The sequence below is a fragment of the Ictidomys tridecemlineatus genome, chromosome 12 (genome assembly GCF_052094955.1).
Source record: "Ictidomys tridecemlineatus isolate mIctTri1 chromosome 12, mIctTri1.hap1, whole genome shotgun sequence".
NCBI classification, from domain to species: Eukaryota; Metazoa; Chordata; class Mammalia; order Rodentia; family Sciuridae; genus Ictidomys; species Ictidomys tridecemlineatus.
Window position 1 is genome coordinate 101,543,234 of NC_135488.1, and position 122,102 is coordinate 101,665,335.

At 37.8% G+C, this 122,102-nt stretch overlaps 2 protein-coding genes, 1 long non-coding RNA gene, 1 other non-coding gene and 1 pseudogene across 8 annotated transcripts; 1 reads left to right on the forward strand and 4 right to left on the reverse strand.

Moving 5' to 3' along the window:
- Nucleotides 1-1,252: 1,252 nt before the first annotated feature.
- On the reverse strand, nucleotides 1,253-88,874 carry Rab10 (RAB10, member RAS oncogene family). Its single transcript, XM_005322569.3, has 6 exons — nucleotides 88,247-88,874; nucleotides 34,865-34,925; nucleotides 16,013-16,151; nucleotides 9,368-9,457; nucleotides 8,082-8,183; nucleotides 1,253-3,769 (listed from the first exon to the last, which is right to left on the reverse strand). The coding sequence occupies exons 1-6, from the start codon at nucleotides 88,371-88,373 to the stop codon at nucleotides 3,686-3,688; spliced, it is 603 nt and encodes a 200-aa protein (XP_005322626.1). The 5' UTR covers nucleotides 88,374-88,874; the 3' UTR covers nucleotides 1,253-3,685.
- LOC120885129 (U6 spliceosomal RNA) lies at nucleotides 56,203-56,310 on the reverse strand. The gene has a single exon (XR_005727642.1). It is a non-coding gene; the product is annotated as a U6 spliceosomal RNA (small nuclear RNA).
- LOC120885071 (uncharacterized) lies at nucleotides 88,508-90,344 on the forward strand. Of its 5 annotated transcripts, none has more exons than XR_005727577.2 (2): nucleotides 88,508-90,014; nucleotides 90,095-90,344. XR_005727577.2 is itself a non-coding variant. In XM_078029545.1 (2 exons), the coding sequence occupies exon 1, from the start codon at nucleotides 88,508-88,510 to the stop codon at nucleotides 89,174-89,176; it is 669 nt and encodes a 222-aa protein (XP_077885671.1). In that variant the 3' UTR covers nucleotides 89,177-89,225; nucleotides 90,095-90,344. The 5 variants fall into 5 exon arrangements, 1 of the variants encoding a protein (XP_077885671.1); XR_013429171.1 differs by having other exon boundaries at nucleotides 88,508-89,600; XR_013429172.1 differs by having other exon boundaries at nucleotides 88,508-89,291.
- Nucleotides 90,345-107,664: 17,320 nt separating this feature from the next.
- LOC101976887 (cyclin-dependent kinases regulatory subunit 2 pseudogene) lies at nucleotides 107,665-108,038 on the reverse strand (annotated as a pseudogene).
- Nucleotides 108,039-108,284: 246 nt separating this feature from the next.
- Nucleotides 108,285-116,297, reverse strand: LOC144369425 (uncharacterized). Its single transcript, XR_013429173.1, has 2 exons — nucleotides 115,831-116,297; nucleotides 108,285-110,286 (listed from the first exon to the last, which is right to left on the reverse strand). It is a non-coding gene; the product is annotated as an uncharacterized LOC144369425 (long non-coding RNA).
- Nucleotides 116,298-122,102: the final 5,805 nt, after the last annotated feature.

Sequence of the window (122,102 nt, forward strand, 5' to 3'; positions counted from 1 at the left end):
ATACGTCTATCTCTGCCTAGGCAGTCTTGGCATGTAGGCACCAATTCATTTATTTCTTCCCTTTTTCAAAGAAGTCATTTCAGCTGTTCTCCCCAACTGAACTTACTAATAATACATTTAAAATCAGATCACAACTATTTGGCTCTTACATATGTTACCTAATTACTTATTTTTGCTTTCTAAGCCAGATCATATATCTGAAGGCAAAGACCACATCCTATTTTTCCTATACCAAAGGCAGGATTATATGCCTCACCCTAGACACACAACCAACACGTGGGGGGTAGGTACAAGATACCATGAAAAACATTCTAGGTTTTGTTTGGGCGGGAAGGGGGGGGGGATTGAACCCAGGAGCACTTTACCACTGAGTTACATCCCCATCCCTTTTTATTTTCTATTTTGACACAGGAGCTTGCCAAATTGCTCAGGCTGAACTTGAACATGTGATCCTCCCAACTTGGCCTCTCAAGTTGCTGGGATAACAGGTGTAAGCCATCATTCCCAGATCTGGGTGATTCTTATAAAGTTTAAGCCAGACATGGTGGTGAACTTATAATTTCAGCAACTCAAGAAGCTGAGGCAAAAGGACTTCAAATTTGAGGCCTGGAAAACCTGCGAAGCCTGTCTCAAAAGACAAAAAGGGTTGTGAATGTAACTCAATGGTAAAGTACCCCTGGGTTAAATCCTCCAGTACCACCAAAATAAATACTTTTAAGAAAACATCTAAGTGTCATCCTTCCAGCAGAGATGATTTAACAAATATCAACTGAGGGAGCCTTAATATAGAATTAAATATTTCTTTTGCCAATATACACAGTCAAAGCTGTTGCTTTGGATCACAGCGTATGAAAAACTTCCCATTTTCAGAAAAGAGGACAGTCACTGCTAAAATAAGGATGCAATCTCTCTCTAGTATGGTGAACTAACCTTGGTGTCCTGGGTTATCTACCAACTGACTTCTGCAGCTGGCCTTTGGCACATTCAACTAGACTTAATTGGAAATGCTTAGGACTACACAGCATCTGCTACTTTATACCAGATATTGGGCTTTACTGTCCTAGAGATCCTTCTGTTTTTTAACATAGTTCTTCACAAAGACAATTCTTGAAATTACCTTCCCATTTTCCATAAGTTGCAAAAATTTCCCTTCTATTTTTGTCCTTCAATATTTAGTTTGCTATTTTGCATTGTTTTCAGAAGAAATCTTCCATCTCCACCTCCATAAATAAATGAAAACCAAACCACACAGTTGGAAATCAAGTTTTGTTTTTATATGAACAGAAGTAGGCCATCTAGAAATATTTCAGTTTATTTAAATTGTTAAGTAGAATATGAAACCGAATTTGTAGCTAGTACCAGAGAATGGACTTAACTGTAGGTGTTTAATGAGAACAGCTTCTACATAGGATCCCAAGAGACTTACAGAAAAGGGGCAAAGCCCTAATATTAAGCAAATAAACTCATGTTTCAAACAGATTATACAAAAATTGATTTATACTCCATTTCCCTTTTTTTTGATATTTAGAAAGTGCAGATTTAACAAAAGGTAGCCATATCCTTTCTATGTACAATGCCAAATATAATTATGCAAACAATAAACTGTCAGTCTGTTACCCAAAAATCCCAGTGTTTAGCTCTCAAACCTTAAGTCACTGAATTGAATAAAGATTAAAGAGGGTTAAAAGTAAAAAAGCTACTGCCACATTCCAGATAAAGGGAAGCAACCAATACATTAACCTAACAACAACAGGTTTAACCTAAAACTTTTCAAAAAAGCTGTAACATCATTTCATTATTTTTAAGTGAAAAATTAAGGGATTATTTGGCAATGCTGCTTTTTTACTAGTAAACAATGATAAAGTCAAGTGAGGGAAAAAACCTAACAACAACAACCAACGAATGAGGCATATAAAATTGTTTTTAGGGCACTATCTGAAAAATTCATGGATTTTCATTGCAGATAAGTCCCTATGTTGTTGTTTATGTGAGCCAAGAGGTCATTAAAATGCGTGTCATGACACAGAAAGACTTTCAATGGAAGCTGCTGTCCTAAACTCAGCCTCTGCTCGAAATGAATCATGCTATTCACAATTATTCCAACAAAGGTATCATCTTAGGATGCTAGCAGCATAGCAAACTTAACCTACCCTATCCTAATGATAAGCAATGAAGCCAAACTAGAAAAGATGAAGTGAAGAAAGGACAGGGTTAGAAACAGCTAGAGATCTTATCTTTACACGAGAAGCCTTTTGTTGTCCTTTTTCTAAACCCATGGTAATACAAGTTTTCTAAGAGGATGTGACCATAGGACTCAAATTAATAATATTCTAAAGTATTTCTAAATCTTAAGGTAAAGACAACTTAACACTGAAAAAGTGTTCTTCAGAGGCCAAATCTCAACACATTTGGCAAACATGTTAATAAAATCCACTCCTCTTTCCTTTTTTTTTTTTTAAATCTTTACTGGGCTACCAAACTGCCAGAGGAGTTGCCAAAATGGAGACTACTCAAATTTAGATTAAGAGAGTTATTCTAGGAAAGTGAATAGGATATACACCTAATTAGACAAACCACAACACCCTCCAAACACTAGTGCATGCAATTAACTCTTCCATTTCATAAACTCAATGGACAGACAGGAAGAGAACAATGGAAGAAGAGGTACATAGAAGTAAAACAGCCAATGAAGAAATCCGGGACAGAGGTTTTAGGGAAGAGTATATGAGAGGAAGACAGCAATTAAGTGATCTTTGATAGTAGGCAGTTAGAATTTATCTTTCAGTTTACTTAGCAAGTTACATCAGTGCTTTATGTAAAACTTGACAAACCTACTAGTTTGCCCCTTTCATTTTTAAATAACTCATACCATGAGGTGGTAGGGGAGGAAAAGCAAATAAAGCAGCATGCAGGAAGATGAGACACAAGGAAAAAAGTGGCCAAGGAGAAGAATTGGAGGCAGGAAAAGTTTTAAATAACAAGGCCACTGAAAATGAGACTCAGCAAACCAAAGCTATCATTTCTGCATTACCCTTTGTCCTCAATTAACTACTGTGAAAATCATAGCCAAGCAAACCACAAACATCTTAATGGTTTATATTTGGATGATATGTCTCCTGCACATGCTTCCACCAAAACAAAAAAAGGAAAAACCAAATAAGTTCCTTTCCACATAAGGCACAGGACAAAATTAACCCCATTTACATATTCAAGGCGAAAATGAGTGTTTTCCTGGCTTTTGTTTCTTTTGCTATCACATGTCTATAGATTATAGGGACTCAAGCACATTATCCATGACAGAAAATTCCACTGTTGTACAAAATAAAATTGTTAATTCTAACTTTTATTCTTATACAATTTGTAGAATAGAGTTGAAATGATTGCTATAGGTTTTAATGTTGATAAGAACTGGACTATAATACAACTGAAATGCAGTGGTGAGCTGAGCAAGTACATTTAAAAATGAAGTCACAGACATGATTTTTCTATACATTTTTTTGTTTAAAGAAAATTATAATAAAGTCAGCAAGCAGTCACAGATGAGAACAAATAAAATAGGTGGTGTGGATAGTTATGATGAGAACAAAAATATCTGTTTAACAGAGTTAAAAATGGACAGAGTGGTTTATTTTGCAGCAAGAAGAGAAACGGGTGGTGGATGGCAACGGGTAGAACAGGAGAACGCTCAGCAACATTTGCTCTTCCAGCCTGTCACACCTCCTCCACTGCTGATATCTACATTTTCACTGTTGGGCTCTTTTACCGGGGTCTGGAACAAACACACAAGAAAAGTAACCATGAATAAATATTGCCATGGAGAAATCAAGATTTAATGTCAATTCATGCAACAAAAGGCAATTATACTAACATGAAATAGGTTTCTTCCCCTATGCAAAGTCAAGATTGGAGGCTATGATTTTGGTCTTTATTTAATCTGCTTCCTCCAAGATATAAAATCTTACAGATATTTCCTGAACTTTTACTATAGCTTCTGAAATCATCTCTGCTCTCTTTTTAATAAATTTTGTTATCTCCTAGTCCTACCTCAGTACATTTAGTAAATTTAGAGCCCCTCAAAAAAAAAAAAAAAAAAGCTTGGTGCAATGGCACACACCTGCAATCCCAGTGGCTCAGAAGGCTGAGGCAGGAGGATTATAAATTCAAAGCCAATCTCAGCAAGCTAGGCCCTTCACAATTCAGTGAGACCCCACCTTAAAATAGAAACTAAAAAAGGGCTGGGGTGTGGCTCAGTTGTTAAGTGCCCTTGGGTTCATTCCCAGGTACATGAAAAACACAAACCAAAAAAACCCAAACAAATAAAATTACAAAGCAAATTGTATAAAACAATGTTGGATCACATTTAACTTTAGAGATATGAAATGACTCTTTTCTGTTTAATTATTATTTGCCTTTTTTTTTCCTGGTGGCACTGGGGATTGAACCCATGGCCTTGTGCATGTGAGGCAAGCACTCTACTGACTGAGCTATATATATCCCCAGCTCCTATTATTATCTCTGCCTTTTTTAGGCTGCAGCCTATAGTACTGTATCATTGTTTTAAAAAGGCAATTTCAGCTAATATTAAAAGTAAAGGAGCAAAATGCAAATTTACATGATTCAGATAGGAAATGGATACAGAAAAAAATTCAAAGGACATACACCAAAATGTTACCAGTAAAATTCATACGTGGTAGATTCCTGGGTGATTTTCTTTCTTTTCTGTATCATCCTGTATTTTCCCAATATCTAAATATTACCTCCCCCCCAACACACAGTGCATTACTAGGGACTGAACCCAGGGGAGCTCAACAACTAAACTATACCCCCAGCCCTTTTTTATTTTTATGATAGGATCTTGATAAATTGCTCAGGTGGGGGTCTTGAACTTGTGAACCTATGAGTTTTGGGATTAAAGTTATATACTACCACTTTTTACTTATTATTTTAAATGTTTGAACCTTGGAAATGAATTACCTATTCAAATAGTTAAGTTTAAAATATATTTTTTTAAAAATATTTTTAGTTATAGATGGACATAATACTTTAGTCTTTTTATGTGGTACTGGGATCAAACCCAGTGCTTCACATATGCTAGGTAAGCGCTCTATCACTGAGTCACAACCCAGGTCCCAAGTTTAAATTGGGGGGGGGGGGGGTACTAGGGATTGAACTCTGGGGCACTCAGCCACTTAGCCTCACCCTCAGCCCTATTTTGTATTTTACTTAGAGACAGGGTCTCACTGAGTTATTTAGCTCCTCGCCATTGCTGAGGCTGGCTCTAAACCAGTGATCCTTCTGTCTCAGCCTCCCAAATTGCAGAGATTACAGGCATGTGCCATTGCACACCACAAGGTTAAAATACTTTAAATTGCTTTCAATCTAAACTTAATTCTAATGTGAAGCAAAATTACATTTGATGTTTTAACACATAACTTTATTGCAAAGAATATGTATGTGTATGAAATGAACAAAAACAGCAATTAGAGAAATGCAAATCAAAACTATTCTAAGATACCATCTCACTCCAATCAGAATGGCAGCTATTATGAAGACAAACAATAATAAGCGTTGGTGAGGATGTGGGGGAAAAGGCACACTCATACATTGCTGGTGGGACTGCAAATTGGTGCAGCCAATATGGAAAGCAGTATGGATTCCTTGGAAAACTAGGAATGAAACCACCATTTGACCCAGCTATCCCTCTCCTTGGTTTATACCCAAAGGACTTAAAAACAGCATACTACAGAGACACAGCCACATCAATGTTTATAGCAGCACAATTCACAATAGCTAAACTATGGAACCAACCTAGATGCCCTTCAGTAGATGAATGGATTAAAAAATGTGGCATATATACACAATGGAATATTACTCAGCAATAAAAGAGAATAAAATCATGGCATTTGCAGGTAAATGGATGTAGCTGGAGAAGATAATGCTAAGTGAAGTTAGCCAATCCCCCCCAAAAAAACAAACTGTGAATATTTTCTCTAATATAAGGTGACTGACTCATAGTGGGATAGGGAGAGGGAGCATGGGAAGAACAGACGAACTCTAGATAGGGCAGAGGGGTGGGAGGGGAAGGGAGGGTGTAGGGGGTTGGCAATGATAGTGGAATGTGATAGTCATCATTATCCAAAGTACATGTATAAAGACATTATAAATTGGTGTGAACATACTTCATATACAGAGATATGAAAAATTGTGTTTCTATATGTGTAATAAGAACTGTGATGCATTCCTCTGTCATGTATTTAAAAAATGAAAGAAAGAAAGAAAGAGAGAGAGAGAGAGAGAGAGAGAGAGAGAGAAAGAAAGAAAGAAAGAAAGAAAGAAAGAAAGAAAGAAAGAAAGAAAGAAAGAAAGAAAGAAAGAAAGAAAGAAAGAACAGAACAAAAAGCTACCTGATCCCCCATCCCCAACTGGGGACTGAATTCAGCAGTGCTTAACCACTGAGCCACATCCCCAACCCTTTTTGAGAGAGGGTCTTGCTAAGTTACCTAGGGCTTCACTAAGTTGCTGAGGTTGGTTTTGAGCTTGGGATCCTCCTGCCTTAGCCTTCCAAGTCACTAGGATTACAGGTGTGTGCTACTGAGATCTTTATGCCTCTATCTATACCTTAACTTTTATATGATAATAAGGAAGCTCTTCCTCAACGGAACACCAATTATATAATGATAATATAATACTATTCAAAGAAATGCCAAGAAGATCAAATTTCATAGCACAGACAGGAAGAAATTAGGAAGACCAAAATGCCCAGAAACAAGGGTATTCCAGTAACTTGTGTGATGACTCCTGTCAGTCATATTCTGCCTATCTAGCATGGACTGTAATTTTTCATCCTTACCCATCAATCTCTGAAATACCAAGTTATCTTCCACTGATTAAGAAAAAACATTTTTCTGCTGCTTTTATTCTCTTTATCTTAAATATCTGTTTTCCCTAGCCAATATAGTATTTTTCTACTCTACTTTTTCGAATTTAATTTTCACCTTCAAGGAATTCTAACAGGTTTTATCTTTACCTACTTGTTAAATAATTTTTTTTTAGATTGTTTGATGAAAAAAAAAATTGGACACAGGGGTGTTTTATCACTGAACTACATCCCCAGTCCTTTATAAATTTTTGTTTTGAGACAGGTCTTACTACTTTGCTCAGACTGGCCTCAAACTTGCAATCCTCCCCTCAGCCTCCTGAGCTGTTGTGTATGTATCACTTTAGATTCACTTCTTATCTTGAATTATCAATGGCAATACAAAGGATCCATTAAGAGAAACAAATCCACTTGGGCATAGCTCCCATGCTTGTATTCCAGCTGGGTTAGTAGGATGCAAGTTTGAGGCCAGCCTGGGCAATTTAGTGAGACCCTTTCTCAAAAGAGAAAATAAAAAGGGCTGGAGATGTAGCTGTGTGCTAAAAATTCCTGGTTCAATCCCTAGTACTGAGGGAGGGTGAGAAAGAGAAAGAGGGTGCATATAAAAGAAAGAAACAAGTTCAAGAGTGAAAAAGTTGAATCAAGGGGCTAGGCTGGGGGTGTTGTTCGTTCAGTGGTAGTGCTTGCCTAGCAAACCCTGGGTTTGGTTTCCAGTGCACATGCGCGTGTGCACACACACAAAGCTGGAAATATGAACCCGGGGATTGGAGAGTAGCTATGAGAGCTCAGATAGCAACTGTTGGTTCCGACTAGATCTGTCAGATTTCTAATGGCTTTTTAGCAATCTAGCTAGAAATTCCTTACTTCCCTTCAGAGGATAATGAGTACAGAAAAAAACACCACCCAAACCCAAATTTCACACATAAATCAGTATATTTGAAAAGACAAGAGGGGCTGGGTTGTAGCTCAGTGGTAGAGTGCTTGCCTCGAATGCATGAGGCACTGGGTTTGATCCTCAGCACCACTTAAAATAATCTTATTTAAAAAAATATTCCATTGAGACACCCACCAAAGTAAAAATAGGAACTTAGGGGCTGGAATTGTAGCTCAGAGGTAAAATGCTTGTCTTGTACATGTGAGGCACCACATATACATAATAAAATAAAGGACCATCAACAACTAAAAATAAATAAATAGAACTTACCTTTCGAAGGATATCTTCAGCTAATGTGAGGAAAGCCTTTTCAATGTTTATATTTGCTTTTGCACTAGTCTCAAAAAATCTAATACCATGCTCCCTTGCAATCTAAAATAGAAGCAAAATAGCACTGTAAAATTATCACATATGGGTTGTCAAGTGTTTACAACATCAACTGATGTAACATCTTAGAAAATACTAATTTTATTCTGAAGACAACAGTCTCAGAGCATATAAAGCATCTGCGTCAAACTCTTTCAAAAAACAAACAAAATAGAAGTAATCAAAATAACCCTCTTCTTACCCCAAGAATTTATTTCAGATATTCTCAATCATATATTTCACTCTAGGAGCAAACTTAAATTAGAAAGTCTGTGTGACTTATCTAATTTTTGCTTGTTACATATAGGCTTTTATTTTTTGTTCTTTTTAGTTAATACATGACAGTAGAATCTATTCTGACATAATTATACAAACATGGAGTACATCTTATTCTAATTAGACTCCCAGTTTTGTGGATGTACACAATGTTCAGATTCACTGTAGTGTATTCATGTGTGTACATAGAAAAGGTAAGTCAGATTCATTCCACTGTCTTTCCTATTCCTATCCTTCCTCCCCTTCATTTCATTCCTGTCTAATCTCTTGAACTACTTTCCCCACATATATAGGGTTTTGATTTTCAAACTTTGGAATCACACTAATTGATACATTTCTTTAAAGTGCTAAGATGAAAAACTAAGAATTCTTGATTTGTATTTTTCCTTCTATAGCTTAAACAAAGTTAAAAATGCTATATAGACACAGATCTGATTATCCTATATATGTTGGATATGTACTGAAAAATATTCACTCAAAAGATAAGCTACTGTTTTCAACAAGCATTTTAAAAACTATGTGACTAGTTTAGTGTACTCCATCACCACCAGAATCAAGACAATCAAATACAGAATTATCTCCACAATGAAAGGCCAGCACTGCTAAGCATGGTGGCGCATGCCTGTAATCCTAATGACTCAGGAGGCTGAAGCAAGAGGACCACAAGTTTGAGGCCAGCCTAGCCAACTTACAGAGACTCTATCTCAAAATAAAATAAAAGGGCTGGGATGTAACTTGCCTTCCATGCACAAAGTCCTGAGTTAATCCCCGGTTCCAAAAAGGAAAACACAAAACAAACAAACAAGTAAATAAAGTGCTGGGTGTAGCTCAGTGGTAGATTACACCTGGACTCAATCCACAGTATTGCAAAAAAATAAAAGAACAATATGTCAATTTCAATAAAAGACTCTTACCTGTTCTCCTTTGCCTTTAGGTACAACTCTTTTATCGTCCATATCACATTTATTTCCTAATAACATTCTTTCCACATCTTCATTGGCATGCTAAAATGAAATGAAATTCTACTTTTACACACTACATGAATCATGACTTGATATTTTCCAAACATGATTTTATTTCTCAATTAGTGTCATTTTCATAATAAAAAAGTTTTAAAGAAATTACCCTAAAATTTGTTAAAAGCCTACACAAACTCTTAAAATTACCTAGCAAAAGAGATACAATTCCTAAGAAATATCCATGCCAAATGTTATTTCTCCCTAGAGGAGGCTGTCTACTTTCTAGATATAGTCTCAACAAAAAAGGTGACACAGGAAAAACTGTGTCACTGGAAATCCTATACATAATCTAAACTCAAGCTGGATCATGATATTAGATTTTATAATACATACTACCTTATAAAAGTTCTAATTTAAAATTTTATGGAGTCCTTAGAGTGTCAAATAACTACCACTGCTGGATTACAAGAAGCTCCCACACAGTAAAATCAGTTAAAAACAAAAGGTCACCCCCACTGAAATCACAATGCTATTTCCCCCACAAAATAGAAAGATCCATCCTAAAATTCATATGGAATCTAAAAGGGCTTCAAATAGCCCACAACGAGAAAAAAATATATATATATATACATGTATAAATTAAAATACTGTAAATATGCTACAATGAAACCCATTATTTTAAAACTGTAATAATTGTCAGAGTAATTTAAAGAGCCAATTTTTTTAACCTTAAAAAAAAAATATATAGGGCTTCGATGAAACTCAGTGGCAGAGCATGTGCTCAGTGAGGCACTGGGTTCAATCCCCCCCACACACACATTCTCGCCCCCCCCCCCACTAAATCCCCGATTTCAAGACTGTGCGGTATTGGCAAAAAGGCAAACATACACACTAATAGCTTCGGCACAACAAAGTATCCATCAAGGCAGGGAAAAGACAACTAGTAAAAGGAGAAAATATTTGCAAATCATACATTTGATAAGAGATTAGTATCTAAAAAACTCAACAACAAAAACCAACCCGATTAAAAAAAATAAGCAAAGCTGGGCACAGTGGCAACACCTGCAATCCCAGCAGTTTGATAGTCTGAGGCAGGAGGACTTCGAGTTCAAAGTCAGCCGTAGCAACTTAGTGAGGCACTAAGCAACTTGGCAAGATCCTCTGTCACTAAATAAAATACAAAAAACAGCTGAGAATGTGGCTCTGGAGTTAAGTGCCCCTAGGTTCATTCTGCAGTAGCAAATAAAATAAAATAAAACAAAACAAAATAAGCAAAAAACCTGCACAGATATTTCTTCAAAAAAGATAAACAGCTTGAAGCAGTGGTATGTCTGTAATCCCAGAGACTTGGGAGGCCTAGGAAAGGAGGATTGCAAGTTGAAGGCCAGCCTCAGAAATTTAGTAAGCCCCTGCTCAACTTAGTGAGACCCTGTCTGAAAATAAAACATAAAAAGGGCTCTGGAGGGGCTGGGATTGTGGCTCAGCTATAGAGCTCTCCCCTAGCACAGGCAGGACCCGGGTTCGATCCTCAGCACCACATAAAAATAAAAAGGCATTGTGTTGTGTCCATCTACACCTAAATATATATATATATATATATTTTTTTTTCCCCCTAAAAAAGGGGCTCTGGATGTGGCTCAGTGGTAAAGCACTTTTGGGTTTAATCCCAAGTACAGGGGGGCGGTGGGGGGATAAGGCTGAGGTTGTGGCTCAGTGGTAAAGCACTTGCCTAGCATGTGTGAGGCACTGGGTTCAATTCTCAGTACCACATATAAATAAATCAATAAAATAAAGGTCCATCAATGTCTAAAACAAAATTAAAGAAAAAAAATGAACAATAAGCACATGAAAAGAGGCTTAAGAGGCTTAATAACAATAATCATTAGGCAAACGCATACCAAAACCACAATGAGATGCCACTTAGTATAGTATTTAAAAAGAACAACAGAAATGAAGTGTTAATAATTAAAAAAAAAAAAAGAAAAGAAAACAAGTGGTGACAGGGATGTGGAGAAATTAAAATCTATATTTATTCTTTTTAAAAAATATATATTTAGATGTTAAAAATATATATATTTAAAAATTATATTTTAGATATAAAAATTCATTTATTTATATGTGGTGCTAAGAAATCAAACCCAGTGCCTCACACATGCTAGGCAAGTGCTCTACCTCTGAGCCACAACCCATCCCCTAAAATCTATATTCATTCTTGGTGGGGAATATAAAATACTACTACCACTGTGGGAAACAGTTTGGCAGTTCCTCAAAAGTTTAAACGAAGAATCACCAAATGATCCAGCAATTCCACGTCTAGGTATATAAGCAAAAGAATTTAAAGCAGGGACCAAAGCAGAGATGTGTACACCAATGTTCATAGTAGCATTATTCACAAAAGTGAAAGAGTAGAAATGATCCAAGTATCCAAAGATGAATGAATAAACAAAATGTGACACACACACACACACATACAATGGAATATTGAATTCTGACACATATCACAATATAGATGAACCTTCAAGGCTTTATGGTAAATAAAATTAACTGGTTACAAAAGAATAAATGCTGTAGGACTCCACTTATATGAGGTACCTGTAATAGTTGAGGCAGAAAAGAGAATGACAGGGGCTGAGAGAAAGGGGAAACAGGAGTTATTGTTTAATAGATATCAGTTTAGGAAGATGAAAAAATTCTAGAGAAGATGTTGACAGCTGAACAACAGTAAAATCTATTGTTAATACCAATGAACTTGTTACCAAAAAATGATTATATATATCAACCACAATAAAAGTAGGTTGTGTGGTTGGTTGTTTTTATGGTTCTGAGGATTGAAGGTAGGGCCTTGTACATGTAAGCATGTGGTCTACCATTGAGCTCCGTTCCCAGGCCTAAAAAAAGTGTTTAAAAACAAAAACACCAAATGACTGCAGTTCAGTTACTTCATAATATAAAACAGCATATCTAAGGTTAGAAAGAAATTAATAATACAAAATATTATAAAGAAATGATCTAGGGATTCTATGGTCTTATCTTAACTCAGTATCTCCTAATTCATATTACTGCTAAAACAAAGGCAACTTGGCAAATGTCCACTAACAACCAACAATACACCAAGTGCAATGTGCTAAAATTGTTAAGAGGCACTCTTCATTTGGAATCTGTGGATGTACTTCAGGGGCTTCAAGAATTCTAAATAAACACATCACCTGAAATAATCAATAACTGATCACTTCAAAGAGTCGAGTTTCCAAGACATTAATGTGAACTTCCACTAAAACAGAAGACAGTTTCATTACTTATAGCTTTAAAGGCTATTCTACTAAGGACACTCTTAAGGCATAAGCAAGCCAATGGAAGGAAGCCAATAAATGATCAATAAAGATCAAAAAGGGTAAAATTCCATTAAATGTAAACAGAAGAGTTAAGGTATTTTGAGCCTGGTTTAAAAAAAAAAACAAAGCTTTGGTAAATTGACCACCAATTTATAGCATAACATATCTCCATAACCATATACATTACTATTCTGAGGATAATGAAGAAATGGTAAAATTCTACAGTGTAAATGTTTAGGAGCTTAAAAACATATTTGAAAGTAAACCTGAAAAAAATTAGACCTTAGAGCCCTAAACTGTCAACGTCAGTCCCAGAGCAGCACCATTCCATAAAAGACATTGGTGATCACATCATGGGATCAGGGTGAGTTTCCTTCAGGTTTTAGCGCAAATTAAAATGGACTAGCCTATGCTCAGACTTGCTGTACAAGTTCCTTTTCAACCACTTATTCATTAGCCTTGCTTCCTGATGGGGTTAGGAACCTCTTACCCAAAGAGGCCATGGGGGGAAAGTTCAAATTAGGTCCAATTCAGTTGTCATTAAAACCATTAGCAATGATCTGGAAGACTTCTAAACCATTCCTTTCTCTTTAGAATTGGTTCATATGCTTTCCCCCCCTCAGACAGGAAATTTGGAATTGCATTTGTACTGACTCACGGTAGGCTGTACTTATTGTTTTTTTTTTTAATTCACAATACCTTTATTTCACTCATTTATTTTTTATATGGTGCTGAGGATCAAACTCAGGGTCCTGCGTGTGCAAAACGAGTGTTCTATCGCTGAGCCACAACCTCAGGCCGCCCCCCCCCCCCCCGCCAATACTTATTGTTAAAAATTTCACTAGGAAGTTAAAAAGCTTCTGTTGCATTAATGGTGTTCATTCTTAGTATGACTAGCAACCTATATAAGCAAGGCACTGAATTTTATATAACATGTTATGACTTAGCTAGATGTTGTAATTATCAGAAATTCTTTTCAAAGTATTATATTTTAGTAACAGAACTTACTTATTAGTTCTTGGCTCCTTAACTACTTTTTTTGGTACTGGGGGTTGAACCCAGGGGCACTTTATCACTGAGCCACATCCCCAGGCTTTTTTATTTACTTATTTTTAGCTTGAGAAAGGGTTTCACTAAAGGGCTGACCTTGAACTTGCCATCCTATTGCCTTAGTCTCCTATGTCACTGGGATTGTAGGTGTGTGCCAGCATGCTCATCCCCATCTTTTTAAAAAAGGTTATGTTTTCAAATTCAGAAATGAAAAACTATTAACATTATGCAAGAAAGATATATTTCTGAGTTCATTAAATAATAACACATTCCTACTAGTCTAGGAAACTAAGTATTTTCTTGGCTCATATTTTTTCCCCGAATTATTATTGTTCTTTTTACATAGTAAAAAAAGAGATCTGTAGTGGGGCTAAGAAAAAACCTAAGGGGCTGGGATTGTGGCTCAGCGGTGGAGCGCCCATCTAGCACAGGCGGGACCCGGGTTCTATCCTCAGCACCACATAAAATTAAAGGCATTGTGCTGTGTCCATATACACCTTAAAAAAAAAAATTAAAAAAGAAAAAACCTAAAAAACAGCTGGAATATTCTTCTCTAAATAACAAACACAAGAACTTAAAAGTTCAAAACAGCATTGAACAAACCTTTACAGCTAAGATTACAGCAATACTAATGCATCAAGCACCGTGAGGTTAATGTAGGCTTCACTGCCAAACTGGGAACCATATCATTCAGACTATACAGGACTTTTTTCATATGTTTCTTACGCCAATAAGCATTTAAATCTTTTTCATTGAAATGCACAAAACCTATACAATCATATCAGGCAAAACCACACAAAGACAAATTGGTAGATGCACCACATAGACACATCAACAGAGACATGTTTATGAGGAGCACAAACATGTCTATTTATATATATTACACAACCAGACTATAACTAGCTTAAAAATCAACTTATTTCCTAAGATAATAATACAAAGAGACGAGTTTAGATATCAGGGGGTCTCTCAATTTCAGTACAACTGACATTCTGGGCCAGATAATTCAAGAGGTTTGTTCTGTCTATTGTAGGATGTTTAGCAGCATCCCTGGCTTCTACCTATTCGATTCAAGTAACATTCTTCTTGTGCCCCAGTTGTGGCAGCCAAAAATATTTTCACATATCATCAAGTGTTCTCTTAAAGGTAAACTGCCCATAGTTTGAATAGAAAACACTGTCCATCCTATTAAATAAATTAGAGGTGCCAAGTAATTTCAAAGGATATTTAAATTCAGTAATTAACCATGAAAACATTTAAAAAAAACCAAGGTATGTTTACAAACATAAACCTCAAAGTTGTTTTAATACGCAAATAGTAACAAGACCCCGTCAAAAAAAAAATTTTAAAGCATATGTTATAAAAATTGGAGCTAAAACATGAAACTAAGTTTCCTAAGGAGTTGTCTAAAGCTGAGGCCTTTAGTCCAAAGCACCTCTTTGTGAACATCTCTATAGCCAAAGTAGTTATGGTAATTGAGAATTCAGTCCAAGTGTGCTTTAAAGAGTTATTTATAGTGAAATTCAAATGCTAGGAGGCAGCAATAATTCCAAAAAGAAGCCATCTAAGGTGTAGAATGAACAGATATGTTTTTATAAATTTACTAGGTATCTTCACATGCAATGAAATGGCATTATTTTCTGTAAGATTTTTACAGTATTAGTACTCTGTGTATTTTTAAATGCCTAGAAACAATATAACATTTCCACAACTTAAAAGTAATTTTTAAAATTGCTAGGGCTGGGAATCTAGTTCAGTGGCAGAGAACTTTGCCTGGCATACATGAAGCCTGGGATTGATCCCCACTATTACAAAAAAAAAAAAAAAAAAAAAAATTGAAGCCAGGTATGGTGGCACATGCTTGTAATTCCAGCTGCTCAGAAAGATGAGGCTGGAGGATGCAAGTTTGACACCAGATGGGCAACTTAGCAAGACAGTATTAAAAGGTTTAAAAACAAACAAACAAAAAAAAAGTGCTAAAGTGCCCCTGGGTTTAATATCCCCAGTACTGAGAGAAGTGTGTGTGGGGGTAATCACTGGAAAAATTTTCATTCAGAGACAAGCATTGTAGAACAGCACTGGCTGTTTCTATTCGGGGCCATATTATAAGATAGCCGAACAGTATCTGGATAAACTAGTAATTTTGCCTTGGATGGGGTTTTAGATAGAATGGCCAAAAGTTTAAGATGGAAGCATTTATACGATTTCTAAGTCTTACCTCATCTATGTTTCTAAGCCATTTGCTGATGTTTTCAAAACTTTTACCATTGGTGATGTCATATACTAGCATGATACCCATTGCTCCTCTGTAGTAGGAGGTTGTGATGGTGTGAAATCGCTCCTGGCCTGCTGTATCCCTGAAATAAACAGTCAATAATTTTATTAAGCATTTTGATATTACTACATTACAGATAAAGGACAAACAGTAGAATAGTTTGGTAAAATAGAGATTAAAATACTCTATCTAGTCAGGCACAATTGAATGTGCTTGTAAGTCCTAGCTACTCTGGTTCTGGGAGGCAGGAAGATGGCTGGAGTCCAGAAGTCTGAGATAGCAGCCTGGGCACAGGGAAACCCCTGCTCAAAACGAAACACACACACACACACAAAAACAAGCAAGCAAGCAAAAAAAAACCCCTGAAAATCCATGATCTACCACAAAGCCAAAACAGAACAAACATTCATTTGTCTTAATTGGCAAACAATACAGTTCTTCATTATATATATATAAACAAACACCTTTTAGTTGAAGGAAGTTAATGAGTTAACCATAGTGAACGAAAATCTAGAAGGGAAAACAGTAGAAAGAGATAAACAAAACTCTGGAAGTTATTTAATATATACCAGCAAGCACCATAAAAATTCCTGGAATTCCATCTTATTTAACCATTTACTTTTATAATGTAACACAAAAGCATGTGGAATTTTAGGAACATTTAAGGACAACAACATGACATTTAGGATCATTTACAAAGAGTTGTAAAGATAACTTCATTTATAAATAGTGAAAGATATAGGTAAATAACATTTTCATTATTATTTAATGCCTTCATGTCAAAGGTTTAATATATGTTTTGCTCCAGTTATGATGCCCTCTCATTTTCATTACCAAATTCTTTCTCTTCTATGGATCATCATTCTTACCACCAATCACTCTTCATCACTGAGCCACCTCTCCAGTCCTTTTTATTTGAGACATGGAATTGTTAAATTGCTGAGGATGGCCTCAAACTTGTGATCCTCCTGCCTCAGCCTGCTGAGTGGCTGGGATTACAGGTATGCATCAGAATGCCCAGCAGTCTTTTATTAAAAAGCAAAAATAAACTCTACCCACAACTCCACATCTCTCCCACTAACAATTTCTCTGTTGTTTCCAACTAACATTTTTTTAACTTTAATTTTAAAATATAATCATAGTCTTAGAGGAAGTTATAAAAGTAGTAGAGAAAGGTCCTGAGCATCTTACACAGCTTTTCCCAATGGATTATATATATTGTATGTGTGCATACATAGTTCTCTGCAATTTTATCACTTAAGAGATTTTCATAATCACCACCAACAAGCAGAGAACTGCAAATCATCACCACTCCCACAGTCCCTGAACTAGGGCCAATTACCAGTTTTTCATGTCTAAAATGTTATCATTCTTCAGAATGTTATATAAATAGAAATGACACAGTACTCTACCTTTTGAAATTGGCATTTATGTTTTTTCAGCATAATATCCTAGAGATCCTATCCAAGTTGTTCATGTAATATGAGTGTGTCACATTTAATTGCTGAGCAGTATTCTGTGGTGTAGATATGCCACAATTCATTTAATTATTTCCCAATGTAAAGACACTTGAGTTGTTTCCAGTTCTTGGCAATTACAGATAAAGTTCTATGAACATTCATGTACAGATTTCTGGTTGGACATGTTTTCATTTCTCTGAGATAAATATCCAGGAATGTTATTTTTTAGCCACATCTTTTTTTAAAATATTTTTATTAGTTGTTGATGGACCTTTATTTAATTTATTTATTTATATGGGGTGCTGAAAATCGAACCCAGTGCCCCACACAAGCTAGGCAAGTGCTCTACCACTGAGCCACATCTCCAGCCCTGAGTTACATCTTAAGTGTGTATAATCATTACTTTTCCAGAGTAGCTGCTATGCACTACCTTCACTAGCGAAGTATGAGATATAGTTTCTCTATATCCTCAGGAGCATTTGATGTTGGCATTAGTTTTGCTTTTGTTACTTAGTTGTTTTCATCAGGTACATGCAAACGATGATAACTCATCATTACCTTATTTGTTATTTCTTTATGGCTAAGATGTTGAATATTTTTTCATGTGCTTAATTACTTGTCATTCATATATCCTCTGTTTCTTATCTTTTGCCCATTTTCTGAAAGATGGGTTTTTGTTGTTATTTCTGTTGTGATGGGAGTCAAATCCAGGGCCTTGCACGTGTTAGGCAAGTACTCCACCACTGAGCTACACTCCCATCCTTCTTAAAATTTTGAGTCAGAGGGCTGGGGATGTGGCTCAAGCAGTAGCGTGCTCGCCTGTCATGCGTGCGACCCGGGTTCGATCCTCAGCACCACATACCAACATGTGTCTGCCGAGAACTAAAAAATAAATACTTAAAAAAAAATTCTCTGTCTCTCTCTCTCTCTCTCCCCTCTCTCACTCTCTCTTAAAAAAAATAAAATAAAAAAAAATTTTTTTGAGTCAGAGTATGGTTAGATTGCCCAGGCTGGCCTTGAACTTGCAATCCTCCTGCCTCAGCCCAGAGTAGCTGGGATGTGTAACCCGGCTGCTTGTTTGCCTTTTTACTGGTGACTTTTCAAAGTTCTTTTCATATATAAGCCATTTGTTAGATATGTAGTTTCTCCAGGTCTGTAACTAGTCTTTTTATTCTTCTGAACAGGTATTTTGTTGATGCTCAATTTACTGATTTTTAAAAATGAATCAAGTTTTTAATGTCATGTCTAAGAACTCTTTCTTCATCTAGTCTTTGTTAAAAATATTTTTTAGTTGTCAATGGACCTTTATTTTATTTATTTATATATATGCGGTGCTGAGAATCAAACCTAGTGCCTCACACGTGCTAGGCAAGTGCTCTACCACTGAGACACAACCCCAGACCTCTCAGTCTTATTTTCAAAAGATTTCGCACATTTTTATCTAAAAGTCTAAGGTTTATTAAATAGAGCACATATTTTGATTTAACTTCAATACAAAGTTGTTTCACACCATACTTCTGCACCTTTGCCAAAAATCTAGAGCCCTAGTTTAGTCTAATTTTGGGTTCTTTATTCTGTTGCAATGCCTTCTGTGTCCATGCCTTCCCCCATTACCATGTTTTGGTTTTCTGTAGCTAAATAAAATGTTTTAAAGCCAGATGAATGATTTTCCTCACTCATTTTAATTTGACAAAACTGTATTAGCCTATGCTACTCTTTCCATACAAATTTTAAGATAAGCTTGTCAACATTTACAAAAAAGCTTCACAGTGTTGATTATTGAACCCAGGGACTTTTGCATGCTAGGCAAATGTCATCACTCAGTTATACCCTCAGTTCTCCAGCAACTTTCTAGAATACTTGTAGCTGCTGCTTCCCCATACTCATTCCTCAACCAATTCTTCTTTTTGGTGTTGAGGACTGAACTCAAGGCTTTGTCCTTGGCTAAGCACATGCTCTGTGCACTGAGAGCTGTATCCCCAGGCCCCCTCAATCAACTTTAAACAAACTCCTCTTACTAAATACCCTACACCAAGACTGCTCTTCAAAACATCTCCAATATCTTTCTGCTTGACAAATCCAAGAGTTACTAAGTATGATTCCACATAGTTGACCTCTTTTTCTTCTCAAAACACTTTATACTTTATACTCATGACTTTTGAGAAACACATTTTTGTTCTCTGTTCTGTTACTGGCTGCTCCTTTTCAGAATTTTTGGCTGGCATTCTAAGATTCTGAGATGTAAGGCTCACATAGTAGACGAATAATTTTCTTTAAACATGTTTGATCACATCATTTTTCTGCTTAAAAACTTCAAATAGTTTCAATGGGGGAAAGAATATACCTTTTTCAACAATGATGCTAGAACAAATTAACATACTCATGCAAAAAAGTGAAGTTGGATCTCTACCTCTTACCACATAGAAAAATCAACTTAAAACATATTCTAAGATAGGCATGGTGGCACATGCTTATAATCCCAGCAATTTAGGAGGAAGATCACAAGCTTGAGACCTGTCTTGGCAACTTAGTGAGACCCTATCAAAATTAAAGAAGGGTAAAGCATCCCTGGGTTCAATCTTCAATATCCACCCCCCCAAAAAAAACCGACATAATTTAAGATCTAAATGAAAAAACTAAAGCTATTAAAACTCTTAGAAGAAAACAAAGGGAGAATATTTATTCATGATTTTGAATCTAACAACTGTTTCTTAGATATGTCAAAGTAAAAAAAAAAAAAAAGAAAGAGAAATTGAGCTTCAGCAAATTAAAAATCTGTACTTCAATGGACACTATTACCAAGAAAATAAAGATAACTCAGAAAATAGAAGAAAATGTTTACAATATTTGATAAGGGACATATATGCAGATACGCAGAAAATTTTTACAGTTCAACAAAAGAACAAATGAGAAAAGTTAAAAATGACTAAAGGAAACCAGGTGTAGTGGCACATGCCTGTAATCCCAGTGAGTGGGGAGGCTGAGGCAGGAGGATCGCAAGTTCAAAGCCAGCCTCAGCAATTTAAAGAAGCCGTAAGAAATTCAGCAAGATACTGTCTCTAAATAAAATATTAAAAGGGCTATAGCCCAGTGGTTAAGTGCCTCTGGGTTCAATCCCAGGTACATCACCCACAAAAAAGGCAAAGGAAGCCAGGCACAGTGGCGCATGCACGCCTGTAATCCCAGGTAATCAAGAAACTGAGGGGGGCCACAAATTGGAGGCCAGAAATTTAGAAGGACCCTGTCCTAATAATAAAAAGGATCAGAGGTAAAGTACTTGCCTAGATTGTGAAAGGCCCAGGGTTCAATCCCCAGTAAGAAAGAAAGAAAAAAAAAAAAAAAAGGAAAGAAAGAATAGACATTTCTCCAAAAAAAGATATATGAATGTCCAGTAAACATATAAGATGTTAACATCATTAGTCTTAAGTTAAAAGCAAATCAAAACTACAATGAAATACCACTTCAGTTAGTCTAAGATGGCTATAAACAACAGTAACACATTAGTAAGGACAGACAGAACTTAGTACCCTTATATATTACTGGTGACAATGTAGAATGATGCAGTCATCATGGAAGTCTGGCATTTACTCAAAACATAAACGAAACTACCATACAATACAGCAATTTTTGGTTCTAAGTATAACGAGAGAAATAAAACCATGTTCACACAAAAACTTATATATGAATATTCACAGCAACATAATTTCTAACAAAATATAGAAACAACCCATGTCTGTCAACTGATAAAGGCCCAACATGTACAAGGCCCTATATGTGACCCACAGCATTAAAAAAATTTAAAAATAAAATTAAGTACTGATACAAAGGCAATATGGACTAACCTTGACAACATTATGCTAAGTGATAGTAGTCAGTCACAAAAAATCATACACTATGTTTTCATATGTAAAAGATGACCAAAATAGGAAAATCTATACAGACAAAAAGTAGACCAATAGGTACCCTGACAAAGAGATTGGGAGAACTGAGTGTGAAAGGTATAAGGTTTCTTTTCTGGGGTGATAAAATTGTTATGATGGTTGCATAACCTTACAAATAAACCGAAACCCACTGAATTATACATTGTAAATGGGTAAAATATGTGCATGTGAAGTATGTCTTAATAAATCCATTACAAAGCCAACAAACTAAAAATATAACAGGCTTAAAAACAAAAAACTTGAGCTGGGGATGTGGCTCAAGCGGTAGCATGCTTGCCTGGCATGCGCGGGGCGTTGGGTTCGTCCTCAGCACCACATAAAAATAAAATAAAGAAGTTGTGTCCACCAAAAACTAAAAAATAAATATTAAAAAAATTCTCTCCCAATCTCTTAAAAAAAAAAAAAAACTTCTAATGACAACACGGCAACATATTATGAGTAGAATCAATTACAAACTCTTCACTCCAGGGTTTATAAGTCCATATAGAATCTATATCTTTCTTCAGCTCCCTTTATTTTGGGCATCCTTTACCCCAACCATAAGAGCTACATTTTTTCCCTAAATACATAAGCATATATTTTTGCCTTTATTCCCCCCTTGGTGCTGGTAACTGAACCCAGGGTCTTGCATTTTGCTCAACCACTGAGCTATACCCTCAGCTTTCTGCACAAGCTGTTCCCACTGCCTGTACATGACAGGCTCCTGCCCATCTTTCACATTTTAAATGGACCTAATGCATTTCATTTATCAATTTTACTCATCAACTCAAATATTCAGTGTGTCTATGTGATAAGCATTATGTAAAGATACAAGCATGAGTTCAAGTTTATCCTTAGATTCCACCCCTTTTGGCTGTGTGGTCTTGAAGGTACTTAAATGCCTTTCATTAGGAAGCATATTTTCCATAAAAATAGACAAAGAGGCAATAATGCCATTATATGAGACTCAAAATTTAATTCTGTGTTTTAAAGATGTCCTAATAATATTCTAGGTCAGTTACCTCTGCACATGTTTTATTGCATTAAGAGTTCTCTAATGGGGCTGGGGTTGTAGCCCAGTGGTAGAGCGCTTGCCTAGCATGTGCAAGGCCGTGGGTTTGATCCTCAGCACCCCATAAAAAAATAAATAAAATAAAAGGTATTGTGGGGGGAAAAAAGAGTTTTCGAACCTGTAATCCCAATGAACTGGGAGGCTGAGGCAGGAGGATCTCAAGATTTGTGTGAAATATTTTTTTAGTTGTAGATGAACACAATATTTTTTATTTACTTATTTATTTTTTATGTGGTGCTGAGGATTGAACCCAGTACCTCACACATGTGAGGCAAGCGCTCTACCATTGAGCTACAGCCCCAGCCCAAGGAGGATCTCAAGTTTGGGGCCAGCTTTAACAATTTAGCAGGACCCAGTCCCAAAACAAAACACAAAGCAGGACATGGTGGTGGATTTCTGATATAATCCCAACACCAACGGAGGCTGAGCTAGGAGGATTTTGAGTTCAAAGCCAGCCTCAGCAAAAGCAAGGCACTAAGCAACTCAGTGAGACCCTGTCTCTAAATAAAATAAAGAGAGGGAGAAAGACAAAGCCTATATGCACATGCTATAGATCTTGGAGAGTATCAAAATTGGGGATATCCTCAAGAATGAAGTTTTAAAAATTAGCCAGTCAAAAGCAGAACCACCCTGTCCAGTGGACCAGGGCTGGGGAATGTGACTCAATGGCCAAGTGCCCCTGAGTTCAACTGGTCCAACCCACCCCAAAAAAGGAAAGAAAGCACCAAGGCTGGGGATGTGGCAGTGGTAAAGGGTCCCTGGGTTCAATCTCCAGTACCCAATAAATAAATAAATAAATAAATAAAGAGTGCTCTAAAGTTAATACTTATCTGTGCCTAAGCTTCACAGGGAAAGCCCAGGCTTTGTTTGCAGTCTATTTCAGTTATAAAGGTAAGAAAATTGTTTTCATTTAGCCAAATGAAAAGACCTGGCTGTACTTTTCCATATTCCTAAGAAAACGTCAGCTGTCACATGCTCATTTCATCTCAAAATATATGGGTCTACTCTTTAAGACAAACAGAAATCCTACTGATTCATTCTACAAGTATTTGTTGAGTATATATTATATGCCAGATACTATTCCAGGCAATGAAGATAAAGCAGTAAACAAAACAAAAATTGTTGCCTTAATGTTATTTATTCTATTGCAAGTAGACAACAAATTAAAAAAAAAAAACAAGGAATACCAGAGGATGATTGATAAATGCCAATAAGACAAAAATATAGCAAGAAAAGAAAAAAGTTTTCTTTGCGTAAACACCAAATGGCTGATGATGCCAGTGCTGTGGAAGACCCTAGAGGAAATGAGTGGGTAAGTGGAGTCTCAATTCCGAGGCTTTAGCCTCAGTAAGCAGGCTGAGACTGCAGCTAAGGCCACAGAACTCATAGAGGAAAGGTCAAGGACAAGGAGTTCCCAGTGACTAAACCTGAGTCAAGGATATGAAGACCAAGTCAAGATCAAGTCCCTAGTGGAGAGCTATCATTTTTCCCCATCCACCAAGAGTCTTGAGATTATTCACTTTTTCCTGGGGATATCCTCAAGAATGGGGTTTTAAAAATTATGCTAGTCAAAAGCAGACCCAAACTGGCCAGTGGACTAGGTTTCAAGGTTTTTGTCACCATCAAGGACCTGGGGCAGGGCTGGGGCTGTAGCTCAGTGGTAGAGCACATGCCTCGCACATGTGAGGTACTGGGTTTAATCCTCAGCACCACATAAAAAAAATAAAAATATTGTGCCCAACTACAACTAAAAAAAATTAGGAAAAAAAAAGAAGGTCCTGGGACATAGTTGAGGAATAAGTTAAGCAGGTCAACACAAGAGACTAATATGAGATGAGAAAGATGTGAAAGTGAAACAGGGAATGCTAACTGTATAGGCTTCTGCAAGGACTCGGCTCTTCCCCAGAGAGAGATGAGAAGTCTATAGAGGGTTCTGTGAAAACAAATATATTAATGTCTTTGCGTGTGTGTGGTGGAGGATTTACCTGCTTAACCACTGGGCCACATCCCCAGCCCTTTTTTATATTTTATTTAGAGACAGGGTCTCACTAAGTTGCTAAGGCTTTGAACTCATGATCTTCCTGCCTCAGCTTTCCAGGGTTGCTGGGATTAGAGGCAAACATGCACCACAGCACCTGGCTTTAAGATCTAAATCTGGTTTTAAAACATCATTCTGTGGAGGATAGGGATGTAGCTCAGTATTAGGGCCCTAGGTTTGGTCCCAGTATCACTCACTCAAACACAGCCATTTTGTGTGCTATGCTGAAAATGTGTGTGGGGCCATGGGTATGCAGAAGCACAGTAAGGATAGTATTTATCCAAAAAACTGAGAAGAGAAATGTCACTTCAAAAAATTAAACATCTCAGAAGCATGCTATCAATTCTTCTAGGTATGACTCTTAAATCAGGTTAAGCCACCAAGAGATTCACATTCACACTTACATGTCTATGTTTGTATCTGCATATTTATATTTTTATCTCATTAACTTTTTTATTTTGTCTGCTTATTACAACAAACAGTTTTTACTGATTGTTTGGGCTGGGTTGTAGCTCAGTGGTAGAGTAATTGCCGAGTATGTGTAAGGCATGGGGCTGATTCTCAGTACCCCATATATATATATTAAAAAAAGTCCATTTATTAACTATAACTATATATAACTATTTTATATATATATATATTTTTTAAGTGGGGGCTCAGGTTGTGGCTCAGTGGTAGAGCATTTGCCTAGCACGTGCGAGGACCTGGGTTCAATCCTCAGCATCACATTAAAAAAAAAAGATATTGTGTCCACCTATAACTAAAAATAAAATATTAAGTGATTAAATCAAGTGTGATAGTAGGTGCAGTAGCACGCACCTGTAATCCCAGTGGCTCAGGAGGAGGTGGCAGGAGTACTAGGGAAGCAGAGACAGGAGGGTGGCAAGTTCAAGGTTAGCCTCAGCGACTTAGTGAGACCTTATCTCAAAAAAAAAAAAAAAAAAGTTAAAAGGTCTGGGGGATGTGACTCAGTATTAAAATGCTCCTGGGTTAAATCTTCATCACAAAAAACAAAACAAAAAACCCAAAACAAAACCAGGTGTTGTGGTGCACACCTGTAATCCCAGTGACTCAGGAGGCTGAGACAGGAGAATCCCAAGTTCGAGGTCAGTCTCTACAACTTAACATGACCCTCAGCAACTTAGCAATAACCTTTCTCAAAATAAAAAATAAAAAGGACTGTGGATGTAGCTCAATGGCAAAGTGTTCCTGGTTCAATCTCCAATATATATTCATACATAAGTAGAATCTGATAAAACAAAGGTCAGTTTCATCACAGTAGAAATAACTTAGTTCTTTCTGAACTGGTTTTAAAAATATATACATATAAATCAATAATTCTTATCTTCCCCTCCCCATTTAGGAGGGGGGTGTAAAATCTCCTACTTAAAAATGCAGGCTGGAAGTATACTTATCTAAGATAATTCCAGTAGTGTCTAACAGCTGTAGTGTAGGAAGCATAAGAAACATTTTAATTATTTAGAGGAATCTTCCATAGCACTCTATGAACACCACCCCCAACACTTTCTGGCTATTATAGGCTTCCTTTTTGCCATTCATCACATTATACAATAAGCAAAATTATAAATACACTTAAGAGTCAAATCTATGACTAAATTCTACACTAAGAAAGAACTCACTTTAAAAGAAGCTACTTCTATTTAGCTAAACTTGTATCAACAGCACTTAAAGAAGGGCTTTTATATTAAAATGCTGGTTAGTTATAAAATACAACATAAAAGATGTTGAAATATTAATGACCCCTCCAAAAGAAAGGTAATCACTACTTTGTGTTAAAAAATAAGTTTCTTTTGATCCATGGCATATTACTCCCTCGGTTCTTTTGAGTTTTGTCTCCTTTATCTTCCAGAATCTCTTATACCTAGTTATCTTCCCTCTTTTTATTTATGATCCATATGTTAGACATTTTTAGCTTTATGTATCCTATTTCATCTATACTTTTTCAACATCTGCCCCACAACATGGCCTGGAATCCTTCATCTCAAAATTATCCGTTCCCTCAGTCCTGCCTGGATTCTCACTATACCTGTCCCTACCAACTGTTAAGTCTATCAACAATCTATTTCAAACCATGGAATAGGGTCCTTGCCTCTCTCTTAGCTAACTGGCAACTTCTTGCCCAGGGCTAAAAATAGCTACAGATGTTTGTTCATTGGTCAAATTATTTTTAGGTTGGCATACACTTATGTCGAAGTCTAATCCAATCAAGTAAGCAAAAGCAGGTGCTGAATATCTAAATACTAAACATTATACATGTTCACAATTTCTTTATGTCACCATAATACAGATCTCTAAGCTTGTTTTCAAAACTATTTAGTTTTTCTGGCTATTACATGTTGTGAAATACTCTCTTTTTCAGTGACATGTTATAAAAGGAGTGATGTGTTCCTGGGAATTAAAATAGCTTATTTTCTTAATTGCGGAAGTCCCACAAGTGGGGTCAGTGAAGCTGCTCTCATTGACAATTATTTTTTTTTTTTATTGTTGGTCGTTCAAAACATTACACAGTTCTTAATACATCATCTTTCACAGTTTGATTCAAGTGGGTTATGAACTCCCAACTTTACCCCGTATACAGATTGCTGTTTCACATCAGTTACCCTTCCATTGATTGACATATTGCCTTTCTAGTGTCTGATGTATTCTGCTGTCTGTCCTATTCTCTACTATCCCCCCTCCCCTCCCCTCCCCTTTTCTCATCCCTGTTTAATGTAAATCTTCTTCTCAAGCTCTTCGTCCTTACCCTGTCCTTGTTTACTCCCCTTATATCAAAGGGGTCATTTGGTATTTGTTTTTTAACGATTGACTAGCTTCACTTAGCATAATCTGCTCTAATGCCATCCATTTCCCTCCAAATTCTATGATTTTGTCGTTCCTTAATGCAGAGTAATACTCCATTGTGTATAAATGCCACATTTTTTTTATCCATTCATCTATTGAAGGGCATCTAGGCTGATTCCATAATCTTGCTATAGTGAATTGTGCTGCTATGAACATCGTTGTAGCAGTGTCTCTGTAACATGCTCTTATTAGGTCTTTAGGGAATAGACTGAGAAGGGGAATAGCTGGGTCAAATGGTGGTTCCATTCCCAGCTTTCCAAGAAATCTCCATACTGCTTTCCAAATTGGCTGTACCAATTTGCAGTCCCACCAGCAATGAACAAGAGTGCCCTTTTCCCCGCATCCTCTCCAGCACTTATTGTTGTTTGACTTCCTAATGGCTGCCAATCTTACTGGAGTGAGGTGGTATCTTAGGGTAGTTTTGATTTGCATTTCTCTAACTGCTAGCGATGGTGAGCATTTTTTCATGTACTTATTGATTGATTGTATGTCCTCCTCTGAGAACTGTCTGTTCAGGTCCTTGGCCCATTTATTGATTGGGTTATTTGTTATCTTATTGTCTAATTTTTTGAGTTCTTTGTATATTCTGGTTATTAGGGCTCTATCTGAAGTGTGTGGATTAAAGATTTGTTCCCAGGATGTAGGCTCCCTGTTTATCTCTCTTATTGTTTCTTTTGCTGAGAAAAAACTTTTTAGTTTGAGTAAGTCCCATTTGTTGATTCTAGTTGTTAACTCTTGCGCTATGGGTGTCCTATTGAGGAATTTGGGGCCCGATCCCACAGTATGTAGATCATAACCAACTTTTTCTTCTATCAGATGCCGTGTCTCTGATTTAATATCAAGCTCCTTAATCCATTTTGAGTTAACTTTTGTGCATGGCGAGAGATAGGGGTTCAGATTCATTTTGATGCAAATGGATTTCCAGTTTTCCCAGCACCATTTGTTGAAGATGCTATCCTTCCTCCATTGCATGCTTTTAGCCCTTTTATCAAATATAAGATAGTTGTAGTTTTGTGGATTGGTTTCTGTGTCCTCTATTCTGTACCATTGGTCCACCCGCCTGTTTTGGTACCAGTACCATGCTGTTTTTGTTACTATTGCTCTGTAGTATAGTTTGAAGTCTGGTATCGCTATACCGCCTGATTCACACTTCCTGCTTAGCATTGTTTTTGCTATTCTGGGTCTTTTATTATTCCATATGAATTTCATGATTCTTTTATCTATTTCTACAAGAAATTCCATTGGGATTTTGATTGGCATTGCATTGAACTTATAGAGAACTTTTGGTAATATCGCCATTTTGATGATGTTAGTTCTACCTATCCATGAGCAGGGTATATTTTTCCATCTTCTAAGGTCTTCTTCTATATCTTTCTTTAGGGTTCTATAATTTTCATTATATAAATCTTTCACCTCTTTTGTTAGGTTGATTCCCAAGTATTTTATTTTTTTGGGGGGATATTGTGAATGGAGTAGTTGTCCTCATTTCCGTTTCAGAGGATTTGTCACTGATATACAGGAATGCCTTTGATTTATGCGTGTTGATCTTATATCCTGCCACTTTGCTGAATTCATTTATTAGCTCTAATAGCTTCTTTGTAGACCCTTTTGGGTCTGCTAGGTATAGGATCATATCATCTGCAAATAGTGATAATTTAAGTTCTTCTTTTCCTATTTTTATGCCTTTAATTTCTTTCGCATTGACAATTATTTTTAGCTAAGCACTGATAGTGTTAGAATAGTCCCGAGGCAATATCAATCTGCTCTTCAAAGTAGAAACCCCATATTCCACAACTTTTTAAAAAATATTTTTTAGTTATTCATGGACCCAATATCTTTATTTTGTTTGTTTATTTTTATGTGGTGCTGAGGATCGAACCCAATGCCTCCCATGAGCAAGGCAAGTGATCTACCACTGAGCCACAATCCTAGCCCACATATTCCATAATTTTGTGTGTTTTTTTCAAATTGTATACTTTTTTTTTGAGTTGTTGATGGACCCTCATTTTATTTAATATGTGGTGCTGAGAATCAAACCCAGTGCTCACTCTCACACATGCTAGGCAAATGCTCTACCACTGAGCCAACCCCAGCCCTGTGTGTGTGTGTTTTTTTTTTTTTGTAACACAATAAAGTTATTACTTACTTTATAAATTAGGATGTCAAATTTAACATGTTGAGTATTATTTTACAAGATTTGGATTTCCTCAAAGAACTATAATTTCTCTATGCCCCAAATATCTTTGAGCTTAAATTATACTTACCTTCATCCAAAATATAATAGTGTATTTTTTTCTTTTGTTTCTTTTTCTTTTTTTTTTTTGAAAAATAAAAAGCATGCCCTATCAGAGATTACACCAGTAGGGGCAGGAAAAAATAAGTAATTATAAACTGATAAAATGCTTACAAGGTAAACAGGGAGGAGTGACAGAGAATGGAGTAAGAGATTAGGATGGTCAGTGAGACGATAGAAGTGATGCTTAAGGTGAGAAATGAAGTATGAACAAAAACCAACCAAAGTCACTCAGCCAACAAATATTCACTAAATATCTGTATTTGTCTAGCTCTGCTCTAGGTGATGGGGATATAAGCATAGAATAGACAGATGGGATCCCCAACCTTAAGAAACTTACATTCTAGTAGGAGAATTATAGCAAACACATTTTAAATATAGTAATTTCAGATACTGAAAACTACTATGACAAAAATAAACTAATCTAAATAGGATAGTACCTGGAAGGAGTAGGTTTCTATAGCTAATCATCACAAGCCTTTCTGAGGGTAATGCTGAATTGAAATCTAAATGAGAGAAGGCCTCTGAACGATGAGAAGCATTCTACGCCAAAATAACAGTCAAAGTACAAAGGTCCTGAAATGGGAATATACTTGACACGCTCAAGGTAGCACAAGGTAGTGGCTAGAGCAAAATAGTGAATGATGAGTTAAAGTCTAGCTATGGGCAGGAGATGAGGGTTGGGAAGGTCCACAAGGCATAGAAATTGGGAGAGAGAAAAAAAAAAACTTGTCATTTTTATGAAACTAAAAGAAAACCAGCTGGGGCTGGAAACTATACACAAAGGAAAGTGACTGGCACAAAAAGATGAAGCCAGAAAGGTGGGTGGTAAGGAATTTAGATTTAGACCTTGGACTTTCATTTAAATGCAAAGTCAAAGAGACTATAAATGGGGGGGGATCAGAAACATGATCAGATTTATATTTGAAAAAAGGTCACTTTGATTGTTGTGTGGAAAGAGATTAGAAGAAGGCAAAGGGAAAGAACCTGTTAAGCCTACTAGAAGAGGTAATTGTGGCATGAAGTAGAGAGGTAACATTAGAGATGGAAAACCATATATGGATTCTAGATGCTTTGGAGAGAGAAACAATAAATAGGGCTTCAAATTAATTGGATGTGGGGACTAAGGAAATAAGAGTCACAGATGAATATCAAGTATCTGGTACCTTAGGTAAATGGTTAATTCTACAAAACAAAACTACTGGTTTAGTATGACTATGTAAATGTAAAATCTGCTACTTGTACAACATACATTGATAGTGACATTCTTTTTTATTTTTTTATACTTATTTTTTAGGTGTAGATGGACACAACACAATGCCTTTATTTTTATGTGGTGCTGAGGATCAAAACCGGGTCATGCCTGTGCTAGGTGAGCGCTCTACCACTGAGCCACAATCCCAGCCTGGACAGATATTCTTGATGGGTCACCCATTCAAAACTAAAAACAAAGAGCTGGTAGACTTGAAGTTATTTACAATGGTGATTTTTTTGGCAGAACCACTCACCATGGAAAAATCTAACAATATAGGTATATTGTGGTGAAAACTGTAGATCTGGGATTTTAAAAGACACAGCTCTTCTCTGTTGGTCAAAAAACTATTTTGGCCTAAATACAAATGCCCTGGCCAAGGGAAGCACATCTCTATCTTTACACAACAGACAGGTTGGGAGATTTCTGTTTGGAAAGAAAGGAAGACAAGAAGATAATTCAAAGAAGGAAGAAAAAGATATAAGCTCTAGCACAGACTAAAGGAAATTTTCAAGATTAATATTCAGTTACAGAACAGGCATTTTCATGATGGAACAAAAATCAAAATATATGTATCTGAATTAGGGAAATATAAAAACCACCATGCTTTCTAATAACAATGAGAAGCACTAAGGGTAAGGACAAAATTTTAAATTTCAAAGTATTTTAAGTTGTGAGTAATGGAGCTTTTCATGCTAAAAGCCTTCTTGAATTACCATAGATAGCTCTAAGATCCCTTATCTTGGATTCTTTCTCCTTGGAATGTAAGCATGCACAATGTTTTATCTCAGGAATTATTAAAAATGTCTAGCTGGGGAGGCTGCAGTTGTAGCTCAGTGGTAGAGTGCTTGCCTACCATTTGTGAGGCACTGGGTTTGATCCTCAGCACTACATAAAAATAAATAAAATAAAGATAAAAAAAAAACACAAGAAAATACTTAAAAAGTCTAGCTGGGTGAAGTAGTGCAGACCTCTAATCTTTACAACTTGGGAGGTTATAGCTGGAGGATCACAAGTTCAAGGCCAGACTGGGTGACTCAGCAAGCCCCTGTTTAAAAAATAAATTAAAAAGCCAGGCATGGTGGTGCACACCTTGTAATACCAGCAACTAGGGAGGCTGAGACAGGGGGATCATGAGTTCAAAGCCAGCCTCAGTAATTTAGTGAGGCCCAAAGCAATCCAGTGAAACCCTGTTTCTAAATACAGTATAAAAAAGGGCTGGGGCTATACTTCAGTAGTAGAGTGCTTGCCTAGCACATGTGAGGCACTGGGTTACCCTTGGCATCACATATAAAAATAAAGTAATTAAATTAAGGTATTGTATACATCTACTACTAAAAAAAGTTAAAAAGAAAAAAGGGCAGGGGATGTGGCTGGGCACCTCTGGATTCAATCCCTGGTGGGAGGGAGGAAGGAAGGAAGGAAAGAAAACAAACAGGGTGAGGGATGTAGCTCAGTGGTAGAGCCCTATTTGAGGATCTAGGTTCAATTCCTAGCACTATGAAACAAAAAAGTCTAAAGCTTTAAATTAGAAATATTATACTTAATAAGCTATGCTTGCACATTAAGCAGTACAGTAGAAATCTTTTAATCTTGAAGGCCATACTGGAGGACTTACTGTTCCTAAAGGCCACCTTTAAAGGAAGATACTTCTTTTTTAAAAGAAGGGCTAGCTGTTTGTTACTGTTTACTTGGAAAAGTTACATAAAAACTAAAAAGATAAAGGGGGAGAAATATATAAATCTACAAGATCAAGGATCAGAAGAGAAAGTCTGTAGAAGGTAAGTGGATGGGGGAAAATGAGGTCAGAATTACGACAAAAGTTTTACATATTCTACAAAGCAAAATATATATGAAAAAATTGCTCTGTGAACTTTCATTTCAGTTGTATACATAAGTACATTTATACCAAGGCACATGAGTATTTAATAGTTTAATAACCCGAATACAAATAATATCCACTAAAAAATATTACTAAATTTAGTCCATGAGTCCAGGAGTGGTGGCCCTTGCCTGCAATCCAAAATTACTTAGGAGGCTGAAGCAGAAGGATGGCAAGTTTAAGGCCAGCCTGAACTATCAATTCATTTTAAAATATTTATTTTTTAGTTTTAGTTGGACACAATACCTTTATTTTATTTATTTTTATGTGTGCTGAGGATTGAATCCAGGGCCTTGCACCTGTTAGGCAAACGCTCTACCACTGAGCCACAACCCCAGCCCCCTGTCTCAAATTTTTAAAAACGGGGAGGGGAGACCACTAGGGGTGTAGCCCAGTGGCAGAGCACTTACATAGCATGAACAAAGCTCTGGGTTCAAAGCCCATTAAAAAAATAAATAAAATAGTTGGGCATAGTGGAACACACCTGTAATCCCAGTGTCTCAGGAAGCTGAAACCGGAAGACCACAATTCAAGGCCAGCTCAGCAATTTAGGGAGGCCCGAAGTAACTTAGTGAGACCCTGTCTTTTTTTTTTCTTTTTTTTTTTTTTTTTAAAGAGAGAGAGAGAGAGAAAATGAGAATTTTTAAATATTTATTTATTTATTTTAGTTCTTGGTGGACACAACATCTTTGTTGGTATGTGGTGCTGAGGATCAAACCCGGGGCCCACGCATGCCAGGCAAGCGCGCTAGCCACATCCCCAGCCCGAGACCCTGTCTTAAAAAAAAAAAAAAAAAAAAAAATCGGGGAGAGCAGCTGGGGACATCTCAGTGGTAAAATGCCCTAAGTTAAATTTTCAGTTAAAAAAAAAAAAAAAGAATAAAATAAAGGCTAGGGATACAGCTCAGTGCTTGCCTAACATACAAAAGTAATGGGTCCAATCCCCAGTACCCTCACCAAAAGTTCATGATTCAGAATGAATATAAATTTAAAGAATTGTACTGAATGTTTGCAGGCAAACTATAAACAGCTAATTAAAAATAATGCCTATATGGGACTGGAATTGTGGCTCAGTGGTAGAGCACTTGCCTAGCATGTGTAAGGCCCTGGGTTCGATTCTCAGCACCGCATTTATTTATTTGAGAATTTTTTAATATTTATTTTTTAGTTATCGGCAGACACAACATCTTTGTATGTGGTGCCGAGAATTGAACCCGGGCGGCACGCATGCCAGGCGAGCACGCTACCGCTTGAGCCACATCCCCAGCCCCTCAGCACCGTATTTAAATAAATGAATAAAATAAAATCCATCAACATCTAAAAAAAATATTTAAAAAAAATAATAATGCCTATAATTTCCTTTTCTTTTTGTGGTGCTGGGGATCAAACCCAGAGCACATATGCGAAGCAAGAACTATACCCCGAGCTAAGTTCCCAACTCCCCAACTCCTTTTGTTGGGTACCAGGGACTGAAGCCAGGGGTGCTTAACCACTGAGTCACATCCCCAAACCCCACTTCCCTTTTTTAAATTTTGAGACAGGGTCTCGCTAAGTTGCTGAAGCTAGCTTTGAATTTGAGATCCTCCTGCTTCAGGAACCAATTGGATTTCATGTGTTAGCACTGCACCCAGCTTAAAACACATTGAGAAAAATTAATAATTCAGTTTAAAATTCTCAAAGCAACAAAAGAATTATAAAATTAACTTTTCATATTAGATGTCTGTGAGCAAAGCATAGTGCTGAAGCCTCTTCATAAATTATTTCATGTGACCCTTATAATGATCCTTTGAGAAAAGCCTTAAGGGTGACTATGTAACTTACAAGTTCATACAAGTGGAAAAAATTATACAGCCAGATCTCACAGACAACAAAGTCCATGGTAATAATTTTCTACTACACTGATTGTCTGTTTTAGAAAGGGAAGTCTAAAAGAATCTAAACAAGTAAGAATTTCACCACCAAACTTTAAGGAACTTGTTATTCTGCTACATAAAGTGAGTAAATTAGCATCACTTACCATATCTGTAGCTTGATCTTCTTTCCTTGTAATTCAACTGTTTTGATCTTAAAGTCTATTCCTATAACATAGGAGGAAAAAAGCATAAGTCATAATTGTGGCTTTGTGTTTGCTACAATAAAATTCACTGAAGTAAAAATGTTTACACTTGGCTAAAGATGTAAGCTCAGAGGTAGACTGCTTAATATGTGCAAGATCCTGTGTCTGATCACCAGACCACTCAAAGAAGAAAAAAAAAAAGCTTACATTTTTTAAGCTTGTTTGTGTGATTCTAGATATACAGATTATGCAAATCTTAGCAAATGGGGTCCCCACTATTTTAAGCCCAAGTAATATAAAATCCAGGATAACAATATAAATAAACTATACTGAAATTTTGGCTTTTTATAAATTAGCAATAAGTAGAATTGAAAATATCAAATATAACAGTTTGAGGTTTTAACACCCCCTTTCTTAGTAACTGATTTTAAAATGTGGGCAGAAATTCAGTAATAAGAACTGGTTCAGAGGGAAGGGGAGGGGGGATAGGAAAGGTAGCAGAATACAACAATTACTAATAGGGCATTATGTAAAATTGTGGATGTGTAACCCACGTGATTCTGCAATCTGCATTTGGGGTAAAATTGGGAGTTCATAACCCACTTCAATCTAATGTATGAAATATGATATGTCAAGAGCTTTGTAATGTTGTGAACAACCAATAAAAAATAAAATAAAATAAAATAAAAAGAACTGGTTCATACTTTACCAACCAATTTTACTTAATTGACATAAAAAATCTATATCCAACACTAGAAAATACACTATTAAGATGTTGGAGAATGAACATCTTTAAAAAAAAAAAAATACACCCACACACACACACACACACACACATAATAGGCAAGTGTTCTACCACTAAGCTACATCTCCAATCCCACACTCTTTAAAACATAGGGCCATAAAAGAAGTTTTACTATATTTAAAAGTACTAGAATCATACAATGTTTTCTTATCATGACAAATTAAACTGGAAATCATTAACAAAACAAATCTGGAAAATTTTCCAAATATTTGGAAATTCACAGGTCAAAAAAGAAATTACAATGAAAATTAGAAAAACTCTGTAGAAACTATAATGGAAACATAACATCAAAATCTGTGGGATACAGTCAGGCACAGCAGCACACACCTGTAATTTCAACTACTCTGGAGTATGAGGCAGGATGATATCAAGTTCAAAGCCAGCCTCAGCAACTTAGGGAGACCCTGTAAAGACAGACAGGCTGGGGGTTGGGGGGTGGGTGAGATGCAGCTCAAAGTAGGGTTTATGGAGAAATTTACAGCATTAAAAGTTTATGCTAAGAGGGAACACTTATTCTGTTTTATGCAATGAAGTGTTGCCTGATTCAAGAACTGAAAATAAAGTAAATTAAGATCTTATCATAAAAGGTTTACATCAGGAAATAAAACTATAATGAGCATTTCTTCAGAAGAATACCAAAGGAATAGTCATTTAACTCCTAAATTATGTGCCAAAGATCAGAACTACCATATTTCTAAAAGTACACCCATCCAGGCTTTACTTTGCAGAGTGAAAAAAAATTACTAAAGAAGATAAAAGTGTGAGCTACAAATTAAACATTATCATAAGATTAAAGACACAAAAATAATATTAAAATTATGGTACACATATTTATCCTTTCTATATGAAAATTCTGAAGCTGCTCCATTGAATATGTCATCTGGCCAATGACAGTAAAATATCCCATGTATCCTGCAGGTGATAAACTAAATAATAAACAGCTAGGAAAAAGTAAAGTGGAAAGAAGGGCTAATATCTCCATTGAGAAAATACAAAGTAAGTAAATTTGTAAAGATCAAGTCATCCAATCCTGACAACAGAACAAGAGTTAATAAGCTGAAATTTATTCCACTACAAAACATCTGCAAATTCTTCATATTATCAAACACATTTTCAAAAAACAAGAGAAATTCTTTGAGAAACAGAATGCTGGAACTAAGACCTTTGCCTGACACCTAGAAAGGACTAAAGTCTTAATGAGAATCACCTAGGAAACAGAATATGCTCATTGGCAAAAAGTGATCCTAAGGAAGCTTCTCACAGCTTGTCTTGTGCATCATTCAGCTTTGAGGATGTATCTGTATTTACATAAAAAGTGGTCATGGGGGCTGGGGATGTGGCTCAAGCGGTAGCGTTTGCCTGGTATGCATGCGGCCCAGGTTCCATCCCCAGCACCACATACAAACAAAGATGTTGTGTCCACTGAAAAGACTAAAATAAATAAATAAATATTAAAATTCTCAAAAAAAAAAAGTGATCATGGGTTACTAACAACAATTGTAATAACTGAAGGTATAAAATCCTTCACCAGACCTTAAGAATGCCCACAAAAGCCCTACTGAATATTAGTAATTCTAAATAAAGAACAAATAGCTGGATGCAGTGGTACATGTCTATAAATCCCCGCAGCTCAGGAGGCTGAGGTAGGAGGATCTCAAGCTCAAAGCCAGCCTGAGCAATTGAGCAAGGCTCTAAGCAACTTAGTGAGACCCTGCCTCTAAATAAAATATAAAAAGGGCTGGGAATGTGGCTCAGTGGTTGAGTGCCCCCAGGTTCAAGCCCCACTCCCCCCCATCCCCACCCCTAAAGAAGTCACAAATAATTAATAAGAAACATTAGGGCAGGAGTAGTGGTTCTGGGGTAGAGTGTTCACTAGCAGGTGCAAAGCCCTGAGTTCAATCCTCAGCACCACATAAAAATAAATAAATAAGGTATTGTGTCCAACCTACAACTAAAAAATAGATATTTTTTTAAAAGGAACATTAAATAACATGAAAATGTCATGTATACTAGAGACACAAAGCCAAATTGAATTTACAAATTTTCAGAATACAATATAATTATCTGAGAGGATTTAAATTACTCAAGTTTTTTGGTGTGGTGGGGGGAGCGGGGAACGAGGCTTGAACTCAGGGGCACTCAGCCACCGAGCCACATCCCCATCCCTATTTTGTATTTTATTTAAAGACAGGGTCTCACTTGAGTTGCTTAGCGCCTCACTTTTTGCTGAGGGGGGAGGGGGGCTTTTTTTTTTTTTAAGTTGTAGATGAACACAATACCTTTATTTTTATGTGGTGCTGAGCACTGAACCCAGTGCTTCACACATACTAGGTAAGTGTTCTACTACTGAGCCATAACCCCAGCCCATGAGGCTGGCTTTGAACCATCCTCCTGCCTCAGCCTCCCAAACCACTGGGATTACAGACTTACTGTTTTGTTGTTGTTTTTTTTTTTAAACAAGAAAAAGTACAGTTACCATAAATCAAGAATCAAAAGTCTGAGATAACATTTTTACCAGAAAAAGGGTGAGAAAAACAAAACAAAGTTGCAAATTTTAAGCCTGACTTCAAAATTTATCCTTTTATTACAGGGGCTGGGATTGTAGCTCAGCCGTAGAGCACTCACCTAGCACATGTGAGGCCCTGGGTTTGATCCTCAGCACCACATATAAATAAATAAAATATATTGTGGCCAACTACAACTAAAAAAAAAATGCTTTAGTGCTTTAAAAAAAAAAAAAAAGATTTCAGTCACAGGGCTGGGATTGTGGCTCAGTGGTAGAGTACTTGCCTGGCATGTGTGAGGCACTGGATTCAATCCTCAGCACCACGTAAAAATAAATAAAATAAAGGTATTGTGTCCATCTACAACTAAAATTTTTTTTTAAGTAACAATGATTTTTTTCTAAAGTGAAAAGCAGATTTACTTTCTCAATGCTTTCAGGATAAAAGTCTCTAGTATACATGACATACCGCTGCACATCATTTTTTCATACCTCTGACTTAAAATATGCTATTTATTTAAAACCTCTTTGATACCAATTTTCTTTTCCTGGTAAATCTCCATTTATTTTTTTTTTTAAAGAGAGAGTAATAGAGGGGGAGAGAGAGAATTTTTTAATATTTATTTTTTTTTTTAGTTATCGGCAGACACAACATCTTTGTTTGTATGTGGTGCTGAGGATTAAACCCGGGCCGCATGCATGCCAGGCGAGCGCGCTACCGCTTGAGCCACATCCCCAGCCCTCCATTTATCTTTCAAGCCTTAGTTTCATTCCTATGGACCAAATACAAAAGAAATTTTCTATTTGAGCCTCGATTGATAGTGAAAATTTAATGCAAAAAAATTGTATAAAGCATATGAAGAGATGTAAAGGATACCAAGCTTCAGAAGAAAAACGTGTGCTACAATCTTATCTCCTCCCCTTCTCTTCCTTTACAGTAAAACTCCTTGAAAATTTACTATATATGTTGCCTCTAGGTTTTTTTTCCTCCCATCTCTTGAACAGTTAGATAAGGGGTTGAAAATATAGCTCAGTGGTAAAGGGCTTGACTAATATGCACAAAGCCCTAGGTCTGATCCCCCAGCACAAAGTGGGGATGGGGAAAGTGGAGACTAACAGACAAAACTGTTATAAGATTCCAGTGAATACTAGTTTGATCTGTAGTGATAATATCATTTTTCCATGAAAAGCAGATGGGTGATAGTATGCTCCATTAATAAAAGCTTTAAACATTTAAAGGTTTCACAGCTTTTTTCAGGGACGGAATTTTTTTTCCCCTCCAAATATTTTGGGAATCTGGGAAGGAAAGGGAAAGGAAAATGACTTGAAGGGATTCTGTGGTGGAAAATGTACACCATGAAAAAGGAAGAAATGGTTTTTCTACCTTCCAAGCCCAAATCACATGGCTCCTACCTATTTCTGAATCTCTTTTACACATATACACCTTAATTGTCAAAGGACCTTTATTTTATGTATTTATTTTTATGTGATGCCGAGAATCGAATCCAGAGCCTCACATACGCCAGGCAAGTGCTCTCTCCATTGGGTCACATCCCCAATCCCTCTGTATCTCATTTTCAATAAATAATTTCTCACCAAGAAATACCTAAAACCGACACTCAACAAAATAACACTGGCTACTTCTTTTTGGTTCAAGCCAGCCTGGGCAGCTTAGGAAGACCCTGTTTCAAAAAATAAAAAGGTCTATGGATGTAGTTCAGTGGTAAAACACCCTTGGGTTCAAACCCCAGCACCAAAAACAGCAACAACAAACTACCTAGTCCCAGAAAAGACATTCATCTTCCCCCCTTTTATCAGTTTCTCTCCCCTCCTTATTCCTATCCTCTCTCTGTAACTCCTCAACTTCATGGAGTAAAAAAGCTCATTTGTGAGCAAAGTTCCTGCTTCTCAATTCTTTGGCCATTGAACAAAAACTTTTTTTTTTTCCTCTCGTCACTCTGTTTCAAATCATTGGCTTTATCAAGCAGCATCAGAACCATACTTTTTGTCAGTTACATTCCTAATAAAACTCTTAAGCTTATTCTGGATACTACCAGTCTCGTCCCCTCTCCCTTTATAGTAGAAATCCTTGAAAATTTAATATACATGTTGCTTTTAGGTTCTTCTCCCATCTCTTGAATAACTATAAACAAGTTTTGTTGCTGTCAACAATCTCCATGTTCCTAAATCTAAGAGACACTTTCATTGGGGCAGAAGGGGGAGTGCCGGGGATTGAATCCAGGGCCAAATGAATGCTGCTTAAGCATGCACTCCACCACTAAGCTACATTCCAAGACACCAATGGTCATTTTTATTGTCGTTTGGTTTTGAGGTACTTGAGGTTGAAAGGGGTCCTTTACCACTGAGCTATAATTCTACCCTCCTCTTTTTTTCTCTCTTTCTCTCTCTCTTTTTTTTGGTATGGGGATTGAACTCAGGGGCATTCAACCACTAAGCCACATCCCCAGTCCTATTTTGTATTGAGACAGGGTCTCACTGAGTTGATTAGTGCCTCACTTTTGCTGAGGCTGGCTTTGAACTTGGGATCCTCTTGCCTCAGCCTGCCAAGCTGCTGGGATCACAGGCAGGTACAATGGGGCCAGGCCCTTTATTATCTTTTATTTTGAGAAAGGGCAGAGGCTGGCCTTGAACTACAAGTGGCAAGAGGCTGGCCTTGAACTACAATTTTCTTGCTTCAGTCTTCACAGTAATTGGCACTGTAGTAATTTTTAAGACCGCATCTGAGTCAATGGTACAATGGGGCCAGGTACAATGGGGCCAGGCCCTTTATTATCTTTTATTTTGAGAAAGGGCAGAGGCTGGTCTTGAACTACAAGTGGCAGAGGCTGGCCTTGAACTACAATTTCCTTGCTTCAGTCTTCACAGTAATTGGCACTGTAGTAATTTTTAAGACCGCATCTGAGTCAACATAATTAGCAGTAACTGAAGCTGTTCTTCATTCCTTTTTGAACACTCTTCTGGTTTTCCTACTTTTCACGCCATTCATTCTTCAAATTAACTGCTGATTTCCCTTCATCTCTGATCTCTAAAAATTGGAAATGTATTTCTCTGTCCTATCTTCACTTCCCTAGTCTTCCTGGTAGTGGTTTTCCCTACTTTCATAGAGTTTTTTTATTTTTTAATTTTTTTAACGTGTAGATGGACACAACACAATGCCTTTATTTTTATGTGGTGCTAAGGATTGAACCCGGGTCCCACCTGTGCTAGGTGAGCCCTCTACCTCTGAGCCACAATCCCAGCCCATATAGATTTTAATTCTACATCTCTCTCTCAGCCCAGATCTCTCCTCTAAACTCCAAACTCAAGACACTCAAGTACTTACATATCCACATCCCATCTCTCACAAAGACTAAAAGCAAAAATATTTTTTTAAAGGCCCAGAAGATACTAACACATTCTTCTCTTTTCCCTCTTTCTACACTGTCCTCAACATTCTTATTCTGATCCAGTTAACTATACTGGCTTCCTTCTTATTGTTCCACACTTTGGGCAGCCTGCCATCTCAGGACCTGCACATACTATTCATGGCATGGAATATTCTTCTTTTATGTTATGGCTCTTTCCCCCTAGTTACAGGATCCTAAATTGCAACATTTCTCCATGTTCTCTGCTTATTGTCCATTAACACTCCCTGTCCCTGCTCTTTAAGTTTTAACATTTCCTCATTTCTTTTCAAACATCTTCTCTTTTTTTAGTTACAGAGGTACACAATACCTTTATTTTATTTATTTATTTTTATGTGGTACTGAGGTTTGAATCCAGTGCCACACACATGCTAGGCAACTGCTCTACCACTGAGCTACAACTCCAGCCCACATTTCCTTATTTATGAAACCAGTCTCTCTTGACAAAGTTTAAGACCTACAAGATTAGGGGTTTTCTTTTTTCTTTTTAAATCTATTTAAGTCATTAAAATTCCCAGCCCCAGAGCTATGTCTGACATATAACATGTATTCAAAAGAATATCTGTTGAGCCATGCTCAGTGGTGCATATTTATAACCCCAGCAACTCTGGAGCCTGAGGCAAGAGGATCCAGGTCAGCCTGCACAGTTTAGAGGTATCCTGTCTCAAAATTAAAAATACAAATCTTTTCTAATGAAAGTGAAAGGATCCCTGAAAAAAACAAACATGGAATTTCATCAATAAGTGAAACTCACCATTTGATAAGTGCCCTCATCCACTTTGCTTCCAATCAGTTTTTTAGAGCCTTGGGCCAGAGACTCCAATGAGATACCAAAATACAGAAAAGCAAAAACAAGAAACAGGGTCAATAAAGTATACTATTTCTCATCTTTTCAGAATAAGATGGTATTTTTTAATGGAGGGGGGTGACAAAAAGGAAAAAAAAAAGCTGAACCAGAAAACTCCTAAATATTTTTTTAAATGGCAGAGATATCTTAAGTCAACAGAAAGGTTACAAGGAAAAAATTAGCTCTCAAAGAAAATATGATAAAGTGACAAGGAACAGAATATTTGTGAGATGTAACATATTAGAAGATTAAACCAGGAGGTCTGATCAAACACAAAAACCGAGAAACAGAAAAAAATGACACAGAAAGTAATCAAAGTTGTTATGCACAAAAACTTAATAAATCCAATCTGTTTTTGAACTAAAAGACCCACTAAGCACCTAGTATAATGAATAAAATAAAGCCTATACCAAGACACATCAGAGTGAAATTTCAAAACACCAAGAAAAAGTATAAAAGCTTTCAGAGAAACAAACTAAGTCATATTAAAGAATCAAGAATGACAACATCATCTTAATATCACCAATAAAATCCAAAGACAAAAAATGCTTTCAATCTATATCCAGTCAGTACCAAATGAAAGGCATTTTCAGAAATTAAAATCTCAAAAATCTTTAGCTACCATGTGTTGGGGCACAGAAAACAATACCCCAAAAGGTGGCACCTTAACATGCTGAGACAGATCAAGTCTCAAAATCTTTCCTGTTTCTCTGCCCATATGCAGGAAAGGGCTCTCTTTGAAGTTACCTGAGGGAACTAAAAGCAGCTCTGCCAAAAGAAATGCAACAGCCTTCAGCCCCTCTTCCCATAGGAATGGCATGGAACAACCAGGAAAGACTGACAAGGAAAAGGAGAGTAACATCTCTACCCAGACAGACTTCTTATCTATTCTTCTGAGGGTGGTTTCCAAAGTATGATCTGAGAGATTTTATTTGCATAACAAGACAGCCTTTGTGGCACAGTTCTGCCTCTCAATTTCACCCCCACCCCCACCTCACCCCCACACCCCTACCCCCGCCAGAGAGGTACCTTATGCCAAGATATTGTCTGTTTTTCCAGGCACGTTCTTTATCCTGTTCTTTATCCTAAAAAGCATTCACCGTACCTCTAAAATTGCTTATATTCCCCTCCTCCATGTCCTTCCCCCTGTGAAGAAAGTATTTAAACTTATACCACCTACCCTTGAATCTGTATGCCTTTCTCCTATTAGTCTACTGTCAGTTTGCTTCAGCAGACTCAAGTACTGAACCTTCGGGGGCAAAGGGCCAACTTTTGTGCACATGCATCCTAAGATACCTACCAGGAGATTGCTTTTCCAAACCAAGAAAGAGAAAGATCTGAAACATATCAAACAGAGTGATGTATAGAGCAATCTACCCTAGAGAATGATAAGAAGTTAAATTCCAAGCCAGGTGCATGCCTGTAATCCCAGTGACTTGGGGGGCTGGGGCTATAAGCAACTTAGCAAGACCATGTCTCAAAACAAAAGGGCTGTGGATATGGTTCAGCAGTTAAGCACCTTGGGTTCAATCCCTAGTATGGCGGGGTGGGGGGGTTGTTAGTTCCTAGACGTATATCTCCTGGGACTAGAGGTGGATTGGGGAAGAGGAAATAGTATTAATAGAATTTGTATGAAAAACAGAAGTGTCTGATGATTCTGAGATAAAACACAAGATAGGTAAATGTGGGCTGGCGTTGTGGCTCAGTAGTAGAGCGCTTGCCTAGCATGTGAGACGCACTGGGTTTGATTCTCAGCACCATATATAAACAAATAAATAAATAAAGGTCCATCAATAACCAATAAAAGTTTTTTTTTTCAAGGCAAATGTAACAGTGAAGAAACTGTAAAATACAGTCAAAACAAATGATGGTCCAAGAAAGGAAATGTAATTATAGTATACTGCTTGGCTCGGCAATTACCAAAACAACTATCATTACTATTTGAGAAGATAAAGGGAGAGGTGCCAGGAATGTTTGCTGGTGTAAAAAAAAACTAAATTCTATAACAAGAGAAAATTTCCATAAGGGTTTTTTTGTTTTATTTTGTTTTAAGTTAAAAGCAGAAAAGTAGGGAATACAGAATTGAATAACAAGGGAAAAAAAAAACAGGAAAGGTAATCACAGATGGGCATGGGCCAAGGACTCACTGTTGCAGCAGGTGTTGCTGCAGTCACAGCCTTGAAGTACTACCTGACCTCCAAAAATGTTACATGTTAAACTAATAGAACTAAAAATCAGGCTAACAGAGAAGGAAATATGTTTACAAATTGATTTTCTCCGCTACTTAGATACATCATGGCCCCAGGTTTCCTCTCCAGAATCATTCCTCAAGTTTTCCTTCTGGAGCCACAAACACAGCTTTTACAGCTCTAACTTTTTAAATAAGTAAACAGCTTTTTTTATATCAACATGCACCTGCCTTACCCCCCCACACCTACATATGGAAATTTTTTAGTTAAAGACAAAGTAGAAAAGCTTATGATAAAATTTAGGGGAATCAGCTGAGTGTGGTCATGCATGACTATAATCCCAGCCACTCATGAAGCGGAGGCAGAAAAACTACAAGTTCGAAACCAGTCTCAGGCTGGGGACATAGCTCAGTTAATAAAGTACTTCCCTCCCATGCATAAGGCCCTGGGTTCAATTCCTGGTACCTGCCCCCAGCTTCAAAAACAAACAAACAAACCTAGCCTCAGCAACTTAGTGAGGCCTTGTCCCAGAAAAAATAAAGAACTGGGGATGTGGCTCAATGGTTAAGCATCTCTGGGTTCAATCCCTAGTTTTAGGGGAAAAAAAAATAGGGTCAGAGCAAAATTAAAAACTCAGCTGCTCAGAGAAGCCAGGAAAACCTTAAGACTGTGATGGAATAATCAGGTTATTCAGCAACAGTACCATTTGTTAAGTTACTGCAGACAACCACAGGATTTGATCCACCGTGATTTTTTTTTTCAAGGTTTTGCTTGTGTAAAAACACACTAGATAAATTCTCACTTTTGACAGATTTCTGGGATTCAAAGCTCAAGATTATTTCAATTACCACAGCCAAATCATTTATCAATTTTCAATTATTCACTAAACTGTATCAGGCAACATATCTGACTTAATGTTGCACAAGCACCATCCAGTGGCAAGAGGAGTTAACTGCAACCTCTATCCTATAAACAGGTGTTTGAGAAAGTTTGACTCCTGAGTAACATGAGTAACCCAATAATTAATGCAGGCAAAACAAACCATATGAAATACTCAAGACAACCAAAGGTTAACAATTTATAATGAAATAATTAGTATCTATGATTTTTACCAAGCAAGGCCCTCAGTTAATCAACAGTAGCCCTCATATACACATACAGAAGATTAACATTTACTAAATAATATGCTAAACATTTCTTGCATTTCACATAGTCATAAAACATTCTCCTTTATGACTAATAATACACTGTATGTATATACAATAATTTTATTATTCACTCATCTACTATGGACATTTGGACTGTTTCCCCTTTTTGTGTGTCCGCCTCCCCCCCCCCCCCCCCCCCCCCCCCCCCCCCCGTCCATGGCAATACTGGGATTGAACCTAAGGACACTCTGCCATGGAGTGACATCCCAACACTTTTTACTTTTAGACAGGGTTTCACAAAGTTTCCAAGGAAGGACTTTTGTGATCCTCTTGCATCATGATCTCCACATGACTAGGATTACAAACATGCACCACCATACCTGGCAGTGTTTATTTGTTTGTTTTAAATAGTCATACTAGTAGGTATGAAATTATATCAACAGTTTTCTTTTAATTTCCTGTTTAGATGTTCAGCACTCTTTATGTGTTTATAGACCATATGTATATCTTCTCTAATAAAAGTTTATTCAAATCCTTTATCCATTTCTTAATCAGGTTGTCTTGTTGAATCATTAGAGTTCTTTGTATACTTAAGACACTTGGTACCCCTTATTAGTTATATTATTTGCAAATATTTTCTTCCATTCTATAGGCTGTCTTTTTACTTTCTTGAAAATGTCTTATGAAGCACAAAAGTTGTTTTTTTTTAAATTTTGACAAAGTCCAATTAATTATCCTTCCTTTTGCTATATGCCAAAACTCCAATGATTTTCATTTTTTAAATGCCTGCAGTGGAAGAAGTTCTTGGATATTAACAAATTCCTGACAATAGAACCAAAGCTAAATTTAAATTTTGCCAACTACAACTAAGATATGTAATAGAGGGATAATACAGGCATTTCTAGTACAATATAATATGTTCTAAACAACTTAAAAAAATTTTTTTTAGTTGTAAATGGACACAATACTCTTATTTATATATATGCAGTGCTGATAATCGAACTCAGTGCCTCACACAAGCTAAGCAAGTACTCTAACATTGGACCACCACCCCAGCTCTAAACAACTCTTTGGTCTGTAAAATTCACACATTAAAAATAACAAAGCTGGGGGCCCTCGCCTCACACATGCGCGAGACCCTGGGTCCCATCCTCAGCACCACATACAAAAATAAACAAGTGAAATAAAGGTGTTGTATCCAACTACAACTAAAAAATAAATTTAAAAAAATTATGAGAAAAATTAGGGTTGAGGTACACCACTCAAGTAATTTTGTTCAGGACATTAAAAAATACTAGCACTGGGGCTGGGGATGTGGCTCAAGCGGTAGAGTGCTCCCCTGGCATGCGTGTGGCCTGGGTTTGATCCTCAGCACCACATACAAACAAAGATGTTGTGTCCGCCGAGAACTAAAATATAAATATAAAAAATTCTCTCTCTCTCTCTCTCTCTCAAAAGAAAATCTAAAAAAAAAAATACTAGCACTATTAAAAAGTCATGTTCATTTCTTAATAAACAATCACAGTAAAGTGTCAAATTTTATGCTTAAGAAAAGTGAAGGTACATTCATGAAAAGGGATATAAGGAAGGTCTGAAACTGCAGAATTATGAAAGGAGAGGTAAAATGTACAAAGATAATATGTTTTAGAACTTCACAAGCTTTCTTTGGCCAAACTGCCAAGGGCAAGAGTGAAGAGTGAGATTAGATTCTGCACACTTCTATATTCCTGTGGAGTACACTGTACTTAGCTGGGTCAGTGTACTTAACATAATGTGCTAAAGGGAAGCACATATGACCCAATAAATGGCTTCTCCATTATTCTGATAATCATTCTCTTATAATAACAAGTGTCTGGAAGCCAATTCACATTAATGTATTTCAGCAGAATATACCACACTTACTATACACATCAAATAGTAGACAAAATTCTTCTGTTGAGGGAACGTACATTGAAGTGAAGGCCCCTCCCCAGAAAATAAAATGTCAATATCAGTGGTGATAAATGCTATAACAGAACTGAAGGGAGAGCTTATTTTATATAAGAAAAATAGGAGCTAAGGAATTTAAGATGTATCGGTATTTGGGGAAAAGTATTCCAGGCAGAGAAAACATCAAGTATAAGAGGCTGAGGCAAACATATGCTTAGCACAGTCAAGACATTCACAAGGGGGCCAGGGATATAGCTCATTAGTAGAGTGATTGCTTACCATTCAAGAAGGCCTAAGGTTAATCTCCACCATGTGGGAGAACACAAACATGAGGATTTTAAGCAGAGTGATGAATGCATTCTACTCCATGAACCTGATATAGCTTTATTTGAGTCATGTTTCATTCTCTCAGCAATATTTTGTAATTTTTAGAATCTAGGTCTTGCACGTGTTTTGTTAACTTTAGCCCTATTATATTTTCATTTTTTGGATGCAGTTCTAAAGGATTTTCTTTTTGAAGTTTCATTCTATAGTTGCTATATATAAAAATGTAATTGATTTTTGTATACGACCATGTATCCTGAAACCTTTCTATAGTCACTGATTTATTCTAATCGACCCTTTTAAGCAGAGAGATTTCTTTGGATTTTCTACGTATATAATCACATAGCCTATAAATATACTTTTTTACCCTCCTTTTGAACTTTTGTGACATTCTATTTTTTTAATAATTTTATTGAAATATTATTTACTTGCCACAGCTTCAAGTATTTAAAGTACACAATTGAATGGTTTTTAGTATATGTTTTTAAATTGATAGCATACCTTTTATTTGTTTATTTTTATGTGGTACTAAGGATAGAATCCAGTGCCTCACACATACTAGGCAAGTGCTCTGCCACTGAGCCACAACTCCAGTCCTTGTAACATTTCTTTCTTATTTACTAGCTACAACCCCTAATGTTATTTTCTGTTTGATCTTAGTGTTAATCTGGAAGTTTTACAACTACCATATTGACTATACAACATTTAGCAGGCTAGAAAATGTCCTTTGGTTTCTAGTTTCTCCAATTATCATGAGTTGTATTTATGTTTTTTACTATACCTACCAAGATTATCATCTGATTTTTCTTCCTTATTTCTTTAAAATAGTCAATTACATTGATGTTAAATGTGGAATTAACCTTGCACCTGGTCATGATATATATTATTTTTTAAATAAGTTCCTGGATATAATTTGAAGTTATTTAGTCAAGGATTCTTACGTACATTTTCATATCTCTATGTTCTCTAGGGATGTCACACCTTTGTCTGATTATAGTATCCAAAATAAGACTGGTCCCATAAAAAGACTTGCAGAGTACCCTTCTGTATTTACTGAAAGTGTTTAAGATTGGTATTATTTCTTCCTTAAACATTTTTTAGAATTCACCAGTGAAGCCACCTGGACCTTAAAATTTCTTTCACAAAGGTTTCTAATTGACTCAATTTACATAATGTATGTCTACTTATTATTACTAAAAGAGAAAAGTTGAAATATCCAACTATATAATTATGGACTATCTATTTCTCCTTCCAGTTCTATCAGTTTCTGGTTTAAGTTTTTGAAATTCTGTTACTAGACATGTAAATATGACAAATTGATTATTCGTTTTGAAAAGACCCTCTTTATTTCTGGAAACATATACCTTGTTCTGAAACCTACTTTGTTTAATATATTTTAAGTTTTTGTTTTATGATGCTGGGGATTGAACCTAGAGCCTTATACACATGGTCTACCAATGAATTATACCTCCACATGATCTAACATTAATATAACCAACCACCTTCATTTATTTATCAGAACCTTTAGATATACCTAATTTGCATTAGTAGTTGCTTGAAAGTTTATGACATATATCTTTAACTAGCTGTCCACCATCAAGTGGTATTATACTAATTCTTGCATAACGTAAGAAAAAATCATAAGAGTATACATCCATTTTCTTCCTCTAGTTATCAACCTATTTTTCTCCTACAGGTAATACATATATATTTTACTGCTAAATGCTATAAATCCTATCAAACACTAATTTTTATTTAGTTAGTTTTAAACAATCATTTTTAAACAAACTAAAAAACTGGGGGAAAAGTATATAGTTCCCCATATAGTCACCCACTTTCAATCCTCTTTATTCCTTTGTGTAGGTCTGTTTCCATCTGAAAGAATTTTCTACAGGCTGAAAAACTTCCTTTAACATTTATCAAGAACACAGATTTAAAAAAAAAAACTTACCTCAGCATTTGTTTTGTCTAGAAAATGTATTTATTTATTTAGGTAAGACATTTTAGGATTTTTTTCCCCCTTTCAGAAGATAAAATGTTGTTCCATTGTCTTCTCGCCTGCATTGTTTTTTTCTTTTTCTTTCTTTTTTTTTTGTGGGGGGTGCTGGGGATTGAACTCAGGGCCTTGTACATGCGACACAAGCATTCTACCAACTGGGCTATGTCCCCAGCACACACCCCCTTTTAATATATATATATTGTTTGTTTGTTGCTTTGTTTTTTTTGTAGATGGACACACCACCTTTATTTTGTTTACTTATTTTTATGATAAACTGAGGATTGAACCCAGTGCCTCATATGTGCTAGGCAAATACTCTACCACTGAACTACAACCCCAGCCCTCTTTTATTCTTTCTGAGAATAGATTAAAGAGTTTCTTTTTTGCAGTAATTTTACAGAAAAGTTATAAGAACAGAGTTCAGATACACCTTCTGTTCAACTTCTAATGTTAACTCATAAACAGAAAAATAACATTGGTTCAGTGCAACTAAACTAAAAATCACATTAATTCACCAGCTTTCCCACCCCCGCCCCCATCCAATTTAGGTTCCCACTGTGCTTTTAGTTATCAAATCTCCTGAGTCTCTGCCAATCTAAATCTAAGACGGTCCCTTATTCTTTCCTTGTATAACCTTGATACATATGAAGAATACTGGTCCAGGGACTGGGGTTGTGGCTCAGAGGTAGAGGGCTCACCTAGCATGCATGGGGCACTGGGTTTGATCTTCAGCACCACATAAATGTAAAATAAAGATATTGAGTCCACCTATAACTAAAAAATAACATTTTTTTAAAACGAAGAATACTGGTCCAGCATTTTGTTTAATTTTCCTCAGTTTGGGTTCTATCTGATGCTTTCTCATTATCAGATTAAGCTTTTGATGCAGTGTGTCAGAGGGGCTCCTCACAAATGTTATGCTTTGCCTTTCTCAGTGCACTAGATATTGCCTGCAAAAGTTATCAGTGTACTATATTTCTCATTCATTTTACTTAATAATTAAAATTCTTTTGAGATTGTCCCTTATAAAGCAAAATGCAAGCCAGGCAATCCATTCAGTGGCTCAGGAGGTCTCACGTAACTGAGTTGCTTAGCGCCTTGCTGTTGCTGAGGCTGGCTTTGAACCATTCTCCTGCCTAAGCCTCCCGAGCCTCGAGCCTCGAGCCTCGTGTGCCACCATGCCCAGCTGACACTAATCTCTTTGTTTTTAGATGTAGATGGACACAATATCTTTATTTTATTTGTTTGTTTTTATGTGGTCCTGAGGATCAAACCCAGTGCCTCACCTGCTAGGCAAGTGCTCTACCACTGAGCAACAATCCAAGTTCCTATCACTAATCTTTTTTTTAATATTTATTTTTTAATTGCAGGTGGGCACAATATTTTATTCTTATGTGGTGCTTAGGATCAAACCCAGTGCCTCACGCATACTAAGCAAGCGCTCTACCTCTGAGCTACAACCCCAGCCCCCATCACTAATCTTTTGTTCTGTAATATTAGATGTAATGATCTGCTATTAAGTCTGCTGGCTATAAAATTAGCTTCTGATTCTCTATTTTTCATTTCCAAAAGTTCTGCTGGGTTTTCGTTTTTATTTATTGACTTTTTAAATCTTACTTGGTCTCCCCTGATTACATTTTCCTTTCAATACTTCAATGCTTTCCTGTCTTTTAAATCCATCATCTGTGAGTATTCCAACTTTGTACTTATTTTTCATGGTTGTTTTTGTTGTTCTGGTTCTCTGCACTTCTACTGTCAATTTCTGCAAACAAGCTGCTAGGATTTTGTTAGAAATCAAACTGTAAGTCAATTTGAGTAGTACTGCCATCTCAACAATATTGTCTTCATATCCATGAACATAGGGTATCTATTTACTTAGATATTTTAAAATTTCTTTCAACAATCTTTAAATTTTTATGATGCAAGTCATATTTCTTTTGTAAAATATATTCTTAAGTATGGATTCTTTTGATATTACTATAAATGAAACTGTTACATAATTAAACAATTTGTTGCTAGTGTACAGAATCACAATTGACATGAATATTGTTTTTATAATCCATGTACAAATTTTTAAAAATCAAACTATTCTGAAATATTTTTCTAAATGTTACACATTGTGTTGTATTAAAATTATACCTCAAATTACAAGAAAAGTTAATTCTAATAAAAAATTACACGCCTGTAATCCCAGCCTCTTGGGAGGCTGAGACAGGAGGATCACAAGTTCAAGGCCAGCCTCAGCAACAGCAAGGCACTAAGCAACTGAGATCCTGTCTCTAAACAAAATATAAAATAGGGATGGGGATGCGAATCCGTGGTTGAGTGCCCCTGGGTTCAATACCAGTACCCAAAAAAAAAAAAAAATCATCCCAGTAGAAGAAAAGAAGCTGATATTACATATTAATATAAAGACTTAGCCAGGTACACTGGCACACACCTATAATCCCCGCTATTCTAGAGAATGAGGCAAAAGGATGGGGCGGGGGCTGGGGATGTACATAAGAGAGAACATTCCTGAGTTCAATCCCAATATAATAGTGTCTCCCTACCCAGTCTTCATACCCTAGAACTGCTAAATTCAGATATAAGCTAGAATCAAGAAAAGTTTTGGACTAGGGATGTAGTTCAGTAGTTGAGCACTTGCCTAGCATTGTGAAGACCTGGGTTTGGCCTCCAGAATGGGGATGAGGAAATTACTCGTTATACACTATTTTTTTATATACTAACAATGAACACATGGATGCTGAAATTAAAAATGCAATGCCATTTACATAACTCTAAAATGAGATACAGTAATTAGATGTGAATCTATCAAAACATGTATAGGACTTACATGTTCATATTATACAATGCTAATGAAATATATCAAGCTGGTAGGTATACCATGATAATGGATTAGTAGATTCAATAAAGATGCTAATGTTCCTCAAATTGATATACAAGTTTATTATATAAAAATTCCTATAAGAAAATATAAATTATTCTAAAATTTACAAATAAAAGCAAAGAAGCTAGAAGAGCTAAAGAGTTTTGAAAGTAATCAAGACTACTCAATTACCCAGCTATAGAAACCAGGATTGTGTGATGGGAATGAATGCATATGTAAATGTAATTTTAATAAAGTTGCTAAGATTTTCAGAAGTAATAGAGTTATAGAAGACAACTGGGAAATGATTTTGGAAATCTGATTAATTCCACAGTATCAGTTAATAGACAATAATGGAAAAAGCAAGAGAAGTAACATTATAAGAACAGAAAATTAACATGTTTTAGATTAAAAAAAAAAAGATGTAATGCCTTTCTCCCCATGCCAGAATAAGAAATTTTCCTATCTGAAAATTTAAATCTCCTTTATATCTATATTTTAACAAACAAGTAGCATTTTAAATATTTGGCATTTGCTATCTACCCAATTTGAAACAAATGGAAAAAGTAACCAATTAACAACTATTTCACAAGAATTTTGAAACCCCAAAGCTCTGAAAAAGTAAAACACATCACACTTACTATATCTGAATTACCCTGAATTCAAAATTAGCGTAATAGAAACCAATTCAGCTTTACTTCACAAAAGTCTTAAGACCTCCAGTTTCTTATGTTTCCAGTGGTAGTTTTAAATTTGGCATGCATAGTTAATTCCTTGAATTACTCATGAATTTTCTCCATTTCCACTGAACCATAAGATACTATGCCACTCTTTCTCTGTAAGTTGTTGAGGTCTGAAGTGGCTTCAAAACTTGCAAACCTCCTTGGGGCTGGGGCTGGAGCTCAGTGGTAAAGCACTTGCTTCAAATGCGTGAGACACTGGGTTTGGTCCTCAGCACCACATAAAAATAAAGATCCTGTGTTCATCTACAACTTAAAAGTATTTAAAAAAAAAAAAACTACTTGCAATTCTGTTCCAGCATCCAACTAAAAAAGAGAAACATTTTAGTGTAAAAGAACTGATGAGGGCTGGGGATGTGGCTCAAGCGGTAGCGCGCTCGCCTAGCATGCGTGCGGCCCGGGTTCGATCCTCAGCAGCACCACATACCAACAAAGATGTTGTGTCCGCCGAGAACTAAGAAAAAATAAATAAAGGTTAAAATTCTCTCTCTCTCTGTCCCCCTCTCTCACTCTCTCTTTAAAAAAAAAAAAAAAAAAAAAAAAAAAAAAAAAAAGAACTGATGAAGCAGATTCTGTTGTAAAATAACACTGTGCTGACTTTTGCTGTCATTTTCACTATGCAAAACCTGAACAGTTGGGGGTATGCTCAAGAGTTGGTACATGTACACAAAAAAGCCATGGACTCAATAACCAGGACCCTCAAAAATGAAAAATAAAAAATAAAAACTTTGAGAACAGCTTCAAGAACCAAGCATTTTCCAGAACATGGCAGTATTTTAAGTCCTTATTTGGTAGCTCAGCATCAAGAGTAAACCTTGATGCAGGTGCATGCCTGTAATCCCAGCGGCTCAGGAGGCTGAGGCAAGATGATCACCAGTTCAAAGCCAGTCTTAACAAATGCTAGGCACTAAGTAACTCAGTGAGATCCTGTCTCTACATAAAATACAAAACAGGGCTGGAGATGTGGCTCAGTGGCTGAGTGCCCCCAAGTTTAATCCCTGGTACCCCCTCTCCAAAAAAAAAAAAAAAAGAGTAACCCTGCCTTAAGTAACTATTATCTCGATTCTTTGACAAAGCTACTCCAATTAGATTTTTTTAAAATGCTTTTAGTTGTAGATGGACACAATACCTTTATTTTATTCATTTACATGTGGTGCAGAGGATTGAACCCAGTGCTTCATATGTGCTAGGCAAGCGCTCTACCACTGAGCTACAACCCTTGTCCTACTCCAATTAAATGTTGATGATCCGTTATGTTCTCACTACACATCAGCTTGTTCTAACTACACGTCAACAAGCAAATACTACAAGTATAATGTTGATAGTAAATTCATGTTAGAATTAAGTAACATAAAGCTTAGTGATTTAGAAGATACAGGCAAACATAAGCTTTGACTTTGCCACATGTGGCATTAGGTGAAATTTTAATCTCTCCATGCCTCTGTTTCCCCTACCTACAGTGAGTATTATACCTTTACCTTCAAGTTGTAAAACTAAATCATGTGTAGAAAGCCTAAGATAGTGTTTGGTATATTACAAGCCCTCAATTAAGTTATTTGAGCTTTGGAACTAAACTAAAATTCTCTTGGTTATAGGTGCTACCCAGTTAGCTACTCAATTTCAGCCTTCTCCCAGACCTATCCTTTACCATTAGTGATTAAAAAATGTCTGCCTACTTTTTGGCTTGCCCTTATCATCTCCTTAGATCTAGCCCAAACTTTATCCTAGGTAGCAACAAGATTCTAAAGTCTCCATGTTTGTCCTCAATTTACTCAGAACTTGCTTATCTTTTTAACACTTTGCTTGCCTTCACCCCTCCACATTTTAAGGACATTCAGAACTTTTCAGATTTTTCTACATCATTAAAAAATGAGGCTGTGGGGGCTGCAGTTATGGCTCAGTAGTAGAGCACTTGCCTAGCATGTGTGAGGCACTGGGTTCAATTCTCAGCACCGCATATAAATGAATAAAGAAAATAAAAGGGTCCACCAACAACTAAAAAATATTTTTTAAAAAGGGGGGGGCTGGGATTGTGGCTCAGCGGTAGAGTGCTCACCTAGCACGGGCGGGACCCAGATTCAATCCTCAGCACCACATAAAATAAATAAATAAATAAATAAATAAATAAATGAGGCTGTGGTGTAGTGGCTCTGAAGTGGCAGAGCACTTGCCTAGCATTCACGAGGCCCTTGTTTAGATCCCAGCACTGCAAAAATAATTAAAAAAAAATTCTGAGTTCAGGTTCTATCTCTAAAGGCCACTAAATCTTCATAATCCATAACTTGTTAACTGTTTCAGCTTTATTAAGTGTTTAATGCTTACTTCCCAGATGTCATGACAATTTGTTATTATCACTATACTTCTGTATCAAACTAATACCTTGTATTATTATTTTATTTATAAAATTTACAGCCATTTTAAATTTCTGCTTCTTTACTTGACTTCCCCCAAACTTTTATACCTCTTCCTCCTCCTTTCTAGCTTTTTAGCTCAGATTTTGTTGTTTTCTCCTGTTATAATGCTTAATATGGAATGCTTCCATGAATTTGTGTGTCATCCTTATACAGGGGCCATGCTAATCTTCTCTGTATCATTCCAATTTTAGCATATGAGCTGTCAAAGCAAGCACCCCCTTTACAAAACTTTTTAAACCTTTCAAGCAACCTATTCTTAAGCTTGTCAGAGAGACAAACATCTGCTTTCAATAAGTGAAGCCTATTCTTATCCATTCAGAACACCAATAAGAGCACAAAATCATTTCATTGCAACACAGTGAAAGAGGGTAAATAAGAAGGATTTTCAAGTGGCATCAAACAATAAATGACTTTTCTCCCTCTACTTTTGGCACTAAAGAATTTGGAGGATAATAGTTTACTAAAGAAATATCAAATGTGGGGGAAAGGAGACAGAAAAGGTACTAGCAAAAACTGAACGATTTTCTCTAATTCCTTACCAATATTTGACCTTCAATTGATACCGTTTTACTGTCTTTATCCTTCAGCTTTCCAGGACCTGTGTTCTCACACAACTACATCTAGAAGCTCCAAAATTTAGAGCCAGCCCTGCTTCTCGAAGAGTTGCAAATTAATATTAGTGTATACTCACTCCCATTATACATGGGAACAGAATCTCTTTTTCCCAACTTCCTTTTTCTTTTATTTGTTCTTTTTAGATATACATGACAGTAGAATGTATTTTTACAAATTATATATACATGAAATATAACTTCCCATTCTTGTGGATGTATATGTTGCGGAGTTACATTGGTTGTGTATTCATTCATACATGAACATAGGAAAGTTATATCAGATTCATTCTATCTTTCCTATTCCCATCTCCCCTCCCTTCCCTTCATCCCCCTTTGTCTAATCCAATGAACTTCTGTTCTGCCCCCAACCCCCGCCTTTACTGTGTGTATATCCACATGTCAGAGAGAATATTGGACCTTTGGTTTGTTGGAACTGGCTTATTTCACTTAGCATGATAGTCTCCAGTTACATCCATATACTGGCAAATGCCATAATTTCATTCTTCTTTATGGCTGAGTAATATTTCATTGTTTATATTGCCCACATTTTCTTTATCCATTCATCTGTTGAAGCGTACCTAGGTTGACTCCACAGCTTAGCTATTGTGAACTAAGCTGCTATAAACATCAATGTGTCTGTGTCACTATAGTATGTTGATTTTAACTTCTTTGGGTATATGTTAAGAAATGGGATAACTGAATGAGATGATGGTTCCATTTCAAGTTTTCAAGGAAAGATTCCAAGGAATCTCCATACTGCTTTCCAGAGTGCTTACACCAATTTGCAATCCCATAAGCAATATATGAGTGTAGTTTTTCCCAACTTCTTATCTCTCCCAGAAGTCCCCGGCTTTTGTTACTATTTTATTAATGAACTTTATATAGTGCATATTGTACATTAGATATGTTCCCAAGATTTTACAAACATTAACTCACTTTATCTTCATAGTACTCCTTAAGAGTTCTATGGATGACACTAAGGCACAAGGCTAAGGCAAATAAATAGAAGCTCTTTTATGGATGAGACTAAGTCCTTTGGTTAATAACTTACCTGAGGATACACAGCTAATAAGTAACAGGACTTGCATTTTAACTCCATAAGCTGACTCCAAAGCCCATGTTCATAGTTACAAATGCTGCTTCTCCCTTCTTTTAATATTAAAACAAGTCTGTAGCTTATAGAATGCTCATAAAACAATTTAGAGAAAAGTTTTCCTTTCTTTACAAGACAAATCCTAAATTGTTTTATAGAAGATAAAATGAGAAAGTCAAAAAGATTTAAAGGAAAGAGCTAGAAGTAGGTGAGTTGGCACACTCCTGTAATCCCGGTTATAAGAGACTGAAGCAAGGATCACAAATTTGAGGCTAGCCTGAGCAATTTAGCAAAACCCTGTCTCAATTTTTTTTTTTTTAAAAAAAGGTAGGGAGGCTATGGATGTAACTCAGTGATACAGCATGTGTGAGGCACTGTGTTCAATCCATAGTACCACATACATTAAAAGACAGACGGGTAGACAGGAAGATAGGAAGGAAAGAAAAGGGGCTGGAGAGTCATGAGGATCAATCTATCATTACCAGTGCTACCACACCCTTTCACTTTACTAGTCCTTCTAAAACGCCCAAGTTAAAAAACAACATTTCTGGGTGGCTCAAGCGGTAGCGCGCTCGCCTGGCATGCGTGCAGCCCGGGGTTCGATCCTCAGCACCACATACAAAGATGTTGTGTCCGCCAAAAACTGAAAAATAAATATTGAAATTCTCTCTCTCTCTCTCTCTCTAAAAAATAAATAAGCTTAAGGGGCTGGGGATGTGGCTCAAGCGGTAGCGCGCTCGCCTGGCATGCATGCGACCCGGGTTCGATCCTCAGCACCACATACCAACAGAGATGTTGTGTCCGCCGAGAACTAAAAAATAAATATTAAAAATTCTCTCTCTCTCTCTCTCTCTCTCTCTCTCTCTCTCTCCTCTCTCACTCTCTCTTTAAAAAAAAAAATAAATAAATAAATAAAAAAATAAATAAGCTTAAAGGAAAGAAAGGCTCTCTTCCCTCATCCCAAAGACCTTACTGCCGGTACACATCATTTCTCCATACACAAAATTTATAAACCATCTCTTAAATTGTGATGATACAGCAACTACATTAGCCTATTGAGAGGAAAGAAAAATTACTATTAACAAACATAGTTTTATTTCTCTAATCCAAGGTTCTCTCTAGCATTTACACTACCAAAAGGTTGCTACAGAGCCAGGTACAATGGCACACTCCTGTAATCCCAGCAACCTGGCAGACTGAAGTAGGAGAGTCACAAGTTCAAGACCAGACTAGGCAATTTAGGGAGATTATTATCTCAAAATAAAATTTTTTTTTAAAGTGGTAGAGTGCCCCTGGGTTCAATCCCCATTACCGTGTGTGTGTATGTGTGTGTGTAAAATCACTACAGAATAGAATTTAAAAAAATACATTCCAATTTATATCCTCTGAGATTGGTTTTTTAAACTAATGGTTCAGTCACTACACCCCTAATCTCTTTATCCCATAACTTTCACCACAAACCTGTTGTCTCTTTTCTACTCTTTGTGCTAACAGGATGATGATGAAAGACAAATCTGACAAGTCCAGGCCCTTTTCCAACTCATTGATTTACATCAACTTCCCTCCAGTAATCTTACTTTACAAACCTAGAATAGGGAATTGTTTTTCCACATGATAGGGGTCTTAAACAGCTTTTAGAAACAAAACTATTTATATAAAAAAATTTAAAGTTAGCTTGATTCCTAATAAAACAGAATTATAACAATATTTTAGTCACGTCGACAAAAAAACTGACAAAAACATCCACTTTCCAACGAGTTCTTTCTTAATGCTAAATAATAAAAAGAATTAGGATTTTAACTTAAATTTTTTAGCTATGATAAAATGTTTTTATAAGTATTAATTTATTCTCAACTTTTATTTTCCATTAATTTGCTAGAAAAATTTATTTACTATTTCAATGCATTCCCTTTCAGTGACTTTTTTTGGTACCATCATTTCATATATTACCTTTTCATTTTGTGTTGGTCTTTCCTGTTGGATTATAAACTAAGTTAATAGGTACCAGTGTCTATCTATTTGTCACCTTCTCCTAAAAGTATACATAACCATGAACAAAATGATTTTAAGCCTGTCATTAAGTTTTCCATCTTATACTTAAATAAACCATATAACAAGTCTTCTCCACTGTATGCCATCATTTCATGCTCAGATTACCAATGACCTCCAAAGCAGTCTTCCTGATACTTCTTCTGTTTCATCCTGCATCCTCTCACCATGCTGAACATCCTAATAGTGTATAATGTATAATCTTATTTAAACTTCTACTAAACAAGGCCCAAATTTCTTTGCCAGTTCTTCACCGCACTCTCCTCATCTGCATATTCAACCCGACTTCTCAGTACTCTCAGAGTATAGTATTCTATCAATTTCCCCACTGAAAATTCAGCTTGGTGGCGCACACCTATAACCCCAGCAAATTGGGAGGATGAGGCAGGAGAATCACAAGTTCAAAGCCAGCCTCAGCAACTTAATGAGGATCTAAGTAACTTAGTGAGACCATCTCAAAATAAATAAGGGCTGGAGAGATGGCTCAGTGGTTAAGTGCCCACAAGGTTTGAAATCAAATTTGGCAACTTAGTGAGGCCCTTAGAAACACAGCAAAACCATGTCTCAAAATAAAAAATAAAAAGGGCTAGGAATGTGACTCTGTGGTTAAGTGCCTCTGGGTTCAATCCCTGGTACCAAAACTAAATAAAAATAAACAACTTATTGCTAAATCGAACCTAGAGTGCTTTCTGTTTTTCTAAAAGGATACTAACAATACAATCAATCTTCTTCTCTCAGGCTTATCTCATGACTAAACCATGTCATCAAACCTATTATTTAGAAACAAAATATGTATATACCATTGATTTTTAAAACTTTTGTTTTGTTCATGTACTTTCAAAATTATTGAGGATCCCAATAAGCTTTTGTTTGTGTGGGTTATGTCAATTTATGTTTTACCATATTAGAAATTACAACAAGAAAAAAATTAAGTATTTGTTAACATACTTAAAAATAGTAAATTCAAGGGCTGGGATTGTAGCTCAGCAGTAGATTAGTAAGTAGATTGCTTGCCTAGCACGGGCGGGGTGCTAGGTTCAATCCTCAGCACCACACAAAAATAAAATAATGGTATTGTATCCAACTACAACTAAGACAAAATATTTTTTTTAAAAAAGTAAATTCAAGGATGAACATGGTAGTACATACCTGTAATCCCTACTACTTGGGAGGTTGATACAGGACTGCCAAATTCAAGGCTGGCCTCAGCAAGACCCTGTCTCAAAATAAAAGGGCTTGGAGGGCTAAGGTTATAGCTCAGTGATGAGTTCAATCCTCAGCATCACATAAACATAAATAAATAAGTAAAATAAAGGTATGGGGGGGGGCGCTAGGAATGTTCCTCAGTGGTCATAATGCTTACCTAATGTGTGTGAAGCTCTGGGTTTGATCTCCAGTACTTCAAATAAGAAAGAAAATAAATACAGAAATCTGCATGTTAACATAAAGATTTTATTTTAAAAACCCATGTATTTTCCAAAACAGAAATAAACTTAGAAGAGTAGCATGATTTCTTAGTTTTGCAAGTTTAATGTTTAGCTTAATAGATGAAACTTGGCTTATATATCCTTTTGCTTTCAGTTCACTGCAATATGCTCTTTTGGCTGAAACACAAAGAATATAGTGTTAATGAAGAAAATCTACTTGCATACAGGTATGTAGCTGGAAAAGTGAGGACTATTTTAAGAGTATTTGAATAATACTAAATATTATTTGATACTTCAAATTCAGTGACTACTTCTTAAAGATTAGATCAATATGAAACCTAAAACCCTATCAATGAACTTTTCACTATTTATTCTATTAATACTCATCAATTATTTGCATCATGAATGGATCTTATTATAGACATGTATTTATTTTATTTTATTTTATTTTATTTTATTTTATTTTATTTTATTTTATTTTATTTTATTTTATTTTTTTATTTTATTTTATTTTATTTTATTTTATTTTATTTTATTTTATTGGTGGTACTGGATTTGAGCCCAGGGGCACTTTAACGCTGAGCTACATTCTTTTATTTCTATCACCTTTTACTTTTTGAGACAGAGTCTAAGTTACTGAGAGTCTGGCTAAATTGTTTAGGCTGGTCTCAAACTTTTTTTTTTAGTATTTTTTTTTAATTGCACATAGATAATTTTATGTGGTGCTGAGGATGGAACCCAGTGCTTCGTGCATGCCAGGAAAGCACTCACCACTGAGCTACAACCCCTTACCTCAAAACTTTTGATCCTCCTGCCTCAGTCTAGCAGTCCAAGCTGCTAGAATTATAGGAATGTCCCACTGTGCTTGGCCTATGCAGGATTTTATAACATCGGGTATCGGTCCTCGTGTATCAGTCAGCTGGAATTACTGGTTCACTGAGTTACATGGTTCTTCCAAGTGTTGACACACTTCGTTATACAACATAAAAAGAGTTGTATTTTTTAATCACCATGAGCCTCATCAGGAAAAACTTTTAAGTACTGGAAAGCTGTCACGTTCATGGAGGCAGACATAGGTTTGCCAAAATTCTAATTTTAAAAGCCATGAATTTTATCACTGGCAACAAACACTATCACTTCATTCATTTGAAAAAGTACATGCCAAGTATTTAAGTATGAATAATCATAGTTTGCCAGTTGTTCTTTCAAGAATAAATGGTGTTCCATGAAAAATGAGGCCAAATCAAATAATTTCACAAGTGCTTTTCCTTGAGACAACCATTACTGTTTCATAATGAGACAGATATATTTCATATCTACTTCTTATTTTGTCATGAAACAAAAGACATATAATGTGCTCAAGAGTCAGAATTTAATAAAAATTAATTCTGCTTCAGGGAGAACATTTTCTCTAATTTCAGTGATAGGGATTGAACCCAGGGCCTTGATTATGCTAGGTAAGTACTCTATCATCGAAAACCAAATCCCTTCAATCAAGGACACTCTTGAATAATTCAAAATTAGTTTTTTCCTGTGAATTCATGATGGCAAATATTACCCACTAGTCCAGCTTAGTGCCATTATCTTGATTCATGCTAACACCAGCAATCTACAAACTACTTCTTTTGCACCCGTTCAAGTGCCAACACATGGTGAAAAAAAGCAAATAATATCTTGGATTATGAAACGTTTTGGCCTCCTGATCAAAAAGAGCCTCAGGTGGGAACCTGTGAGGATCCATCTATAAAAAAACCACCAAGACATGAGGGCAGGAAAGATGATAGAATGAGATGAACATCATCACCCTAGATACAGGTATGACTGCACATATGATTTGACACTTCATCATGTACAATCAGAGAAATGAAGTTGTGCTGCAATTGTGTACAATGAATCAAAATGCATTCTGCTGCTAGCTACATCTAATTAAAATAAATTAATAAATTTAAAAAAAACACCAAGATACACTAACGTTTGAGAATTCACATGTCATACTAATTTTAAAAGCATGAATTTACACTGGATGTTTTCATTATGAATTTAATTTGATCCTTACAATAATCTTAAAAACATTTCTTAAACAGAAGAAAGCACAGAGTAAACCCAATGTTTCTAATCCCAAAGATTTCCATCATTATATTTAAAACCTGATTGATATACCTGTCATGTTACCAAGGATAGGTCACTAAACTCCACTTCCTTACCTGAAAATAATGACAGTTATCTACTTTGCTCTCTTTACCACACTGTACAAAATCTATGAGGAGGAAAGGAGAAGTACTCTAAATTTTTCCTAAATGTTATTAAGTATTCTGAAATGAAAATCAATTGAAGTAGAAGAAATAATCCTTGGGGTTCAAAACAACAGTCACTTAAGTGATTATGACATTTTACATATATCTGTTTAAAACAGGTGAAAAACATATAAAACCAGATTTAATATTATTTTACTCAAAATAGTTTATTATTTTCCCACTGTTTCCTATTCACTCTTAAGTCTATCATCCTTTAACAAGCTCTGATTTCTTTTTTTTTCCTTTTCGTTTTGCTGCTATGGATTGTGAGGCAAGCACTCTACCATCTGAGCTATATCCCCAGCTACAAGGTCTAATTTCTGAATTTAAAAAATCAAGTCCTCTACTCTGAAAAATCCAGGAAGTCAATTGTTAGAATGGGAAACTTGAGGCCGAGAAGGCCAAATCCTATGATAAAGCCAAGGATGCATACCTTCAAGTTCAGGAGCACTAGCAATATATATGCAGCTTTTACATTCATTATAGTTCAAAGTAATACACAAAGTAAAGATAAATCTAAACCTGATAAACAACTACCCTCAAAGACTATTGTCATCAAAAATACCTAAGCAGTCCAAGTTTTTTAAATATCATGCTATTATCCTCTAGATAGTTCTCAAAAACAATTATAAAAAAAAAAAATCTGTAAGCCCTGAAGATCACCATGAACACCACTACCCATCATTATTCCTGGGACAGTTAAAAAAAAAAAAAATTCTAACTACAGAGACAGAGATGCAGTTGTACTGATGCAATAGTCAGGGACCTACTACTGTCAATGAGAACACTAGTCTCAACCACGGCTCTATTGCAGAAATTAAAACCAACCAACTTTTTAGGCATAAAGATTCCAAAGCATCTCAATGCTGTTTAGTGGACAAAGAGGCTGTATTATTAGGCACTAAGTAGGATCATGGCTCAGGAGGCAAGAGGATCATGAGTTCAAAGATAGCCTCAGCAAAAGTGAGGCACTAACATGGAACTCAGCGAGACCCTGTCTCTAAATAAAATACTAAACAGAGCTAGGGATGTGGGTCAGTGGTCAACTGCCCCCGAGTTCAATCCCTGGTACCAACCCCCTCCCCCCAAAAAGAAAGTAGGATCAACTGAAAATTTTAAAACACATGAGCCAGGCCCTGGATTCAATCCCTAACATCACACACACACACACACACACACACACACACACACACACCAAAAAAAAAAAAAAGAGAGAGAGAGAGACAGACAGACAGACAGATGGTCTTGCTGTGTTCAAGCTGGCCTGAAACTGCTGGATTCAAGCCATTCTCCTCCATCAGCCTCCTCAGTAGTTGGGACCATAGGTGTGCACTACCATGCCTGACCACAAAGTTTTAAATTCAAACTGGCAATAAAATCCAAGAAAGTGCATCAGTAGCTCCTGATATATAGTATGTTCTCTCTTCTGAATAAGGAATCTGCTTAAAATAATACACTACGAAAAACTTTTATTAAACACAATAAAACATATGAAACAATTATTTGCTGACTTCTACAGAAGAGGCATGAGGTGTCAAATATGCTTAGTTTTTAATTAAGCCTCACCCACATAGGCTGAGAAAATGACTCAGCAAAGACTCAGCCCATATGTTAACTAGAGTTAAGCGATTAACACAATTAATGTTAAACACATGTTTCTTGAACTTGCCCAATTTACAGATAAAAAAGAGGCTCAAAGGTTAAATGACTGGCTCAAGCTCAAAAGCAAAGTAACTACTATTAAAACTGTCTCCTGGCTCAACAATCTGTCTAATGTATTAAGCACTAAAAGATTATTTAAAACAAACAAAGCTTCACTATCATAGTCACTGTGGTCACATACTCTTTCATAATCCTTAAAGGGTAAGTCATTCAATATACAATTAAGAATTTAAACACATCTTTGATAAATCTTAACTAGAAAATTCCAACTCCAATTCATTCTGCACACTGTCTAGGATGCCATCTTTTAAAAAATGAATCTAACCACGTCACATCCTTACTCAAACTTTCAATGGAATTCAAATCCTTAGCATGAATTACCAGGTTCTGCATGACTGGGCCCACACCTATTTCAACATCTATTGCTTCTGCTTGCCTCATTCCAGTCACCACTTCAACACACGGCATCTTTCAATTTTCTGGTCTCATAAATTTCCTTATTGACTTTTTGTTTAAATATTTCCTCCTTTCTGAATGTTCTTTCTCCTCTCCCCTCCTTTCTCTTATCTTCTACTTAATTTCTAACAAATACATAACACTAAAGATAGAAACTTTAGTTTTAGCAGTAAGAATACAAATTCTGATGAAGTAGAGTTTCATGATAAAAAGAATTATACTTGGGGGCTGAGGTTGTAGCTCAGTAGTTAAGCGCTTGCCCACACATATGAGGGACTGGGTTCGATCCTCAGCACCACATAAAAATAAATAAAGTCTAAATAAATAGATAAGGTCAATAAATAAATAAAGCCAATAAATAAAATCAATAAAGTGTCTATCTACAACTAAAAATATATTTTAAAATAAAAGAATGTGAAATACACATTATTCATAATTACATGCAAAAGGCTACAATATTCGACCAACTGAAAGATACTTTTGGATGTCAAATTGTAGAAATACACAGTAAATAAAATTTGTGATCAACCTGATGATTCATATACATACCATAAATAACATATGAATATTATATCTACATATATGTGAATGGCAGCATGTGATTTGTGTTACATGTTAAAAATTATTTTTAAAATGTACACATACACACACAGGTTTTTTTGGTGGTGCTGGGGATTGAATCCAGGGCCTTGTGCATTCTAGGCAAGCACTCTACCAACAGAGCTATATCCCAGCACTTAAAAATGTACCTTTAAAGAACTATTTCTTCATAAACCAACTTAAGTGTCCTACAAAGGTATTGAACTTTTTCATAAATGAGTTTTCTGAATTCTAGCTGCATCTTTTTTAAATTAGAAATATTTAATCAAGCACTCAGTGAATCAAAATTTTTAAAAAGCTTAATTTTTGAAGTCTAGCAAAATGCAGTTCTTAAAAATAAAAGCTAAAATAAGGGATAGAGATGTAACTCAGTGATAGAGAGCTTGCCCAATATGCACAAGGCCCAGGGTTCAGCCCTGAATAAGGTAAAGAAAATATAATAATAATTCTGCACAGGTCATTTTTTTTTAAAAAAAACTTCCATTTTTTAAAAAAAGTTTTGCTTTAACGAATACAGGCGTGTGTGTGTGTGTGTTTTGCACTGCTGGGGACTGAACCCAGGGTTTCACACATGGCAGACAAGCACTTTACCACTATGCTGCATTCTCATCCCCAAACATTTATTTCTAGGATATAGCTATTCTTCAAAGTAGTTACTGACTAGATAAAAACAAATCAAATACTTCAATAAATTATGTAACTATTTTTAGTACTCCTTTCACTCTCAATAGTATTTTTGTTTGAATGAAACTACAAGGTCACTCTAGCCATTAGACATACTAAGTTTTGATCATTGTCTTCCTAGGACCTAGAACAGTGACCACAGTAGACATAGATACATCTGACAACTGACTGAATAGCTCATCCCTTTAACCTTTTCAACAGGGTCATACAAATGAATACAGACTTCACATGGATGAATTTACACATCAAGGGGAAAAAAATCCCCACTTCATTCTGTCTCTCTCACCCACTATCAACAATTTCAGTTAAAGATTATCATCAGTGACTAGTTGTCCAAGTTGGAAACCTAACTCATTTCTTGCTTTCACCAATCTTGTTCCCAACATATAATCATACTAAATGAAGTTTACTTCTTCAGTATTCTTAATTCTTGCCTTTCTAGAGCAAACATTCATACCTCTATATATCCTCTTCCCCTGCTCTTCTACCTAGTGTTTTCCTTATTTGTCTGCTTCCATTAAATTCCACGTTAATAGTTTGGTATGTATCTCTTTAATGTTCTTTTCTAACACACACACACAAAAAACAGAGAATTACAATTTTTAAACAGGATAAGAAGGTCATATTAAATTTGAAGTCACTGTTGACATTTAAGAAAACCCAAACTCTTTAAATAGGACTTTAATGCCTTTCTACAATCTCCCTATCTTATTTCCTGCAACACTGCCCTTTCCAGCCACTATGTAATACCTGCAGTCTCCACAAACACCAAGTACCAATGACTCTATTCTTATGCATTTCCCTCTACCTGAAGATGTCCTCCAATCCCCTGAACCTTATTCGTTATGCTTTAAGGATCAATCTGCTTACAGGAGGTCTATATTTACAAGTCCTTCCCTTATGGTTCCCCACACATATCCTCCATACATTTTATTAAACAGTTATTTTTTGAGTGACTGGAACACCAAACTGTGAACCCTTAAAAAAAAAAAAAGTTTCATATTTTTTCTTTCATCTCTATATAAACTATTATGTTCTTTACACACGTCCAGTAAGTACTTATTGAGAAAAAAAAATTCCCACATGCCACTGATTGAAAAAGTCTATTTTTCACCATAATTCAGATTTCAACTAGCATAACTCACCCATTTTCTACACGCAACAATTTCCTTTCTTCAATATACCATTCAAACAGTGTAATAAGCCATTAAATAAAGTTTCCAGGCCATGCCCATAATACCAGGAACTCAAAAGGCTGGTGCAGGAGGATCTCAAGTTTGAAGCCAGCCTCAGCAACTTAGTGTCTCAAAATAAAAAATAAAAATAACTGGGATGCAGCTCAGTGTTAGAGCATCCCTAAGTTCAACTGAACTCCAGCACAAAAAAAAAAAAATATTCCAGGAATAAGAATATAGCTCAGTGCCAGAGGAACCTTGGGTTCAAACCTTTAGTACCCCCAATTTTAAAAAATTTAAACTTAGCTTAAAATGTTAATATCATTATTTGACTTATTACAAATTAAAGAAAGAGGATAATTAAATCCAGTACATGATCCTGAACTGGATGTACCCTGGACATACCCACCGCTACCACTATTACTTGTGTTTAGGAACACACAAGAGTTGAGGAAGTTTGAATAAAGACCACAAAGCATATTTTTTTTAAATATTTATTCTTAAGTTTTAGGTGGACACAATATCTTTATTTTACATTTTATGTGGTGCTGAGGATCGAACTCGGTGCCTTGTGCATGCTAGGCGAGCGCTATGCCACTGAACCACAACCCCAGTCCCCACAAAGCATATATTACTAATTTTACATTTCTTGAGTGTAAAATGATATGGTAGAGCACTTTCCTACCATGCACAAGGCCCTGATTTCGATCCCCAAAACATCAAAAGAAAAATGGTGTTTTTTTGTACCAGGAATTGAACTCAGGGATGCTTAACCACTGAGCTACATTCTCAGCCCTTTTTATTATGAAACAGGATCTCACTAAGATCCTTACATAGGGCCTCACAAAGTTGATGAGGCTGGCTCTGAACTTGTGATTTTCCTGCCTCAGCCTCCAAAGCCCCTGGGATTACAGGTGTGCACCACCACACCCAGCTGAGAGTTCTTGTTTTGAAGCGATATTATGCTGGAATGTTTAGGGATCAAGTTTCATATAACATCTGCAGCTTATTTTCGAATTTTTAAAAGGTCTAGCAAAAAGAAAAAGGAAGCAGGGAGACCACTTAAAAAATTACAACAATCCAGCCAACATAATAATGTCAGAGACCCAGATTGATAGCAGGGAGAAAGTGAGAAGTAGGAAAATTCTGAAGGTAAAGCCAAAAGAATATGCTCTTTTTTTTTTTTTTTGAGAGAGAATTTTTAATATTTATTTTTTTTTTAGTTCTCGGCGGACACAACATCTTTGTTGGTATGTGGTGCTGAGGATCGAACCCGGGCCGCACGCATGCCAGGCGAGTGCGCTACTGCTTCAGCCACATCCCCAGCCCCAAGAATATGCTCTTTATGGGACATGAATTAAGAAAAATCGGGGCTGGAGTTGTAGTTCATTGGTAGAATACTTGCCTAGCATGTGTGAGGCACCGGGTTCGATTCTCAGCACCACATATAAATAAATAAATAATAAAGGTCCATCCACAACTAAAAAAATAAAATAAAAGAAAGAAAGAAAAATCAAGGATAACTGCAAGTTTTTAGTTTTTAACATCTGAGTATCTACTAATGGTCCAGGTCCTGTACTACTTGTTACATTATTCCATTTAATGAAATAATTTAATTCTATTCTTTTCTTTGCATTATTCCCCCACCACTCTATTGCTTCTTAATTTCCTTGTTGAATTTCTAACTTGTCTACACCTTAAATGTTGGTCTTTGGGAGATCTCCTCACTCCATACGCCAGTTGACAGAACTCCATACTCACTGAAGCAACTAAGACCTCAAGTTATTTTTGTTTCCCAGGACTAGATTCTACTCTTTACCTCTTAGACATGATATATTAACACCTATTGTATGTGCTAACTTAGATATCCTACAGGAACATGTTGCAATCCCAAAAGTTCATTATCACACTTCTAAAGATCTGTTCCTACTCACTTATTCCCTAAGCTAATGGCACCAATTCACCAGGAAGTGATGATACCAAAAATATATGGCAGAGATCTGATTCTACAACTCACTATACACTTCTGTAAAATGAAATAAAAGATCAGACAGGGTCCTTTCAGTTGACAGAACACAATTTCTATACACCTGATGCTAAACTCAGCTCCAGATCCAAATGCCGATTCACAGAGGACTGGTTTTGAATACTGGTTATGATACATCCAATGGAACACTATAAAACAGTTTTTTAAATGAAAGAACTATTTAATACTGATAAAGAATGATCTCCAAAATAACTTATATGAAAACAAAGAATAGAACAGTGTAAAAATATCCTACAATTTGTATGATAAAAGAGGGAAGAGAACTAACTATGCCTATTTATTTTCATACATGCAGGATACCCTTGGAAGAACATAAATAGTAACTTTTTGCCTCCAGCAAGGTAATGAAGAATAATTCCAATTTTTACCTTTGAACCCCTTCCCAACTTATCCAGTCAAAAAACAAACAGGATGGTGTGTGTGTGTGTGTGTGTGTGTGTGTGTGTGTGTGTGTGTGTGTTTTGTACGGGGGATTAAACCTAGGAGTGCTCTACCACTGAGCTTACATCTCCAGATCTTTTTATTTTGAGACAGGGTCTCCCTAAATAGCTGAGGGTCCTGCTAAATTAAGACCGGTCATGAACTAGCAATTCTCCTACCTCAGCCTCAGAGTCACTAGGAAGACAGGCTTATTCCACCATGCCAAGGTACCAAGAAGATTCTAATGACTCGTCAGAGGAAAAACTATCAGAACAGCAATGGAACTGAGCAATAGGTACATCTCCAGGAGAACAAAATTCTAGAAGTCATGTCCAGACAATAAATTAAAGGGGTGATGAGGATTGAGTGTGTAGCTCAGGAGGCAGAGCACTTGCCTAACATAGGGTTAAATCCCCATGCAAAAGGGAAAAAAACAAACAAAAAATACACACACACACACACACACACACACACACACAGTATGGCTAGGGATGTGGCTCAGTGGTAGACTCCATATTCTGGGTTCAATCCCCAGCACTGCATAGCAAAAACAAACAAAAATGTGACAAAAAAAAAAAAAAAGTGACAAGGATCAAGGAAAACAATGACACAGAATCAATTTTTAGGTTTTTTTCAAACCCCTAAACTTAAAATGGTAACTAGTGATGTTTATTACAACATTATTTATAAGAATATCTTTAGGGGCTGGGGATATAGCTCAGTTGGCAGAGTGCTTGCCTCACATGCACAAGGCCCTGGGTTCAATCCCCAACACCAAAAAAAAAAAGAATAAGAATATTTTTACAAGAAACTACATGTTCAGCATCAAGTTTTCCTTAGTACTAACTATTTATGTGACACATTTAATAGTTCTCAATCTTTAATTTTGTATCAAATCACCTGGAGAGCTTGAAAGAAACAGATGGGTATAACCAGGCATGATGGGGCATGCCTGTAATCCCAGTGGCTCGGGTGGCCACTCATCACCAATGACTTAAAATGGTATCTAGTAAAAAGTATAACCTAGAAAAATCAAAATCAGCTATACAAAGTGTTGGGGGCTAAAGAAAGTTTAAGTCAGCTGTGGTGGCATACACCTGTAATCCTGTCTACTCAACAGGGTTAGGCAGGGAGATTGCAAGTTCGATGCCAGTCTGGACAATTTAGCAAGACCTCGTCTCAAAATAAAAGAACTAGGAAGATAGTTCAGTTTCAAAGCACTTGCCTAGCATGGGCCAAGGCCCTGGGTTAAATCCCCAGTATCAGGGGAATAAAAAGTAAGTTTAATATGACTTATTTAAAAAAAAAAATCTGTTAATTTGTGGCATTTACATGGAAGAACTTTTTTCTTTTTGCCCCCCATCCTGCCACCTGCATAATACTGGGGATCAAACCAAGGTCCTCTTGCATGTACAGGTGAGTACTCTACACACAAACATCTCCCACCAACCACCCCAGAAAAACATCTTAAGGAAAATTATTCCAAAGAAAAGCTGCAGAAAAAAATAAAAAATGGAATGTCATGACATTACAGTCTACAGTTTAGTTACACTGGAATATCAAATTAACATTGAAATTATTTTTATTCTCATAAGCATACACTAACCTTTAGCCATAAATATCCCCACAAAGTCCACATGTTGCTTAATGTATAATTTTTTTTTTTTTTTTTTTAAACATTTATTTATTTTTTCTTAATTCTCGGCGGACACAACATCTTTGTTGGTATGTGGTGCTGCTGAGGATCGAACCCGGGCCGCACGCATGCTAGGCGAGCGCGCTACCGCTTGAGCCACATCCCAGCCCCGCTTAATGTATAATTATCTTTTATAAGATGCTATTTAATATTTTTATTAGAATATCTTACCAGATAAGTACAAACTGCTAAGCCCTGACAAGAACTACAAAAACCCCACTCTTCTGAGGGAGGCATATTAAGTAAGAGCATGGCTGAGTTCCTGGAAGTCCATTTTAAAGGTTAGGTATAAGCAAGTTTCTTTAAGGTGCTATCTATGTCTCTGAAATTGATACATATGTGCAGACTCTTTTGGAATCCATTTAATAGAGAAATTATTCCTTTAAATGTATTATTCAATAAAATCCTTTCTCTCCAAAACTAGTTCACTCAAATTTCAAAGAATAACCTTCTAGCAATCCTAGTTCTTAATACATATTAGCCAAGATAGTGGTGCACACCTGTTACCCACCAACTCAAGAGGCTGAGGCAGAAGAATACAAGACTAAGGCAGAAGTTCAAGACCATCTCAACAACTTTGGGAAACCCTGTCTCAAAATAAAAAATAAAAAGTGCTGAGGATGTGGCTAAGTGCCTCTGAATTCAATCCCTGGTTTACACAAAATGTTGACAACTGGTTAATCTAGCAGAAGATTGCAGGAGATTTATTGCTGGTACCTGAATTTTTCTGTAGGTTTAAGAATTTTCAAAGGGAAAAAATTTTTATAACTTTTGAGGATCAAACCCAGTGCCTCACAAATGCTAGGCAACATTCTACCATTGAGCTACAACCACAGCCCCTTAAAGGGAAAAAATTTTTAAGCTCTTTTAAGCAAAGAGTTAATGTTTGAACAAATATACTGATACTTACCTTCCATAACACTCTTACCTGTTTATTATGCTGAACATCTATCCCAAGAAATATAAAAAGATACTACTGGGTTTTCAAAAAGTAACAATGGGTAATTTCAAGAAAACAAATCACTTTACTGAGACAAAGAATATACAGAAGCAACTGGGTGTAGTGGCACATACCAGTAATCCCAGCTACTGGGGAGGCTGAGACCAGAGAGGATCACAAGTTCAAAGCCAGCACTGACAACTTAATGACACTGTCTCAAAACAAAAACAAACAAAAAAACCTAGAAAGGTTTAGCAATAGGAAATTATCAGACATCAGGCATAAAGTGAGGGCCTAACAAAAGGTCTATATAAAGACACCCTAAGACTCAGCTTTCATCTAACATAGCCATTTCACTATCCATCAAGACCAAGCATGAGTCTAAAGGTTTATTCTTCAGAGTATCTGAAATAGACACACTATGAATTCAGAAACACTAGGTTTAATGGGGTATGGGATAAGACTAAAAATGGGGAGTTTCTGTTTTTTGGTTTTTTCCTCAGAAATAAGGAGATTAAATATAATGAAATTAAAGCAAACCCCATACCCAGCAACCCAACTGTCTTTAACTGCTCAGATTCAAGAACTCAGGCATCCAAAATTATACCTTCCTGCCCATGCCCCAGACAGGTTACCTGAAGGATCTATCTTTAGAGAAACTGAACTGCTCCAGAAACAAGATTTACAGATACTAGAGCTTAGATGGTTTATCATTTTTTTTAAGGTTCACTGTTCATCATCCTATAACAGAGTCCATCCTGTGAAATGTCTGACTCATGATTTCAGAGCTTGCAAATATCTTTTTTCTTTTACTTTTTTTATTATAATTTAATATATATTACAGTAGAATGCATTATAATTCACATTACACATATACAGCATAATTTTTTATCTCTGGTTGTACACAAAGTATACCATTCATGTCTTCATACATATACTTAGGGTAATGAGGTCCATCTCATTCCACCATCTGCAGATATCTTTTTTATGATTCATTCTTATTTATGAATGTGTACATTCATAAATAAGAATGAATCATCAATCATTTGAAAAAGGTCTGAAATCACCAATCATTTGAAAAAGGTCTCTATAGTACAGACTAAAAAAAAAAAGAGGGAAAAGAATGAAGCCTGAGTACTCGAGGAAAGAGACAGCAAGAAAAAGAAGAAAACAAACTATCCCCCAAGAAGAAATGATACCGTGACCATGAAACAAACTGAAATTTTTTTTAAGGTGCTGGGGAGAGAACCAAGGGCATCTTTGCACGTTAGGGAAGTGATCTACTACTAAGCCACACCCCACCCAAGAATAGTATTTAAGAAACAAATTTAAAGTACAGACATGAAAAAGCTGTTTGAAATTAAAAATGACAAACTGTAATAAAAACTTAAACAAAAAGGTTAAAAAATGAAATTAATCTGCTGGGCGTGGCGACACATGCCTGTAATCCCAGAGGCTCAGGAGGCTGAGGCAGGAGTATGGCAAATTCAAAGCCAGACTCAGCAATTTAGCCAGGCTCTAAGCAACTTAGCAAGACCTCTGTCTCAAAATAAAAAATGAAAAAAGGGCTGGAGATGTGGCTTAATGGTCAAGTACCTCTGGGTTCAAACTCTGGTACCAAAAAAAAAGATAAAGTTGTAGAAATCCCCCAAAAGTTAGAACAAATTTACAAAGCTGGAAAATAGGAAATAAGATAATCAGTCCAGGAATCCAATTAAAAAGAAAACAGAAAATCAAGGGGAAAAAAATTACAAGAATACACACACACAGGAAAACTTCAAGAATTAAAGGATCTACAAAGGCCTACCAAGTAACTAAAACAGTGGATTTATTTAAAAAGACTCACTCAATAATGTATATTATTACGAAATTTGTTACTAGAAATTTAAAAAATTAAAATAGGTAATGCTTTCAAAATTATAAGGGGAAAATTGTTTTCAACCTAGAATTCTATGCCCTATCACTAAACTGAAATGAATGAAAGGGAAGAATTAAAACACTGTCAAGAGGTAGGGGAAGTAGCTCAGAGGCAGAACACTCGCTTTCATCAAATCCAGGGTCTTGTGCATGTGATGCAAGCATTCTTCCAACTGAGCTACGTCCCCAGCCCCTAATGTTAATTTTTTTAAAAGGACAATCAATCATGAAAAACTTTCCTTTACCACCACCCTTTCTGCAAAAAGCTAGGGTATGATATTCTGCAAGGAAGTAAGCCAACAAAGATATGACAAAAAACAGTATTAAACACAGAAGATAATACCTAGGAATTCCCAAGACAACATCTATGCAACAAGCCTAATTATTACCAGATGTTATTAAAGCCAAGAAGAAAATGTCTAGAACAGATGTCCAGAAAAACAAAAGATTATCTCTCTGATGGTTTGTGCAAAAACTCATTTTGAAAGGTTATTAAAAGATTAGGAAGATGAGACCCGGGTAAAAGGAAATTAATAAAATAAAGAGAATTTTTAGGCCTAGCATGTGTGAGGCCCTGAATTCGATTCCCATTACACCAAAAATAAACAGATAAATAAATTTCTTTTTTTTACTTAGAAAATATAGTAGGTTACTTAGCTATCTAGGAAATATTCACAAGGGCATACTAATTCAACCACTGATTTAAATTTAATGAAGAACTAGAACAGAGTGAGATGAGATTATAAAAGGTTCAAAATTCTTATTCAGTGTTAATGACTCAAGAGATACATGTAGGACTGGAGATGTGGATCAAGCGGTAGCGCGCTCGCCTGGCATGTGTGCAGCCTCGGGTTCGATCCTCAGCACCACATACAAACAAAATGTTGTGTCCGAAAAAAACTAAAAAAATAAATATTAAAAAAAAATACACACTCTCTCTCTCAAAAAAAAAAGAGATACCTGTAGCTGGGCGCTGTGATACACACCTGTAATCCCTCCCACATGGGAGGCTGAGGCAGAAGAATTGCAAGTTCAACCTGCACAATTTAGCAAGACCCTGTCTCAAAATAAAAAATAGAGTTTGGGTAGTTTAGTGGTAGAGTGCCCCAGGATTCAATTCCTAGTACAAAAAATAAAAAAGAAGAGATAATTGTATAAGAACCTCTTTTGAAAATACAAACACACAACAGAACAAAGAGCTAAAAGATGTCTCTTCTATACACACACACTTTAAGGTGCTTGGGATCAAAACCAGGGCCTTGCTGGGCACGGTGGGGCACGCCTGTAATCCCTACAGCTCAGGAGGCTGAGGCAGGAGGATTGTGGGTTCAAAGCCAGCCTCAGCAACAGTGAGGTGCTAAACAACTTGGTGAGACCCTGTATCTATTTTTTTTTTTAAGAGAGAGTGAGAGAGGAGAGAGAGAGAGGAGAGAGAGAGAGAAAGAATTTTTAATATTTATTTTTTAGTTCTCGGCGGACACAACATCTTTGTTGGTATGTGGTGCTGAGGATCGAACCCAGGCCACACGCATGCCAGACGAGCGCGCTACCGCCTGAGCCACATTCCCAGCCCGAGACCCTGTATCTAAATAAAATACAAAATAGGGCTGGGGATGTGACTTACTGGTTGAGTGTCCCTGAGTTCAATCCCTGGTACCTCCCCCCACCCCACCCCCCAAAAAAAGAAACAGGCCTTGCACATGCCAGGCAAGCGCTCTATAATTGAGCTATATCCCACAGTCCTATTACTATATATCTTTCAGTAATATTTATTTCAAATATGAGTATCACTGGTAAGAATAAGCAATTCTATGATGAGTCAATCACTAAATCCATTTTTCATTCTTAGGTCATAAAGAATATCTGAATCCTTTAGAATATTTGCATCATCAGATTAACTATATGTAATAGGGGCTGCTTATTAAATGATACTGTAGTCCCTGGACATCCCTTTCATAGGCCAACAAAAACCCTCAACCCTAAACTCCAACCCAGAAACAAAAATTAACTCAAATTATATATAAGTTCATATATAAAATATAAAGCCATTTAAAAAACAAACAAGCCAGAGAAAAAAATGGTTAACCAAACTGTGGTGCACGCATACCATGAAATGCTATTAATCAACAACAACAAAAAAAGAACTAGTGATACATACATACAAAAACTTGGATGAATCTCCAACTCCTCATGCTGAGCCAATGGATTCCAAAAGGTTACACTGTGTATACAAGTTCATTCATATAACATTTGTGAAATGACAGAATTTTAGATATGAAGGACAGATTCACAGTTACCAAGGTTTGGAGGAGAGAAATTTGCAGGGCAAGGGGCCAATAAAAGAACATGAAGGATGCATGTTCATTGGAACAATTCAGCATCTTGACCATGGGGATGGATACATGAAACTCTCCAAGTGATAAAAGTATACAGAATTTAATTTTCTCTTCTTCCCTTTTTGTCCTACCGTCTCTCTTTGGGATCGTGAATGTCCCCCCAAAAATCCCTGTGTTGAAAGCCTTAGGCACACTGGAAGGTAACAAACTTTTACAGGGTAGGGCCTACCTAGATGGAAGAAGCTGGGGGTGGGGGATGGATATGCCCTTCACAGTGATATTGGAATACCAGCCACCCACCCCATTTCTGGCCATCATGAAATTAGCAAGCCTCCTACACCACAGTTCCTGCCATGAGATGTACTGTCCCACTCAGGCATAAAGCAACAGGGTCAAGTAACCATGAACTGAAACTATGAAGCAAATGAACCAAAGTATACAAGCAATTATTATCTTTAATAATTGTATTATACAAATAACTGTATTATCTTTTATAACTATATATGAATCTACAATTTTCTTAATAAAAATTTCAGTTAAATAAGGGCTGCATAAGCAAGGCTATTGACATGAAACAAATCAACACTGTCCTCTGTTCTGATTTTGATACAATGTACATTTTTTGGGTCTCCAAAATAATATTTTTTTTCCATTTTCTGTCTTATAACCTTGGATGCTTTTTCTGGGTCACACTGGAAAATGTAGCATTCCTTTTCCATTTGCTATTTTCCTCAAAAATATATCATTTTTTTTATCTCTGGAAAGAAAGACAAATATCAAGCAATCATTTATGCATGGCAACTCAAAATGAATGGCACTGTCTTCAAAAACATCATTTCTGCAGGATGCAGTGGCTCATGCCTGTAATCCCAGAATCTAGGGAGGCTGAGACAGGAGGATCAGCCTCGGCAACTTAGTGAAGCCCTAAGCAACTAAGTGAGATCCTGTCTCAAAAAAAAAAAAAAAAAAAAGGGGGGGGGTGGGGTGGGGATATATGCTCTGTGGTAAAACACACCAGGTTCAATTCCCAGAACCAAAAAATAAACAGATCAAAAATTTTGTTTCTCTTTACAATGAGTTTATTCACCAGAATTTTATTCTAATCATCTTCAAATTCCTTTCCTTATAACCAAAATTTAAAGAAATTATTCCACTATTTATCAATTATTTATCTATTTCTTTTTAAAAAAATATTTTTCTTTTTTTTTAAAGAGACAGTGAGAGAGAGAAAGAATTTTAATATTTATTTTTTAGTTCTCGGCGGACACAACATCTTTGTATGTGGTGCTGAGGCTCGAACCCGGGCCGAACACATGCCAGGCGAGCACGCTACCGCTTGAGCCACATCCCCAGCCCAATTATTTATCTATTTAAAGGAATTCATTCTGTGTCTTTACAAGAATTTTATCAGTCTTTTGGGTACAACACAACATCCTTTGTAGCTTCTTCAAAGTCCTCCTCTATGACAACCATCTCCATAGGCAGTTTTCACATGCAGATTTCTTTAATTACACAATTTATATTTTATGCTTAATAGTCTATTATTTGTCAACCAACACTCAACAACCCCCCACCCCCCATTTCTGTTTATCATAGTCGCTATCATAGCAACTACAGGGATAATCTTGTATTATTACAAATTCAAACAGATTACCAGTATTTCTCCTACCATTCATTCCCTTCTATACACCAGAGTATCAGTAGTTCTTTTGCCATACCCTGTACACCATTACATACGATAATTTTTTTTTAAGAGAATTTTATTTATTTATTTATTTTTAGTTTTCAGTGAACACAATATCTTTGTTTGTATGTGGTGCAGAGGATCGAACCCGGGCTGCACGCATGCCAGGCGAGCACACTACCGCTTGAGCCACATCCCCAGCTCCAAAGATAATCTTTTTTAAAAAAAAAATTGTCTCTAACATTATCAAGTGTGCCCTATTATGCAATAAATTTGCAAAGACAAGTAAACCAAACAAAATACTTGATATTTGATACTGAGGTTTTTCATTTCCCAATCTTGTGTCACTTCCCCCCCCCAGAAAAAAAGCAACTCTACTTCTTAAAATTAAATTGATTAGAACTATCCTATCATTGTTATTTTAATATTACCAACAAAATTCTCAGAATGGAAAACATGGTCCCAAAGGAATCAAAACTCCACACCTGTAATCCCATTGGCTCAGGAGACTGAGACAACAGGACAGCAAGTTCAAAGCCAGCCTTGGCAACAGCAAGGTGCTAAACAACTCAGTGAGACCCAGTCTGAAAATACAAAATATGGCTGGGGATGTGGCTCAGTGGTCAGATGCCCCTGAGTTCAATCCTTGGTATTAAAAAAATAAAAAATAAAAACAACACCTCCATCACTAGCTGAACACAGGGGTACACAACTGTAATCCCAGCTACTGAAGGCACTGAAACAGGATCACAAGTTAGAGATGAGCCTGAGCAATTTAACAAGACCCTGTCTCAAAAAGTAAAAAAGGGTTGTTGGGGGTGTGGCTCAGCAGTAGAGCGCTTGCCTCGCACATGTGAAGCACTGGGTTCAATTCTCAGCACCACATAAAAAATAAAGATATCATGTCCATCTACAACTAAAAGTATTTAAAAACAAAACAAAAGGTAAAAAAGGGCTTAGAATGTAGCTCAGAGGTAGGTCTCGGTTCAATCCCAAGTAGGCAGGGCAGGAAATAAAGGTCAGATTCTTTAATTAGCCATATGACTTTTGAGAAGTTACTCCACCTCTCTGAAAATTTAATGTAGGATTCTCTCTGGCATTAACATTCTGTGATTCCAAGGAGGTCTATGCACAATAAAAAGACAATACCACCAGGAACGGTGGAGCATGCCAGTAATCTCAGCAACTCAGGAGGCTAAGACAGGAGGATCACAAGCTCAAGGCCGGCCTCAGCAACTCAGGGAGGCTTTAAGAAACTCAGCAAGACCCTGTCTCAAAATAAAAAATAAAAAGGGCAGAGGATGAGGCTCAGTGGTAAAGCATCCTTGGGTTAAATTACAAACCTGTGTTCAATACCTGAAAGTATAGACCAATGATCCTAAAGCATGGGAAACTATGATAAAGGATCCTCCTGACTCACTGACCACTGGTTAATAGTAGCTATCACCTGGAACAGAAGGGACTATTGGTGATTAAATGCTCTTTTAGAAAGCCAAATAAAATGTTAAATAGTTTTGTGGTTTGTTTGTTAAGGGGTATAAAATACACTTAACGGAAACTTACCACTAAACCATCAACTGTGGTAAAAAACACAACATTAAATTTACCATCTTAACTATTTGAAGTGAGGGGGTTGCTGGAGATTGAACTCAGGGCTCTTCACATACTAGGCATTCACTCTACTACCAAACTACATTTTGACCCTTTTTAAGTATAAAATTCAGTAGTGTTAAATACAACCTACCCTCACATCACTAGGTTCAGCATCAGCAGATATTGCATTATAGACTGCCTATCATTCAGTTCAACCAACCACAAATAAAAATATTTGGGAAGGGCTGGGGTGGAGAGCTTGCCTCATGTGTGAGGCACAGGGTTTGATTCTCAGCAACACATAAAAATAAATAAGGTAAAGGTATTGTGCCCATCAACAAGTTAAAAAAATAATAATAATTATAAATATATTTATACACACACACACACACACACACACACACACACACAAACATTTGGGGGGAAAAATTGCTTCCACACTGAAGGTGTACAGATTATTCCCTAAACAATACAAAATAACTATTCACACAACATTTACATAGTATTGGGTACTAAAGGCAATCTAAAAGCTGGGATACTTGTAACTCAGTGATAGAGGCTTGCTTGCCTAGCATGCCCAAGACCCTGGGTTCAATCCCCAGCACCATAAAATGGAAAAAAAAAAAAAAGTAATCTTAAAGATTACTTAAAATGTATGACTGGGATCCTAATTAGAATAACATTTGTATAAATACATCAAAATAGACTCTATTGTCATGTATTATTAAAAAGAATTTTAAAAAATTTAACTCACACCAGTAGTTGGGTGTAGTGGCGCATAGTCCCTGCATAGTCCTTGCATAGTCCCCGAAGGCTCAGGAGGCTGAGGCAGGAGAATTTCAAGTTCAAAGCCAACCTCAGCAACTTATTGAGGCCCTAAGTAACTCAGTATGATCCTCTCTCTAGATAAAATACAAAAAAGGGCTGGGGATGTGGCTCAGAGGTTGAGAATCCCTGGATTCACTCCCCAGTGAATTCTGTGCCCATTAAATATATGTCACACTAGCAAAATAATAATAAAGTTATGGGAAGATGTGCATACTTTATATTATATATACTTTTGGGGGAGGGAGCACTAGGGATTTGAACCCAGAATGTTCCACCACTGGGCTACACCCAGATTCCTTTTTACTTTTTATTTTAAGATAGGGTCTTATCTTGCTGAATTGCCCAATCTGGTCTTGAACTTGTGATTCTCCTGCCTTAGACTCCTGAATCACTGGGATTACAGTTGTGCACCATTCCATCCAGCACAAATAATATAATATTTTGTACAGTGACTTGATCCACAGATTTTGGCACAGGGGCCTGGAACCATTTCCACTTCTACGCAGTGGGAGAAGGGTATATACAACATTGTTGTGCAATACAACTTTTTCATCTTGTCAAACTGAAATGAGTTGTTTTGAACCCAATTAAACATCATCATTCTACTTTAAATGATGATTAAAAATCATCATTCTACTTTCTGTTTCTACCAATCTGACTTTACATACCTCATGTAAGTGAAATTATACAGTTTTTATCTTTTTTGTACATTTTAACCAGTTTTAAATACATTTTTAAGTACAATTCAGTGGCATTAAACACATTCTAATGTTATACAACCATCACCATGACCTACCTCCAGAACTTTTTCATCCTCTCAAACTAAAATTCTGTGCCCATTAAAAAATAAATCCCTCTAACATTGTCTTCCACAACCCAGAAATCACTGTTTTCCTATTTCTATTTATTTGCATATTCTAGATACCTCACACAACATTTGTTCTTTTGTGTCTGGCTTATTTCACTTCATAGCATGTTTTCAAGTATTGTACCTCTTATTAGAATTTTTCGAAGGCTGAATAATGCTCACTGTGCAAATATAACATATTTTGTTTATTAATCATCCATTCCCTGATTAACATTTGTTTCCATCTTTTGGCTACTGTAAATAATATGCTTATGAACACTAGTGTACAAACATCTGGTTCAAGTCCCTGCTTTTAATTCTTTTGGATATAACTTGGAAGCATAATTACTGGATCATATTCTTAATTTTTAGAAAAAGTGCCATACTGTTTCCCACAACAGGTATACCATTTCATACTCTTACAAGCAATGCACCAGAGCTCCAATTTCTACACATCCTCACTAACACTTGTATGTTATCTGTTTTTGATATCAGCCATCCTAATGGGTATAAAGTAACATCTCACTATGATTTTTTACTTGTATTTTACCAATTATTGGTTATGTTGATTATATTCCCATGTTCTTATTGGCCATCTGTACATGTGCTTTGGAGAAAAGTCTAGATAAGTTTTTTTTTTTTTAAGTTGCAGTTGGACACAATATCTTTATTTTATTTATTTATTTTTATGTGGTCCTGAGGATTGAACCCAGTGCCTTGAATGTGCTAGGTGAGCGCTCTTCCACTGAGCCCCAGCCTTAGATTATTTTTTTTTAGTTGTTGATAGACACAATACCTTTTTTAATTTATTTTTATGTAATGCTGAGGATTAAACACAGTGTCTCACACATGCTAGGCAAGCTCTATACCTCTGAGTTACAATCCCAGCCCTAAACAGTTTTTAATCGATACTAAAGTACATGTTCAACTGAGAAAAATTCCTTAGGCACTGTGACATTCCTATTGCATGAGCTGCTGCCTGAGTATCACAGGAGAGCCCAGACACGTTTAATATGACAAAGGTTTGGCTCATTTCTCCAAAAGAGCAGCCACTCTACAGAAAATGGACTTGGCTCAATTTAATCAACTGGTTCCTAAATGCAAATTAGTAGACTCAACTTATTCTTCCAAAGCTAGTGAAAACACTCCAGACGAGAAAAAGGATGCATTATACCTCTCCCGGGGGCAAAATCTTTTACCCACTTAATTTTTTTTAACTCACACAGAGTCCAGAGGCTCCATTTCCCAATGGAAGATATTGCCTGTGGAAAAGTAATCATAAATCTGGGGTGGGTGGAGGATTAGCAACATCAAAAGATGGCATATCCAAAGGAAACACCCTACTAAAAATTTGTGCTTTTGAGACAAGTTTATGTGACTCTCAAATCACTAATCCTGAGCTCATACTGCCAAAAGAGTTATAACCAAATCAGCCACTGAAATCTGTTATCCAACAAAAAGCAACTTTCTTAAACAACTTTTACAATCTTTCAATTGCAAAGACCAAGTTTGCCGTGAAATTATATTAGCTAATAGTCTTAACTAAAATCTGATCCCAAACTACTTCACTTAATATTCAGGAAGTAGGTGAAAAGAAAAACATTAAACTAGTCCCAATCCTATATTAAAAGAATCCTGATTGTATGTATCTGCCTGCCTTTATTTATTATGCACCCATTAAATACAGGGATTCTTCTAGGTACTTCATACTTATCAGCCAAACAAATACCAAGATCTCTGCCCTTGTGCAACTTATATCCCAGTGTCTTCAATTTGCTTTGAGATTGGTTTAGTGCAGAACATACCAGAAACTTTTTTTTGCAATTATTTCTGTCCAAATATTTCTGACCACAAATATCTTACATAATTTCTAATTACAAATATGTGAGAATTGAAAGAACACAGAAAAATTTATAAATTCAAGTCTTTGTAACTACAATAAACACTATATATCTACAAAAATTATTTCTTCAAAGAACCGATCCTCTCAAATGTATGAAATATGATATGTTAAGAGCTTTGTAATGTTTTGAACAACCAATAAAAAAAAAATGAAAAAAAAAAAAAAAAGAACCAATCCTCATTAAGAAAAACAACTGCAGGGGCTGGGGTTGTGGCTCAGTAGAATGCTCGCCTAGCATGGGTGAGGCACTAGGTTCGATCCTCATCACAACATAAAAATAAATAAATAAAAATAAAGGTATTGTATCCAAATACAACTAGAAAAAAAATATTTAAAAAAAAAATAATGAAAGAAAAACAACTATAGCTGGGCACAATGGCGACTCCGAAGGCTGAGACAGGAGAACTGCAAATTCAAAGCCAGCCTCAGCAATGGTAAGGCACTAAGCTAAGCAATTCAGTGAGACCCTGTCTCTAAATAAAATACAAAATAGGGCTGGAGATGTGACTCAGTGGTGGCATGCCCCCCCCCCAGTTCAATCCCCAGTTCCAAAAAGAAAAAAAGAAAGAAAAACTGTGCCTGAAATAATGAGTACCTACCTTATTTTGAGAGTCTGGGCTTTCTGAACACAAGTAAATAATTACTTCTACTTCTATAACAAACCTCAGCCAAGTGTGGTGGCACATGCCTGTAATTCCAGCAGCTGGGAGGCTAAAGACAGGAGAATCACAAGTTCAAAGCCAACATCAGCCACTCAATGAGACCCTGTCTCTAAATAAAATACAAAAAAGAGCTGGGGATGTGGCTCAGTGCCTCTGAGTTCAATCCCCAAATCCCCAGTACCAAAAAAAAAAAAAAAAAACCCAAAAACACCACCAAATCTCAGATGCTGGATTTGGAGGTGTAGCCCAGTTATACAGCCCATGATTAGCAAGCACAAGATTCTGAGTTCAATTCCCAGCACCAAAAACAAATAAACAATAAAAATTAAATGATAACTCACAAACATCTCTATCATTTATACTTAAAGAATGCTGTAAGTGAAAAAGCAATGGCTGGGTTATAGCTCATTGGCAGAGTTCCTGTCTGGTTGCACAAGGTTCTGGGTTCAATCCCCAGCACCTCAAAACAAATAAATAAATAAATAAGTAAAATTACCCACTCAACTAATATTTTAAATATCCTAAAAAGTAGTATACATTCAGAGTACTTCTAGTTATCTGCACATTAATTGGCTTTGGATTGTCTAGACGTGAACTATTGGTAATTACTGCCATATGTGGCTACTGAGCATTTGAAATATGCCTAATCTAAATTGAGGTGAGCTGTAAGTATAGATTACACTGGAGAAGAACAGTGTAACATAACTCAATTGTTTAAAATTGACTACACAATAAAATAACATCTTAGATATGAGTTAAAACATTATTTAGTCAGGAGCAGTGGTACAGACCTGTAATCCCAATCACTTGAGAGGCTGCACCCTGAGCTCCTACAAAAAAAATGCCTGGCACCACCCAAAGTACTTTACTTTCACTTATAAAATCCTAACAACTATCTATGTAGTAGATACTATTATTAATGTTATATCTAAAGAAGCTGGGCATGTTGAATGTGCCTGTAGTATCAGTGACTTGGGAGGTTGAGGCAGGAGGATCAAAAGTTGGAGGCCAGCCTGGAGAACTAGGTGGAGACTATCTCAAAAAAAAAAAAAAAAAAAAAGTGCTAGCTCAGTGGTGGAATACCCCTGGGTTCAATCCAAAGGAAGGAATGATCAAAAGAATGAACTGAAGCAGAGAAAGGTTAAGTAACTTGCCAAAGTTGCAGAGTTATAACCTGTGGACCTAGGATTCCTACCCAGCAAGCCTGATGCAAAACCACTACACATTTCCCAAGTAAAAGGACTATACACAAAAATTATGCCATTTTCTCACAGGATTGGGTTTTCCAAAAAAAAAAAAAAAAAAAAAAAAAACTAGAGTAGATGAAGATATTGCTCTGCTGCCTTCTCTCTATGCCATCCTTCTCAAAGGCTGGTTAAAACTGATCACATGAATTAAATCCTCCCTCTCCAGAAAGACTATCTCATCCCTCTGGCCCAATTCTTAATTGTCCTTCAGACTTCATTTTATTGTGTTTTTTTGTTTGTTTGTTCTTTCTTTCTTTCCTTTTTCTTTTGCAATACTGGGAATTGAACCCAGGGGCACTCTATCCCTCAGCTACACTCCCAGCCCTTTCTATTTTTTTCTAGGGTCTAGCTAAGTTGCCTACATGGGCCTTAAACTTGCAATTCTCCTGCCTCGGCCTGGCAAGTAACTGGGACTACACCATGCCTGGCTAGAATGCATTTAAGACATCATGTCCATGCAAGACTACCCAGACTCTTCACAATTCAGATTAGTCCCCTCCTCCCTGTGCTTACTACTCCAGCACTGTCCACACTGCTGATTGTCCTCACCAGAATGCTCAAGGGGTCTACAATGTCCACCACTTCTCCACAGTGCCTATGAAAGTGCCTAGCATTAGGTATTTGCTGATTGACCCACCCAGCTATAGCTAAAAGCAAACTTTGTGCTAAGAAGTGCTAACAAGTTCTAAGTATCATGATACTCTCAACAGTATGGTACCCAGGGAATGATGATGAAAAGCCCCCTTCCCCAAGAAGGTGATTTAAATAAAAAACATATTTAATTACTTGTCCAATTTTATTTCAATATAACTTGTTTTATGAGAATGACTTAAATTGCTGATAAATTTCACAAGAAATCCCAACCAGCTATAATGCTATTAATTGGCTGAAACCAATTTAATTTTGACAACTCCCAGAGTTCAAAGACTACAGCAGTTACCTCTCTAAATAATCTCATTATAAAATGAGTTACATTTTAAAAAGAGTTTTATTCCACTGACCCAATGCAGAAGCTGGGCTCCCAATGACAGACAACCAGGTGTTCTTCAAGGATTGTGGGAGGTAGAAAGTGAACTTCATGCACAATTACTTTAGCACACAAGTCATGTTAGTGCCAGAGTCAAAAGGGACTTTCTTATCCTTCCCTTTTCTTTTCCTAAACGGGAAACCGATTAAAAGGTCAACCTTTAGCTCTTACTTTCACAACAAGTAATTCTGAAACATGTGGTCAAAGTGTTTTAGGAGTCCTTAAGGCTGTGAACAACAACACACTTTAAATTCTAGCATCAAATAAACCAGAAAAGAAAACTCCATTCTGTCAAGTTGAGGACAGAAGCTGATCATGTTTCTCAGATTACTGTTTCTGTTGATGTCTTGAAAAACACTATGAGGCAAACATGCCATAGATTCCCACCCCCCAAGCACGAAGAGCCTCCGATTGTTTGGCACATCAATGGATTAGTCAACGCGGCCAACTCACTTTTCCCCTCTAATTTGCCTTAATTATTCTTCACACAAACCCTCAAGTTCACTCCAAGTTGTGACCATATGCAATCTTCTTTTTGCCCCCAAGTATAAATTAGGGCCTTTACCACCTAGCTAGTATTGCTTCAACCCGAAACACTAAAATCTCTCTCTTAAAAATGTCACACATGTAGCAATTCTACACAAATAAGAAAAAAGCCAGTCAAGTCACTTAAAGAAACAGGCAGGATTCTGGAACGTTGTAAACTGCTGCATATTTTGTGTCAGCGGGCAGAGCAAAGGGGGAGACCTTGAAAGCAGAAGACCGGATGGGAAGCATGGGAAGACCCCGCCCCAGTCAGCTCAAAGCCGATTCAAACAGTAACTTGGATCTGTCGTTTGGAATCGGAATCACTGAAACAAAGGCGTATATTACGAGAAGCAAGATGTCTGGAGTAAGAGAAAACGGCTCGCCGCTACAGAGGCCGTCCGCCACCCTCCCACAGGTCTTACCTATGGTGGAAATAAAGGTGGTATTGAAGGCATCATCCGAAAAACGAAAAAGGACGCAGGTCTTCCCCACTCCCGAGTCCCCGATCAGGAGCAGCTTGAAAAGCAGGTCGTACGTCTTCTTCGCCATTGGGAGGAGCGGCTCGGGCTCTCGCCGCCGGCGGCCCCAAGGGATCGGTCCTTCTCACCACGGCCAACTCCTCACCCGGGCGTTCTTGGGCCGGAGGACCGGGGAAGCGTGGGAAAAAAGGAGGGCTCGAGAGGATGCGGGCGACCAAGGAACGGCCTCCTCAAGAAAGCCTCGACGGTGGCGGCGTCCCGTGCCTCCGAGGGCGGCGACCGCAGCTCCGCAGCCTCTCCCAGCCGCTCCGCCCGGTTCCGGGGAGTCGGTCGGGACAAAATGGCCTCCCCTCCCCCCTCAGAGCTGCTCGGCCAGGACGCTCCCACAGCGAGCGAGTGAGCTCTGCCGTCGAGGGAGCTCGGCGGGCGGGAGGACAGCCCCTCCCGGGCAGAAACTCCGCGATGGGACGGGGCGAGGACAGCAAAGGAAGACCGCGAACGGACGAACCCAGCTACATAGCCCCAGGAAGGCGAGCCGCCCCAGCCAGAGCCACCTTTTCCCCGTGCCCTCTCACGCCGGCGTGCGCGCTGCCTGAGACGCACGCAAGGACGTACGCCCGCCCTTCCCTCGCGCCCTCGCCCTGCGGTCCGCCTCTGCGCACGCGCGCAGGAGAGTGTTGCGGGCACGTGGGGGCGGAGACAGGAGCGAAGGATCTCAATCTGAAGCCGGGCCGAGAGGGGCCGGGGGCGGGGCCAGAGAGGGCGAGGCCGCGGGCGCGCACCCTGTGGCCGCCTGATAGGGTGCGCGGCGGTACGAGCACGCCCCGCGAGAGGCGCTGCCTAGTGACTGCGCAGGCGCAGCACGGTGGCTAGTCCCTGCTTCCCTCTCGCATTCCCGGGGTCTCCCAGCGAACTACTCCGGGTAACCTCTGCGTGGAGTTTGTTGGGAGTGGGGCGCTAGAGAATCTTGGCGCAGCGACGGGCGTAGGTGGTCATGTTTTCTTGTGTAACTACAGCTCGTAGACATATATAAAATAAAGGCCAGCGTCATTTAATAGGTTCTTTGTAAAACTTGAAAGCCTCCTGGAGTGCTCGCTTTAGTGGGCCGGCCATGACAAGAGAAATATTACTGCTGCATCCCAGTTTCTTTAAGCAGGAAAAATTGGCGTTAGAGCAGGAGTTCGAAATGGAAAAGCTGACAAGCTACTCGGGTTGGAATGATGTAATCGTCCTTCCGGGGCGAGAAAAGGAAGGGTGAGGAACACCTGGGCGCAGAGAATCTCCCCGCGAATGGAAGGTTCGCTGCTGTGCTCTGCGCGTAGAACCTGCTCCAGGCCTTTGCGGTCCTTGGGAATCCTGGAGACTCCAAGAACTCTATGCACAGGAGGCGGGGCCCCTCCCTGCCGCCAAGTGGTACCACCTTGTCGAAAATCCAAAGATGGTGAACCCCTCCTGAACCTTGCATTTTCTTTTCATTTGCCTTATCCTTTTTCTTCTACCCGCAACAGTGTTTCTCTTTTTGGAGGAGAGGAGTGCGGGGGCGGGTACTGGAGATTGAACTCGGGAGAGCTTAACCACTGAGCCACATCCCCAGCCCTTTTTATTTTGAGTCAGGATCCCACTGAATTATTTAGGGCCTCGCAAAATTACTGAGGCTGGCTCTGAACTTGCGATCCTCTTGCCTCAGCTTCTAGAGTCACTGAGATTACAGGTGTGTGCCACCTCACCCAGCTCCCCATCAATCTTATTTACACTTACCCTTCCCCCCTTTTAATTTCTTTTTTTCCATAGTTGGAAAATACGTGCTTCTGACCTCAGTATGCTCCATCACTACAGCATGCCTAGGATGTGATCTCAAAGTGGTTGAACCTGGTGAGCTGGTTCAGCTTGAAAAAGTATTAAACTCTGGGACATCTGGAAAGCAAGAAACAAGGATTCAGAGAGAATTTGAAGCCACAGTTTTACACACAACCCCACCGTCACCAGAATGTTGGTTTATTTGATATGTAATTAAAATGAGTCTTTGGGGAAGTTCCAGTCATCATGTTTCAGTCTCAAATTCTTCAAAGACTTGTCTTGCCCAGTGTGGTCTCTCACACCTGTAATCCCAGCTACTCAGGAGGCTGAGGCAGAAAAATGGCAAGTTCCAGGCCATTTAATGAGATCCAGTCTCAAAAAAAGAAGCTGTGGGTGCAGCTTCTTAATACAGCACCCCTGAGTTCAATCTCGAGTGCAAAAAAAAAAAAAAAACTATAGCATGGGAGGCTGGCGGTTTAGCTAAGTGGCAGAGCCCGCACTCAACATGTTCCATCCTTAGAACAAAAATAAAGACTTGTCTTACATTCTTTTTCCTTCCCAAACACTCCTAAACTTCATGACTTAAGATGCTTGTCTTCTCTAATATATCTCCCTCTTAGATTGGATTCTCTGATTGTTTTTCATAGTCTTATCTCTTAAACCTACTTATCCCCTGAATCATTTCTTATTCAGCTGGGAATGTCTTATGATAAAATCAACAATTCTAAAATAGGCTAGCTATGCAAATCACAAAGCCAGCTATGAGCAGTGCTTCACAAATTTGTCATCAATTCAAGAGTTATAACCCTTGAGTACCTCAAAATTTTCAGTGTTAGCTTGATTATTCCCTCCAAAATAAATCTGATAAACTCAACCCCCAATATTGTAAAGCATCTTGAAAGTTGTTTATATTTTTTGGTGCTGGGGATTGAACCCAGGGCTTATGCATATGCCAGGCAAGTGCTCTACCACTGAGCTACCTCCCCATCCCAAAAGTATTATGATTTTTTGATGTAGAAACCTTAATTTGGAGAGTAATACTATTATGTAAATTTAGGAAATAATGAGCAGCTAAATGAAACAAGATTCTTTAAACTTCATTCTATATCCCAGTTATAACCAATAATTTTATCAGTTAGAACCTTTTCCCCAATGAACCCATGTTCTAAAACTTCAGAAATTATATTTATTAGAAATTTTTACTTATTATTGATTCAGGAGCATAGAATTTTAGAACCGTCATATCTTTGATGTAATTCAACCCCTGGACATAATTGACAGATGGGAAGTCTAAGAAGAAGAAAGTTTACACTATTAGTGGTGGAACCAGGACTATATCCAAAAAAGTAAAGGGAAGAAAAACCTCCAAATAACAGCATAAAGGTAAGAATTGGAAGGCTCAGCCAGTACTTAGTATTTGGTACTTAGTATTAATTTAGTAAAATTAATTAAAAGTTTCACAGTATGGGAGGCTGAGACAAGAGGATCACAAGTTCAAAGCCAGTCTCAGCAACTTAGTGAGGCCCCAAGCAACTTAGCAAGACTCTGTTAAAACAAAATATAAACCAGCTAGGAATGTGGTTCAGTGGTTAAGTGCCTCTGGCTGGGTTCAATCCTGGTACCACCACCACCTCCCCCCAAAAAAAGTTTTACTAGTATGAGGCATAAGCATCCATTTACATCTGCCACTGAAGCCAACAAAAGTGATCAAGACAAGGGAGACCTGTGACTCTAGAAAAAGAATAAAACAAGGGCTGGGCTGGGGCTTAGCAGCAGAGTGCTTGCCTAGCATGTATGAGGCACTGGGTTCGATCCTCAGCACCAGCACCACATAAAGAATAAACAAAAGTACTGTGTCCATCTACAACTACAAAAAAAAAATTTTTTTAAAGACTGTTTGCAACAGTCCCCTCCCGCTGCCGCCTCAGCCAGGGCCCTTCTCTGGCAAGCAGGAGTTTGGGCGAAATTGGTCGCCCACTTTGGTTCACTTGGGAACCCGCTCGCTGTGGCTCCAGCGCACCCCAGTCGCCCAGTTTCCTGACACAGGACATCAGCATGGCGTCTCCCTTCAGCCTCTCTCTGGTGGCTCTGGAGGTGAGGTGAGGCGACATTAAAAAAAAAAAAAAAAAATTATTTTTATTTTTGGTGACAGGGTCTTTCTAAGAGAACCAAGAGAGCAAGGATGTGTTGTAGGAGGCAAAAGAGCTTCCCAAGCTAGCTTTGAAGCTGGTCTACGCCTCAGCCTCCAGAGCTGCTGGGCTTACAGCACCACTCCAGGGAGTGGCTAAGACAAGAGAATTTCAAGTTCCAGGTCAGCTTCAGCAATTAGCAAGACTCTAAGCAACTTAGTGAAACCCTACCTCAAAAAATAATAATAAGTGGTGCACATCTGTAATCCCAGCAGTTTGGGAAGCTGAGGCAGAGGATCAAGAGTTCAAAGCCAGCCTCACCAAAAGCAAGGTGGTAAGCAACTCTGAATAAAATACAAAACAGGGTTGGGTATATATATGGCTCAGTGGTTGAGTGTACCTGAATTCAATCCCCCCGTACCAAAATAAAAACAATAATAAATGAGGATTTAGGCCTAAAAGATAAACCTAGAGTCACAAAGTAATATTTGATAAAAAGCACAAGCAATGAAAAAAATGCCTAACTAATACTAGTTTACTATTTATGCCTTTTCAAAGTTTCTTTGTAATAAATCTAGTCCAAATATTTGCAAAGCCCAAAAAGAAAATGAGACTAGGGCCCAGTGGCCCGTGCCTATAAGCTCAGCAAGTCAAGAAGCTGAGACAGGAGGATTAGATGTTCAAGATCAGCCCTAGAATTTAGTGAGATCCTGTCTCAAAATAAAAAATAAGGATTGGGGGTGCAGCTCAATGATAAAGAGCCCCTGGGTTCAATCCCTAATACCAAAAGGGAAAAAAAAGTTAGGGGAGAAAGAAAGAAAATGAGTATATTTATATATCTACGTTGTGAAAGTATTGTGTTTATTGTTTTTTTCAAAACAAAAAACTGGGCTGAACAAGTCCTGGTTCCAGCCTTCAGCTTAAGCTTTTAGGACCTGCCTATATGGCTTATAAGAAATTCCTGTCTCAAAAGTTTGACTCAGGAACATCTTTACCATTATTCTCTTGCACTATTGCTTAATCCCTGTACCTGATTTCTTGCTCTTTTGCTTCCCACAACATACCCTTTCTCTCTTGGTTCTTAAGTGTGGAATCTTCCCTGAAAGGGCAAGCCCTGCTGTGTCATTCATTACCTTCTATAAAACCAAATCCTCCAGTCTCTGTGACTTTGCCTATTTACTGCTGCCTATTTCCTGTGTTCACACCCACAGACTTCCAAGAGGAAGGTTAGACTGTCCTGAGGCTAAGTACTAGTTATGCCTAATGTCTACTCTTATCACCAGAGCCTGCCAAAATTCTGTTCTGCCTACTTTTTTTGTGTGTGTGTGTGTGTAGTTGTAGATGGATAGAATGCCTTTTATTTTATTTGTTGATTTTTTAATGTGGTGCTGAGGATCCAACCCAGTGCCTCCTGCATGCTAGGAAAGTGCTCTGCCACTGAGCTATAGCCCCAGCCCATACTTTTTTTTTTTTTAAACTGGATTCTGGCCATGTGATCCAGGCTGGTCCCAAACTCCTGGGCTCAAGCAGTCCTCCAGCCTTCTGGAACAGTAGGTTGCTCTACCATGCAATCTGAGCCCCCATGCCTGGCTGCCTGAATATCTTGATTTAGACCCCTTCTATTTTTTTTTTTTTTTTTTTTTTGTATGTGGTGCTGAGGTTGGAACCTGGGCCACACGCATGCCAGGCGCGCTTGGGCTACCACTTGAGCCACAACCCCAGCCCCAGACTCCCTCTATTTAAAAAAAAAAAAAATGCGTTGCCTCAGCAGGGTACCACCACACACACCTGTAATCCCAGTGTTTCAGGAGGCTGAGGCAGGAGGATCACAAGTTCAAAGTCAGCCTCAGCAATTTAGCGAGGCCCTAAGCTAATTTAAGAAGACCCTGTCACAAAATAAGAATAGAAGCTGGGGCCTGGGGATGTGGCTCAGCGGTAGCACGCTTGCCTGGCATGCTTGCAGCCCAGGTTTGATCCTCAGCACCACATACAAACAAAGATGTTGTGTCCGACGAGAACTAAAAAATAAAATATTAAAATTCTCCCTCTCTCTCTCTCTCTCTCTCTCTCTCTCTCTCTCTCTCTCTCCCTCCCTCTCTCAAAAAAAAAAAAAAAGAATAGAAGGGGGGGTGTTGCTCAGTGGTTAAGACCCCTGGATTCAATCCCTGGTACCAAAAAAAAGTATTGTCCAAAGTCTTCCCCTGTTCATTGGTTGTATGTGTACTAGTTCCACTGTCAAGGATGTCTCAATTCTGAAATGTTGGCCTTGGCATTTAAGGGGCTCCAGGCCCTAGTCAACCTTTCTTCCCTACTTACCTTCCACACAATCTGCTCCAGAAAAAAATATTTTCTTTCCCACAGTTACTATATATCTTCCTGATTCCAAGTTATTTTAACACAGTTCTCTGCTTATGAGATGCACCTTCTCCTCAGGCCACCTAACATTCCTTTAGCCTTCAGCTTAAATGCTTTCACCACGGCTGTCTCTCCTCTCTCTCTCTCTCTCTCTCTTTAATATATATATATATTATATATATATATATATGGTACTAAAGTCAACTAATATATATATATATTAGTTGACTATATATATATATTTATAGTTGACTTTAGTACCCTGCTGCCTGGCTTATTAATTTTATTAAATAAATAAATGTGAGAAACAAGCTCACCTGCCCAAACCCAAAGAAATGACTAAGAAACACAGGTATAGCAAAAAGCAAGGCTCTTACTGACAGTCTTGCAAGATTGGGTGTCTGGGGGAACAGGCACACCCAGAGCAGTCTCAATCAGCATTTTACTCCCTAGTGTTCAGGGCTTCTTCCCTGGTTCCTCATTGTCTGAGTAGATCCTCAGGGCTGGTCACTCCTCCCAGATCTCTCCTTCTCTGGGTTTTACTGTCTCCTATTGGGTTACTTAAAAACTGGTAACCTTAAATTGTACCCACCTCCCTTTGTTCTCTTGAGATGAGAAGGCCTTTCTGCAATGATTGAGTGCATTTTGGCACTATGAAGTTTATCTTGTTGGTCAGGCCAGCCCACTTCAGCCCACTTCCTGTCACCTCCTGTTTGTGGAAGGGCTGTGAATCTCTCACACTCAGGTGTTAACTGCTGGTAACCATTTGTTCTATTTTCTCTTCAGCTGCTTTTCTTACATCCTCAGTAATTTTACATTAAAAACTAAATACTGTAGTCTGAAAATGGATCATTGGGCTTTCTATTTCTTGTAAATATAGCTTCATTATAGAGTTTATTTCTGTGAACAAGAAATACTGTTAAGGCTAACAGGGCAACTGTGTTAGAGTAGAATACACTAAACTTGGAGTCAGACAATATAGCTTCAAGAATTGGCTTTGCTTGGGGGCTGGGGATATAGCTCATTTGGTAGAGTGTTTGTTGAATGCACAAGGCCTTGGGTTCAATCCCCAGCACCACAAAAAAAAAAAAAAAAAAGAATCAGCTCAGCTAGTGACTGTTCACAACAGTAGATGATTCATTTAGCCTCACTATTTTCCTCACATCAAGCTGATACCAGAGGAATAGTATTTCCCAGGATTGTTTTAAAAATTAAATAAGATAACATGTAAATGTACTTTAATATAGAGCAAGCACTATGCAAATATAAGTTATTACTATTAAGAAAGAATGAATTATACCATAAGAACAATGAGAGCAGAAAAGTTAAAAATAAATTTAGAACAGATAAATTATCAAAGCAACAGCATCTTGGAGGAAAAACATGGTACAGAAATAAGTCAAAGGAGGGAGAATAAAAAATTAGAACAGGAAAAAGCAAGAATCAGATCTGACTTGAGTTGCAAATATTTAATAATATCATCAGGAGTAAGGAAAACAAAAGAAAGAAATCCAATGTTTGAAAGCAGCAGATTTTACACACACACACACACACACACACACACACACACACACACAATAAAAAAAATTCTGCACCCTGGACTCCTGTCAAGGAATGCCAACTCTTCCACCTGCGTCAGAGGGAACAACTGGTGTAGCACAATGGCTAAAAACATGGGCCTTGAGTCTGCCAGACCTAAGTTCCATACGCTTCATTTTATTGAAAGAAAACCTTGGATAAATTGCTTAACCTCCTAAAGGTGTTTTTTTTCTGTGAAGTGGGAACAAAATAGAAATGACCGTAGGGTTGTGTGAGGATTAAATGAGACATGGTGCTTGGCTTTCAGTTAATTTTCAGAAACATTGTTATCATCACCACAAGAACTTAAAAAAAAATCTATTTGGGGACCATTGGTTTGAAAAATGCTAATCTAGAGGCGCACAAGTTTTTTCAAAATCGTTTGGTTTTCTGTTGTTTTGGGAGTTGTTGTTTTATTTTGTTTTGGTACCAGGGATTGAACCCAGGAGCATTTAGCCCCTGAGCCACATCCCCAGGTTGTTGTTTTTTTTATTTTGAGACAGAGTCTCACTAACTTACTAGGGCTCTGAGAAGTTGCTAGGCTAGCCTTGAACTTGTGATCCTCCTGCCTCTGCCTCTGGAGTCACTGGGGTTACAGGTATTCACTACATGATTTTTTAAAAAAATATTTATTTTTTTAATTTTAGGTGGACACAATATCTTTATTTTATTTTTATGTGGTGCTGAGGATCCAACCCAGTGCCTCACGGCAGGATAGGCAAGCACTCTTCCTCTGAGCCACAACCCCAGCCCCACCACATGATTTGTTTTTAATATTTTATTTTTTAGTTTTTTAGGTGGACACAATATCTTTATTTTTTTTTACATGGTGCTGAGAATCGAACCCAGTGCCTCACGCATGCCAGGCAAGTGTGCTACCACTTGAGCCACATCCCCAGCCCCCCCACGACATGATTTTTAGCATTCAGTTAAAAATCACTTGTTTTGAGACATGGAAAACATTCTATTATTCCATGGGAACATCCTATAAGGAAAGAACTTCAAAATCCATTTTTGCAACTTTATGCCTCTTCTAAAAGTGATTGTGCATCAGGTAGGAATCTTAAGGATTCGGGGGACTACATATATACATTATATTCATTGTAAGTAGATGTAAATGTATATTTTTTTCTCAACTCTTATTTTTTTTTCAGTAGTAGGGATCGAACCTAGGGTCTTGCACATGCTAGGCAAGCTCTCTACCACTGTGCTACATCTCCAACCCATAATCTCTTTTTTAATATATAAATAAAAATAAAAATATCATCTGAATAAAAGGATAATTATGTTTTCTAATATTTGGCTATCTATTAAAGTAATAACTACTCAGTTCATGCCAAAGAATGGAGAATACCGATTAATACATAAACATAGTAGTTTCTCTTTGAACATGAAACTTTGCATAGTAAACTCCCTGGATGGGACAACACAAAACAGGGCTATGAGGCAGGGAATTTAGGATATTTATGGAGGTATATATTTTTTTACCCTTAATCGCTACGTAGCATAATAATAGCTATGCAAATTTTTTAATGTGACGGATTTAATCAAGGTAGGCCAGACTTTATGGGCTTCTGTTCCTGAAGCTTGGTACTGACTGGCACCTGGCAGCTGGCAGGTCTTGCCCTGCCCTATGTGGTTCCAAGTCTTTGCAATAAGCACCCAGTTATTTGCAGGCTGCCCCACCTCTTTCCTGGAGCCAGAAAGGGTAGAAGCCCAGGGTATCAACGCCCTCATATTACATATTGAGTTAGACACTGCCAAAATAATATCTGAAAGTAGACATCTCTCTTGTGCTAAATACCCACAAGGGGAAGCCAGGTTCTTGACCATGCTTATGCATTCAGGGTTCCACTATTTTTTGTCCTACTTTTTAGGGCACTGGTGTCCACAGGGCAAACCTGCCCAGTGGACAAATAGGGACACTGTTTCTTTGCCTTGTTCCTACCAGTGCCATTCCTCCATCCTCACTCATGTTCACACTCATTTACTTCTGTATTAGACGTTTGTCAGGACTTTAGCTATTTGGCATTGAACCTATTTCTCTCACTAGGAAACTCTCCACCATGAGTTTTCAGTATATAGAGCTCTTCTCCCTCTTTTCTTCTCAGCACCACTCCCCATCCTCACCCCACCTCTAAGCTCTGTCAATCAGAAGCACTAGCCAAGCTGGGTGCTGTGGTTCCAGCTACTTGGGAAGCTAAAGCAAGAAAATTGCTTGAGCCTAGGAGGTCGAAGCCGGCATGGGCAACATAGCAAGACCCAATTTTTATAAAATGAAAGAAGGAAAAGCCAGCCATAGTGGCACACCTAGAGGTTGAAGCAGGAGGATCTCAAATTCAAGGCCAGCCTTTGAAACATAGCAAAACCCTGTCTCAAAATAATAACAATAATAATAATAATAAGGGTGAAGGAAAACAAGTATAGATTAAATAAGAGTAACCACAGGTTAAGAATTATTGAAGCTGCATCTGAATTTATGGAAGTTCACCATACTAACAGGTATAATTTGTGTATATTCAAACTTTTCCATAATTGAAAGTCTTAAAAAGTTGATCAAAATCATATAAATAATAAGTGATAAAGTTAGGTTTTGAGGCCAGGCTCTCCTAAGTTGAGTGCCTGCTCTCTTCACTTCTGCACTAGATTCCTGACATGGCACCTAAAAAGATCTAAGCAAAAGAAGATAAGGGACTTTCAGAGAATTTAAAAGGAATTTGTAAGACTCAACTAATTTCTGCGTTTGTTTTCCAAATTCATCATTCAAAAGATCAACACAACATAACTAGATGGAAGCCCCCCTCACCCAGACCTTGTCATAAAGAATATTCCCTCCTTTTTCCAGCCTGCTTCTGAGGAGGTGCAGAAGCAGCCCTTGAGAGCTGTTGTCACTCAAAACTTTTCTAAAAACACCCAGGCAACAGCTGTCCTTGCCTTGTCACCTGACTCAGGCAGGCCCTGAGTCAGCGCCACACCCCTCCCTTTCTAGCCTCCCCTGGGAGCCAGATCTGGCTTGTCCTTTCCTGGCCGGGATAAACCAGTTGGGCTAGCCCCACCCTGCCCTGTCCCAGCATCCTCCTCAGTGGACAGTTTCTTGCTGCCTGCCTCTCATCATTGTGTCCCACTTGTCATCCAGAGCAACGACCTCATGCTTGAAACTTTATCTCTAAAGGGAGCTAAAATATCACTGCCAAGCCCTTACAGACATGGACAGGGCCCTGGAATCTGTCCCTGTATGGGAAGGATGAGCCAGGCACCAGCATCTCCTACTATCTGCCTAAGTCTTTCTTCTCCAGAGAAGATGCCCAGACATCTCTAGGATTTGCTTTAGGAGAAAGACAGAATTAAATATAAAGACACCCGCCGGCAAACACTCCTGTAGAGCAGGATGCCACCCCTAAACCCAATCCCAGAAGACCCAGGGCTAGAGCAACATGGAGATCAAATTCTTGGTCTGCACCTGTGAGGAGAAACTCTCTGGGTCCTCACATCACCCCTTTCCTGGGTCTAGTAAGTCCTGACATGGCACACTCTCCAGGTGCTGGTGGGGCCAAGCCTGGCACTGAGGCTGGAGGACACAGGCGCTGAGCTCATTGCTAAGTCACCAAGGTCAGCCTCCTTCCTGGCACTGCTTCCTCCCTCACTATTCCAGGCCAGCCTGATGTGTGTGACTGGAAACTCACTTTTCAGAGCCTCAGATTTTTGTCTTTTGTAAAATAGGAATACAAAACCTACATTGCAGGGTTGTCGTGAGGGTCAAACAAAGTATTGTATATGAAGCGCTTTGTGGGTGCAAAATAAAAAGCAGTGTCCTTCACCTTGCTTTGGGATGGGCTCTTGCTTCATGCTTTCAAGCCCAAGACCAAGCACCACCCCTCTCTCCTGTGATTCTTGGCAATCTCATCATTTTCCCATTGATTCCCACGTGGTGTAGTTGGTTTTTGGTCATCTACAGGCACAGACCACACCATACCACCCTACTTAATTTTAATTTGGGTCTGTCCCCTTGGCAACATATCACCTGTTTTTGCTCCCATAACTTCCTTCAATCTAGTAAACATGGTTTCTCTGTCTGTATTAAATAGTTAATAAGCAAGTCAACCAAGTCAGGATTAAGAGCAGATCTCTGTGGCTCACCAGCATTTAGTAAGTTGATCCATTATCAGTCAGTCCTTGGAAATGGCTGGTCAATGAACTATGACTCCACCCAACTCAATTATCCAGTCTTTACAAGAATATCATGAAAGACTTGTGTAGTGCCTTGCAAAAATTAAATGCAAAATCCCAAGCATTATTATCCTGATCTGCCACTTTTGCAATCTATTTTATTATTTATTAGTTTTGGGGCAGTGCTTAAGATTGAAACTAGGACCTCATGCTAGGGAAGCTATCTACCTCTGAGATACTCTACTCATGGTCCTATTTGTGTGTGTGTGTGTGTGTGTGTGTGTGTGTGTGTGTGTGAGTGTGTGTGTGTTACTGGGGACTGAAAATAGCTCTTTTTATTTATTTATTTATTTTAATTTTTTTTTAAGAGAGAGTGAGAGAGAGAGAGAGAAAGAGAGAATTTTTAAATATTTATTATTTAGTTTTCAGCAAACACAACATCTTTGTGATGCTGAGGATCGAACCCTGGGCTGCACACATGCCAGGCCAGCGCGCTACCGCTTGAGCCACATCCCCAGCCCCTTATTTTTTGTTTTGACACAGTGTCTTACTAAGTTGCCCAGGTTGTCCTCAAAATTGAGATCCTCCTGCCTCAGTCTTCCAAGGAGCTGGGATTACAGGTGTGTACCACCTCACCCAGCTAGTTAAGACTTTTTTATTTTACTTTTTTAAAATTTTGGTGCTGGGAATCAAACCCATGGCCTTGTACATGCTAGGCAAGCATTCTACTACTGTTCTACACCCCAGCCCTAGTAGAAAGTTTTGAACTATTTTTTCTAAGTGAATCAATGTTAGTTCTAAGTATCCATGTTTCTTTTTCAAAACACCGTAAGCTCACATTATCTTTTGATTTGGTTTGGTTTGGTTTATTCCTCCCAGCCCCCTGTACTGGGGATTGAATCCAGGAAGGCTCTACTCCTGAGCTATACCTTCAGCCCTTTTCATTTTTTATGTTTTCATTTTGAGGCAGGATCTTACTAAGATGTCAAGGCTGGACTCATCATAGGCATGTGCCACCATACGAGCTTCACACGTTTTAAATAACCCAATTTTACATTATAACATCAACACTCACTCAGTATGGTTTGTACCCTACTATAATGTCAATAAGAGTATCACACCCCTCTGGACACACACATGACTCAGGTCAGGGAATCAAAGTCTAATCTTGGATTTTTATTGGGAAAGACTTTTTTTTAGCTTCCAAATTGGCAGGATTACATCCTGCTAGACAATGCTGGCCATCTTGCCCCCTCTTGGGAGAGTAGACCTGAGAATGAAGTTGACACAGAATAATTTAGGTCTGAGGGACAGGAAGAAAGGCATGTTTAAATTACATCATTTGAGCCTCTAGATTTAGCTCTACCTAAAACCAACAACCCCTGTAAGTTTTGGCAATGTGAGGCAATACATTCTATTCTCTGCTTAAACCACTTCAATCTGGATTTCTGTTACTTGCAACAACAACAACAAAAAATTCCTGACTAATACTATGTGTGTTTTTGGTTAAGCAATAAAAAGCAGAATCCAAAATGTTCTATATTGTGTAGGAATGTTTTGTGGGATCATATTGTGTACACAACTTTTTTTTTTCTTATGGTATTGGGGATTTATCCCAGGTCTTTGTACATGCTGGGCACGTATTCTACTGCTGAACTAAACCCCCAGCCCTTTAAATTTTATTTTGAGACAAAATCTTGCTAAATTGTCTAGGTTGTCTTTAAACTTGTGATCATCCTGCCTTAGCCTCTCAAGTAACTGGAATTACAGGTATGCATCACCACACCCTGTAAATTTTTTATAACAGCTTTTTTGTTTGTTTCAATTCTAGGGGGTTGAACGGAGGACTGGGGAAGTACCACTAAGCTACATCCCCAATTCTTTGTTTTCTATTTTGAAACAGGGTCTTACTAAGTTACTTAAGGTCTTGCAGGAGAATTTCGAGTTCAAGGTCAGCCTGGGCAATTAACAAGATCCTGTCTCAAAATTTAAATAAATAAATAAATAAATAAAGGGCTTGGGATGTAACTCAGTGGTAGAGCAAAAAAAGAAAGAAAGAAAAGAAAAAAAGATTATTTATGGCCATTATATACAAGTCTTTGAGTAGACCTATGTTTCAGTTCTCTTGAATCGATACTCAGGAATGGAATTACTGGAGCACATAATAGCTTCATGTTTTAACTTTTTGAGGAACCACCAAATCATTTTCCAAAGTGCCTGAACCTGGTAGTGGGGAATATTATCTCATTTTTTTTTTAAATTTCTGAAATTCATTCTAATTAGTTCATTGTGAGTTTTTTAAAAATGGTCCTGAAGGCAGTTCACAGTTACTTTTTTTTTTAATTGTTGATGGACCTTTATTTTATTCATTTATTTTTATGCGGTGCTAAGAATCAAACCCAGTGCCTCACACATGCTAGGCAAGCACTCTATCACTGAGCCACAACCCTGGCCCCTTGGTTTGGTTTTGATATTGGGGATTTAACCCAGGGGTGCTTTACCACTGAGCCACGTTTCTAGCACATTTTATTTTTTTATTTTGAAACAGGGTCTCACTAAGTTGTTGAGGGCTTGACAAAGTTACTGAAGCTAGCCTCAAACTTGTGATCCTCCTGCCTCAGCCTCCCAAGTCACTGGGATTACAGGCATGAGGCACCACCCTCTGGCTACCTCATTATGGTTTTAATTTTCATTTTCTGAATGATTAATGATGCTGATCATGAACTACTGGCCATTTGTACATCTTCTTTGGATAAATATATATTCAAATCTATTGCTCAGTTTTTAAATTGGATTGGGGTTTTTCTTAATTTATAAGAGTTGTTTATGTATTCTGGATACAAGTTCTTATTCGGTCCATGATTTGTAAATATTTTCTCCTATTCTATGGGTCATGTTTTTACTTTCTTTGGTTTTTGTCTTTTCTAGTATCATGGTTTTGTTTTTTTTTTTTTTTTTAGAGAATTTTTATTATTTATTTTCTAGTTCTCGGCGGACACAACATCTTTGTTGGTATGTGGTGCTGAGTATCGAACCCGGGCCACACACATGCCAGGCGAGCGCGCTACCGCTTGAGCCACATCCCCAGCCCTAGTATCATGGTTTAAACAGGGATACTTTGTCACTGAGCTACATCCCCATTACTTTTTTTTTAAAGACAGGGTCAGGGTCTTGCTAAGTTGTTGAGTGTCTTACTATATTGCTGGGGCTGGCCTCTAACTTGCAATCCTCCTGCCTCAACCTCCTGAGTTGCTGGAGGTTACAGGTGTGCACCATCATGCCCAGCCCAAAACATTATTTTTTTGTAAACATGTTTAACTTAAAATAATATTAATGTGAGTTTACATTATTTGAGTATACCCTAACTGCTGTTGTCTGTCATTAACATTGCAAGTTAGGAAGGGTGATTTTTCTGTGGGTAATTAAAATTTGCTATAGAAAATGATGATGGGGTTGGGGATGTGGCTCAAGGGGTAGCGCACTCGCCTGGCATTCGTGGGGCGCTGGGTTAGATCCTCAGCACCACATAAAAATAAAAAAAATTAAGATTTTGTGTCCACCGAAAACTAAAAAATAAATATTAAAAAATTCTCTCTCTCTCTCTCTCTCTCTCTCTCTCTCTCTCTCTCTCTCTCTCTCTCTCTCTAGGGGTGGAAGAGCCCATAAACCTTACTTAATTCACCTCCTCAGTTTTAAATTGATAATATAACCAGAAGATGGCTGGTCTTTGCTCTCATTCCCTACACACCTCCAGGCCAGACTGAGCACTTTGTTTACATCCTCAAGTTCATACATTCAAGTTCAAATTCAAAAGTATTTTTGTGACTAATGAGATTTTACTCAAGTCTTCTTGGGAAATGGAAAAGAGGATTACATTACACCCCACAGAGCAAAACTTAATTAGATCCTTCCCATTTGACTAGTTAGACCAGTTCTCTCTCTCTCAGTTTTCTCTTTGTCACCACATTGCTATCTCCTCTCTCTTTATCTCTTCCACTAAAAAACCTCTGAAACTCTTTGCTGCCAAACTATTCAGCTATGACCCCCACATTTTCATATTGTATTCAATAAAACAAAAATCACAATATTTCCCTAAAAATCAACTATTTTTCCTCAGGCATGCTCCCTGGGAAAGTGGAGAGGTGTCTCAGTTCATCCCACGGCAATCCCAGAGCAATTGAACCATATCAATAGTAAATATTTCTTGAGTGTTTATTAAAAACATGACACGTATCTGACAAAATGACTTAATGTTACATATTTTACTAGTGGCAATTCTAGCATAGAACTTTATCACAACTTTTTTGTGGGATAGAACCCAGGGCCTGCCTCAAGCATGCTAAGCATGTGTTCTAACACTGAGCCATATCCCTAGCTCTCAACCTTTAAGCCATTCATGTTCAATTTCTTGGGTTTATTTTGCTTAACAGCCCTGGCCCTGTGGGTTAGAAGGAAAAGGTGTTATTATTTCATTTCCTAGAGACTGGGAAACTGAGGTATAGTTTCTGAAGGACTTTACAACTTAGTGGAAGGTCTTTCTCTATGGTCTAGCATGGGTTATCTTTAGCAGGCTTTGTGAGATTCTGACCCAAATCTCATTGAGAAGCCACAGTGGAAAATGTAACCAATGAGGGACACTGTGCAATACTGGACACTGTAATGTGAAGTCAAACCAAAAGGTCTGAAGCATCGTGACTGATAAGAGCTCGGGGAAGGCAAGTGGGAGAGCACAGACCATCAGCATTTCTCCCCTAGTGATAGAGAAGAGATGCCAGCACTGGACAAGGCAGGCTCCTGTTTGCCAAGGGACGTCATGGGAAAGCATGACTCATCTGGGTGCCACAGCTCAGGCTCAGTCTCTTAAGATCTTCCAAATCCCCTTGGCCTGACTGTGTATTTACCAAGCAACACTTGAATCTGCATTAGTCTTCCAAAGTAGGACTTCCCACAGAGCAAAGAATGTGCTGATTGGCGTTTCTTTGGGCCTATTGTCAATTACATTTTACAGAATGAATGAATAATGCTGCATCTGGGTTTTCCCTTGTGGGTTCAGTTTGAGTGAGTTTATTCAACAAATATTTACTGAGTGCTGTCTACGCCAGGCATTGGTCAGAATGCTTATGACATAGATAAGATCCCTGTCCTCACAGTACACACACTGGTCAGGGGGTTACACAAGTGAACAAATCAGTACATAAATTCAAACCACGTTAGCCTGCGCCTGGGGTTACTGAATTCAAGCTGTATGTGAGGTTGTGGGACCCTCCTGGTCTCATTGTAACTGGGAAGACTTAAGAAGCTGTAGCCCAATCTCTGTGGATTCACCATTGAATTTCACTCTGGTCTGACCTGATCCTTGAGAGCTGTGTGCCTCAGTAACCAGAACTAAGATCCCCCCCACAACTCACCTCCCTTGTGACTGCCTGTCTAGACCCTGGACCAGGACTTTTTTTTGGCAAGGGATGGGCAGTACTAGGAATTGAACCCAAGGATACTCTAATGCTGAGCTATATTCTACCCTTTCTCTTAAATTTTATTCTGAGACAGTCTTACCAAGTTGCAAACTTGCAATCCTCCTGCCTCAGCCTCCCAAATGCCTAGTTTTATAGATGTGTGCCTCACGGCGCCAGGCTCTGGACCTGGATCTTGTTTCCCAGGACTGCATCCAAGACTTGATAATCTTATCTGTTCATTCATTCCACAGAAACTTCCTGAAGTTCTAATGTGAGCCAAGCATTGTTTTAGAGCCTGGAATTCAGAAATGATATGATGGACCTTGTCCCCTAATTCACAGGCTGGAAGAGGAACACACATTACCCATTTCTGTGCTCATTTCATGGGCTAAAAGAGTATGTGCAGAGTGCTTGTGAGTATGTACATCAGAGAGATCCCTAGGTCATATTGAAGAGAGAGGCAGTCATGAAAAGTTTCCTTGAGAAGAGGATGTCTGAACTGAAGTTTTTTTTTTTTTTTGAGGGGGCGTGGGTGGGGAGGATTGAACCTAGGCAGGACTGCAGTTGTAGCTCAGTTATAGAGTGCTCACCTGGCATGTGTGAGGCACTGGGTTCTATCCTCAGCTCCATATAAAAGTAAATAAATAAAATAAAGGTATTGTGTCCCTCTATGACTAAAAAAAAGAGAGAGAGAGCTCATGTATAATGGCATAATTTGGCATGAGCATACTTTATATACAGAGTTATGAAAAATTGTACTGTGGGGCTGGGGATGTGGCTCAAGCGGTAGCGCGCTCGCCTGGCATGCGTGTGGCCCGGGTTTGATACTCAGCACCACATACCAACAAAGATGTTGTGTCCGCCGAGAACTAGAAAATAAATAATAAAAATTCTCTCTCTCTCTCTCTCTCTCACTTTCCTCTCTCACTCTCTTTAAAAAAAAAAAGAAAGAAAAATTGTGCTGTGAATGGATAATTATGAATGTAATGCATTCCACTATTGTCATGTATGTAAGAAATAAATAATAAATTTTAAAAAAAGGAATTGAACCTAGGGGTACTTTGCACTGAGTCATATCCCCAGCCCTCCCCCCTTTTTCCCCCCCAATGTGATACAGGGTGTCATTAAGTTGCTTAGGGCCTTGCTAAGTTGCTGAGACTGGCTCTGAGTTTGCTATCTTGCTGCCTCAACCTCCCAAACCGCTGGTATTACAGGTGTGTGCCACTGCTCCTGGCTCAAAGGTCAACTTCTAACACCCATCCTCCCCGTCTCTAAGCCTGATGTAATTCAGTAGGAGACTGGGGTTAGGGTGACATTGTGGTGGGCTCACAGTGGCCTCTAGGTTATGTGTGGGAGAGCAAGAGTGTGAATGTGGTTTTCTTATGCTAGGACCCAGCAGTCTCTCTAGGCCAAGATCGATGGGGATCAGATCCAGGAACTCACATGTGCTAGGCAAGTGCTACCACTGAGTTACACCTCTAGCCCTCCTGTTTTTGTTTAGAAATGCAATAAACAAACTTTAGCAAAAGTAACAGGTAAAGTCAAACAGGCACGAAATTAAGAGAAAAAATATCTAGGAGAGGGGCTGGGATTATAGCTCAGCAATAGAGTGCTTGCCTCTCATGTGTGAGGTCCCGGGTTCGATCCTCAGCACCACATAAAAAAATAAAAATGAAGATATTTAAAAATGTCTAGGAGAAATTTTAAACACCTTACAATAATTACTTGCAGTTTCAATTAACAGGCTTGTTGCTGTAATGTGGCTTATGCAGAGGTGTCCATGAATGACTTGTACATTTTTCAAGTATTCACTCAATACTACCCTGTATACATGTATACATTAAAACTGAAAAATATTTAGTTGACAATCCCCAGCCATACTTCATTTTTGTTGACTTTTTGGAAGAGGTTGTCTAAAGAGAGGAATATAAGTTTTTGGCTCGGGAGTCATACAATAAACTCAGCCTAGACTCGGTTGGACACCAAGACTCCTTCACTCCCCTTCAGACATCAGGCGAGTTTGAGATACTTGTTTGGGAGGTTCTCTGGGTAACATGACATACTGGTATTTGTAGTGGTTTTGAAATACTTGGTTCCTGTAGTAGATCTGCTTGTGAGCCACAAACAGATGCAGTGGGCTGCATGTCCTCTTCTGGACAGTTTAAGGCAATGACTGAACTCTTCTCCCCTCTTTTTTTTTTTTTTTTTTGTTATTGTTGCAAGGATGGAATCTGAGACCTTGCACGTGCCAGGCATGTGCTCCACCACTGAGCTATATATACTCTCAGCTCCAACTCTTTTTGATACTTTAACAAGTCACACAACTTCTGTTTCCTCTTGGGTTCCAAGAAGAGAAGTTCTAAAAGGCAAATTCTTATGCTTCCAAGTCTCAGCTAGTATAACACATTAAACAATGAATTAAAAAAAAAACATGTTTTGTCTATATAAAAAAAAATACTATGTTTTGTGCCGAAGTCTGGCTTGGCACAAATCAGGAGCCACTTGTCAAAAAGAAACTAACTTTATTTTTAGAACTACAAACGCCAAACAAAACAGCTCCAGGGAAAAACCCTCAGAGCCCAACTGCCACCACCGGCTTCCACAAGCCTCTCTCCCCCACACCAGCCTTTTCCTCCCACAATCCTCCTCCTCTTGAGGCCGATTGGCTGGGTTGCGTGGGCAGAGCCAAAGAAGTCACCCAATGAGCAGCTCCGTGGAGGAGCCAATCAGCTAGATGTTGCTGGGGCAGCTGTGAGCCAATCATCAGCTGGCAGTCTGAAGGGCAGGGAAACAGCCCAATGAACATCACCGCAGAGGAGCCAATCAGCTAGATGTTGCTGGGGCAGTCTGAAGCTTGCTGGCAGCTGGAAGTTTGCTGGGGCCCCTTTGGCTGTGGCTCTCAACATCTCCCCCTCTCTGTTTAAACAACAAGCATGTGGCTTATGGACCGTGTCTGCCTTAGGTTGTCCAATACATATGGTCCTTACCCGTCTTCGGATGAGCTGACCTCAGGGCGTCAGCCTCCTGTCTTAGGTTGGTACCATTGTAATTGGATCTTACCCGTCATTGACTACCGGTCCAGTACAGCCACACCTGTGGAGAGGTCTCAGCGGGGGGGGGGGGGGTGAGGTTCTTTGCCTCACCTCTGTTGACCCCCAAATTTTAGCTGAATGATCATGACAAGCAGAAGGGAGGAAGATATACCAAGTCAATTGACGGCTCCTTTTGGGAAAATTGTACCACCGATGATATCATCAGCAAAAATACCCCAACACTACCACAAGTCGCTGCACCAACAGATAGTTCACAATGCATACAAATGACACATAGTTCTGTAAGCAGTTCAGTGCAAGTTCTGTAAGCAGTTCAGTGATGGCTATTGCAGAAACTGTAGATTAGTTTTTTCTTTGTCTTCACCGGCACAGGGATGAAGATAGGAATTCTGGCAATAATGACTAAAGAAAAAATTAGGTAACATTCCAGAAGACACTAAAAGAAAACAATTTTCTTAACAATTTATATTATCTTCATCGGCACTGGGATGAAGATAGAAATTCTGGCAATAATGGCTAAAGAAAAAATTAGGTAACATTTCAGAAGGCACTAAAAGAAAACAATTTTCTTAACAATTTACATTATAGTGAAGAGAATTATTAAATATAATGAAAACGAAAGGTGAGAGTAAACAAACAGATCTGTTAACCTCCTTTTTTGTTTACATATTAAAACAATTCTTAACAGTTATTTACCCAATTTAAATTAAACCATTTAAATCACGTGAATAAAAAAAAAATATTTGGATCCATCTTTTCATGAGCGCTCATCATATATGATATATAGAAATATGTACATTGGACATACGTACATTCAAACATATAACACAAAACACAAGTGTGCACACATAATATAATACATACAACACATAACACAATAGTAAAGGCCTTATAACTTTTTACAGGTAAAATCTCTATTGCAATGTTTAAAAACTCTATAGTCAAAAAAAAAAAAAATAGAACTGATCAGCAAAACATTAACCTAGGTCTGTATGAGCTCAAAAAAATAAAATAGAACTTCATGATATGGGAAAGGGCAATAATAAAATAGATATTGAAAAAAGCATCCTGGTTCTGTCGCAGATGTAAGGATAACCAAATTGGAGTTTTGGATATCAGCTATTATGGATTTGAGCTAAATCATCTTCTTTTTGGTCTGTAGAAATCGCTTTAGTTAATCTCTCTGGAATCCAAATCAGCTGCTGTTCTCCCTGTGGAAACACAAAAACAGACCCCCGACTCCAGACAATCACTGGGTCAGGATTTTAGTTAATCTCTCCGGAATCCAAATCAGCTGCTGTTCTCCCTGTGGAAACATACAAACAGGCCCCCGACTCCAGACAATCACTGGGTCAGAACCTTGGTTAATCTCTCTGAAATCCAAATCGGCTGCTGTTCTGGGTCAGAACCTTGGTTAATCTCTCTGGAATCCAAATCGGCTGCTGTTCTTCCTGTGGAAACACACAAACAGACCCCCGATTCCAGACAATTACTGGGTCAGGACCTTTCCATTGTCCTGTTAGAATATCTTTCCAAAGTACCTTGGGCTTATGTACATTTTTTGGACACATATGCCTTTCTGCAGCACTAAGTCCTGATGAATCCAAATTTAAAAAGTTTAGAGTAAAAAGCGTTATTTTAAGTTTATCTTTGGGGAATATATACCCCTTCCCAATTCCATCTTTTTGCTTTAATAAGTACATTTTAATAGTTTGATGAGCTCTTTCAACTATGCCTTGACCCTGTGGATTGTATGGGATTCCTGTTATATGAGTAATGCCAAATGATGAGCAAAATTGTTTAAAAGAAGTAGACGTATAACCAGGGGCATTATCTGTTTTTAACTGTTTTGGAATGCCCACAGTGGCAAAATTTTGTAAGCAATGAGCTATAACATCTTTAGTTTTTTCGCCGGCATGAAGGGAGCCCATCAAAAATCCAGAAGAAGTATCAATTGTAACATGCAAATATTTTAATTTTCCAAATTCTGGCAAGTGTGTGACGTCCATCTGCCAAATATGGTTAGGCATCAATCCTCTAGGATTGACTCCAAGATTAACTTGTGGTAAAAAGGTCACACAATTTTGACATTGTTTTATTATTTGTCTAGCTTGTTCCTTAGTTATTTTAAAACGCTTTTGTAAAGTATTAGCATTGACATGGAATCTTTCATGAAAATTTATAGCTTCTTCTAGTACAGAGAAAATATGTATGTCACGTGTAGTTTTATCTGCTAAATCATTGCCTAAACTAAGGGCTCCAGGCAATCCTGTATGTGCCCTGATATGTCCTATAAAGAATGGATCTTTTCTGTCCCAGATTAAACTTTGTATAGTGGAAAACAAAGAGAAAACAGTAGAAGAAGGGGAAATTCTACCAGCATCTTCAAGGGATACTATAGCATTAACTATATACTGGCTATCAGAAAATAAATTAAATACAGAATCTTTAAACATCACAAAAGTTTGTAATACTGCATTAAGCTCTACCTTTTGAGCTGATTGTTTGGGTACTAAAAATGTAAAAGTTTGATCAGGTGTAACTATTGCTGCTGTACCATTATTTGACCCATCAGTGAATATATTTGGAGCATTCATGATAGGTGTTTTTCTTGTCATTTTTGGAAAAATTACAGGATGCAATGACCAAAAAGACAATAAAGGATTAGATGGTAAGTGGTTATCAAATGAAACATTAGATTTGCACATTATTATTGCCCAAGTATTTAACTCATTAGCTAATTCATCAATTTGATTCATAGTATATGGAGTAATAATTTTATGGGGAGAAATTCCAAACACTGCCTTTGCTGTTTTTATTCCTTTGAGTATTAATTGTCCTACAGCCTCAGGATATCTAGTAAGAATAGTGTTAGGAGAATAAGATAAATGTATCCATAATAATGGACCTTCTTGCCAAAATACTCCTGTAGGAATATTTTTTGTTGGTAGTACAATAAATAATAAAGGCAAACTTATATCAATTCTATCCAAATGCATATTTTCCATATATGTTTCAATGATTTTTAATGCCTTTCTTGCTTCAGGCGTTAACATTCGGGGTGAATTTGGATCTGATGGACCTTTTAGGATATCAAATAAAGGTCCCAATTCTCCTGTTGGAATACCTAGATAAGGCCTTATCCAATTTATGTCTCCTAATAACTTTTGAAAGTCATTAAGTGATTTGAGTTGATCTACTCGTATTTGAATTTTTGGTGGACGGACCATGGTTGAGGATAATAGAACTCCTAAATAATTAATTGGAAAATTTAATTGCACTTTATCTATTGCTATCTCTAGATTATAATTTTTTAATAAGTTTGTAAGTGTGGCATAACATTCTAGCAATGTGTTTTTAGCTTTGTGTGCCAATAACACATCATCCATATAGTGAAATATTTGTAGTTCAGGATTTTGATTTCTAAGTGGCTGGATTACTTTGTTAACATAAATTTGACACATAGTTGGGCTGTTAGCCATCCCTTGAGGGAGTACTTTCCATTCATATCTCTGATCAGGACCTTCATGATTTAGTGCAGGGATAGTAAATGCAAAACGTGGACTATCCTCAGGATGAATTGGAATTGAAAAAAAACAATCTTTAATATCTATAACTAAAACATACCAAGTTTTTGGCAAAGCAGACAATTGAGGAATCCCCGATTGAGCAGGTCCCATAATGACCATTTCATTGTTAATGGCTCTTAAATCTTGCAGTAATCTCCATTTACCAGATTTCTTTTTGATGACAAAAATGGGAGTATTATGGGGAGATACAGAAGGTTGTATATGTCCTTCCGCTAATTGTTGTTTGACCAGATCATGGGCTACTTGTGTCTTTTCTTTAGTCAAGGGCCACTGAGGAACCCATACTGGTCTTTCTGATTTCCATGTAATTTTTATTGTCTCAGTGGCCCTTTGTGAAAATCCAACCCATGTCTGTCTGTTCTTTGATCTATTTGTATTGGTGCTGCTATACATTGTTCTTGTCTTTCTAATCTTTTTCCTTTCCTAAAACCTTGTCTAGCCATAATAGTGGGTGCATTTTGATTGATATTATTTGTTAATGTCAAACCTAATTGATCTAAGACATCTCGTCCCCATAAATTTACGGGAAGATGATCCAATACATATGGCTGTATAGTTCCTTCACATCCTTCAGGATCCTTCCAATCTAATAGCATTGCACTTCTATCGGGATTAGTCGCCACTCCTAGGCCTCGAAGCGATTGAGTGGCTTGTTGTAATGGCCAATGTTTTGGCCATTCTTGACGAGAGATGATGCTAAGATCTGCACCTGTATCCAGTAGCCCATTAAATTCATGTCCTTGAATATTTAGTTTTAGCATGGGGCGAGAATCTAAATTTAAAGAAAGCATAGCCCAATCTACACCTGTGGAGCCTAATCCCTTGGAACCTCTTTCTACAACATGACTGGAAAATTTATCATGTAGGCTTGGTATTATTAGTAACTGTGCTATTCTATCTCCTGGTGAAATTACTGATATACCCTTTGGAGAACTGGCTATAATTTTTATTTCACCTTCATAATTGGAATCAATTACCCCAGGACTTATCAAAAGTCCTTTTAGAGTAGAAGAGCTGCGTCCCAATAATAAGCCTACTGTTCCTTTGGGAAGAGGTCCTTTTACCCCTGTGGGAATGATTTGAACTCCCATCTCTGGAGTTAGTACTGATTTGGTGGAGGCGCAGATGTCCAACCCTGCGCTCCCTCTGGTTTGTCTGATGAGGGATCTGATGTGCTGGGCACTACCCTGACGGGGTTGCTGGGGTTGCTGGGTTCCTCCAGTGCTCCGTATATTTGTGGTTTGGGGCCCCGGAGCATTGGGGCCCCCTGTCCATTTTTTGGCAACGGAGCCTGATGCCTTTGTCCACGATATTGTGGATAAACACCTTGTCCTTGTTCGTTTTTTGATAATGGAGTACCCTCTATGGTGGTTTGAGGACGGTATTCATTAGCCCAATATAATGGAGTACCCTCTATGGTGGTTTGAGAACGGCATTCATTAGCCCAATGTCTCCCTCTACGGCATCGTGGGCAAATACCCGGTATTCTACTTGTTTGATACCTAGTTTTGTTAAACCCTCCTCCTATGGGGCAATTCCTTTTAAAATGTCCTGTTTGTTGACAATTGTAGCATGTTCTTGGCCTGGCATCTAAAGCCTGTTTTACTGCAGTTGCCACAATTTGCCCTTGTTCATTAATGTCTCTGGCATCTAAAACCTGTTTTACTGCAGCTGCCACAATTTGCCCTTGTTCATTAATGTCTCTGGCATCTAAAGCCTGTTTTACTGCAGCTGCCACAATTTGCCCTTGTTCATTAATGTCTCTGGCATCTAAAGCTTGTTTTACTGCAGCTGCCACAATTTGCCCTTGTTCATTAATGTCTCTACATAATTTAATATATGTGTTTAAATCTTCCTGTTTCCATGGTCTAATGATATCTCTACACCAACGATTCGCTTGGTCATAAGCCAGTTGTTTTATAAATGGCATTGCTTGTTCTGTATTCCCAAAAACTCTGGTAGCTGTTTGAATAAGCCTATCTACAAATTCAGCGTAAGGTTCATTAGCTCCTTGTATTATCTTAGATAATTGACCTTGTAAACCTCCAGGTTCTTGTAAAGTCTTCCATGCCCTAACTGCATCTACAGCAATTTGTAAATATACACCAGGATCATATGCAAGTTGTTGCTGCCGATCCTCATAAGGTCCCTTTCCTAACAACATATCTAGATTTCTCTGAGGATAACCAGCTGCTGCATTTCGACTAGCCGTCTCCTTGCAAAATTCCTCATTGGCAACCTTCCATAACAGGTATTGTCCTCCATTTAGCACAGCTTTACACAAACTAGCCCAATCTGCTGGCGTCATGCTTAAGTTGGTAATGGATTCGACCAAGCTTACAGTGAAGGGTGCTTGAGGACCATAGGTTGCTACAGCCTCTTTTAGCTCCTTCACTGATTTGAAATTTAAACCCTGGTAAGTTCGCTGCCCTCCTACCTCAAATACAGGGCATACTTGAGATCCTGTCTCAGGATCCAAACTATCAACTGCGGGGGTTGGGAGTCTCTTAGCATATGGAGGTGGTGCTGTTGATTGGACACTTATGCCCTCTGGTGATAGAGTGCTGTTAGTAGCAGTCTCCTGTAGAGGTGGCGCTGTTGGTTGAACACTTATGCTCTCTAATAAAAGGGTCTTATTAGCAGTCTCCTGTTTTAAATTTTCCCCTGATAGATTTTTCTGCTCTAAACTTTCTTCCTCTGTCTCACTATCTCGAAAGACCTTCTCTTTCACTTGAATCTTTTCCTCTTTCTGACTAACTTGAGAGACTTCCTCTTCTACTTGAATCAATATGTCTTCTTCTTCCTCTACCTCTGTCTGAACTGAAGGCTTTGGACTAAGCAAACTAGATACCAACGTCCACAATGACAATGTGCCAACTGGCAGAGTCCCTGGGTTGTTCTTTTCTATTCTTTTTAAATCTTCACCATGATGGTTCCATTGTGATATATCTAACAACTCCTCCTTAAAAAGCCATGGGCTATATTCTTGTATCACATCAACGTATGCCCTGACTGCTCTCGGTTTTACTGGGAAGCTTCCTTCCTCTAACAATTTACTTAACACTCTTTCGGTTTGTTTTTTACTAATTGCTGATCCCGTATTTCTACTATAATACAACCCAACAAGATGACGCCAAACAAAACCGAGACAGAATCCAATAAAAAGGGAACCACACAAAATCATTATAACAGCCTTTCTATCCTCCTGACATATGCATCCGTCCTTTCTCCCTATCTGTTCCTCAAACGCAAATAGTTTTTCCTCAGATGTGAGTGGTTTTTCTTCCCTCTTACTCATCTCCAGGGACAGGAAAGTTAAAACAAAAACGAAGCAAAACAAAAGAGGAGACTTAGAATGGCTCCCCATCCTCTCGCCCTGCCCTCAGGGGCGAGCAGTTTACTTACCCTCAGTTGCTCCCCGTGCGAGCCACCAAATGCCGAAGTCTGGCTTGGCACAAATCAGGAGCCACTTGTCAAAAAGAAACTAACTTTATTTTTAGAACTACAAACGCCAAACAAAACAGCTCCAGGGAAAAACCCTCAGAGCCCAACTGCCACCACCGGCTTCCACAAGCCTCTCTCCCCCACACCAGCCTTTTCCTCCCACAATCCTCCTCCTCTTGAGGCCGATTGGCTGGGTTGCGTGGGCAGAGCCAAAGAAGTCACCCAATGAGCAGCTCCGTGGAGGAGCCAATCAGCTAGATGTTGCTGGGGCAGCTGTGAGCCAATCATCAGCTGGCAGTCTGAAGGGCAGGGAAACAGCCCAATGAACATCACCGCAGAGGAGCCAATCAGCTAGATGTTGCTGGGGCAGTCTGAAGCTTGCTGGCAGCTGGAAGTTTGCTGGGGCCCCTTTGGCTGTGGCTCTCAACAGTTTTGTATAGAGTATATTTTGTCTATATAAAACATAGAATACTAAGAAGGGATTATAAATGTATGCCTGCTAGAGTCAGAAAGGAGCTATGCAGTTAACCTACAGGTGTAAAGTGAGTTTTTAAAAAAATTTTTGGTCACTTATTTTTAGGCATATTTTAATATAATAAACTGTATAAGTGTGTATCTGTAGTCCCAGCAACTTGGAAGGCTGAAGCAGGAGGACACAACTATGAGGCTAGCCTTAGCAATTTATCAAGTCCCAGTCTCAAAAAATTTTAAAAAGGGCAGAAAATAGTTTAGTGGTATAGTGTCCCTGGGTTTAATCTCCAGTACCACCAAAAGGGGGGGGGGGGCTATCAACTTTAAGCTAACAAGTTTTTTTTAATATTTATTTTTTAGTTATAGGTGAACACAATATCTTTATTTTTAAAAATTTTTATGTTGTGCTGAGAATCGAACCCAGTGCCTCATGTGTGCTAGGCAAGCACTCTACCTCTGAACCACAATCCCAACCCAGTTAACAAGTCTTTGGCAAATATATACAGGAATACATCCACCACCACAATCATGATATAAAATATTTCCATTACCCCCGAAAGTTCCCTCATGGCCCTCTCCAATTTCTAGCCCCTGGCAACTCCCCACCTGCTTTTTACCACTCTGCCTTTTCCAGAATTTCATGTAAGTGGAACCATACTTCTGTAGTATTTTCCTTCTGGTTTCTTCCATTTAGTATAATGCTTTTTATTTTAGTTGTTGCTGTACTGGCGATTGAACCCTTATAACTGAGCTACATCCTCAGCCCCCCTCATCTTTTCTTTTCTTTTTTCTTTTTCTTTTCTTTTTTTTTTTTTTTTTTTTTTTTTTTTGAGACAGGGTCTCATTCGTAGTTGCCAAGGTTGGCCTCTAACTTGCAATCCTCCTGCTTCAGCCTCCTGAGTTGCTGGGAATACGGACATCTGCCACCATGCCTGGCAGCATAATGCATTTAGGTTTCTCCATAGTGTGCCTGTATCAGTGATCTGTCCCTTTTCATTTCATTGCTGAATACAATTCTACTGAATGGACCTAACTCAAATTGTTGATCCATTCATCAGTTGATAGACACTTTAGGTTGTTTCTGGAGTTTGGATTTTGTTGTTATTGTTTGTTTTTGGTACTGGGACTTGAACTCAAGGATTTCTACCATTGAGCCACATTGCCAGCCCTTTTGATTTTTTATTTTGAGAAAGGGTAGCTCAGTCATAAGGGTTCAATGGTTAAATTGCTGAGGCTGCCTTTGAATTTACAATCCTGAGTCAGCCTGCTGAGTCACTGGGATTATGTCATATGCCACTATGCCTGGCTTTTCATCTTTCTGGTAGGTAGGTAGTGTTATTGTTGTAATGGGCACTAGGAATTGAACCCAGGCTTCATGCTCACACATGAAGTTCTCTACCACTGAGCTATATCCCCGGTCGCACTGGGATTTTTGGTTTTAATTTATATATCCCTAATGACTCATGATGTCGAGTATCTTTTTGAAGGCTTATTGGACTCCAAAATCCTCTTTTGCAAAATATCTGCTCAAATATTTTGCCCATTTTATTTTGCACTATTTATTTTCTTATAATTGCATTATAAGATTTCTTAACGTATTCTGCATTCAAATCATTGGTTGACTATGTGTTATAATATTTTTCACAGTCCATGTCTTGTCTAATTTTATTAAACATGTCTTGTGAAGAGTAAATGTTTTTTAATCTATATAAAATCCATCAAAATTTTTTCTTTTGAAGTTTGTGGTTTTGGTGTTCTATTTATTGTCTAATCCATTACAAAATTTCATCCCATATATTCTAAACGTTTAATGGTTTTAGTTTTTTTGTTTTGTTTTTTCATCACTGAGGATCAAACGAAGAGCCTTGTACATGCTAAACAGATGAAGTAGGGCTGAGGTTGTGGCTCAGAGGTAGAGTGTGCGCCTAGCTTGCATGAGGCACTAAGTTCAATCCTCAGCACCACTTAAAGTAGAATAAAGACACTGTGTCTACCTAGAACTAAACAATAAATATTTTTAAAAAATGTACTACTGAACTACATCCCCAACACCTATGATCTTTGTTTAGTTAAATTTTGCTTATGATATAAAGATGAGTCAAGGTTCATTTTTCTTTTCATCCAATTGTTAATAGCACCATAAATTGAAAAGACCATTCTTTCTTTGCTAAATTATACTGGCACCTTTCTCAAAAATCAGTTAATCTAGCTGATTGTGGTGGTGCACACCTGTAATCACAGTGACTAAGCAGACCGAGGCAGGAGGATCACAAGTTCAAAGTCAGCTTCAGACACATATTGAGGCCCTAAGCAACTAACTTAGTGAGACTGTGTCTCAAAATAAAATATAAAGTGCTGGGTTGGGGCTGTGGCTCAGTGATCAAGCACTTGCCTCACATTTGTGAGCTGGGTTAGATCCTCGGCACGACATACAAAAAATAAATAAATAAAATAAAGATACTGTGTCCATCTACAACTAAAAAAATATTAAATATATATATATATATTTATATATATATATATATAGTGCTGGGGTTGTGGCTCAGTGGTAGAGTGCTTGCCTAGCATGCATGAGGCACTGGGTTTGATCCTCAGCACCACATAAAAATGAAGATATTGTGTCCACCTAAAACTAAAAAAAATAAATACTTTTTAAAAACAAAATAAAATATTAAAACAGCTATGGATGCGGCTCAGTGGATAAGTGCCCCAGGTTCAACCCCGATACCAAATAAAATAAAACAAAATCTGTTAATCTTATGAATGAGTGAGAATTTATACACTTCTTTTTTTTTAATATTTATTTTTTAGTTGTAGTTGGACACAATACCTTTATTTACTTTTATGTGGTGCTGAGGATTGCACCCAGGACTTCGAATGTGCTAGGTGAGTGTTCTTCTGCTGAGCCACAACCCCAGCACCCGCCCTGGCTCCCCGCCCTGAGAATATATACATTTCTATAGGCCATTCTGTACCCTTAACCTATATAAGGAGACAGCAAATATTACCTATTTCTGTAAACAAAATTTTATTACAATACAACCAGGCTCATCCATTTTTGTATTATCTGTAGTTACTCTCACTTTATAATGGCAGAACTAAGTAGCTATGACAGAAATTTTATTGCTACAAAACCTAAAATGATATCTGACCCTTTAAAGAAACAAATTTGCTGAACTATGATCCACATATCCATTAATCCCTGGGCTCTGGAGGCTGAGGCAGGAGGATCACAAGTTCAAAGCCAGCTTCAGCAATGGCAAGGAACTAAGCAACTCAGTGAGACCCTGTTTCTAAAGAACATTCAAAATTGGGCTGGGGATATGACTCCGTGGTTGAGTGCCCCTGAGTAGTTCAATCTCTGGTTCAAAAAATTAAAAAATACCACACTCTTTTTTTTTCTTTTTGTTAATGCATTATAGTTACACAAAATAGCGGGGCTCATTTTGACGTATCCACATAGTTTGCACCATTTTAATTTTCCATACTTCCTCTTTTCCTCCTGCACATTTTCTTGATTATTGAAGCTTTAGAGTAAGTAAATCTTTTTTTTCTTTTTCTTTTCTTTTTTCCCCAGTACTGGCAGGGATTGAACCCAGTGGTGCAGACATTGCCTGCCTTCCTGCCTCTCTTTCCTTATTTCTTTTTGTTTTGGGTGCTGGAGATCCATCCCAGGGCCTTGTACATACTGAGTGCATGCTCTACTACTAGACTACAACCCCATCCCTGTCGTCTGTCTGTCTGACTGTCTCTCTCTGTTCTTTTTTTTTTTTTTTTCTTTTCCCTCCTGTTTATTGCACAGGCTGGCCCCAAACTCCTGAGCTCAAGCAATCCTCTTGCTTCAGCTTTCTAAGTACCTGGGACTACAAGTGACCACCACTGTGTCTGGACTATTCTTTTCATTCATAGAAGTGCACAGATCCTAAGTGTACAGCTCAAAATAAACTTTCACAAAACACATCTATGTGATTACCTCCACATTCATAAAAATTGAACACTACCAGCACCTGGAAATATCACATTCCTTTGCAATCACCACCCATCATTTCAGGGCAACCATCATTATAATTTCTAATACATTCTAATTTCTAACAGGCATAGTGCACTTGTTTTTGAACATGTGGTATGTATTCTTTCATGTCTGCTTTTGTGTGTTGTGTGAAGGGATAATTAATTCATTTATATTGCTGTCAAACATTCCATTTTATGAATATATAACATTACTCATCTGTTCTATGATGGGTAGGCATTTGAGTTGTTTCTAATTTGGAACTATTATGAATAATGCTGCTATGAACATTTTTGCACATGTTTTTGTGTACATATGTATGTATTTTTAGGAACTTCCTGATCATAGGCCAGGTATCTCCTCTTAGATATTACCAAACAGTTTCCAAAGTAGGTTTACAAAATTTATACTCCCACCAATGATGTATAAGTTGCTCTACGTCCATGTCAGCACTTGGTATTGTCTTTTTCATTTTAGCCTTTCTAATGGATTTTACTTATACTGCTTTTTAGAACACCCACAGGCATAATCAAATTACTAGGCTAAAATGAACTGACAGTGTGCAAGTTTGAGACCCCAGTGTATATTGTGTTTCTTCTAAATGGCTTTGAACATTTCCAGAAATATTCAGTTGTCATGTCTGTGTTCACAGTGTTAAACAGCTTTTTGTCACTGTGACAAAATACCTGAGATAATCAACTCATAAGGAGTAAATATTTATTTTGGCTTACACTTTCAGGGCATTCAGTTGGTGATTGCTTGACCCTATATTTTGGACCTGTGGCAGCACAGTACATCAGGGCAGGAGTGAGTTGCATTGAAGACCTATTCACCTCATGGTGGCTGAGAAGCAAAGACACAGAGAGAAAGGGACCAGGGACCCAATATCCCCTTCAAGGTCATGCCCCCTCAATGATCTAACTTCCTTCCATTCCACTAGACTCTACTCTTTTTAATTTTTGGTACTAGAGATTGGACACAGGGTGCTCACTGAGCCACATCCCAGCTTTAAAAAAAAAAAAAATTTTAAGACAAGTTCTCACTAAGTTACTTAGGACTTCCCGTAGTTGCTGAGGCTGAACTTGAACTTGCAATCCTCCTGCGTCAGCCTCCCAAGCCACTGGATTACAAGTGTGTGCCAACACACTGGGTTTAGACTCCACCTTTTAAAGGTTTCACCATCTCCCAGTAGTGCCATAGGTTGAGGACCAACTCTTCAACACATGAGCCTTTGGGGGACATTTCACATCCAAACTGTCGCATTCACAAACAGTACATTTGAAGAAGTTTTGAAAACTGAGTGTTAACTACCAAGTAAAGAGATGGTGGGAGAGAAGGCTACCAAGGGCAGAGGAGGAAGGAAGTCATAAAGGGCTTGGCTCAGGGAAGCCTGGTACAACTGAGCATGAGTCTTGGAATGGCTATTTGCTCCTTCGTCTATGGGAATGGCCCCTCCTGAATGGTGCAGTGCACAGTCCATGAAGCTGCACACAGCAGCCACGCCTGTCACATCAGGAATGATAAGAACTTTGGTGTGATTAGAAGGCAGGGTGAATAGGGTAGGAGAAGCCACATGCAGACATGGGGCAATATAACTGACTCAGCCTCCGTCAGAGGACTGCTGTGAGACTCCACCCCACGTCTGGCCCTCCCCTCATGAATGAGGGAATGTACAAGCTTCCTCCTCTTGAATCCCTCACCCCTCTGAGCCCACGGGGTTGCCACTGAACTAGGGCTAAGGTGAAACCCAAGC

Bases quoted from the DNA above. Each gene is read 5' to 3' on its own strand.
- Rab10 (XM_005322569.3), bottom strand. From the start codon at position 88,373: ATGGCGAAGAAGACGTACGACCTGCTTTTCAAGCTGCTCCTGATCGGG. The intron at 16,152-34,864 runs GTAAGTGATGCT...TGTTTATTTCAG, and splicing joins AAGATCAAGCTACAGATATG to GGATACAGCAGGCCAGGAGC. The intron at 8,184-9,367 runs GTAAGAGTCTTT...CTTCTATTTTAG, and splicing joins CTAAAGGCAAAGGAGAACAG to ATTGCAAGGGAGCATGGTAT.
- LOC120885071 (XM_078029545.1), top strand. From the start codon at position 88,508: ATGCGGGCGACCAAGGAACGGCCTCCTCAAGAAAGCCTCGACGGTGGC.